This window comes from Petromyzon marinus, chromosome 8 (genome assembly GCF_048934315.1).
Source record: "Petromyzon marinus isolate PM22_M1 ecotype Great Lakes invasive population chromosome 8, UKy_Petmar_22M1.pri1.0, whole genome shotgun sequence".
Classification (NCBI taxonomy): domain Eukaryota; kingdom Metazoa; phylum Chordata; class Hyperoartia; order Petromyzontiformes; family Petromyzontidae; genus Petromyzon; species Petromyzon marinus.
Window position 1 is genome coordinate 11445792 of NC_133674.1, and position 144179 is coordinate 11589970.

The window sequence follows — 144179 nt, forward strand, 5'->3', positions numbered from 1 at the left end:
AAGTACAGTAGAACCTCAGAGATCGAACGCACCAGCACTGGAACAAATCGGTGTTCGAACCATATTTCCGAACATTTTTTGCCCCGGAAACCGAACGAAATTCGGAGGTCGAACGGCAATCGCGACTTGAAAGAACCTGTACACGGCTGAGACGCGTATGGCCAGCAGCGTGCATGACGCTTGCCCAGGCAAAGGGGACTCCCCTTCCAAACAATGACACCACCACCTCCTTCTCACCACCTTCCACTCAAGCCATCAACTCTCCTTACTACAGGCAAAGTGAAGTTCAATGTTCATTTATTTCATTTATTCCATATATTTATTCATTTATTCCATTTATTTATTGTGTTTCTTGTGTTTTTTTGTATTATTTTATGCATGTAATTACTGTAAACTTCGTGTAAAAATGCTTTATAATGAGAGATTTCTTGTGTCTGGAACCAATTAATGTCATTTACATGAATTCTTATGGGGGAAATTAATTCGGTGTTCGAACAAATCGGTGTTCGAATGGCCTTCTGGAACCAATTAAGTTCGATCTCCGGGGTGCCACTGTATGTATGTTTCTTAATAATCAGAATACAGGTTTAAACATTAATAGATAACTCATCTGATTTCTAGTGACCCTCAAATTTTATTCTCAACAGGTGACTGAATAACGTCAAAGTGATGGGTCCATATCTTACAGAGTAGAGGGTCAAGAGTTTTAATAAGTAAATGGAGATTGGGTAGGAGACATGTCGAGGCATTGAAATAAAATGTCCATTTCCCTGTAATTATTATGCATTATATCACCTCTACAATTGCCCTGTTATTTCAGTGGAATATCTATAAATTATCACCCTTTATTATAAAATATATGCAAAGATATTGTCTTGTATGAACATAGTAATAGCTTTTACCCTTTTATCTGGCACCAAATAAAAGGGTAAAAGCTATTACTATATCTTGCTACTGGCAAAGGAGCTCTCATATTGTATGAACATGTTTTACTTTTGAAAGTATGCTCTGCTCAATCAGGGAGTAAACAGTTATGGCAATTAGGGCTTAACGTGCAGCAGTGCTTTACACACAGCAAAATTAATGGCAAATGGTGGTATATTCATCCAATTATAGGAGTTATCTAAAACAGCTCTTTGCTAAAATAGATGATTGGCTGCAGTTGAAATAGTGTGCACACCAGGGACGTGCACTGTTATGAAAAGTTAAAAAAGAACAATCAAATAAAATAAATATTAAGATTTTTCCACTGATCTACGTTATACATGTAATTTCTATACGATTCCAATCATTTTTAGAGTCAAAATCGCCAAATTTAGGGAGCTCCGCTGCAATTACAGGAAGAGACGGGAGGTGAGGCAGCGATGCGCTCAGCCTCCCCTCTGATTGCGCAACCCCTCAGCAACTGGATGGAGTGCGGGCAATAAACGCGTGCCTGTTACTATCTGAGTATGTCACCAATGTAATGTTTGTAGACCCCTTCATTCATGTCCTTGCCTTCCATACTCCAGGTAACTTATTTCACTTATGTGTATAAAGATATTTAGGCTCAATGGTCTCGTAATGAAACTGCAATGAAAAAGCACCAGGGGAGGCAGCTATCACATCTACCTCACTGAGGGGTGTTGCACACTTGAAATGAAGGATGTGGGCAGGTGCTCCAAATCAAGGGCAAACACATGTATTGTGGTTAATCTGTGAGATGCAACAGCACGTGTGTCACACACAACAATTCTTGAACCGAGTCGCCATTAACTATGTGACTGGTGTACAAGTGCGCTTCTTCAATAACCCTGCCGGCCCCCTACAGGCCCAACTCAGTCATCACATGCTGCTGTACACATGCATTGATGCACTGCACAGCACATCAGGACTTTCACAGAACCACACGTTACTCCCTTGCTGCACAAGGAAATAATTAAAAGAGTGGTCCATTCCTAATGTGCCACAGGGGGACGTGCCTAACACGCCCCCCTCAGTGAGGACACACCCCCCTCAGTAAGGCCACGCCCCCCTCTGTGTGTGAATCTGGCTCTGACACGAGCCAATGCCTCCCCAGCCATTGACCTCACCGCACGTCACTGGTGCACACACCTTTGTACACATTTTTCCATAATAACCACCTTGTTAATTATTTATTTCATGTAGATTATATCGCCTCTACTAAGGTGCTGAAATTCTAGGGCGCCACAGTGGCGAGATGTTAACTACCTTGGCAGGTATACAGGAGTGCATAGGTTCGATCCCGACTCTTCCTGTATATTTGAAGTTTGCATGTTCTCCCCGTGGTCGTGCGGATTTTTGTCTGGGTCCTGAGGTTTCCTATTCTTGACATGACGATTGCTTGTGTTTCGATCGAAACGTGATATTTTAATTATTTTTCATTCACTTTTTTTATTTATATTATTTTATTGTTATTATTTTTTCTATATACGTTACTTTACCAAAAGACCCAAAGAATAATTAGGGTGGGCAGAAGTATTGTGTCTGCGTGCACCCGCTACTCACAGCTCTTCCCTCATGAAGGTGAGTGCAGTGACAACCGAGACAAGGACCACAGGCTTAATCAGGTGGGCAAAGCAAGGGAACCACCCACTCATTTGATACCATGGAGAAGTAGAATTCCCCCTGAACGCATTCTAACAGTGGAATGCAGCCTCTGCCCTTTTGCCACCAGCCATGAGAGTCCAGACTGAAGCAATGACTAGTGTAGTGACATCGTGGGATGTCATTGAGCAGTTCCAGCCCTAGAGAGGCACGGTGTGCGGTGTAACGACATCGCAGACACCACAGTGGTGTGGGTGTAGTACCGGCCCTAGAGGGGCTCGGTGAGCGCTGGTTGATAGCGCTGGATGGCATCACGCTCGGCGTGCAGTGCCAGCCCTACAGGATAGGGTGTGGGGGTGCCGGCTATAGGAAAGGGGTTACTAAAGGCTATGGCACTCTGGTTGACCCGTGAGGACATGTGACCGGTTAAGTCTACAGAGGGGCCCCAAGTGGGGGCTAGGGGTGGTCACATGGTCGGGGTCCAGACCCTGGTCAAGAATACTGGAAGGTGGTCGTGGCCAAGGGCGGAGCCAGCCACACCACAGAGGATATAAGCCGGGTCTCTCAGAGGGGCCGGCGTTGTTGTTCATCCTGAAGAAACCTTCGTCTACGTTCTACGTTCTCCGAAACTCCAACACGTGAACCTGGACCCGAGCTGTGGTCCTGGTCCGTAGTAGCTAGTCACGTTGTAATTAGTGTAGTTAGCCTGGTGGTCACCACCATATGTTGTTATTCTGTTAAGGGCCAGTTACCCTGTGTGTTGGTGTTAAATAAATGTGTTGCCTCCAAGAGTATGTCTGCGACTCAGTTGAACTCACTACACTAGTATTAATAATTAGGATTTTTTCGATTTAAAGCTTTCGTGACTGCAATGATTCATCTTCTTTGGTTCTTTCGGTAAAGTCACGTAGAATGATAATAAAATAATAAATTGATAAAATAAAATAACACAATAATATTTTCACGACGTTTCGGCCACAACACAAGCGGCCTTCATCAGGTGAAGGGGGGCGAGACTGTCTGGTAGGACAGCGCTGGAGTGAAAGAGCCACGTTCAGATACGGCCTTTAAGCTGTGTGAGAGGAACAAAGCGCCTTGACAAAGGAATTAGCATATAATTTAGCATTGAAATGGCTGAATGATTAGCTTGTGACTGGTCACAGAAATAGCTATGTTAAAAGTTAAAGCATACACACCCGCAGAGGCACCCATTGTTAAAGGAATTAGCATAGAATTTAGCATTGAAATAGCTAAGTTAAGGCATACACATCCGCAGAGGCACCCCTTGACAATGGAATTAGCATAGAATTTAGCATTGAGATAGCTGAGTGATTAGCTTGTACCTGCTGCAGAAATAGAGCTTGTACCTGCTGCAGAAATAGCTACGTTAAAGTCAGAGCATACACATTCACCGAGGCCCTTAGTACAAGTCAAACAGGAGAATTTAGCATTGAAATAACTAGGCGAATCCAGCATTGAAACAACTGAGTGATTAGCTAGTGACTGGTCACAGAAATGACTACACATCTGAGCTATTCACAGTACTATATAGTGAACCAATAAAACCTAAAATATAAATTACCTTCATGTTATCAATAAACTCTATATTCTCCAATCAGCTAAGCTACCAACAATAAGTCGTTATATATCACAATGCTATATGGCGACAAAATGGGTGGATTCTTACCCTCAAATTTCAGCACCACGGATAGCTACGGGCCCCGTTCAGACGGACGAGTTCGTCCATGGTCGGAACAGAGGAGGGGGAGAGAGACAGCTGCGAGGCCCTAGTATGCTCCATGTTGTAAAACTATACCATTAACCGTGGTGTGAGAGGTATTAAGAGGCAATGCTGGCGAAAGAGCTGCGGTCTGAAGGTCATCGTAAAAATACAATTAATTAAGAACAGAAATGATTTAAAACATCTTTCCAGTGGTTACTAAGCCTGAATCCATCTTCTCGGTTGAAATTGTCTCTGTGCTTGTATATGTGAATGGCCTCATGAACGAATCTCTCATGGTAGCCGGTTGGTTTGCAAAGAACCTCCGTCTTGGAGAAGTCAATGTCATGTGAGCCCACTGAATTATAACAGTGATCTGCCACGGCAGAGGTATAGAGTCTTGATGAGGGAGTTCTTCTGGGATGGATGGTGGTGGGAATCCGGTTTCAAGTAAGCATCTGTATGGGTAGCTTTCCTGTAGACAGAGTGGCTCATTGAACCATCATGTCTAATTTTAATTAAGACATCCAAAAAGGGTAGTTTGCCATCTTTTTCGACCTCCATGGTGAATCTGATGGCTGGGTGTATGGAATTGATGTGGTCGCGGAATTGGTCTAGAGCAGGCTGGCCATGTGGTCAGATGACAAAGGTGTCATCAACGTACCTCTTCCATAAGGTCGGGCGTAGAGTGTCAGTCTGGATGGCGTCAGTTTCAAACTCTATACCATAGAGCCCAATGCATTTCCGACCAGGAACACATTACCAGTGAACTCAAGCACGTACACCAGGCTCTCAGGGCTAATGGCTACTCCGACTACACAATCCGCGAAGCCATCACTCCAGTCATGAAGAAGGATCCTCTTGTGGAGCCACTCAAAACCATCACCTTACCCTACATTGCAGGGGTCACTAAAAAGATCTCCAAAAACCTGAACAAACACAAGATCCAGGTCCGATTCAACACAGTACATAAAATCCGTGATTTAGTTCCATCTGTAAAAGATGCTGTTCCAGACATACAGTACCCGGGCGTTTACAAACTAAAGTGCCTCTGTGGTAGTAGCTACATTGGAGAAACCTAAAGACATATCTCGGACCGCATCCGCGAACACAAAGCAGACTTGAAACACGGTAGGACGAACTCCTCTGCCGTGGCAGATCACTGTTATAATTCAGTGGGCTCACATGACATTGACTTCTCCAAGACGGAGGTTCTTTGCAAACCAACCGGCTACCATGAGAGATTCGTTCATGAGGCCATTCACATATACAAGCACAGAGACAATTTCAACCGAGAAGATGGATTCAGGCTTAGTAACCACTGGAAAGATGTTTTAAATCATTTCTGTTCTTAATTAATTGTATGTTTACGATGACCTTCAGACCGCAGCTCTTTCGCCAGCATTGCCTCTTAATACCTCTCACACCACGGTTAATGGTATAGTTTTACAACATGGAGCATACTAGGGCCTCGCAGCTGTCTCTCTCCCCCTCATCTGTTCCGACCATGGACGAACTCGTCCGTCTGAACGGGGCCCGTAGCTATCCGTGGTGCTGAAATTTGAGGGTAAGAATCCACCCATTTTGTCGCCATATAGCATTGTGATATATAACGACTTATTGTTGGTAGCTTAGCTGATTGGAGAATATAGAGTTTATTGATAACATGAAGGTAATTTATATTTTAGGTTTTATTGGTTCACTATATAGTACTGTGAATAGCTCAGATGTGTAGTCATTTCTGTGACCAGTCACTAGCTAATCACTCAGTTGTTTCAATGCTGGATTCGCCTAGTTATTTCAATGCTAAATTCTCCTGTTTGACTTGTACTAAGGGCCTCGGTGAATGTGTATGCTCTGACTTTAACGTAGCTATTTCTGCAGCAGGTACAAGCTCTATTTCTGCAGCAGGTACAAGCTAATCACTCAGCTATCTCAATGCTAAATTCTATGCTAATTCCATTGTCAAGGGGTGCCTCTGCGGATGTGTATGCCTTAACTTAGCTATTTCAATGCTAAATTCTATGCTAATTCCTTTAACAATGGGTGCCTCTGCGGGTGTGTATGCTTTAACTTTTAACATAGCTATTTCTGTGACCAGTCACAAGCTAATCATTCAGCCATTTCAATGCTAAATTATATGCTAATTCCTTTGTCAAGGCGCTTTGTTCCTCTCACACAGCTTAAAGGCCGTATCTGAACGTGGCTCTTTCACTCCAGCGCTGTCCTACCAGACAGTCTCGCCCCCCTTCACCTGATGAAGGCCGCTTGTGTTGTGGCCGAACGTCGTGAAAATATTATTGTGTTATTTTATTTTATCAATTTATTATGTTATTATCATTCTACGTGACTTTACCGAAAGAACCAAAGAAGAAGAATTTGGATTGTTTTGGCTCCAAAGGCTCAATGCATTGCTTAGACTGGGGACTCTTTCTAGGCAAGGGTGATGCACTGATATTGCTTTCTGCTGTATGTTGAGCTTATTTAACACCGTACGTAGCCAGTGCTAAACAGAGGTGTGAGTGAAGGGCCACCACTAGAGGGAGCCTTAGAGAGCCCCTCTAGAAGGTCTACTCTTCCATGCCGGCCAGATGTTTTGGAAGTGGTGGTAGTGCCATCCCGGAAGATTGGACTGGCAATCTATGGGTCACAATGCAAGTGTGCTAACAGCAGGGGGAATACCTACTAAAGTCACCCAGGAATGTCCTAAATGCTCGTGACGCCACTCCACGTCGACCAGCCCCCCTCATTAATATTAATTAGCAGGTGCCGTCCTGAAAATGGACACGCCCCCACCCCTTCTCATTAATAATCATGAACGTCTGACGTCACTTCATATTTGGTACCCCCCTCATTAATAATCGTTAACAGATGACGTCACTCCACAAGCAGAAATGTGGAGCGGAAACTTACATTTGTTTAGGCACCCATCTTTATAGAGAGTTAACCATAATATTAATGCAACGTCACATCGCACTGCATTTCCTGGCTTCATTTCCTTCTTCGCCACGTCTAACAAAAGGTAGGTCAACTTTATGTTTCCAAATTATGCTGAAATGAAAATGTATACTAAAATCAACATGTTTCAGTTGCTTTGCGGCCATTGACTCCAATTACAATTGTTTGAAACTCCAGCGAGCTAAAGCGGAACATAACTACGTCTCAGAGCACTGCACCTAAAGTCTTTGAGTGTCCGTTGAATACAGTGGCACAGCGGCATTGCGCGAGCTGTTTTATCACATTCTTGCATGTGTAGTGTTCGATTTCACTCGGACAACTTCAGTCTTTCTTCGAACGCCGCTTTATTTACAACTCTCAGCATGTCCTCCACATTCCACAGTATCCTGGTCGCCACGGCTCGCTCGCCGTGCTTCACTCAACTCGCTCGCCACCCTTGTCTCTCCACTCCCCACGATCACTTCGCTTGCTTCACACTCAGCGACTCTGCACTCAGCGACTCTGCACTCAGCGACTCCGCACTCAGTAACTCCGCACTCAGCAACTCCGCACTCAGCAACTCCGCACACAGCATCTTCGCACGCAGCGACTTCAGCTCTGCTATCACTACGCTCACTCCACTGCTAACTACTTCGTCTTTGTTCAGCTTCGCTATCGCTACGCTCTCTCCTTCCAACTCTGTCTCTCCAACTCTATCTCTCAACTCTGTCTTACAAACTCTGTCTCTCAACTCTGTCTCTCAAATCTGTCTTCCAAACTCTGTCTCTCAACTCTCCACACTTCAATTCCCCCTGTTGACTCCAAGCTCTCCCAACTCCACGTCTTGCCTCGTCCAGCTCCCAACTCCAACTCCCCGCTCTCTGTGTGTCTGCCCAATTTATCTCCATTCTCATTACACCTAATTAATTGGCCCGCGTGCCTCCCCACGCTTCGCGTCCTCAAACACCTGTCTTTCTCCAGACATCTCGACGCCTCCTCGCCCTTGACAACAGCCCCAGACAATCACAGGCTGACCCAAGATAACCCGTACTGTGTGATCATGCAATCACGCCGCCTCCACCACGCACCTTCGTACTCCACTACACATGCAACAATCACTGCCATCACGGCAGTGCTGCAGTCTAATATTGTGAGGTGTTTTATGGCTTCCTTTTGTGCGACATTAACTCACATTAATACAGCGCTACAGTTACATGCAGTACGGTGTTATAGGACTTTTTTTGCCAATATTTCCCGCCATTACATTCAGCTAATTTATATCGTTAACGACTGACATTACTCCGCAAGGAGAAACGTGGAGTGGAAATGAACATTTGCTTAGGCACAAATGTCATTTTTTGACGTCTATTGTCCCCTCTTTATCTAGAGCTAACCAGACAATTAATTCCACGCCACATCCCACTGCATTTTCCGCCTTTATTTCTTCGCCACGTCAAACTAAAGCAAGGTCAACTTTATGGTTGCAAATTATGCTAAAATAAAAATTTATCTGCTGCTTTGCCACCATTCTTTCCTATTCAAATTGTTTGCTACTCCGGCGAGCTACAGCACACCATAAGTAAGTCTCAGAGCACAGCACCGAAAGTAATTGAATTTGTCTAGGTGAAAATTGCCCCTTCTTTATGGAGACATTTCTCAGTGATTTTGCAGATATTGTCTCGACTTCCAATTTATTTCAAACACAGCGACTGAAAGCAGAAGAGAATAAAGTATCAGAGCAGCCAATTTTATCAAATTGAAGGTCAGTTATATACAGTGCTACAGTGACATGAAGTGAGGTGTTTGATGACATAGTTTCGTGCAATAATCACTGCCATCAATACAGTGCTACAGTGAAATCTAGTTAAGTGTTTGATGACATACTTTTGTGCAAGATTCACTGCCATTAAATTTACACAAGATGCAATTATACTCTGCTCAATTTACTCGTAAATATGACAGCTTCTGCCCTAGGACGGGCAAAGATGCTAGTATAAAAGATAATCCATGTGTAAAGACGACTTCGACGCACTTGTCTTGAGATGGTTTCTTTATTTAAGGAGCCACCTGCTCACACTCGAACAGGCGGAGATCCGACTGCAACAGCCCCGAGTCTCCTGCGTATCGCCCTTATATACGGTCCGAGGCCATGCCCCCATTCCCGTTCTCGCTGGTTCTAGACCGCTCGCTCTACCAGCAGACTCTACTGTCCTCTTTCGTCACCTGGCCACGCTCTTATTCTTGACCATTCCCGTAGCCACCAGTCCATTCGTACTGCAGGCTGACGCCCCTGTCATTACCTCCCGTGGCCACTAGTCCATTCATACTGCAGGCTGCCTATATCAACGATTAAAACACTTTTTTTTTCACCAGGTAAAGCCCACTGAGCAATAGAACTCATTTTCAGAAGTGACCTGGCCACAAATATGATAGTTCAACGAAATGGCTTATCATCTGGAAATGTATAGCAGCCAAATACTCTGAACACATTTTTCTGAATGTGGAGGGAAAAACTGGAGGACCCGGAGAAAAATCCACAACACCACGGGGAGAAAATGCAAACTCCAAATATACAGGAATCAGGGTCGGGATTCAAACCCACGACCTTCTGCATACCAGGCGAGGTAGTTCACATCTAGCCACTGTGGCACGCGATAGTTAAATCAACATGGTTTTTATTGTACCACCCTACGTCTGGTCAAATCAGCTTAACTATATGACATAAACACGAACTAGTCATGAACTAGATGAGGCTACTGATTACAGTAACAATTACATTGTGCAGTTACACTTAAACACTGCATAGGTATATGTATGGTGGTTGCAATTAAAACGCACTGACTCCAGCAGATTAGCATTTCATGTGCAATTTTCATGCATCACCTATTGTTACAAGCAACATTCCAACATTAGCTGCTGTCGCTTGATTACGCGAGAGTTTGCATGTACAGTATTGCATGAGTTTAAATGCATGGCACTGGAAGACAAAAGCCACTGATTTGATTAAAGTGATCATGATTAAAAGTAATTTCAAGCACTGTAATGTGGGCAGCCCATTTGCAAATCATGGTGGTGTCAAAACAGGAATGTGCAAACGTGAAGCTTGCATATATAGTGGATAACATAATTAAATGTAGCCAACGGTAAATATAAAAGTGAAATGCAATTACTGGTACAGTTCAACGAAAGTAATTGATATTTTTAATTTTCATTTTTTATTATTATTATTCACAATTACATTGTGCTAAAACAGAGCTATTTTTTTCATGTTAATATACAATTTTTTTCGTATCATACCCAAGTGTAATATTTGCCAAGTAGCATCTTTGCCCTTTCCTAGGACATAAGCTATAATACTGGTAGGAACCTCTAGTTACACCAGCCCACAGGGTGTTATTGTGTCCGTCCGTCATGCATCCAAAAATGGGAGGGGTGGGGCTGGGTGGAGAAGGGAGGGTGGGGAGGGGTTGGGTGGGGAGGGGGGGCTGGGTGGGGAGGGTGAGGAGGGGAGGGTGGGGAGGGGCTGGGTGGCGAGGGTGGGGAGGGGCTGGGTGGGGGGTGGGAGGGGTGTGGCTGGGTGGGGAGGGGCTGGTCACCCCGTGGTGCCCTTATAAAACTCAACGTTTAACCTACTCACGCCGGCTTGTGCCCGCCCTCACAGTCGGGCATATTGTGCTGAATACTCCACGTGGTGGTGCCGCCTGAGGTGCGCGTGCGCTCCCGGGGCACTCCCGGGGTGCGCTCACAGCAGCGGCTGGGGGGGGGCGTTTGTGAGGGGGCCGAGGGAGCCGACGAAGGGAGCCGACGGAGCCGGGGGGAGGGGCGACGGAGCTGGGGGGGGGGGGCGACGGAGCTGGGGGGGGGGGCGACGGAGCTGGGGGAGGGGCGACAGAGCTGGGGGGGGGGGCGACGGAGCCGGGGGGGGCGACGGCGTGAGCAGAGGGAGACGACACTGACTTTCTCACACATCATACACTGACTCACTCGTTCATCATGCGCTTACTCACTTACACATCATACACTGACTCGCTCACACCATGCACTGACTCACTCACACATCATACACTGACTCACTCACACCATACACTGACTCACTCACACCATGCACTGACTCACTCACACATCATGCACTAACTCGCTCATCATGCGCTTACTGACTCACACATCATGCACTCGCATAACCACTGACCCATTCACTCATCATACACAGGTTCACTCATCGTGTGCTGGCTCACTAGCACATACACTCACTCACACTGCCGCTGACTCGCTCACGCATCATACACTAACTCACTTATCATGCGCTGACTAACACATCGTGCGCTGACTCACACATCATACACTCACTCACACTGCCGCTGACTCGCTCACACATCATACACTGACTCATCATGCGCTAACACATCGAGCGCTGACTCACACATCATACACTCACTCACGCTGCTGCTGACTCACTCACATATAATGCGCTAACACATGGTGCGCTGACTCACACATCATACAATCACTCACGCTGCTGTTGACTCACTCACACATCATACACTGGGAGTGTCGTGCTGCCAGCTATGGCTGCAGTGTTTTTGTTGTACATGTTATGTATATCGTTTATTGTTAAATTTAAAATCACAGTTCCTATGATTACTGTTACATTGTTTTTATAGCTTTATTTTGGTGATTCGAAAACATATGGTTAATCTAAATTGTCTTATGGTTGTTGTTGTTGGCTTGCACCACATTGATTTTTGCACACAGCGTTTTAATAAAAACATTTGTGTGGAATATTTGCTGTTTTTTTTTTTCCAGGATGTTTCTGTTACACGTTGTCGCTTTAAGATGTTTCTGTGTTCAAATTTTCTTTGTTGCGGTTGCACCCGACTTAAGAGCCGCATGGCTTACAGGGCTATACCTAATAAATGAAACTTGAAACTTGAAAACTTGACCCTGGCCATTGACCGAGCAACCCAACGTTCCTACCAGCTCCCTCCGCAGGAATGTGTTATTTACGCAAAAATTGAGTTGAGTATGTGTAAATTTAACGGCAGTGAATCTTGCACGAAAGTCATCAAACACTTAACTTAAAGCATTCGTGACTGCAGGAATTCATATTCTTGGGTATTTCGGTAAAGTCACGTAGATAGGTTAAAATAAAATATTTTTTATTTTTTTGTTATTTTCTTTGAACCTATCTATGTGACTTAACCGAAAGACCTAATAATACTCATATGTGACTTGAAATACAAATCTGTGCTGCTGAAAGTGCACTATTGTCACAATTTGAGCTATTAATTCACGTCAGAAATTTTGCTTCAAATGATACAAATCTTGACTCAATAAAATGCAACGTATGGGTAAGTCAATGGGTTTCAAACTATTGAACTTTTGATTTTAACAGGTGAGGCCCACTGAGCTATATAGTTCTTTTCAGAAGCAACCACAAATGATAGCTCAATTAAGTGTGTTATCATGTGGAAATGTATAGCAACCAATACTCCAGATGCTTGTTTCTAAATGTGGAGTTGAAAACCAGAAGACCCAGAGAATAATCCATGCGACAACAGCGAGAACATGCAAACTCCAAATATACAGCAGCAGGCGTCAGGGTCAGGATCGAGCCCACAACCTCCTGTGTACCAGACGAAGCAGTTAACGTCTCGCCAGCGTGGTGCCCACGAAGTTTAAACTTTGCTCCAAAGAAGTGCACTGAAATGATTGGGGAGAAAAAACTCAAGCTTTACATGACAAAAACAACTAATTAAAATGCACAAAGGTATTCAATAATGCAGCAGGCATTCTTCAATTACCTGTCATGCCAACACCTGATGTGTTCAGTTTGCATTCCTAGACTAGATTAACTTGAGTATCCCAGCCCACAGCAACACTAGCGCATATAAGCATGTTAAGAATGAGGTCACAGCATTGAATGTAGGAGATAATCTGGAACTTAGCCATTGTTTGGTATGTAGATAATGATTAGAATATGCTTAAGTTTGGTTAAAATTCGAATCCATCTATAAATACACCTCCCAGATTACATTTAAATCGGTAACGATATCAATTATTAAATTGGGATGTTAACATGTTACTATAATATAATCGTGGGAATTCAGTATAATGACCCTTATATGTTACGTACATATTCTAGAAATGTTCAATGTTAAAAGCGCTATGTTTTATTTTTTTATATAATTTGAGAAATTTGCTTTATTTCATTCAGCAGTTGTAGCCATACACGTTCATTGAATGATCGGACGTGGCGACTTGCAACATATATGTGGGGCTTAGCCCCTCAAGGTTGTTCAATCAGAACAGGGTTTCTATCATGTTTCAATTATTACAAAATATTATTTGTGGCCCTCGTGCAAGGAAAGGGTCAATAAAACATGTTCTTCAGAAACAAACAAGTTTAGCAGTGAAGTTAATAAATGGTCTGTGATCTTTCTTTAGAACAGGAAGAAAAAGTAGATTGTTTTATCACAATATAACATACTGGAATTTATATTAAATTAATTCGCGTCTTTGTAACAAAACATTTCTGATGAAAACATGATTCCTGGATGGTGGCTATTGTAGATCAATTTCTGATGCTGTCTTAGCATGACAGCAATAACTTTGAGATGAATGAACTCACATTGTTTGAGCAATGGAGTGGCTTTTTGTGGTTTAACCAAATTATATTCTGTGCTGTACCTCACCGCTCCGTCCACCTCCGTCCACATGCTGGTGCCTCTAAACGGTGAATGCTGTTATGTAAAATAGTTGTTTGCACCATCACAGCCATAGTTCTTGTAGCACATTGGGCGCGAGATGGACACGGGTTCCAATATTCAGCATTGAATTCATAAAGGCGGGGTATTACTTTCATGAATGGTAAAATTTTGATTGTGTCAACACAGATGTCAACATAAAAACTGCCCATGTGAAAAGTGCATTCCATAAGTCACTGTTGATGTGGGTTGTGGATTTTACTTCCAGAGGTGTACTTCACGTTGAATTATACTTTTGTGAATTAAAGTTATACTATTTGTGAATTCATATAGCAAAACACCCTTTCATGCATTTTTATATTCAGCATCGATGATAATAATTTTGTCAAACATGAAAGTAGCACACAGTATATATGTTATCAGCAACAGTGATTTTTTTAATCTTCTCCTGAATTAAGGCTTCCTCCTCATTGCCACTATCCCTCATGGTCATGTGATATCCACAATCCATTTCACACTTACACAGGAACTCATTATACATTTATGAAACTTCAGTTTATTGGATAGAGCATAATCCTGTATTCCTATTTATTGGTGTGGCCCTCACCCAGGTTTTATTGCCGTAAAAAAAGCTTCCAGGGCATGACCGCACAAGCAGGGTTTTTGCTGCCTACAGCAATCATTGCAACGCCCAGGAGACTAAAGCACTTACATTGAGATCACAACTGTTACAAAGAACAAAACGTTCCTTAGAGATCCGTATGAGGGGGATCCCTTCACCTTTCCCCAAATTGTTCAAACAAACCTGGGCATGAGAGCACTCGTTCTTTCTCAAGCGTGGAGGAAAGTTAGCACAGTCCGTCTGTAAACTTGACTTAATGAAAAACAAGGGTAACTGGCACAATCTAAACACATAATGAACTAATGTGTGTGTGTGTGTCCTCAATGGAACAAGGGTCTTGGTGTCTATGGGGAATCATAGGGGTCAAGGCGGTGATTGTGGCTGCAGAAATGATTGAACTTGAGCATGATGGATCACGGCTGCCCTCTTTAGCGGTGTGTGTGTGTGTGGGTTGTCTTTGCCTCGCTATTCTACTTGTAAATGGACTGCAGTGTGAATTTACGTGGGTTTTCTGTCTGACAAGCTCAGGGAATAAGACTATTTGTTAGAAATTATGGTAGTATGTAACGTGTGTGTATTCATATTTATTTTATCACAATGTCAGATATGTGGATATGACTGTTTTATTTTACATGCCTGTCTGTATATCAATCACACCATTTTGTGCCTATGATAACTTTAGAATAAAACAATTTCAGTTAATCAATTAAAATATCATAACCATAATGAGTAATGGATACAATTCCCATTTGAACTTCATTCAAAGACGTCAATGGTGATAAGCAATTCAGTGTGATAAATTCATACTGTCCGTATTTAAATGCTATCCATGCATGCGGCTGTGAGTGAAGTACATGATGTCACTCATTTCATGTAGAAGACGGGAGACTATTAAGGGCACACACAAACTCTCGAGGTGACATACAGTGAGGGAAAAAAGTATTTGATCCCCTGCTGATTTTGTACGTTTGCCCACTGACAAAGAAATAATCAGTGTATAATTTTAATGGTAGGTTTATTTGAACAGTGAGAGACAGAATAACAACAACAAAATCCAGAAAAACGCATGTCAAAAATGTTATAAATTGATTTGCATTTTAATGAGGGAAATAAGTATATGACCCCCTCTCAATCAGAAAGATTTCTGGCACCCAGGTTTCTTTTATACAGGTAACGAGCTGAGATTACGAGCACACTCTTAAAGGGAGTGCTTCAAATGTCAGCTTGTTACCTGTATAAAAGACACCTGTCCGCAGAAGCAATCAATCAATCAGATTCCAAACGCCCCACCATGGCCAAGACCAAAGAGCTCTCCGAGGATGTCAGGGACAAGACTGTAGACCTACACAAGGCTGGAATGGGCTACAAGACCATTGCCAAGCAGCTTGGTGAGGTCACAACAGTTGGTGCGATTATTCGCAAATGTAAGAAAAACAAAAGAACTGTCAATCTCCCTTGGCCTGGGGCTCCATGCAAGATTCCACCTCGTGGAGTTGCAATGATCATGAGAACGGTGAGGTATCAGCCCAGAACTACACGGGAGGATCTTGTCAATGATCTCAAGGCAGTTGGGACCATAGTCACCAAGAAAACAATTGGTAACACACTACGCCGTGAAGGACAGAAATCCTGCAGCGCCCTCAAGGTCCCCCTGCTCAAGAAAGCACATGTACATTCCCATCTGAAGTTTGCCAATGAACATCTGAATGTTTCAGAAAACCACTGGGTGAAAGTGTTGTGGTCAGATGAGACCATAATGAAGCTCTTTGGCATCAACTCAACTCGCCGTGTTTGGAGGAGGAATGCTGCCAATGACCCCAAGAACACCATCCCCACCGTCAAACATGGAGGTATAAACATTATGCTTTGGGGGTGTTTTTCTGCTAAGGGGACAGGACAACTTCACCGCATCAAAGGGACGATGGACGGGGCCATGTACCGTCAAATCTTGCGTGAGAACCTCCTTCCCTCAGCCAGGGCATTGAAAATGGGTCGTGGATGGGTATTCCAGCATGACAATGACCCAAAACACACGGCCAAGGCAACAAAGGAGTGGCTCAAGAAGAAGCACATTAATGTCCTGGAGTTGCCTAGCCAGACTCCAGACCTTAATTCCATAGAAAATCTGTGGAGGGAGCTGAAGGTTCGAGTTGCCAAACGTCAGCCTCGAAACCTTAATGACTTGGAGAAGATCTACGAAGAGGAGTGGGAAAAAATCCCTCCTGAGATGTGTGCAAACCTGGTGGCCAACTCCAAGAAACGTCTGACCTCTGTGATTGCCAACAAGGGTTTTGCGACCAAGTACTAAGTCATGTTTTGCAGAGGGGTCAAATACTTATTTCCCTCATTAAAATGCAAATCAATTTATAACATTTTTTACATGTGTTTTTCTGGATTTTTGTGTTGTTAGTCTGTCTCTCACTGTTCAAATAAACCTACCATTAAAATTATAGACTATAATTTCTTTGTCAGTGGACAAACGTACAAAATCATCAGGGGATCAAATACTTTTTTCCCTCACTGTATGACATTTTGGATGATGATTTGAAATGTAACTTTTTTTGGAAGTATCCAAAACTAAGACGTCACAGAAGTTACTTCACTTGTATAATTATGCTAAATGACTCTTGCATCGCGTGGTATCCGTTGACGTCACTTTTGTTCACACAAAGACATGTAAAGTCGTTACATTTTGTATATGATGCGAAAATAAAAAGACCCGAAAATATCCTTAAAATCCAAATATTTAAGTTCGAAACTCGTCTTAACTGGATTGTTTGGGATGGAAAGTTTGTGGCAGAGCTCACTGTGGATATGACCTGGAGTCATGTCCGTGTGAGGCACATTAGGAATGGACCACTATTTTATTGTCTCTCACTGTTCAAATAAACCTACCATTAAAATTATAGACTGATCATTTCTTTGTTAGTGGGCAAACGTACAAAATCAGCAGGGGATCAAATACTTTTTTCCCTCACTGTAACTGCCAGCAACATTTTATCCGTGAATAAATATCACTTTTGAGGTGTGGGTCAAATGTCACATAGGTGTATGTAACAGCAATCTACTGAATTATATTTATAATTTCCATCCATTTGTCAATACTCTATGAAATGTCTGCATCGTTCACTTTGTAGTGCAACAATACTTTTAGATTTTCACGAGCAATGATTATAATCATTGCTAAACTACCACACATTTTTAACTTGCAGTACAACTTTGTATCTGCACTGGTCAGCATGTATTTTATCTTCAGTGGCTTTATGACCTACTAAAGTAACAGTTAGCCATTAAAGATACTTACTTTTTGCAATAGGCTCAGTCAGCAGACTTAATGGGGGTTTTACAAGAAGATAAAAACCCCATTTTCTGGCTCACTCCAAAAGCTCTTAGCATTGATCAATGTCTTAATCCAGCAGTGTAAAGTTCGTATGATAACATTACTTATGACCGTCATAAACACATTTACCAGCTGGCCAATTAGAATATTGTCTGGAATATATCTACTTATTTGAAAATCTAAATCTCTGTACGTTAAAATGTACAGCACTTACATGTTTTCATTGCAGTGTTTTCACACTGTCGTGGCACCAATCGCTTCCAGTGCTTTTCTGTTCCTTTGAAGCATGGGAATACATACATTGTCTCAATATTCATATGGCACCTCTTCCACTATAAACATTACATCCCACGTAAAAACTTAAAACATTTGTCAATAATACTTCCTTAAAAGGAAACATAGGGCAGTGTTGATTGATGAATGTCAGTTTTGTTGTCGTTGTGTTAATTGTGCCCGTGGACCATTACTAACACAGCAGTATGACCAGGTGATATGTGTTACATACTCCATAGCGTTTTTTATGCTAATAAAAAAACATTTTATACACTGTGTGTGCTTACTCCCACGGTTTGTGACCATATTCCTCATATATCAGGAATTACAACTTGTTTAAGTCTGTAAAAATGTATTGTCACGACTTTTCAAGGACTGTTGGCAGTGTCATAGCCACAGCTGAACCTCCTTTAGCAATGTCGTTAGTGCCAGATATTGTCTTGTGACATAAATACACGACAAAGGTTTTTTTTTTCCAGAATAACCCTTTTTTAAAGAACAGAAAGAAACAGAAGGCAGATGAATACATGACTTGCAGCGAGACACTGTATAATCCAACGTGGTATGTTTAGAGAGTGAACTGCAATTTTTTTTACCATTGATATAACATGTTATATAACATTTCCCATGCACACATTGTAGGACGTACAATAAACTATTGTTGGATATTAGCAACTTCAGTTAGTATAAAGTGTTTTTACTCTTTGGTTCTTTCGGTAAAGTCACGTAGAAAGATAAAATAATGAATTAAATGTTATAAATTTTTCGTTATAAAATCATAAATAAAATATTATTTTCTCTTTCTACGTGACTTTACCGAAAGAACCAGTCACGAAAGCGTCAAATCAAGTTATAAAGTGTTTTTGTTTGTTACTTAAAATAATATTCATAAAGAGTTTGCATTGTTTAATGTATTTTGAATTTCAAAGGCTTTCATGAGGCGAAAATACTGTGACTTTTTTTCCTTATTTCCCAAGATCAGCATCATTGTCTGAAATGTTAGCTATTTATATGTTTTGATATAAAGCTTTCGTGACTGCAGTGATTCATATTCTTGGTTCTTTCGGTAAAGTCACATTGAAGGGAAACAAAAAAATAATAAAATATATAAAACAATAAAATTCTCACGACGTTTCGACTGCAACACAAGCAATCATTATCAGGTGTGAAAACCAACGGCAAGGACATTTGAAAGAAATGGCGGTTTGTATTGATTTGTTTATATGCGTGATTATTTATTTATTTTAATACGCTAGCACCACGGATAGCGATTTGACAGTTTGTTTAGATGGACGAGTCCATCTATGTTCGGAAAAGAGAGGTGAGACGAAAAATTAATGTATGCTGTCTGAAAGCCACCATAACGTGAACAATCAATTAAGACCCGAAATGGTTTTTCAAATCCTTCCAATGATCGCTAAGCCAGAATCCATCTTCTCAGTTGAAATTGTCTCTGTGTTTGTATATGTGGATAGCCTCATGAACGAATCTCTCATGGTAGCCAGATGGCTTGCAAAGAACCTCTGTCTTGGAGAAGTCAATGTCATGTGAGCCTACTGAATTATAACAGTGATCTGCCACGGCCGAGGTGTTGGTCCTACCGTGTTTAAGGTCTGCTTTGTGTTCACGAATGCGGTCCGAGACATGTCGTTTGGTTTCTCCAATGTAACTACTACCACAGAGGCATCTTAGTTTGTAGACACCAGGGTACTGTATGTCTGGAATCACATCTTTTACAGACGGAACCAAATAACGGATTTTATGTAATGTGTTGAAACGAACCTGGCTCTTGTGTTTATTCAAGATTTTGGAGATCTTTTTTGTGATCCCCGCAATGTAGGGTAAAGTTATGGTTTTGAAAGGCTCCGCAAGAGGGTCCTTCTTCATGGTTTGAGTGATAGCTTTGCGGATTGTATTGTCGGAGTAACCATTAGCCTTAAGAGCTTGGTGTACGTGCTTGAGTTCATTGCCTATGTGTTCCTGGTCGGATATGCATTGGGCTCTATGGTGCACAGTCTTGATGAGAGAATTCTTCTGTGACGGATGGTGGTGGGAATCCGGTTTCAGATAAGCATCCGTATGGGTAGCTTTCCTGTAGACAGAGTGGCTCATTGAACCATCAGGTCTCTTTTTTATTAGGACATCCAAAAAAGGTAGCTTGCCATCTTTTTCGACTTCCATGGTAAATCTGATGGCTGGGTGTATGGAATTGATGTGGTCGAAGAATTGGTCTAGAGCAGGCCAGCCATGTGGCCAGATGACAAAAGTGTCATCCACGTACCTCTTCCATAAGGTTGGGCGCATAGTGGTAGTCTGGATGGCATCAGTCTCAAATTTCTCCATGAAAATGTTGACTATAACCAGAGATAGGGGGGAGCCCATTGGGGTGCCCTCAGTTTGTTTGTAGAAAGTTCCATTCCAAGTGAAGTATGTATTGGTTAAGCAGTGTCTCATCAGGGGGGGTACCTCAGTGTTTAGTCCTTGATGAACCAAGTCTTCAATGATTGCGATGGTGTCAGGTACAGGAACTTTGGTGAATAAGGAAACTTTTTCATCTTATTTATGCTATAGAGATTACGTAAAATCCCTCCACTAATTTCAAGATTCTATCTCTGTCATGCACTATGGCTCCATCTTTCTCCCTTTGTCCTCCTGAACCGGATAGTGTAAAAGTGGACGTCATCAGGCAAGCGAGATCAGTTGTTGGAACAAATTTAGCAGACCTATTTACTTAATGCTTACTGACAAAGGAAATATATCCACCACGAAAACGAACTTGAAGAATTACAGACCCATTCGCTTCTTATTAGACCTATATAATTATTTTTACAAGATCATTGGGGACAGGAAATGAAATACTTGGAGCCAACCAACCAAATAAGCCTTCATTTCTATTCGGTAAAGTCACGTAGGTAAAAAATAAAACAACAAAAAATCACGTTTCGGCCACAACACAAGCGGCCTTCATCAGGTGAAGGGATCAGGCTGTCTCGAGGACAGCGCTGGAGTGGAACACAGCCAAGCTCAGACTGCGACCTTTAAGCTGTGTTCGAGGAAACACAGCCACGTGGTCTGAGCTTGGCCGTGTTCCACTCCAGCGCTGTCCTCGAGACAGCCTGATCCCTTCACCTGATGAAGGCTGCTTGTGTTGTGGCCGAAACGTCGTGATTTTTTGTTTTATTTTTTACCTACGTGATTTTACCGAATAGAACCAAAGAGTATGGATCCTTGCAGTCACGAAAGCTTTAAATCTAGAATTGAAGCCTTCATTTATTGGTTTGGTCTAATTCTACTCTGTTGTCTAACATTTCCAAGCATGCACATCCTTTTGGAATTTGTATATGCTTCCCCTGTTCTGCATGGATTTTCTTCAGGCTCTCCGGTTTCCTCCCATAGCAAACTAAAAATTCCAATGCTGTAAATATACCTCCAAATCACTCAATCGGGGTTACACATAGCAACGTTGCGCCATACTTCAAAAACCTCGCAGTACCCTTGTGAAAATATTATTGAGACTCATTGAGGCATTCTTGAGAAAATAAGTGTGATATTTTCACTTAAAACTTATGCAAAACTTCAGTGTTATCTCAGGAGGGATTTTGTCCCACACTTCTTTGCAGATCTTCTCCAAGTCATTAAAGTTTCGAGGCAGACGTTTGGAAACTCGAACCTTCAGCTCCCTCCACAGATTTTCTATGGGATTAAGGTCTAGAGACTGGCTAGGCCACTCCAGGACCTTAACGTGCTTCTTCTTGAGCCACTGCTTTGTTACCTTGGCCGTGTGTTTTGGGTCATTGTCATGCTGGAATACCCATTCACAACCCATTTTCTATGCCCTGGCTGAGGGAAGAACGTTCTCACCCAATATTTGACGGTACATGGCCCCGTCCATCGTCCCTTTGATGCGGTGAAGTTGTACTGTCTCCTTAGCAGAAAAACACCCCCAAGCGTCATGTTTCCACCTCCATGTTTGACGGTGGGGATGGTGTTCTTGGGGTCATAGGCAGTATTCCTCCTCCTCCAAACACGGCGAGTTGAATTGATGCCAAAGAGCTCCATTTTGGTCTCATCTGACCACAACACTTTCACCCAGTTATCCTCTGAATCATTCAGATGTTCATTTGCAAACGTCAGATGGGCATGTATATGTGCTTTCTTGAGCAGGGGGACCTTGCGGGTGCTGCAGGATTTAAGTCCTTCACGGGGTAGTGTGTTACCAATTGTTTTCTTGGTGACTATGGTCCCAGCTGCCTTGAGATCATTGACAAGTTCTGGGCTGATTCCTCACCGTTCTCATGATCATTGCAACTCCACGAGGTGAGATCTTGCATGGAGCCCCAGGCCGAGGGAGATTGACAGTTCTTTAGTGGTTCTTCAATTTGAGAATAATCGCACCAACTGTTGTCACCTTCTCACCAAGCTGCTTGGCAATGGTCTTGTAGCCCATTCCAGCCTTGTGTAGGTCTACAATCTTGTCCCTGACATCTTTGGAGAGCTCTTTGGTCTTGGCCATGGTGGAGAGTTTGGAATCTGATTGATTGATTGCTTCTATGTTTTTTATATAGGTAACAAGCTGAGATTAGATGCACTCCCTTTAAGAGTGTGCTCCTAATCTCAGCTTGTTACCTGTATAAAAGACACCTGGGAGCCAGAAATCTGATTGAGAGGGGGTCAAATACTTATTTTCCTCATTAAAATGCAAATCAATTTATAACATTTTTGACATACATTTCTGAATTATTGTTGTTTTCTGTCTCTCACTGTTCAAATAAACCTACCATTTCAATTATAGACTGATAATTTCTTTGTCAGTGGGCAAACGTACAAAATCAGAAGGGGATCAAATACTTTTTTCCCTCACTGTAACCCCGAACACATTTGAACAGTCACTCTGGTTTCTGATGTGACTTGGCATGGAGCCTTTATTATCCTCAAGTGTTTTTTTGTGGATGTTTACCTACTAAACTCTGCTAAATATGGCTGATAAAAGGAAAAAAACACACCGGCAAGTGATATTTCTGCTGTTTCTAATGTATTTGGGAAAATAGGGTCTGATTCACGATGGGTTTTCAAGGCTCACGTTGTGTCGTAAAAGCGGGGAACGCCTGTATTTTGGTCTTACATTGACTTTCGATGTCCTTGTTATGAAATCAAAATTAGGAGAGATGGGTAAGTTAGCAAAAAATTCATTTTGTTAAACACTTTCGTTCATTGGTATATGTTCGTATTTCACATAAGAAAAAATGCATATTCGAGCACTTATACAACTTTTAGTTCAGTTTTTGCCTACAAGTACAAGGGCGAAAGCATATTCAAAAAAGACAAGCCTATGAATCCAATACAGGTTTGACAAATTGCTCATCGCAGATTTTAGCCAAAAGAGCTATTTCAAACCTTGGCTTTGTACCAATGTCTCGGCCCCACTGTGCGCTGCATTGCACCACTATCCGAGTAGTTAACCTCGCATTCAATAAACCTTCAGAGCCAGGGTGAACATCCGACTCCAATGCATTTAATGAATAGAACGAGGTAAAACTGATGGAAATACACAGCACAAAATACAGCGTCTGTTAATACTTGCAATATCAATACAATTAATGAACACTGCAGCATAACATTGTCTTAGATAACATGAATCTCAATAATAGGTCCTGGATGGACCAAGCAACTACCTACATTAACACTGTAATCACCATACGCAGCCCAAATGTACAGCGCTGCACGTAATACAAGTGTTGATGAGATACTTCTTCATCCTTGCTCTCAAGAATGCATTAAAGTTACATGAGCACAAGTCTGGCTTGACATCCAACTACAAATAACATTCACAAGAATGCAAGTGGCAGGCTTCATTGTTAACTAGGCCTCATATTTATCATATCAATTTCACAGCATTATAAAGGCATTTACAGTATTATAACGGAAATCCTTCCATTATAACAGCATTCCCAGTATTATAAGAACATAAACGAACTTACAGACAATGCTTCTTAAAGTCCCACAATTAACAGATGCACCCGTCTTCAGTGAGACGCTAATTGTGCCTCCATTTTGTACTCTTTGTAATGGCTGACACCCCTGCCTTGCCTCGTGGCATCAAGATCCTTAACTCGTAACTTCCTGGTCACGTCACCAAACTCAACACCATCATATCCATGTAAACACAGCCCCATATCTGCCATGGGGCAGAACAACCAAAGCATTTGCATTAATTGGACTACTATTAGCTCCACCTATCATGGGGACCTTTGGGGAAGCTAACTCAGACTACTACGGGTGGGATTTCACAGTCCAGATGTGCCCCGGCAATGATTTTAAACATAGGTGAACCATTTGCTTCAATGCACATACATTGCATTTGCCACCTAACTACTCATCAGTGTGCAAATGCCATCCATGTACTTGCATTTACAAGTACATTCTCTTTAATACAGCGGTCTGTGTTGTAAAGTTTTTAATTGCTGAGGAATGCATTAACAAGCATTGCAGCTTTTTTTATGCACTGCCTATAAGTCAAGGTTTATTGTATAATGAAAAGCTGAGATTTGTTTTACTGATGCCTTGGATACATGGTTTGTATGTATGTGGCGAGACAGTGCGTGAGTGTGGAGGCAGTGCGGGTGCAGGAAGAGTACGTGGCCTAGTGGTCAGGAGGGGGTAATTACAGGGGTGGACATCAACAGAGAGCGAGTTGTGGGAAGGGGGGACCAGCTGGGAAGTTCGGGATCGGGCTAGAGAGTTCGAGAAAGGGCGCATGGCCGGGGGCGGAGCGAGGGCCACGCTGGGAATAAAAGGAGGCGAGAGGCAAGGTTCGGGTCTGCTGTGGGATTGGGGTCGACTGTCTTCGCGCAGTCGCTGTATTCACGTCGTCGCTGTCTTCACATCGTCGCCACTTGAGTGCCATTTCTGGCCAAAGTTATCTGTGCGTCATCCCTGGCCCCAGTTATCTGCGCGTCATCCCTGGCCCAAGTTACAGTATCTGTGAAGCGCCCTAAATAAGCAATAAATAAACCTCTACAGTTCGTGTTGTCCGAGAGTCATTACATATGTATGTTGAACTTCTTTCACACCGTACGTCGCCAACCGTATTAATCGGAGGTGCAAGGGAAGGACAGCAAACTAAACACAAAAAGCAGTATGGGAAAGGTTGTATACTACCTGAACCGTGTGGATTAAACATCTGGACACGATTAGGAGAGTGTCTTATTTCCTAATTCTTCATGATAATCTGGTCAGGTGGTTCAGTGGTATAGAGAGCTGTTGGGGGTTGACTAAGCCAATAAACCCTTCGGGGTTGACAACATTAGTACTACATTTTTGTAAAGTCAAGAGTAGTTGTCCTGTAGATAGACCTGCCTTAGAATGTCAAATTTCCTCCGCTGGCTCAGGGCTGTAAACAGGAGTTGGGCACTGCCTCCATGCTCATTTAAGCCGCAAGAGATCATATTATTTGGGTCTTATGGTAAAGTCACGTAGATAGGTTCAAAGAAAAGAACAAAAATAATAAAAAACTGCGACGTTTCGATCACAACACAAACGTTCTTCATCAGGATGCTTGTGTTGCGATCGAAACGTCATAGTTTTTATTTTATTTTATTTTCTTTGAACCTATCTACGTGATTTTACCCAAAGACCCAAAGAATATGAATTCCTGCTGTCACGAATGCTTTAAGTCAAGCAAGAGATCACTTTGGCTTTTGTTATTTCCCATGTTAGTAACTTAAGCTCCATCGGTGAATTCGATATTCAAGTGGATCATATTCCATACACGTTAATCATATTCCATGCTGAACAGCACAGGTCAATAACTTCTGGTTTGTGCATGAATTCAACAATCTTTATGTGATTCACGTATGCCTCACATGGCAAGGTAAAAAGGTTACCTGAAAGACTTGATTGATGAACAAAGTGTGCCCACATGCCATGCGGTAACTTAATAATTTGCGTGGATGTTTAATTACAGAAATAAACAGCTCAATAGGAGTTTGCTTTGCACTGCGGTGACTTATGCAGCATTTGAAACTACTGTAAATGTTTAGTTTGGTATGCAGGAAAATAAGACGAGTACATTTTAACATGACAAATCATTACAACAATGTCACCTGCTACGCAATTGAAAGCGCATTTGTTTTTACCACGACGATAATTCATGAAAATATAATTGGCAATCACACATTTACAATTAGATTGCATTGGGAAGCTCTCATACTGTGTATGTGTCATGAAACGTTTATTATACAGGGTGGTCCAGATGTTGCGTGACCGCGTGACCCCCCAATTAATTGACCCATAACTTTTTTCCTTTGCATATTCGTAAATTTTTTTAAATTAACCCCACTTAAAAAATACGTTTTAAAGAGTTAAATGGGGAGGGGGGGGGTCACAAGACATGTGGACCGCCCTGTACAAAGTTTAAACGCAGTGGTGCGGCGCTGCATGCACTTCCTGGTGCTCTCCGAGTTCGATTTACTGGCCATGACGAACATCAGTCGTGATTTAATTTGTGCTGCCGCCCCCTACACAACACATGACACGTACATAGCATAATGTTTGAGAACAAAATACTAGCGGGAAGTACCCGGCGTTGCCCGGGGGAAAAATATATTTTAAAAATTGTCTTTAAAACATAACATATACATACACAAGTACGGAGCTATTGTGAAAGCCCGGCGTTCCGTTTGTCCATTTGTCCATCAACAAAATAATAAGAGGCTTGAAGAAGTCCTGAATCAAAAAGTAATAGAAGGTGGCGGGTAAATAGTTTATCAAAAAGGTTTCCGAAAATTGTTGATCCCCCCCCCCTCAAAAAATATTTGTACCCCCCCTTAGGCATATTTGCCTACACACCCTACATACAATAGAATGAGTAGTGTCTAGTGACTCTATAGTAGTGTCTGGCTCTACAGTAGTATCTGCCTCCTCAGTAGTATCTACTGACTCTATAGCAGTGTCTGCTGACTCTATAGCAGTATCTCCTGACTACAATCATTACTACTGACTCTGCAGCAGCATACACTGACTGTAGTGGAATCAACTGACTGTATATTTATCTACTGACTATAGTAGTATCTACCGACTCTACGGTTGTATCGACTGATGATATAGTAGTAACGACCGACACTATAGCAGTAACTACTGACTCTGCAGTAGGATCTAATGACTATAGTAGTACCTACTGACTGTAGAGTAGTATCTATTGACTCAATAGTAGTATCTACTGACTTTAGCAGTAACTACTAACTCCATAGTAGTATCTGCTGACTTTATAGTAGTATCTGCAGACTATCTAGCAGTATCTGCTGATTATACCAGTATCTACTGACTCATAGTCGTATCTACCGACTCTGCAGCAGTATATACTGACTATAGTGATATCTACTGACTGTAGCATTATCTACTGACTATATTATTATCGACCGACCCTACGGTAGTATGTATAGTAGTAACTACTGCCTCTATAGTAGTATCTACTGACTGTATAAGCATTTACTGACTGTAGTAGTATCTAATAACTCTACAGTGGTATCTACTGACTCTATAGTAGCATCTACTGATCGTAGTATAATCTACTGACTGTATGGTAGTATCTAATGACTGTAGCAGTATTTACTGACCATAGAGGTATCTACTGACTGCAGTAGTAGCTACTGACTCAATAGTAGTATCTACCGAATCTATAGTAATAACTACTGACTCTATAGTAGTATCCGCCGACTATAGTAGTAACTACTAACGCTACAGTAGTATCCACTGACTATAGTAGTAACTACTAAGGCTACAGTAGTATCTGCTTACTCTTTCGTAGTATCTACTGACTGTAGAAGTATTTACTGACCGTAGTAGTATCTACTAAATCTACGGTAGTATCTACTGGCTCTATAGTAGTATATACTGACTGTATAGTAGTATCTATTGGCTGTAGCAGTATTACTGACCATAGTGGTATCAACTGACTGCAGTAGTATCTACCAATTCTGTAGTAGCATCTACTGACTCTATAGTAGTAACTACTGACAATAGTAGTATCCACTGACTATAGTAGTAACTATTAGAGTCAAAACAGACAAAACGCACAATGACAGAGACCACCACAACTACCACCACCACTACGTGGTGATAGTGATGGTGTCATAGACTCTTGTTAGTCCATAGCAAGCAGCAGCTCCTATGAAGTATGGACATACACAGACACAACACACCGACAGACACCACACACACACACACAGATACCACACACACACAGACACCACACACAGACAGACACCACACACACAGACAGACACCACAGCAGTACCTACAAAGGCTGGAACTCGACACAAACAGAAACCAGACACACACAGACACACACACAGACACCACACACGCACACAGACACACACAGACACACACAACAAAAACAACCGCCATTTGCCACTAAGTGGCGGTGATGTCACCACGACGCTTGTTCCAGGCTATGTGCACCTTGAGGCCATGTGAAGTGTCGAATGCCCGCTGGCAAGAGGCCACGGGGTAGACCCAGATGCCACGGGTCAACTGACTGAGATGACTGGCTGATGCACCACCTGTGCCCCCTACTGTGCCAACTTGCTGTGCTTTAGCCACCCGGTGCTCCGCTCATTGTTGTGAGCGTCACTCATCCGCCCTCCGTTGTTGTTGGAGGGCGACTGCCTCACCCGATTGGCGAGACGTGGCCGAGGAGAAGGGGGGAGTGGAGTTGGTGGACGTCTCGCCCCGCTCACGGGGGGCGGGGAAGGGGGCGTCAGCCCCCACACATGCGCAGATGCGTGCTTTGGCGCGCGCTCAGCAGAGGAATATATTATTAAAAGAGAATAAATTGTTAAAATAACTACTTTAAAGTTGACGGATGCGAAATTTGAATAGCGCTAGCTCACCACGGGGCTTATCGCATGGTACCTGGGTACTTTTTTTAAACATAAACCCCACGGTGCACGAGTCAAATGCTTTGCAAGTTTCGTCCAAAGATACAAAGACCCCCCATTTAGCCTTAACAGACTGTAGGGGCAAGTGCTGTTAGCAAGCACCTATGAAGGCCGGCACGGCACACGAGGGGGAGGGTGGCCAACACCATGCCCGGCCGCCTTTGTCTCCCTAGTGACGATGTTTACACATCGCACCAGGTACTAATTTGAGGCTGAGTCGACCTAGGGGAGGCCCGGGACCGGTTCAGATAATCGTCACCGGAGTTGGCCGTGAGCGGGAATCGAACCCGGGTCGCCAGGTTAATCGCGCAGTGCGCTAACCGCTACACTACCGCTACACTACCGCTCCCCCCACAAGTTTTGTCCACAGACAGACAGACAGACACACAGACAGACAAACGGACAAACAAAAAAATACTTTTATAGGTAAGATAATGTTCTCTTAAAATGGATGTGTAGAATGGTATATGATTAATAAATAAAAACAGACTTGCATTATATTCGTGTTGAAGGATTTTTCTCTGAAAAGATGCCTTGTTTGTGTTCTCAATACAAACCAAATGGCTTATGGAATTGTCTTCATTTGTGACTTACATGTTAATCAATTCTATGTCATGCATCACTAAAGGGGTTATAATTAATATCGCGTCAATTTCATTGTATACGGAAACGTGATTTCCAATGATAAATATTTAAAGGCTGAGAAGCAATAGATTAGTGTGTATAAGGTCATCAATCATATCTTGTAACATAATGCACATACCATACTGTGCTTCTGAAGTGAACTTTTCAAGTAACGGTGTATTATGACATTTACATTCCACCTAGAATTGCACTGTAGTGTGTGAAAGATAAGTTTTTGTTCCTTTTTCAACTGAGAAACAATTAAAACGGACAATGCCTATCGACATATTGGCTTCACTCTAAGCTAAAAAAATCCAATGTTACCAGTGATGGAACCAAATGTAAGCAGACAGAGATTTCACAGTAAACCCCCTCTACAAGCCATGGTTCCCTCCAAAGCTAATTATAGCACGTGCCTGGCTTACTAAGGATATTTGTGGCACGTACAGGTGAAAGCATTGATTAGTGAGTGATGGACCTGTAACTCTATTGATGGCATTTGATCTCTCATTCTCATTTGGGTCATCTGTCTGCATGGTAGCCAAGTCTTTGGTTTCTGTGCACACACACATGCAAAGCGAGGCCAATAGTCGTGATTGAGTAATTAAGCTGATGCAAATGAGGGATGAAGGATCAGGTGCATGACAGTGCCGTTATGTAATCACCAGTCACTCTACATTATTGCCAATGGCTCCTCAGCTTGACAGTGCAATAATGTATAGCCATTGGCGGCTTGTGGCTTCAGTATGAGAAAACAACAACGTTAATCTCAGATGTTATAGTCTCAGGTAACACATGCAAGTGGTTTAATAAATAAATATAATGCACGGGCAACATAGTTTACTAGAAAATATTTCTTATGGAGATCTTAAAGGACTGAGTCTGCCCACCTAGTGAGAAAAGGTGCTCATAAATACACTGCCCTTTCACATCCAGTTATTAAATGCATCCACTTGTAAATATGGGATATTGCTGTAAATAATAGCTTGCACACTGGTCTTGCAATCCAGGGATCGCTGGTTTGAATCTGTCTCCGGGCGTGGCAGCTGAAACAATCAACAAGTCTCTTGAATTATTTTATCTTTGCCCACCCAGCAGTTTAAATAAGTACACCGTGGTTGAATTATAATCAGACATTTTCATTCGGTGCATTATTTCAGTATAATTGTCTCGTAACACTGCTCATATAGAACCGAGACAGAACTCCTGCGTTCTGCATTGAAGTCAACGTCACACTATTGTTTTGTCTTTATCTAAAATTCCAGATACAGTACACATATATATAAAATACACATGCCTCTAGCATGGCAAAAAGGACATTCTAAGATTAGAAAAGTCTACATTGCACCTTTTTTCTGATTACTATTATCAGAATCATGTCATGGGAGAACATAATTCACCATGTTCCCACTTGTCTTGGCTCAACCGCAGTAATGGACATTGCCCTTGTATTCGATGCACTGGGTGCATTAGCTGCATGCTTGAGACAACATGAGCATGTGGGATAGAGCAAAGGTTACACAACTTCAGTCCCTATTGCAACTTACAATCACTTTTTATTTTTTTACAACACAAATAAAACACACACTAAATTACATCTGAACATATGAGACTCTTATTCACAATAATTAGCGGGGTTGTTCATGATTTTTCTCCATTTATCTACAGGATAATATAATAATGTTTCATTCAATTCTTCTTATATATAAAAATATGACTAAATAGACGCATTTCTGCAATGAACTATGGAAAAAAGTCGCATAAAATCGAAGATAATTGGAATAGGGTTTGTGTAATAGAAGCAGTGTAAAATAGTGTATCAGTCGATTTCAGTCGATTATGCAAGCTTGGAAAGCATAGCAATGGGAAATATACAAATTGTGGTGATGTTATGGCCAATACAACTATAAGTTCTGATCATGGTTCTGAGCGAACTGCGTCACGAACCCACCACCCAATTTTATTCCCTCACAGTCAGCAATTGTGGTCGAGTGACTGAGTGGGTGTTTTAGTCGCTGGTCAACAAGAGTACTTTATATACATAAGGCAAATAAAATATTGCATCAAGTGTACTGCTTCATCATGTAGACGAAAACAAGATCAGCTTTACTTTGAGAAAAATCATGCTGGGTTATGGGATGAACTTATTTCATCTGAGCATTGCAGACTCACAAACTTTCAAAAAGAATGTGATTGAAGGTTAAATGGGATCTGGTGTGTTCTTGCATAAAGCAGCATTCACTACAAGCGATAAGGAAAATGTGCAGACTGGATGACCTCAGCTCTCTCTGACCCAGAGCACTGCTCCTATGTTTTCAGTAATACATTTTGGACTAAACATTGGATTGAAATGTCAGTAAGATGGAAACTTGAGGACTTTTCTCTACCTTTCCCAAATAGAACATCGATATAACATGTTATTTTAGCTGTGAGATCTTCACTCAAAACTGCTCTAGAGGAGTTGTACACCCCTAGCTGCCACTGCTATTCAGAATGGCCTGAAATCAAATGTATCGTTCCGGATGACCACTGCAAAGTATGATTTTGAGTTTTTATTATAGTGTGCTGATCTTTAATGGTGAATTGAAAATGTTTGATACTGCTACTGATACTCCTGCTGTTATGGAGTGACTCATGCAGCCAGCTATGGCTGCAAAGTTTGGTCGTACATGTAATGTATATCGTTTATTGTTAAATTTGAATCACAGTTCCTATGATCACTGTTACATTGTTTTTATAGATTTATTTTGGTGACTTTGAGAACGTTTTGGTTTAGCCATGTTTGTTTGTTGTAGTACAGAGTTAGCCTGATAACTTTAATCTAAATTGTCTTATGGTTGTTATTGTTTGACTTGCATCCCACTGGGATTTTTACACACAGCGTTGAAATACGGTGTTTTTTCTGGAAGACTTTTGCTGTTTTTTTCTTGGATTTTTCTGTTGCGCAGTCACTTTTAGATGTTTCTTGTTCATGTTTTTGTTTGTTGCGGTTGCACCCGAGTCAAGAGCCGCATGGCTCACAGGGCTATCTCCATATATATAAAAGGCAAGTTGTGATTATGTGTCTGTTCAAAATGTTTAGCGTACTTCCCGACATGCAACAAACTTGAAATTTGCCATGTGGGTACTTTCCAGACTGTACACCATGCAAAAAATATAAAAATACACTTTTTTGGGGGGGGAGCTCAATAATGCATTTATTTTTGCACGGCAAGTGAGCTGTGACGTCAAATCTGTCACGTGACCCGCGCATGTGGAAGCATAGCGCATTGTAGTGTAGTGGTTAGCGCGCCGCGCTACGAACCCCGGCGACCCGAGTTTGATTCCCGCTCACGGCCACCACCGGAGACGATTATTTTAACCGGTCCTGGGCCTCCCCTAGGTCGACTCAGCCTCAAACGAGTAACTGGTGTGGTGTGTCAACATCGCCACTGGGGAGACAAAGTCGGCAGGCCGTGGTGAATCCAAGTCCCAGGCGAAGCCGGATAGTCAAGCTAGTACCTAATAATATGAAACAAAAATATGACTGCATTGAAACTGATTACCTTTTCATCCAAATTTGAATAGGTTTCCCAAATGCGGTGTTTTTATAAAAAAAAATATTTACAGTAATCACAGTAATTAAATAGTTTTACACTTACGTGTCATGCTCTTCATCATATGATATGGTTCATTAGATAATTTTTACATTTATGCGTAGTATATCCCTTTAAAAGATACTTTTGTCTGATTTAAACCATTTCATTATTTTTACCAATTATCAAAATTTATCGAATATTTTTAAGAAATCTAAAATATGCGGCTCAAGAAATGTCTTGAATTGATCAAATCCGAAAATATGCAACGCAGAAAAGCTGCATATTGTACTCATAATATCTTGATGACTCTTGATGAGCACACACATTCCTCAGCTGATATTGATAAATCATCATATGTACAAAGGTGTATGCTCATGGCATGAGCACGTTCTACCAACATTCTATTGGGGTGCAGTGCTTGGGTTGGTATTCCCTGATTGCAATAGTTATGGGACAAGGTATTATATGCCTCATTCAATGTATTGTTCTATCTTGCCCTACATTGCTGCTCTTGGCTGTTCTACACAATCGCCATTGTTCATTTTAAAAAAAAAACCCATTAATGTAAATCTTGACTTAAAGCTTTCGTGACTGCGGGAATTCGTATTCTTCGGTCTTTCGGTAAAGTCACGTTGATAGGTTAAAAGAAAATAACAAAAAAATAACAAAAAAACTACGACGTTTCGATCGCAACGCAAGCAATCGTCATTGACGTGTCGATACATGTTGGCTTGCTTTCCCTCGTTATCTAACGTTTTAAGTTAAAAGTTAGAACACTTGAAAACATTATGATAAATTTCGATTGTATAATGTTACAATGAAATCAACAGCAATTTGAAAACCAAACTGTGACCGCTGAAATTAATTGCAGTGGAACTGAATACCGGTACAGAGTGGGATGTGATTAAATCTCCACAAACAACAGAGCAGCTACAGCAGCCACGTGTTTCCAAAGATATGTACATGACAAGCAATCATGGTCTACCGAAATACAGAATATTTAAAGAGAATACAATTACACGATAGTCACCCCTTCATGCGCATGACATGGGTGATTTCACAATACAAGGACATTGAAAGGTCATCTGACTATTCGTCATGTAGCCTTTATTGATACGTATCGTCAAGCTGAAAACATGCATTAGGTGCACAGCAAGCAATCTGTGTATATTTAATTTATCTATCTCAATAATGGGAAGTGTATTCACAGCATTCATTGATTTATTTTAATGAAAATAACATTTTCATTCATTAAGAACAAGGAGACTAGCATGTATTGTCAATGTTGAATATGTTTACGTGATATCTGTTGTAGAGATGGTATGCAATCGTTTCACTCACATCACATTAATTTAACAACATGTATTTGCATATGTAGGATACACTTTAATGCAGCGAGAACTAAAATATTGTCACGACCCATTCTCTTCCAGCAGCAGTGCTAAAGCTGTGTGGTTCCAGACCGGGTTTCATCTACTAGTTGTGGACGGTCGTTATTATTAGAGTGTCTGTCCTTCTGGTTTGCGTTTCATTCGAGGACTATTTAGTCTCTGCCTTGCATTGGTAGAGGCTGTTCTCAATTAAGCCTGTGAAAGATATGCAATGCAATTCATGCAACATGTTCATAATCTCTGAGTAAAAATATCCTGACAAGAAGAGCATGTAGCTACCCTTAGAGAGATAGTCATTTCACCCTCACTGATTCAATACGTAGTGGTTCACACGAGGGAGGCAGAGACTTCTTGGAGGCAACACGTTTATTACTTTAAGCCCTAAAACACGAAGGGGCATAACTGCCCCTTCACCAGCTTCCCTCGGGAGGTATCTCCTCCGGGATAGCTAACCCTAGCTCACACGGGGTGGCTATCTCGGACCGGACCCTGGCTCGGGTCATGGTCTTGTAGTCGGGCAGGTCTTCTCCGGGTGACGGCTTCTGTCTTCAGTCTTGCAACAGTTGCCGGACCCATTCAGGGGTCCGGCTCATATTCCCAGTCCCGGGGCTTCCTCCGCCCCTGGCCACGCCTCCCTTCTCGAGCCTTCGAGAGGGACCTGGTCCCGTGGTCCCCCTAGTCCCCTCCTTGGGGCCCTTTGGCCGGTACCTCTGGTCACCAGGCCTCCGGGTTCACCTGGGGTGCCATGACCCCCGGTGAACCCCTGAGCCGTCCCTGGCGCTCTCGCCCCCTAACCGCCAGAGGCTGGCACCGCATGAGGCTGGTGTTAGCGGCACGCAACGGGCCTCACACAGGCCGGCTTATGCCTCGTGCAGTGGCCTCCACCGGTGCCACTACATCGACAAGCTTACTCTGGACCGGTTCTGATATACAGTGTCTCATCTGACCTTGCCTTTAACAATTCTTATAGACCTTGCCTATAACATCTGGCAATTTTTGAGCATGAATTGAAACAAGCCTGACTCTTGAAGAGACACATTGTGTCGAAGCAGGTGCAGAGTTTGCTTCTATTGAATTAACGCTGGTGAAATTATGCACTCCAGCATGGTCGTGGGACTGATGGTTGTTTTCTTTTTATGTGAAGTGGCATATGTGAAGAAGATGCCATTGTCTGCTCAACTATTTTCTAACATACTTAGTACTCTGTATATGTCACCTTCAATCAGGCGGTGCTGCTACGGTTAGCACACTGGACTTGCAGTTCAGTGAGCATTGGTTTGATCTCTCAGTGCAAGAGTTGAAACAATCGGCAGGTTTATTAAATCCCCCCCACACCTGTCCACCCACGAGTATAAAGTGGGTTCACTACAGTTAGCCAATTGACGGGTTGTGTGTGATGAGGTAAAGTGGGGGATACTCCCACTTCTTCCAAGACATCCGGCCAGTATGGAAGCGTAGGCCAACATACCCTCGAAGGGCTGCTTCGAGCTCTGCCTAGTGGATGCCCTTCCTCCAGAAGTGACGTGAGCAAACAATTGCAGAGCTCAGTTTAACGCTTAGGCTTTCGCAACCAACTGTAAATGTTGTGGATTCACTCTTCAACACACCGGTGGGCTAAAGTAGTGAACTATTTGTCTTTTGTCAACGTGACACTTTTTTGCTGATTGGCCGTGTCGGGTGGTGGAGGGTTGCGACACATTTATAAATAACGCGATCTAACCCAAAAACCTTTATTATGAATTGCAGAGCTGCACCTTTACTGTCGCTACCTCAATAAGCTAGTGGCGTAGCATGGTCTTCTCCAAGAGCCACATTTTTCAAATCAGTCCATATGGATTCCATCCAAGACGGTGATCAAATCCAGACGTTGTTGTTCGCCATTACTAATGCAAGCAGCTATGCGCAGGTGCATTTTTAATCGTTCACATATCACACGGGTAAACAACGCACACTAATTGAATGCACTTGAAAATGAATACTGTATAATTAATAATACATGAACGGACGTCAATATGTGCTGACTGTGCAAAACCTAAGCTACGTAAAGAATGAAATGGAGCCTTATTGGCAGATATACTTTACCAATCAGGCTATCACTGCTGTAGTAGTATAAGATGCTTTGCCTGTCCTCCAAAATACTTCACACATGCAGTTATGTATTTCCATGCTTACCACTTAAGAGATTTGAGGAAATGTAAATTTGAATTGAGATGTAGACTACAAAAGGTGAACTGTATAAGAACGTGATGATTCGTCCTTACGAACGTTTTGTTTACACACATGTTTTTTAAGTTGTCCACTTTTAAATGCAGTGGCTATATTTTTACAACAACTGCTCTCCTGTATAATGTGCACCTATGAGTGCTGTAAATTACCATAATATAACACTGCAACATGGAAACACGGTGATATGAATACACGATTCACATACCCATAATAATAAATGACAAACATCTTCAAGTTTTTTCATTGGGCACGAAAGTGATGTACTATATATTTTAATGAAAGTAAATTGGAAATGTGACGTCTCATGTCAAGTATAATATGTAAAACTGAGATTGTTTTACAATCCTGAGTAAAATGAATCGTTGCTCATAATCAATGTCACATGTGTGGCCATAAGGTTACATGGTTTGCATGTAATGTTTTCCAACTTGTAAGGGTGGGTCACACGTGAGCTACATGTGGTATACGCCAGTGTAAAACATATCGCAAGTGACATGCATACAGCTTTGTTTTTTTATAGTATAATATATATAGACTGGGCAACCATCCCAAATGTCCATGAACAGCCATTTTTGTCACTCCACTGCTGGATGAGGGCAATCCCTCAGTTATTAGACCATAGTGCAGATTGATGAAGGCAGGGGGCAAAAATATGGAAAAATAGCACAACAATGTATTTTTATTATAGCGATATGGAATCTACACCACGAGCTGGATGGCATCACTTTACTGCGAAAATTATGTAGGACAAGATTAATTATATTACAGTTGTGATATAATCACAGTTGTGATATCATGAGTAGTGTAGAGTAATTCGATTGATGAACTTTTTTATGTGAGTTACGATCTGATTTAGAGCTGATACCGTATTTAGTGCACTCATTTATTTCATGAATTCAGGCCCGAATGATCCATTTGGGGCCCTAAGCATTTTATCCTTATCGCGGTACTCCGGGACACCAAATAATACAAAATGGCCGAGGTAATTAAATATTTTATTTCTGGGACACTATTTTTTACAAGGGTGTACTTAACTGCACGACTGAGGTACCAATCAATCTGAAATCAGTGCTACTCCGTGATGCCGAAACGCAGCGAGGACGATTTCGCTGAAACCCTGAACGCTCGTATGCACCATAGTGGTGCATCGTGTGCAGCTCGTCGAGATGAGTCGATTGCCGCATCGCCGACCATCAACAGACTAAAAATGACTGGATCACGGACATTATGCGAGAGCCAGGTACTATGGTACCCCAGGGTACCGCTATAAGGTTAATTTGCTTATGCCTAGTGCCACTGTTGGGAAGAGCACCATCCCATACTCCTTTCCGTGAAGAAACACGTAGATGTGATTCACATTTTGGTGGAAGACATCCGTCCATAAGCGGTCGATATTAGGCCAGGTAGAATTGACATCCACCTGGCTTTTCACTTATAATCAGCAGGCAAATCTAGAGGCCATTCACATTTTGGACATATCTATCAGTGGATTCTGATAAAGCATTGTTTTTGATCCACTATCCATGGTAGGCATGGCAATGGGCATGCATTTGTTATGCTCAAATCATATTTCCCATGTTGGAGCTGGCTGATATGTTCTCTTATTCAAAGCATCCTCATTCCAAAAGGAGTGTTCCTTGTTTGGAGAGGAGCAACTTCAATTTAGGCACAATTCACATCTGGGGAATCCACCAGCCAGGCATGTAGACATAAATTCGGGCTAAAATGGCAAGAGCTAACTTACACTCCGATGTGTTTTCAGGTTGTACCATGTGTTGTTTGGCATGATATCCAACTGTTCGTTCCACATGCTTGCAGGTTCTTCGGAAACTGAAGGAATGATATGGCCTTCCCTGAAAGAAATCAGTTCCTGCAGAAGCTCCCAGCACTTAAGACTGAATCGGCAGACGTAATGTTAAATAACACACGGTACAACCCGAAAACACATCTGAGAGTTAAATAGCACCACTGCATGAACATATGTCGTGGTAACTGGCTATTTACTAGGTGAGGGGCAGAATTTGACACTGAATTTTGATAAAAATATAACATAGGAGAGGGATTACACAAACACACAACAGCAGACAGGGTTCGTGGCAGAAACAATAGGCAGAGACTTTGACAGACACAAATATATAAAGCGGAGGAGAGACAGACGTGCATAGAGTGAGTCATTTTGGTGGATTTCTGGCAGATCTGCTCGGTCAGCTTGAAGATTCCAGATGTCAATAGGATGGAGCAGCCTCAGCATGGAATGAGCTGATTGATTGGATTTTCTGTTTGAGATATTCTAGAAATCCCCAAAATATGTGAACTGTGCTCTTAGTCTTTAAATAATTGTTACATTTGTGCAGGAAAACACTTTGATTTGACTTTCTATGAATATAAAATAACTGTACATTATTTGCTAACTTATTATAAATATTTATGGTATTTTTAAAATGGTATTTGACATGCCTGTTTAATATATATTTGGAGTAATTGTCATAAACGGTTGATATATATAATAGTATCAATGTTTTTTTCACATTTGCATTAACTTGCTCTTAAGGTCATTACTAGCCTTTTTTACGTAAACCCAAAGTGAAGCCAATGGCAAAGCTCCATCTTGATTTAATAGTCAAACAACATAACAGATGCATTGATATTTATGGCTACAAAATGCCAAATTAAAAAGTGTATTCGTTATTTATTTTAATATGTAGGTTTAAAGTATGTTGACGACAATGTTATTGATAGTGCACAGTATCATGGTGTCCCATATTTCAGTTGCTTTTTCCTCCCGAAAAAATAATACAGGGATTTTGACCTCCCTCCAGGTCACAGTTAAAATGTTATACGATTACAATTAACGTTCATGTAATGAATGTTCATAATATAAATACTGGGGAATTTTCAACTGACGTAACGATTTTTCAGTAAACACATAGGTAGTGCTATGTGCTTGCCGAGTCAGGAATTTCCAATAGTCTTCAAAATCTGCAGTTTTTGTGGGGCCAATGTAAACATTGTTTGCTGATCATTCTTCAGGGAGCTAAGGTTAAACCAGCAGCTGGTACAAAAAGGTGCACAAACATTACTCGGTGTCAATATACAATGGTAAACAGCCAAAATAAATTCCCCACTCTGACATGGCCAGAGGAGCACCCACAGGTTAAATTCCCCTGGATGAATGCTGTATTTATATCATGACCTGGAAATGCTCGGAAATAAGACTTGGTGTGTTTTTTTACTGTGGTGATCCAGCCATATCACCTGCTGGTCAATTCACAAAACAGCCAGGGACAATGATTTGCATTCACCTATGCTCTTGGTGACAAGTATAAAGCTACAATGAAGAGACATGGCAGGAACACAGACCCTGGATACAAGAGTCTCGGAACACCGAACAAGTAAAGGACAAATGGGAACCCTTTACTCTATTTAATTAATGATGTGGACATAAATGCCCACGAGGGGAATGTTGTCGCTGGCTTTATCAAGTGTGATGCTGTCATTCATGAGTTCAAAGTGGTTCATCATCTATAGTCCCATGTTAAATAATGACGTTTTCTGCATTGCATTGTTGAAAGTACACCTCAAGGACTCACATCTGCACTCTTTGCTGACAGCAGTAAAAATTCATTTCATGTATTCTAGTCTTGGGAGACCAACATACAGCATAGCGATGTGTCAAGCTACCAGATTTGTACAAATGTTTTGTGCTCTAATAGTTTGTCTTTAAGCTCCAGTACTATTTGCATGAATCTGTACGTGCAGTGACGTGTTTGTACTTGCAAGTTGGGTTTTCTTCACAAGGCTTGTTCATATTGGAGGCCAGTAATTATAAATGAATCATTGGTTGAAACCTGCAATTATATTTTTCCAGATGCTGTCTGCTTTATTAGCGTGCTTTCAAAATGAATTCATCATACTTTTTTGTCACTAATGATACTTAAAAAGTAAGATAATTGAAGATCATCTTTTTTACAAATGTATTTTTGAACATTAAAAAATATGCTATATAAAACGATGAGTGTGTATCTGCCTTTAGAACAACAGCAACACGGTCCTTGAGTTAGTATGCAATGTCCAAATTGAGCACGCCAAGATATCCGTGTGTGTGTGTAATTCACGACAGTATTTTAGGTGCACAGTTTCGTGGATCATGCAGATTGTGTGAAATTAAAGCAAGTGGGCTTATTAATCCACCTGTCTGAACCTTGGAGTGTTACTGTATCTTCTAATTTGTGTGGATTGCCTCTGGGCATTTTTATTTCCTCACATGTGTAATTGGCCAAATATTCCTATTGAATTTACATTATGAGACCTCCTTTGCCAGTAACAAGATATAGTAATAGGTTTTACCCTTTTAACTGGCACGAAAAACTGACACCTTTATTCAAGGCATCATGTCTGCAATAACCGCAACACAAGCAGTCAAAATGCAAACAAAAAGACAACTATATTCTTAGCTCTTTCGGTAAAGTCACATTGAAGGGAAACAATAAAATAATAAAATATATATAAAACAATAAAAAATTCTCACGACGTTTCGACCATAACACAAACGGTCGTCATCAGGTGTGTCGGTTTGCATAAATTTCTTTATTTTTAAACGGTGTATTTATTTATAAAAACCATCAGCGCCACGTGCAGCGATTTGGCAGTTTATTTAGAAGGACTAGTCCATCTATGTTCAGAAAAGAGGAGGGGGGAGACGAAAAATTAATGTATGCTGTCTGAAAGCCACTGTAAGCGTGAACAATCAATTAAGACCTGAAATGGTTTATCAAATCTTTCCAATGATTGCTAAGCCAGAATCCATCTTCTCGGTTGAAATTGTCTCTGTGCTTGTATATGTGGATAGCCTCATGAACGATTCTCTCATGGTAGCCAGATGGCTTACAAAGAACCTCTGTCTTGGAAAAGTCAATGGCATGTGAGCCTACTGAATTAGAACAATGATCTGCTACGGCCGAGGTGTTGGTCCTACCGTGTCTAAGGTCTGCTTTGTGTTCACGAATGCGGTCCGAGACATGGCGTTTGGTTTCTCCAATGTAACTACTACCGTATATAAATGAACACCAAGAATGTGGGATGAAATATTGTTTTATATATTTTATTATTTTATTGTTTCCCTTCAACGTGACTTTACCGAAAGAGCTAAGAATATGAATTACTGCAGTCACGAAAGCTTTAAATAAAAAAAGACAACCCTGATAATAATATGCACTGTCCTTGAATTTGATTGGTCCACACCCGAGACAGCTTTCTTTAGAGCCTAGTCTCCATTGGTGTTGGACCAGAAGACGCCAAAAGGCGTACAACTCAAAAACAGCACACTATCAGAGTATTGAGGTCTCGGGGTGAACATGATGCCTTGAATAAAGGTGTCAGTTTTTTGTGCCAGTTAAAAGGGTAAAACCTATTACTCTATCTTGTTACTGGCAAAGGAGGTATCATAATGTAAATGCTCACCCCGAGCCCTCAATACTCTGATAGTGTGCTGTTTTTGAGTTGTACGCCTTTTGGCGTCTTCTGGTCCAACACCAGTGGAGACTAGGCTCTAAAGAAAGCTGTCTCGGGTGTGGACCAATCAAATTCAAGAACAGTGCATATTATTATAAGAGTTGTCTTTTTGTTTGCATTTTGACTGCTTGTGTTGCAGTTATTGCAGACATGATGCCTTGAATAAAGGTGTCAGTTTTTTGTGCCAGTTAAAAGGGTAAAACCTATTACTATTCCTATTGAAATTAAGGTGCAGCCCTGCAATTGATTGCTCACACCACTGCTGACAGAAAGGTCTCCATAACTGGGAGCTCGAGATCACCGCTCGATAGGGAATTTGGCCTACTCTTCCACCCTGGCCAAAATATGGGAGTATCCACACTCTACTCGACCTGCCGATTTAACTAACTGGGGTGAACCGTACTGCTGGGTGGACAGGGGTGAGGGGATTTAAGAACTTTTCCCCTTTGTTTAAACTGTTGCACCGGGAGAACAAACCAAAATGGAGACCTCTGGATTACAAGTTGAGTGTGATAACCATTACATTACAGTAGCCTCTCCTCAGTAGAGACAGTCAAACTTAATTTATCCGTGACCAGATTTTGCATGAATTCATTTATCTGGGGTTGGCAAAAAGTTTTTTTCCTTCTTAATATCCGGGGAGCGTGGCCATCCACATATGTGGGCTAAATGGAGTTATTCGGCAAACAATTTAAATTATGCAGGACCGGGACCACAGATATCCAGGGTTATCCAGGGTAAAAGTGGGTGAACAGACCCTAGGACCGCTTCCTGCCGCCAAATCAAGTACGGGTGCAAATGCCAATGCAGCGCTTTTGGCCACTGCATTGTTGAGGTGCTCGCCCTTCAGGGTCTCTCCTAATGTGGTTGCAGGCCAGCTCCATTCCCACATCCATCTCACGTGAAGAGAGACTCTGTGGGATTTGTGCCTGATGGTTGGTGCCTCGTTCTTCTTCACATGACGCTCGAGAGGTGTCCCCACGATTTTTTTGACCACTGGCCACGCCCCCATTCGGTGACGTTTTCGCCACATCCCGTGGGCGGGCGGGGCTCTTCCAAATGTGAGTTTTATTCCGAAAATTTTTTCCAATTGTTCGGAGTTAGCCGTGATCACCTCCACCGCATAAACGAGTGACTCCCCAGTTGGAATCGAGGAACCCGCCTGTCCCCCCCCCGCCCCCCCATTTACCCTGTATAAACGGAATTTTGACTGTAAATGCTACTTATGCATTTATTTGTAATACTATTTAATTCACAATCTGGTGATGTGTACCTTCATGATGGGGTGTGCGGTTCAAGAGAGGGTTTCTAAAGAGAAAATGTTTCAGGCTCGTTTCATTTATTTTTAACTCAGCACATCAAACGCAGGTTGCAGAAAATTGTATGCCACAAGGTTTGCATGGAAACATTGTTTTGTTTGCACAGTCTTGAGGCTAGTTTGTAACATTTCCCATCATGAAGTGTTCTAGATGTACAGTTTGTACATATGCGCCAGTTTCTAGGAGACACGGTTGCCTGGAAAAAAGATCCAATTCATTGTTTTTATTTACTGCTCATGAGGGGTTAGAGTAATATGGTAACATTTTGTAGGCAATTTACTTCCTGCCACCGTGTTACAGTCTTTAAAAAGTTCAAAGTAACAGACAACTGGGAGTTGCAATAAATTGGCTGCTGTGATTGGGAAGGCTGGCATGCCAGAGTAGGTAGAAGCTTCTCGGCTATTTATCGACTGTTCCACAAAAAGGCATTTGATCAATAGGAAGTGGGGTAGCAGAAGTTTTGATGGTGAACCTGTTTCCAAGATTGAGCTCCAATGAGTCAAACTTGATTAGACATCAGTCGAAGCCGGATTACAACAACTTGAATCTTGTTTTAATATAAGTATTTGGGTAAAAAAAAATAGCTGACAGCTACCAGAGGACATATTTAATCAGTGTTTTCAGCTCAGCACTGGGACATTTATACAGGAGGGTGTTTCCCCATTACTGAAATATCACGAGCAAGTGATTACGTGTAAAGTCTCAAGACAAACATGAGCAATATTTTCTGGAACCATGATAGGTTCCACTTAGTACAGATGTTGAGAAATGTAATAGTCATATATCAACACGTGTCACCGCAACAAAGGTATTTTGGCTGGATACCTTGGTGCTTATCTTGGTTGCCGAATTTCCAGTTTGTGTGGATTTGACAGTTGGGCAACCCATAACCAACCAATGTTATATAATACAAGCAGTGTGCATCTTTCATGATATTTATTTGTTGTATGAGTATGCTTTCGCACCAAGGAAAGTACTACAGGTGTGCTGTATGTATGCTTCTGGCATGCAATGCAAATATTGAACGTTATTAAATCAATATAAGTGTTAATAAAAAAATGTTGGCACCCAATGGGGACCACTGTTGGGGTTTCCACTTGCTGCCAATACTGTATGTTGTTGCTTCTGCAACTTAAACATCGGTTAAAGAACTGTGTATGAACATAAACCAGTGTTGATGTTTGCTCCCCACATTTGCTTTGCCCCATTCCTTCTCCATGGCTACTGTTGACAGCCGCTGGCAATTGCCTACTTCCAGTTATATTCATGACACTTTTCCTTGACTCAAATGCTGCACAAAGAACATCATGCAGTTACTGACAAAATATAAACGTAAAAATTATAGGAGACAATTGCAAAACAGTGTCTGTCCTTCGACAGCACACACAATTTGTAAATCCTCAAATATGACCTTCAAGTTAAGATATTGTTCAGCACAATAGGCAAACCTGTTTCAAACCACACATTGAGCGACTGGCCACGAGAGGATGTTTCATTTTGAAATAATTTGGTGAAAACCCTGATGTCTTCATAATTTTATTTTTGTAAGAATGCTTTCACTGGTCCACACAAACCATAAATACCAATATTCAGGAAATCAATTTCACATTCATGAACTGATATTTTAAACTAACGCTTTTAATAAAAGTTACGACATTTCAATCTTCAAAAATCACAACAGGAGTAATACCTAAGGTTATTTATGCAAAAATGACTTGGTATGTTTCACACTATTAAATGATAGTGGCATTTATATCTGTAATAATACAGACCTATGTGTTTTTTTTCTTTGCATAATGCAATATGCAAACTTTTTTGTGTTTTAGAAGCCATAGACGTCAATATCCTAACTGTATAGTATTCCAAACCCCAGTTCGTTCACATAAAAGATAACCTGTATGTGTTTTTTTTAAGACTTTCCTCCTGAACATATTAACAGCCGTGATAATAGAAAGCATCCCTGTATTGTACTGCAAATTCATTGTCATTTCCGTATATAAATGAACACCAAGAATGTGGGATGAAATATTGTATTGTTCCACTTGGCCTGCATGTGTCTATACTGACAAGTTTCAACACACATTAGCAGTTAACATGATCATGAGAGGCCAGTTATTAAGTTATTGTAATATAGCTAGGCACTCAATAATATAATCAGTGTTTGAACTGTAGATGTGACTTTTACATATTAAAAAAAAAACTACACCACGTGAAATTATAAAACTGGTGTCAAATAACGTGGTTTTATATTTTACAGTTTTTCATATTGTAAGTGACAGAGTAACAATCTCTGTAATTTTCACACTTGATTTTAATACACCTTTCATCGTTTTCCATTGCATAAAAAATACAGTGAAGAGGAACCCCGCTTCATGTATGTTTACGTAGACCGCACAATTAGTTTTACTGCAGGCAATAAAACGATTGAATACTAACGATTATTGTTTTGGGTTAATAAGACAATTCGTTTCTTCGAACACAGAAAACGAATGGGAAAAAAACTGTAAACAAAATTAAACAAAGTGACCGAAAGGTGGCGGTAGCAGATTGAGAATGGATGTTTGGTCACCAACACAACATTCAATTTGATCTCAATGCAAAACGCTGACGCCACACTCTCACGCGTTAATGTCGAGGTAGCAAAGCGTTCCCCTTCGCACATTATGGTTCTCGGGAGCTGCTATAAAGACTCGCAATCCAATTTATAACGCAGGACATTAAACGTGAATTAAAAAAACCCTCAACAAACCCCAAACACTGCGGGCAGCAGAGCCACGCTATAGCCGGAGCCACGTGGGGGGGTGGGCGCGGCCCCGCCGATTAGAGGCGTGGTCATGTCCGCGCGATACCTTCCCTTGATTGGTCAAAGTCGTACAAGAGCCCCCCGCCCACGGGAACGAACCGAACTCGCTGTGAATTCTGATTGGTTCGAGTGTCAGCGGGGGGGGGGGGCACGCCGCCCACGTGCGGCGGGGTAACACGCGGAGAGCTCCTTGGCAGCGAGTCGTAGAATCTGTGCTGCTGCACCAGGGTCTTGTGTGTGCTCAGTGCAGTGAGTCGTAGAATCTGTGCTGCTGCACCAGGGTCTTGTGTGTGCTCAGTGCAGTCAGTCGTAGTATCTGTGCTGCTGCACCAGGGTCTTGTGTGTGCTCTGTGCAGTGAGTCGTAGAATCTGTGCTGCTGCACAAGGGTCTTGTGTGTGCTCTGTGCAGTGAGTCGTAGAATCTGTGCTGCTGCACACGGGTCTTGTGTGTGCTCTGTGCAGTGAGTCGTAGAATCTGTGCTGCTGCACCAGGGTCTTGTGTGTGCTCAGTGCAGTCAGTCGTAGTATCTGTGCTGCTGCACCAGGGTCTTGTGTGTGCTCTGTGCAGTGAGTCGTAGAATCTGTGCTGCTGCACAAGGGTCTTGTGTGTGCTCTGTGCAGTGAGTCGTAGAATCTGTGCTGCTGCACACGGGTCTTGTGTGTGCTCAGTGCAGTGAGTCGTAGAATCTGTGCTGCTGCACAAGGGTCTTGTGTGTGCTCTGTGCAGCGAGTCGTAGTATCTGTGCTGCTGCACCAGGGTCTTGTGTGTGCTCTGTGCAGTGAGTCGTAGAATCTGTGCTGCTGCACACGGGTCTTGTGTGTGCTCAGTGCAGTGAGTCGTAGAATCTGTGCTGCTGCACCAGGGTCTTGTGTGTGCTCTGTGCAGTGAGTCGTAGAATCTGTGCTGCTGCACACGGGTCTTGTGTGTGCTCTGTGCAGTGAGTCGTAGAATCTGTGCTGCTGCACCAGGGTCTTGTGTGTGCTCTGTGCAGTGAGTCGTAGAATCTGTGCTGCTGCACCAGGGTCTTGTGTGTGCTCTGTGCAGTGAGTCGTAGAATCTGTGCTGCTGCACACGGGTCTTGTGTGTGCTCTGTGCAGTGAGTCGTAGAATCTGTGCTGCTGCACCAGGGTCTTGTGTGTGCTCTGTGCAGTGAGTCGTAGAATCTGTGCGTGCTGCACCAGGGTCTTGTGTGTGCTCTGTGCAGTGAGTCGTAGAATCTGTGCTGCTGCACACGGGTCTTGTGTGTGCTCTGTGCAGTGAGTCGTAGAATCTGTGCGTGCTGTGTGCAAGCGAGTCGTAGAAGCTGTGCTGCTGCACTTTTGTGCTGTGTGTGCTGTGCAGTGAGTCGTAGCAGCTGCTCTTTGGTGCTGTGCGTGCAGTGAGTAGGAGCTGTGCTGTTGAACTTTTTTGTGCTGTGTGGGTGCAGTGAGTCGTAGAAGCCGTGCTGCTGCACTGGGTGTGCAGTGAATAGGAGCTGTGCTGCTACACATGTGTACAGTGTGTGCAGTGAGTTGTAGAAGCTATGCTGCTGCAATAGGATGCTCTGTAATGTCCGTGAGTAGTCGCTGTACTGCTGCACGTGTGTACTGTTTGTGGCGCAGCTTGTAGACGCTGTGCTGTTGCTGCACTTGAGTCCCGCGTTTGAGTGCTGTCAGCAGAATTTGTGCTGCTGCTGCTGCACGTGTGTGCCGCGCCGGGTGTGGTGCACAGATCAGTTGCCAGGAGCAGTGGTGCCGTACGCGTCCTGCAGATGTCTTAAGGCCTCACTCATCGCTCATGCATTGCACACACGCGTGAGCGACACGGGTTCAACGCTAGCTTGATTTGGCCCTTGGCACCACCCACTCATCACTTGAGCACAGCATTGGAACACACACAGGGAACGCACGGGTGGATTTTCTTCGGTTATTAACACCGCCCACTCATCGCCGTGCACCATTACGAATACGAGAAGCCGTATAAAGCACATTCGGAGTTTGGCTCTAAACGCCACCCACTCATCACTTGTACACAAACACACACACACATACGTCACCGCATGAGATTATCTTGGCACATTCAACGATTCACTCGTTCGCACGCCTACCAACGGCCTCTTTACAGCCCTCGTCGCTCACGTAACAAGAGCCCGATACCGTTCACAGGTAGTGTATGTAACCAGCTCGGTGCACTTTTGATACCTCCCCGGTTTTAACATTAACCTTAAAACAACACAGACACACACACAGTGCAGTTACACACACAGATATCGCTAGTGGCCGTCCGAAAGACTCTCCACCGCAACAACACTCGTCGTGGTTTTTTTCCCCCTATTGCACTACACGCGCAAAATATTTTATTCTCACAATCTGCCCAGCAGCAAGTTCCCCTTTGGGCGGATTCTCCCCTGCCAACCCCCCCACCCCGGCGAAATCCACCCACCCACACATCCACCCACCCACACATCCACCCACCCACACATCCACCCACCCACACATCCACCCACCCACACATCCACCCACCCACACATCCATCCACCCACCCACACATCCACCCACCCACACCCGGCATCACCCACCCACCCATCATCATCCCACTACAACCCACCCACCCACCCCCCTGTAAACCCCACGCCGCCGCTTCCACACATTGTCTGTCGCGCCCCACGCACGGCGCTTTGATGAATGAGCCCGCGGGAGCGACGTGAACCCAACCCCGGCGCTCACTGCTGCTGACTCTTTGAGTCTCGCAGCAGCAGCAGCGGCGGCGGCGGCGAGGGCAGCGGCAGCAGCCAGAGAAGGCGCACTGAACTGAAGAGCCTCGTGTTGTTTCACCATTATTAACTGGCGGGTGACTTTTGGTAAGCGAAGAGGACTTTTTTTTTTTTTACGGGTGGGCGAACAGGCGATTTGTGGTCGCCCACAAAGGTGTAAACATCCACCTTGTCTTCGCCGGCCGGCAGTCGGCACACCTGCATTGTCACAACATCATCTTCACCACCATCAGCCCAAACCGCGAAGCCATCTAAGCCGGAGCAAGTGATGATGAGCAGGGTTGGTGGGGACGGCATGGGTCCTCGCCGGCAGCAGAGCTCCAAGCTGCTGGCTCTGCTCGTATTCCTGCTCGCAAGTGGCTGCGCCGCTGCTCAAGGTAATAACAACAGCACTCGCGGTGGTGGCAGTGCGGGAGTAATTAGGTGATGATGATGATGATGGTTAGTTGTTGTTGGTGCTGGTGGTGCTGATGGTGGTGGTATTGCCGCTGCTGTACGAGTTTCTGATAACTGTATATATTTTTTTTGGCGCTGCAGATATAGCTGGCGGTATGTGCTAACTACCGATGGGGTTGCCACCTGTCCTGCTTTTCCCAGGATCGTTCTGTGCCCTGGGAAATATTGGTCCTCGTTAAAAGTCCCGTTTCTTGGCTACACGCTATTTAATAACCCTTTCAGCGTTTGTTTTTTTCCTGTGTCCCTCAGCTATGAAGGAACCCTGTCTGGTCATGGTACTCGATACATATTATTGTGCTCCCTAAATATTCTGACGCTGAAAGTTCTTCTGCACGTGCTTTTGACATGGGAACTTTTTTTTTCTGGTGGTTCTGCGGTTGGAATCTCAGATCAAGTGCTGCTGCTGTATGTGATGATGGTGGGGATGCTGGGTGCGTCTCGATGTGGTTGAGGTACTGTCGGTGGCATTCGTTGAGGCGTTGCTCGGGGTTGGTTTAAGGTCCCCGGGAATCGAGTTGCTGTAAATTGTTGAAGCGGGCGGTGCTGGAGGTTCGAATGGTGCCAACTTAAGGTTGGAATTGCTGATGCTTGTGCTGCTGGCGTCAAGAGTTAGTTTAAAATACTCGTAAGCAAGACCTGCCGCGATATATATTTAGTAGACGCTCACCTATAGATATAAGTTAAGGGTCCGTGCTTTTGAACATGTACATTATTTTGTTGGTACATGAACTGCAAAGTCGCCCACTGTGTCTTATTGTAGTTCATGAAGAATATCGTGTGTGCCTGTATACTCCACGTAGATGTCAGTGTGTGAACCACACGTAAATATGACTTCTTTCCCAACAGCATTTTGTAATCATATTTGTCATTGTTTGCATCTGTCCTATGGGGGGTGGGCAACGTGTGTTTATGTCTTACTGAGAATGTATGCATCTCCTATGGGGAGTTTGTGTGTGTGTGTACACTGCCTTGGGTATTTATTGTGTGCCTGTTTCCTACAGGAAAGGAAGCCTGCGTGTGTTTATTCTGCAGGGAAATCAGCCCCGGGAAACTGATAGAGTGAATTAACGTGGAGGCAAGCCCTTTAGGCGTCCTAAATAAACTAAGTGACAGCGTTGTGTATTCTCACTATATGTATGCGTAAAAGTGGCAGCGTGTAGCTGTAGTACAGCGTGATACTATATATAATTTGATCGGGAGTTCTTTATCCAACAGTGAAAAATGATAATGGCTGATGGTGATGAATATAGAAACTTAAACGTGCCAGGATGTATTACAGTTTTGCCACGGCACATTAATACTCTGTCTGCTTGTTAAGTTGTCTCTTAAATTATATAACGAATAATGCAATTACGCATGCATTTGCATAAACTGTGTATTGTAGATGTTCATTACAATCAAATTAGTGACAGCAAATTTTAATTCACACACGTGACATTGCTTTCAACTCTATATGCAGGCAGTATGCTTAATTTATAAATTCATTCACACTCGTTAAACTTGCATTATTATTACTTCTGTTGAGGATTGACTCAACATAGCCTTGGGTGGTCCAGATGTCCTGTGACCCTCAATTCATTCAGATGTACCAATTTTTTCCTTCGCATATTCATTTCTGATTTAAATAAATCTTACTTTAAAAGCATGTGAAGTTTTGGATAATTAAATTGGGACCACAAGAAGTCTGGACCACCCTGCACAGTATTATTATTCACACACCATATGTGCATGCCTATGCTGGATGCGATACACCTTATTCCGTACTTGAAATTATACATAAAATGCTAAGATTTCTGCAATCCTTATTTGGTATTATTTTCCATAAATGTCGCAAGTGCAGGCTATAAGTCGAAATCAGCATATGTCGCAGCATTATTTGTGTCAAGAAACTTTTACATACGGGCCTGGTACAGATAGGTGCTTAGAAGTTCATTGCAAAACGGTAACATTTCCCCAGTATATAGTTATTATTAAGTGAAAATGTCACTTGTACATATTCTATTAACATTTCTTTAAAATGTAGCCACGTGAATGCATTTTTACCTAAGTCGCAGCGACATAATTGAGTCTTTAGTGTTATCATGAAAACGTTACACGAAAGTAAAAAAGTGGAATATTCTATCCAAAGGATGACTGCTTATGAAAAATGTATTTGGTGATGCTGCATTGGCAATTATACCCTTCTCCACAGCACCTGATGGGCTATAAAGAAGGGCAATTGCCCAACATCGCCGATTAAAAATATTTTTTTCAGGCAGTGTTGTTGACGAGTGTGAGGTTTTCGGTTTTTCACGTTTGTTTATGTATGCCAAGAGCATAACACCGGCGTATGTCTTATGCTGCAAGGCACTGGTGACAATGTTTACTACTTTGATGTTTCACCCAAATGGTTAGATGTTTTTATTCAGGGAAAAGAATGTGCCTCTCTTTTTTTGAACGGAAACGTAGCATTAGAATATAGCACTTAAACATGACCGATGCACACAGCACATTTGTTATTTTTTTAATAACAAATGTGCTGTTAAAGATTGCAAGAAGTGGCTATCCCGCTGTCTCCAGCATTTCCCGGAATGCGCTTATATGGGCGCCCCAGGCCGTAATTACCCTGTCCGGAATAAGCCCTCTTTTCTTCCTCCTCTGCAGTGCCTCGCCCTCATCCTGGCTGTTTACAAAAATTACAGCGCGGCAGCTTGAGAGATGGGGCTCGTTTGACTTTCAGTACAAAGGTGCTTCACTGCCGCCTTACATTTACACAAGGAACAGCAACAACAAAAAATCCCAGTTTTTTTTTAAGGACGTAAAAAAGTGCGTTGCAAACATAGTGGCTTTACTTTGTTGCGTTTATTTGTGTTGATATAAAATGTCAACGTTTGATCTATAGCTCTACGTATATAACGCTGTGAGTCATAGCTAACCGTTTTCATATGGTTGCAACTATGGTATACAGTTTGCATGAAAGGTTCTGCGCTGCCAGGTGTTATACCTATAGTGAAGTCATTAGTTGTTTGGTGATTACCCATTGCACGGCGTGGTCACAATACTTCTAGAACTTAAGAAGTGTGTGGCAAAACGGTATACAATATTATGGATATGGCACAAGCCTTTATTGTGATGTAGCCTTATGCACTAATGTATTGCCCTTAGCCCAAATGGCCTCTTGTTTGTTTTATGGAGCAAGGCTTAGGTGGAACCCAGCAACATAAATGACAGCTTCCAGAACCACAATAGAGCATATTGTAAATTGAAGCCTCTTATGATTGTGCAGATGAGTGGAAGTATTTTTTTTAAGCTAAATGGCATCTGTTTAATGATATAGAACGCCAATTTAGAGTCTGTCTGTTTAGCCTGCAGGTTAATGCTGAGGAAGTTGGGGGTCTGAAGTAAAGAGAGTGGAGGTGGGGTGACCTGGAAAACGGCACTAATGTGCGGCTATGTGGCACATGCAGCTGTTTCTCATAAGTTAAATGAGGTTGTGGCTTTTCAGTTGCACGCTCATTCGAAGCTGTGTAATGAAAGTCTTGTGTGTGGAACGCTGTTTGACTTTATCAGCTTTCCGGAGTCGTGGGGGCGCTTTCCCTTGTCTCCCCTGTCGAGGTGAACATTTTTGAGTTTGGTTAATTGATCGGGGGGGGGCTTTTTTAAACAACAGTATAAACATTTGCTTGATAAGCCCATTTTAAATATCAACGGTTTTAAGAAGGATACGTGGAGAGTCATGTCACAGTGGTTTGCTTACTGCACTATGATCCTGCCCAGCTTGTTCGTGTCCCAGCCACGGCTAACATCAGTGGTGAGCGATATCCGAAAAAAGGTCCTGGGCCTCCCCTTCACAAACCTGCACTGGCCAGCGTGATGAAATATGATCAAACAGCCCACGTGACTGAACTTCGCATTCAGAGGCTTCATCAAGCAGTGGCTTGACATAGGGCTGTAAAATAAAAGTTTTATTAAATGGGAAATAGTAAATATTCTACACAGGAGACTGTAAAATCCTCAAGTTCGAAAAACAGGTTGTGTACTTTATACACACAGCCTTAAACTAAAGTGTGTTCTGACTCCATGTGCATTGAACAGCAAATTTTCATTACACTAATTGAATGTTTACAGGCTTCATTGTATGTTGATACAACAAATCCAATTACACTGTAGAGAGGTGAGTCTCAGGAAGTTTTATGAGATGTTAAGGCCCTGTCTGGTATGTGTTGGGCTTGTCATGCTAGTCCCTGAATTTGTATTTTGATACGTGAGGCTGTTTGCATTGGCTTTATGCCATTTATCTTTTTTAACATTGGCTTTTGAGTGGGAGGGAATCATTAAATCCATGAAGTGGCTAGAAAAGCTTTCAGCAAAACTCATTTATCAGTGGCTCTGTGTTAAAAGTGAATAAAATATAGGTATTAATTTCTAACATGTTATTTAAAACGAGAAGCATATGCCAACGGGCAACAATACTGTATCTTAATTATAAAATAATAAAAGAAAAATGCATATTTGGTATATTAGATTGTGGGAGACTTAGTGTTAATAAAAAGCAACTTTTTTGGCATGTGATGGATATGAGCCCATTGTTGACCGCTGCCAAAGTACACCAGGTTTTATGTGGACTAGAGGCACGCCTGTGACCACAAGTCCATTGCTGTGGTATCTTAAATCAATGCAAGCTATTTACACATTCACATTAAATTAACTGTCTACATTAGTGGAGTCACTATTAGTGTTTTGAAGGTCATTTTTTTCCCCAAGTAGTGTACAGTAATAGCATTGGGAATATAAAATGTGTTTGCAAGTTTAATGTTTTAATGTTAAATGTAGCCTACAAGATATCTAATCTATCCCATTGGGATATGATAAATAATTCCAGTTTAAAAAATCAATGTACCAGTTATTTTCAATGGTCTTGAGCCATTAGGCTCCTGAAATTTCCACTTCCTATGGTGATGCAATGTAAGTCAGGACACGGTAACAGAAATAAAATAAGAAATAGTCCTACTCTATCAGCCACTGACACCATAACCATCACTACTATCCATCAACAGGGTGTGTTTGAACGTTCACATTAAAGATTGAGTTACATGAAATCCAACCCTATATCATGTCCGTGTAAAATGTTTTTTTTCAAAATATCACATTTGAACTTAAAATTGTGGCAACGGACTTTACTTGTTTTTAAATCTGAAATTCTTTGTTATCAAGCATAATGGATAATATGAATTTATAAGCTTCACTATTTAATTATGATTGTAAAATAATGTGCTCGAGATTGCTGCTTTTAAAAAGTTTTAACCGTTTTTATACTAATATTCTTGGTTCTTTCGGTAAAGTCACGTAGAAGGGGAACAATAAAATAATACAAACATAAAACAATAAAATTCTCACGACGTTTCGACTGCAACACAAGCAATCATCATCAGGTGTGAAAACCACAACTCTTAACGTATGCTATGTGTTACACGATATATGCAATGACTCTGCAATGTATTCAAGTACAGTTACAATTTCAAGCCATGAATTTTCCATACGAAAGTTTGTTAAATTCAATGGAATGAACAGCTTGTCACATGTCAACAATTGCGAAATTCAGACAGAAATAAAGCAGTTAATGTAATTACTGCAATAAAGCCGCCTGTGTTTGCTGTCCTTAAATACGCGAATATATGCATGGCGCTCGGTAACATGAGTGTGACTTGAGACCGGCCATGCAGCGAGGATCTTTGTGTGCTGCTAAATGTGAAGGCTGTAAGGTGTTGTAATGGACTGTAACTGAATCCTGGCTGAGAACTGGCATGGGCTCGAGTGAAAAAGCCATGCTTCTCAGTAAAGGCAAACATGTCTGTGTAATATTCTAAATACCAGTTCTTACCACACAGTGAGACCTGTGTGCAAACAGCCCCCCCCCCCCCCCTTCAAATGGGTGATTCATCTTTTGCAGTTGTACATTTGTGCCAAATTCGAATTTTCTCAGTGCTAGTTTTCTTATAGAGGGATTTTTCACAATGCTTTCCTTGTGACATTCATGTAAAGAGAACTGCAGTAACAAGCCTCCCCTGGCTAAAAATCATGCCTAACGTGTACTCAATTCTGTTTTAACGATATTCCAACATAAAATGTTATGCTTTCCAACAAAGGTTGAACGTGTTAAAGCATTTGTTGTGGCCATCTCTATTTCTGGAATGTGGGGACACAATAACTCTCGTAAAGATGATCGAACACGAAAGAAACGTCAGCAGAGAGTTGTGGTAATAACCCTGTAGAAGAAGCCCGAATTATCAAACGGGTTACCTACAACTTCCGAGACAAAAAAAAAACTAGTAACTAAAAGGATTCTCCTCGGGAGTTGGTGGACGACCGTGTCGTGTGCGCCTCACCTCCCGATGATGTAATAATGTGTGATGACATTTCACGACATCATACGCCTTTGCGATGTCATCTCGTTTGTATTACCATTTCCTGCTGGGTTGAAGGCCTCGAGATGTCTTCGCCATCCCACAGTCATGCTCTGCCACGAATTACTCTACTTCCTGTGTATGAACTAAATACTACCTTGCAACGAGGTAAATTATGAGTGGCTACCGCACTCAATGCCACCTCCGGCCAGCTGAGGCGAGCCCTGCCCGATCGAGCCCCATAGTGGCACCATGGCCTACGGACGTACTGCTTCTTGCGCGCCTGGCGTTAGTGCTACCAGTATTATTGCTCATTAAATATTTCTGAGGACAAACGCATGTTGGAATCCACGCACACATCTCTTTTTTTATTCCTTGTTTAATATGCATAATATGCATTCACTTAGTGACAGGTTTAAATAGGATTGCAGATGTTTAACTGTCAACTTTTCATTAAGAATGATAATTTAATGTATTATGACGGTGCAAATTGACATCTATTTTTTATGGTATTTTAGAATAGATGTACAAATGAACATAATTAACTTAGATGATATGCAGTACACTTAAAGTTGTATCGGAAGGACTGATATGCTTGTGATTCTGTTAGGCCACAGCAGTAAAGGTGTGTGTAGATTGCAATTTCACGGTTAAAGAAAATGTAACGAAGATGCTGCATTTAACGCTTTAGAACGCATTACAAACTTTGCATTTCGGACCAGAATGTAATTTCACTACCGCACAGTATGAAGTGATTTTGTAAAGATAATTTTGAAGTTACATGTCGGGGTGACCCTGTTTGTTACTGCAAACTGCACACACATAATTTAACCACGTTTTTACCATTATTAATAATAATATGCAGCTTACTACTGCTGGATGAAGGCCTCCCTCCCATGCTGTTGGTCATGGTGGGTTTTATTTTTACAACACTTCGCCATACTGGCCAGTGCGGTTTGGTGAAGGGTGCTGCCCAGGACCGGTTCAAGTATCACGTGCCAATGATTTCCAACTTCGGTCGTCTGGGTCATTAGAGCAGTGTATCAACCACTGTTCCACCACTTTTGATAACCACATCTTAGGCCCTGATCGTTACAATAGTCATGAACATCAAGGCCATGTGCTGACTTGGTTTGATTCTAATTGTATACATGTGTTACGTACAACCCCTATTTTGCTCATTTCCCTAATACATATCTCTATTATTGTTCAGCTCCCACAACTACTCAAATCTAAGCCTATTTTCTGTTTGTTTGCACAATTGTATTTACCAGAAGACCTGTAACTGCTTTGTTTTCTGGATTATGGTGACCTGGGCAATGCCGTTGACATATGTCTGCATTTTTTTTACGTCTATATTTAACTTATTTCGCATGACTGCTTCCTGTACACATCGTTTGTGTAAATACCCAACATTTTCTTGCAAAAAAATTGGTGGAATCTCATCCACTAAAATGAGCTCTCGTGAGTTCCTCCCGAGGGCAATTGGCCAGACATTTTGGAACTCCCCCACACGACTAATGGTGGTCTACCTATTCATACTGCTGGGTGGCCAGAGGCAGTCGGGGGATATAAAAAAAAACTTGTTTTAACTGCCACGCTGGGCGTTGCAACTGGTGACCTCTGGAATGCAATTGGCAACCATTACGTCATGGTTATTTACTCTGGTTAATCCTATGTATTTTTCAGCAAAAAAACACTTAACCATGAGATCTAAAAGACTACGACTAAGCATGACCCGACACAAGGAAACCACTTTCCACGGTGTGAAAAAAAATAGTTTTCCTTTGTGTACAATCAAAGGATTAGGCAGATCCTTGCATAATAGTGTAAGTCTATCAACGATAGTTAGAGCTGACTTGCAAGGGGAAAGAATGACACATTTAAACATTCAATACTGTAGTGCCATAGCATTACACTATCAGGCTTAGGGCACCCGTACTTTTGTAACATATTTCCCTTTTTAAATTATATTTGAAGTCATGGAAAATTGGCCTCTACACTTGCCTAAAGCAATGCAGTTTCATTGCCTAGTACATTTATAGGAGCCAGGAAAAGCATTTTTTTCTTTAATTGATCCAGGCTATGGTGGGATGTAAATGTTTTTTTGTTGCTTTTAGACATTATACCCTAGATATTACCGTATTTGACAAATTATCATGGTGTGAGTGTAATGTGCAAACATTTTAGTATAAATGGGCAATTTGTTGCAAAATAGAATTCCTTGAGCTGAATAGACACTTGTAAAGCTGATATATAATTGCACTATATAAATTAATTTACTATGCTAAGTGACCATTAACTGATGGACTAATGAAAATTATTTTAACCACTGTCCCGTATGTCCATTAAATGGAGCATGCACGTTGTATAGAGGGAAGGTGAATTGTGATAGCTATGTATGCTGTACAATGAGCAATTAATAACATCAATAATCAAGCTACTTAACTTAGCAACGAATTAACGCATTACACATTACCAATAGACATAATTTCGCAATGGTCCAAATAAATACCCACCAAAAAGGGTGAAGTATCTGACTGACTCATATGACCTTGCATGTGAAACATCACGTGGCTGAGCATGTTGACCTTCGGTAAAATGTAGTAATCACTTGTAATTGTTATATATGTGCGTGTTTGAAATACATATGTAAGAAATGCTGTTCATGGAAACATACGTGTTAAAAAAATGTAAAGTGATAAGTATAAAAAAATGTGAGGGGAATTGTGCAGTTTATGCCAAAAGCTGACCAGAAAAGACAACTGCCAACTCTATCAAGTCAAGTAAATAGCAAAGTGGCAAAAGTCTGGAGCGTCTACAACCATTGCTGTGTTGTAAATGCAATTACCGCCGTTACTGTAGACTAAAACAACAGCTGACAATTCTCACTGCTGTGGTATGATTTCTCGTGTCATAGCCTAGAGACAATGAAAACATCCAAGAAGTGTTTTTAATGAAAAAGTTGCGGGGTTTTTTTTTACACGTTAAGGAAAAGCTTTTAAAATGTGCACAATAATTGATGTGTGCAATGTGCGATTTATCAAACCAAAGGTAACTAAATGTTTGCCTCAAGCTACGCATTAAAATTACATTAATGGTGCAGTACTTACGTATTAAAACCAGAACTTAGTTTATTATTTCTATTTGTTTATTAAAATTAATTACCTCTTTTTCAGGTGTTCTGGGGAATTGAATGTGTTTTTTTTTTGCGCTTCAAATAGTACAGAAAGTACTGTATATGGAATCATAATATTACATGAATTTGCAATATGTATGTTAATTTAGATAGCCCTTTTTTTTTACAAAAAAAGATAGAAACCACGTAGACATTGCATTCTTCCTGTGTTTATTGAAAGTGTATGGGCCCCATTCAGATGCTGTAGTTTGCTTTCACACTTTTGCAGAATTATGGTACGAGTTGGGAAATTCTGCGAAACGTATCGCTAAGCCTGGAGTCGGCAACATGCGGCCCCGGAGCTGCATGCGGCCCTTGGAGGACTGTTTCGTGATGTTATTTATTAAGGACCGTATCTTTAAAAAAGGATTATTTTTTTACCTAACCGCGGGAAAAAAAATGCCTCTTCCTGTTATTTTGGTTGCAGACCCCTGCGCGTAAGCCAATGAAAGCGTTGCGATGCTTAAAACAATGATGATGAAGACTATATTGAGGAACGCTGCGTCTTCATCATCATCATCATCACCAACACGAGCAAAATTAACATCAAAAGTAGAAACAATGGTATCATCAGCATCCGTTTAGTATCATGAGAGCTCTCATAGTTCATAATTCATTTATTTGGTATAGCCCTGTGAGCCATTCGGCTCTTGAATCGGGTGCAACCGCAACAAACAAAAAACATGAACAAGAAAACATCTTAAAGTGATTAAGTTTCATCATTCATAAACTTGTTCTCTTTGTGCGCATGTATGTGTGCACCGCTTTCAAAAACGTTTAGAGCACACACGCACAAAAAAAAACCCCTCTTCTAAAGCTGTCATGAGAACACGCCAACATTTTATTTTGCACAATTGAGGTGACCAAACATGCACACGGACTTGTGTCCAATGGTCAATGGGCACCCCCACACGAGCCACGCCCCGCCAGCTTGATTGACGTGATGGGCTCCACCTCCCCCCTACCCCCTGTGGACAATGGGGCAAGGGCAGTAGCGGAATGGCAGCGGCGGAAGGAGCCGCCGCTCATGAATTTCCCTGCGGAATTTTCAGATTTTGTCCGAAAAAGTGTGGATGCCGTTACCAAAAAATAAAATAACATACCGTCTTATTATATTGGACAGTGTCCTCGGTGCAGGCACTGCAATATTAGTTGCATTCATAACATGATCTCGGTAAGGAGCGTAAACCATCACGCAAATTCCGGTCATCCTCGCAGCGGCTTTTGGCGAGCCATCGAACAAAGGCGCCCACTGCATCTTGCGCTTTCAGATGCGCTTCTGTGGCCGTTTGTAATGCACTACCGATATTACGAAGCCACTGGAGATATGCACTTTTAAATCCGGATTGAAAACTCATTTCTTTAGAAGTGCTTTTTTGTGTTCAGTTTGTTGTCCTTCCCCCAGCACCTCCGATTAGCACAGTTGGCTACGTACGGTGCGAAAGAAGTTGTACATGTATAAGCCGGCCGTCACATGTGCTGCCCTACCAAGTTCCTACACTCTGTGAAGGATTGATGCTCTGTTTACCTGGCATCTTCTGTAGATGTTCACATATCCCACGTTGTTACATCCACTTGTACCTCCGTCTCCATCGAGTTTGTTATGCGAAATACTGCATGTGAAAGGATTTTAGGCTATTACAACTATATACTGTACTGTATTATGGTGGCTTAACTTTTCAAAATACAGTATTGTATTATACTCACCCCTACCATCACTGAAAGATGACTACACCACAGCACCTGTCAAGTGAAACATCGATTGACCTTGGTATTTATGCTTTGACACTTGCACACAAAAGGCCTACTTTTGTGAATAATGTGGGAGAATTTCGATTTAAAGCTTTCGTGACTGCAAGGATTCATCTTCTTGGTTCTTTCGGTAAAGTCACGTAGAATGAGAATAAAACAATAAGTAGCCTTCACCTGAAGAAGGCTACTTGTGTTTAATCCCCAGCTGACTAGTAATTTATGTGGAGCGGACCAAAGTGTGTCATCTTCCACATTTTCTTGGTTCTTTCGGTAAAGTCACGTAGAATGAGAATAAAACAATAAAAAATAAGACAGTAAAATTCTCATCGACGTTTCGGCCACAACACAAGTAGCCTTCAGGTGAAGAAACAGTTCTGTTATCTTCTTCAGGTGAAGGAACAGTTCTGTTCCTTCACCTGAAGGCTACTTGTGTTGTGGCCGAAACGTCGTGAGAATTTTATTGTCTTATTTTGTTTTATTGTTTTATTCTCATTCTACGTGACTTTACCGAAAGAACCAAAAAAATGTGGGAGAAGATGACACACTTTGGTCTGCTCCACATAAATTACTAGTCAGCTGGGGATTAAAAACTCTTGACTGCAAGCTGGCCAGTAGCAAGCACAGTAAATAATATACTGCCACCCCACTTAATCTTCAACCTGCTCGAATCTATTCTTGGGCTTTTCCTTGCCAGATGAGGTTTGTGATCGTGGCATCTTGCTTTAATTTGTGTAATGCCTCTACATAGTTAATATAGCTCACCTTGGAGGTTCAGTATTTCTCTTACTGGTAGGAACCTCCTGGTTATACCAGCCCACAGGGGATTATTGTATCAGTCCGTCGTGCATCCGAAAATGGGAGGGGTGGGGCTGGGTGGAGAGGGGAGGGTGGGGAGGGGCTGGGTGGGGAGGGGCTGGGTGGGGAGGGGCTGGTCACCCCGTGGTGCCCTTATAAAACTCAACGTTTAACCTACTCACGTCGGCTTATGCCCGCCCTCACAGTCGGGCATATTTGCGGAATACATCACGCCGCCGTTGACCCTGGCCATTGACCGAGCAACCCAACGTTCCTACCAGCTCCCTCCGCAGGAATGTGTATATATTGCTCCTTCCTCCCACACTCACCTGTAACCATACTGTGTAATATACTGCACTGTATTACAGTGTAAAAACATGGGTGTATGAACATTGTGGTGATATACAATATATCGGCGGCAGGGTGGCATGTGGTAACACTTGTGCCTCACAGCAGGAAGGTCTTGGTTTTGATCAGGTGCCGTTCAAGATCCTGCCTTGGTGCGCCAATATCTTGGATTGGTCTTAACTTGCTCCAGGCACATTGTGCTAACACTGAGATGCTCCTCATTGGCAAAAAGGCCACTCTCAGTAAAGACTCCAGTTTAATCGTACACCTAATCTCTGATGTCACACTGGCAACGAGTGTGTGGAATCTTAAAGTTGTTGATTTCAAGCTCTTATTATTTTGCAGCATATCTCAATTATACAGGACCTTATACCTCGAAATGTGCAACAACTCCCACATCCACATACCCAGCTGCTGCTGATATCCTTATCCACACCATTATCCTATCCCAACTTGACTACTGCATCTCCTTATGGTCTTTGAAAATACCTCATCTCCAAACTCCAGATGTGTCAAAATGCTGCTGGCAGCCTCCTCATCCACACCAGTGAATTAAACTTTATAACCCTCATACTCCAATCCATCAACTGGCTCCCAATAATCCCAGATGAATTTCAAGATTGCACTCGCCATCTTCAAGATCCTTCATGGACTCGCCCCTTACTACCTATTTTCATCTCACTCCACTGCCTTCTAATGCGCTTTCCATTTACCCAACCAAGGATTCTGTCACTAAAACGGTCAAGTCATTCAGTGGGAGGTTGCTCTGCTGCCCTCACGGTCTGGAACTCCTTTCCTTTCCATCCGTCTGTGCTGTTGACTCCCTGCTCCTGTTCAAGCCGAGATCCTGCCTATGACTATATCTCTCTATATAACGTAAATATGCCCGTTGTATCTGCACAGCGTCTTGGATAATTATTACAGTACCGTAAATCCAAATAGATTATTTAATTGAATTATATCAGCAGTCTCGCTTTACAGGTCCAGGGTTGTCTTGGTTAACAAATCTAGAAGGCCAATAGGTTGATGGATACAATAAAAACGGACTTAAGTGGAAATTCAGGACAGAGGTTGATGTACTATAATTTTGTTTAGTTCCCAAAATTTTGCTCAACAGTAGTTAATGTGATTTGTCCAGATCATTTTATTTGACATCTTTGTGCTGTCGTGAATGGATGGGAATAGTGGATGGAGAGGCAAGCAAGGTGGGTGATAAGCTATGGGGAATTGGGGTAGGTGGTGTGAAGGTGACGGGGGGGGTATACACTGCGTTGTGAAGTTAGGAAAGTGAAGCAGATGTTCACATTTTTCACGGGTTTCTTTAAATAGCATGCGCTTGCATGCACATTTAGCTGGATATGTACCATAAAGTATACGGCTCATACATTACTCATGTATTATAATTATTTGATTCTCTTGTGGTGTAAGGCAGAAAATGGTCCCCTGCTGGAAAGGTGAAGATGGCAATGAGCACTAATTTATGCATACGTACCCCATTACTCTCTGCGCAGGCCGAGTTTGAAATGTTGCATGCACCGGTATAGCCAAAATGTCTGAGTAATTATCACATCACTCAATAAAGGGCAAGAGTTTGGACACTTTCATGGTTGAGTATGACTTGTTCTGATTAAGTATATGTTGGTAAAAAAAGTGCTCATCCCTGTACAGTAATGCCAATTAATCTGGCAACTGTTGACCTCCGTTGGCTACGTACGGTGCACAAGAAGTTTAACATACATACATACATTCACACATACATGCTGCACTGGTGCATTGATTTGACATCTAAGTGTAGACGTCCACATGTCTCCATTTAATACAGTTATCATTCTGCTCTTTAGGTGTGACTGCATGGAATCGTGAGTTCATAATGCAAGGAGCAATTCTATGTAACATTCATGCTTTATATTGTTCAAGTTTATTGAACAATAATAAAGAGGCCAGGATCGTTTCATTTGCAAAAAAATACCCGGGGAATTAGTCTGCCAGTAGGGGGTGATGATTACTATGTATAATTCCAACTGAGTAATTTGCGTTAAATTTTCAAATCTGAAAAATGTGTCTGTTTCTTCCAGTATAGAATGACCTGCACTGGCGATTTTTTTAAATTAAAATAATTGCGGTTAACTCTCGCAAAATAAGATGTACAGTATTTGCCGTGTGACTCCTCTTAACCAGAAAAATCACAGATAGGATGTAATTTCACAAAGACTTGTGCATAATTGCAGAAGAATAGCTTTCGTGAGCCCTACTGCTGCCACAAATAATAGGCGTTGTCGATAATATGGCTGCGCATATATAGAGTTCTCTCATAAAGTGTGACATGATTCTGTAAAAAAATGTGATGACCGTATTAGCGTTACAGCTTCACAAGTCGGTCAGGTTTTTTATGCTGAACAGACATTACCAAGTTAATGGATGTATTTAATTGCTTATGTGACCAGCTACACAATGGCCTACTGTTACAAAGTGTGGGTTGTTTAACGAATCCTGAATCCTAGCGAGCAGATGGCGAGCGGTGTGATAATTATCACACCGTTCGCCATGTGACCACAACATTTAATTGGCAGGAGCCGGGGAACGGTGCCTTATTCAGGAAAGACACCTTGTACTTGCCTCAGCAAGACTTTGGCAAATTACATGGCATTACTTAAACAGAGTATGTTAGGGTTGATTACTTGATTAAACAAAAATAATGCTAATTACAAATTTCTCATGTATAGTGACCAACTTCTGTTTCGTTTTCAAAGCTATGCAACGGCATACAATCTAAGCCATTGGCACCTTTTAACAACCTTTGCTCAACAAACATTGCGTATTGGGCCTATCTAATCTGTAGAAATGCAGCAACCATCTTTTATAATAGTGTTTCTAGGTAATATGACTTTTATTGGTGATTACAGTGTTTACTTTGCCAAATTGCCTTTTTTGTTATAGGTACTATTTTACTAAACACACAGTTTTATATATGAACTGTTTCACTGTGCTATATATTATGTGTGGCGTATCCCATACATACTGTATTATGTACTTGTACATATATACACGTACTGCTAGACTACAACTACTGTGGATATACGAATGAGTACATGGTATATATCTTGTATAGACAGGACTTTTCTTACAGTCATTTTATATTTCTATCTGCAATCTAACAGAGGGATACGCAATCTAACAAACGTGTTATCTGTAATTAAACATACAGCACTGGGTATGCGAGCATGTCCTGGGGAATATAACATTCTTCGCCAAGTTCTCTACCTTTGAGCTAAGAAACACCATGCTTGAAGGGAGTGCTATGTTTGATTGTCGGTAACACCTTCAAAATATGTAGGTTACATCTCAGTTTAGTGCATTCGGAGTAAGTTTATCAAAAACTTAAATTCTTAAATAGATATTTTGCTTGACATTTGTAGCAATGCTATATCATATTGTATTTGGCTGGTAATATATTTGATTACCACAACTAGTACTGTAAACACCTTTCACTAATTGCAATCTAATGGCTGTTAAGAAAAATACAATGATAATGAAAAATCAATGTGCTGTGGTCAACATGAACAACATGAAATTATAATCTGAGGCTTGAGGCTTTTGAGTATACATGTACCGGAGTGTTTTTTTTATGTTTACTTCTGTTGGTCGAGTTTTTTGGGAAAGTGGTGGCTGGGCTTGAAGGATTATGTTGCTGTGTGATAAAATCACGTTAGATGACCTTTTCATGGTCCATGAGTGAGCTGCATGTGCAGAGACATAATAGCACAGCACGGTGGTGTTGATTAAGCAAGGCGAGGTTGGGAGGGTATTGTTGAGTTCCAACCACTTCTGTTGTAACTTTAATGCTGTATCCATCACTCCGCACTTTAAGCGGCCGCCTGCTCTTCATGTCTGTCGGAATTCCATTTATTTTTCCGGCCACCGCTGCGTTAGGTATTAAAGTCATTACTTACATCCTTACCTCCCACATTAGTCCTGACAGTGCTGAAATGGATCTTGACCCATGTGTCAAGTGCATCCTTCTAAATTTGCACATTACGTTTTTATTTAGAGAGTACTGAAAAGCACACTTTTTCCCTTTACTGGCTAATAGATATTTGTTTGACAAGCTTAATAGATTAAATATACTCATGGAAAATATGTATATTTCCTAGCAGTAAAACTATGGAATGATCTGGAAAGTGAACCTTAAATTACAGGATTGTGGAACTTACATGAGCCACTGATTGTAATTGAAAAACAGCTGTCTGGCAGATGTTAGGACATCAATCTCCGTTTTGTGGATTAAAGTTGGTGTGTAATTGGTATTTTAGCACTACACATCAAATCAGGCCTGATTTTGTGATGTTTAGAGTGTCGTGAAATGCTTTTGTCTTTCTGCAACTTGTAACAATTTAGATATCACAGTTAAAGTATTGTGGGTTTCTATCATGTTTTTCATGAAAAATTATGACAATGGAATACCCAAATTTCATTGTGTATATACAGGATGTTATCAGTGGTCATATTCGAAATAGGCTGGCTCCGACCATTGTAATGTTGAATTTACACTGATGCCATAGCTCCACCAGATGTGTCCTGCGATATTTGTCTGAATATGGACACAAACGTCTTTGCTATCATGTCCAGACCTCTTTAGTGTCTGACATGTTTTGACGTCGTGAAAAGCAAGTCATAGCTTGACAGAAGCAATTGTAAAGTGTGGGACACCACCTGCGGTTAAGCTCGTGTTGTTTGTGGTTTTGTATGTTGACCATTTAAAAGGTCCACCCAGAACCATCATAAGCAAATGTGGAATTAATGACTATCACTGTCATGATTGTGTGTAAAACCTCAAAGATACATCACATGGTTGGTGATGGTTTTCTTGCGACTGAAGCTGCATATGATGCCATGTTATATTCATCGGTGGGCATCTTTGCCTTGGAGATGAAGGCGATATTTTTGTTGCCCGTGCCTTGATGCTGTGCTCGTGGCATTTTATAGCAGGAAGACGCGAGGGATGTTTAAGTCTGGTGTCCACTGATTGCAAATTCTCAACAAGAGTAGAGTGTGATGTGGTGAAATAATGCACAATTCTCCCACACGGAACTATGTAATTTTTATGTTGTTTTCAACTTCCATCAAATATTTTAGTGGTTATAAATGAATAGCATTTGAATTTGATTGACTCATCACATTATATACAGTAACTAAAGTTTGTATATGTTTTATTTGTTATCCTCTTTCTGGTACACTGTCCCCTCTCCTTATGCATGATTTGACATATCCTTACCCAGGTTATGTATGCCCAAATTTCAATGTGCATGTCATAATACCTCAATCTCAACCATATGTGTGAGGATATTTCCCTGTTGGCCACTAAGTACATATCCATCATGTGCCAGCACACTTGCATTATTAATGTAAAGGGTAAAGGTGCAGCCCTGCAATTACTTGCTCGCAACACTTACAATGGAAGGACCTCCACCAAAGGGAGCGCTCGAGAGCCGTTCTTAGAGGGTATTTGGCCTATCCTTCCATGCTAGCTGGACATCTTGGATGAGGCGCGAGTTACAGAACTTTATTCCACCACACGGCAGCTGCTGATCGACTAACTGTGGCAGAATTTATTTATGCTGCTGGGTGGACAGAGGCGAGCAGATTTATGACACTCCCATTGTTTCAACTGCCACATTGAGAGTTGAAACGATGGACAGAATTCTGCTGCTTTCATTGCATCCACTAAAGAGTATATCGTGCATGGCACACAGAGCCACATTTTTGTCAGGAAACCTTGTCTACAAGAGGTATGTGTTTTTTTTATTCGTATGAAATTGCAAATATTTGAGAATTGCAAATACAACATTTAGCCAATTTTGTCACATTTTTTTTGGACATTTTAGATATGACTTGGAATAATTTGATTGTTGGTAAAGTGCAGTTAGAATAATACCACTTTCTCCAGTGGAGGTAATGGGAATGGGATATTTTTAAGAGATTGGGGATTGGAAAGTTACAGTATCTCTATTATTTGGAGTGAGTTTCTTCTTTAAAAGCAGGGCAAACAATGTTTGGGACTACACTGCTCACGCGCATATGGAAACCATTTTTTTAAAACCAATTTCCAGAGCTGATCGGGGTCATGTCAATTATCACCTTTGTTGGTTGTAACACATTTTTTTAATAACTGTTTTCATACCCATTCCTTTGAAAATAAACAGGTGTGTATGCAACAAGTAACCCGAGTTCAAGAAGTCAATTGATGATTGCTTGTAAGTATGTTGTGTACTTCTTGCCATGCTGAATACTACAACGACTGCTGTCGTGTTTTTAAGAGCTAGAATTTCACAAACCTCTGCAACTGCTTAAAGCAGTGTCGTGGCACAAAAGCCTACGCTGCAAATCCTGCTTCCCTTTCACGCCTTACCGCACAGCATCAATTCTTGTCAGTGTCAGCTTGAATAATCGAGACAACAATCATTTGTTGAACGCTTGACAATGTTGTCATCAGGATTGTGCAGTAGTATCTGTGCATCTTTAAACCCCATACTTCAGCACCACACCCCATCTGTATTGTTTCCAATGGTTAGTCTTTAAGTATATGTACTAGATGTACCAAATGCTTAACGGGCAACAATGCTGTCACACCATGCTTTTAATAGATAATGCATTTGTCACTTTATCATCTCCATCACCTGCCTCTTCCATCACTCAGCTCGATGAGGCTGAGCAGGGGCTGAGGAAATTTCCTGCCATGGTTGTCTTTCTAAGGCGGTATTACGGCTTCGTTCGCTGTCAACGCTCTCGAGATTTCGTACCCACCCCCCCGCCACATGGTTTTCTGTCATCCCCTACGCCCGTTTCCTTCCAAGTTGTGTGTGCAGTGTCGAAAAGCACAGGGTCCTGGGTCCCTGGGTCAGTCTCGTTATGGGTCCGCCGACCAGTTTGTGTGCTCCTGTCTTTGTCCAACCAGTTTGCATTTAACTTTTTTTTTTCAGTCGCTGCACCGTTGATGCTCACATGCCATTTTTATAGTGCACATTGAAATGAATGTCAGGAAAATATATTTAAAGTGTATATGTGAAAGGTCAACAAATTAAAAATAATGTGCAGTATAGTACAAGGTCTGTTGAAATACAGTGATATTTTGCTTGTATAACATTTAAAACATTATTGTTAATTAAACAAGTTATTATAATTATTGAAAAAAGTTATACTTGCATATGTGTGTACCTACTCCACTTGTAATGTCTTGTGTTTTTTGCAGAACTGTTTATCTATGCTAAATATACTTGGAACAGATGGTTGTCACTATTTCACTGTAAATGCATAATAAAATGTAAAAAAAAAGGAATTGGCCAACATGCAAGGGAAGGTCCTACAAAAGTAGTCTTGTAGATTCATTAAGGCCTTTTTAGTTACACGTTTAAAAATGATTTGGCCACAAGGAAAGGAAGCATTGAACGGCTCCAGTTTCTTAAAGATCCCCCCCCCCCCATGCTATGGTATTTGTCAATACTAAAGTGGTGTTGGATGCTTAGTAGATGGGCATCTTCCCTTGAGGGCCACATCCAAACCAGTGTCCTGCTATTGTAGGAGGAGATAATGTGCTGTAGGGGAGGTGCTTTCTTCCAGATGAGACATAAAATACAGATCCTGGCCACCTTACCTCCCCTCGGGACTGTAAAGATCTTGTGACTGTTCAATAACCGTATGGGGGGGGGGGGTCAGCACTAATGCCCTGGACTCAAATCCCCCTGCAAGCTCAAAATGACGATTGGCTACATCATATTCAAGTCTCAATCCTCTTAATAACTGGATGTGCATATAATTTACACGTGCCTTGTGGGTTGGAGATTCCGTCATCCTGCACCGGATTGATTTTGGCTGATGATGATTACGATGACACCTTGTGGTGGGATGGTACCGCAAATGTGCCTTATTGTTGCTTTGCATTGGAGCCATAATTAGCTGTGTGTGCCATCGCGTAAAGTACTTAAGAAGCACATGTACATCTGCAAATAAATTGGACTGCTTACATCACACAGGTGTTAGTGAATAATTGTATATTATTCTGGGATACATTTTTGCTTCGAACAACAGTGTTAAAGTATGCACTTAACGCCAGAGGATAAATATATAATCAGTCGGGGAGGAGGGCTTTTATGGTAATAATTTATTTACAAGAAATAAATGCAAAAGTTGCCTGGAAATAATTGTGATTTATAGTGTTCCTGGATGTAGTGTACATTTATAGACGTTCTGAGGCCGCTTACGCTGCCTCTACAGCATGCATTACTGTACAGCTAATGCACTCACAATAACATTGATCTTTTGTTGTTTGTTCAGTGTAATGCTTCCATCATCGTTTTATTTGTGGGAGGGAGGCATCGTGGCAATACATTGGACACATTTATCTGTGGGCGTACAAACTCGACAGAGTAAAGATGTAAGCAGTACAGTATTTCTCAATGTGACGCTTCAAATGAAAATTAAATTGAAACTTTAAAGAAGAGTTTTTTTACTACAATGTACAGCACGTCTTATTACCACCTCCCCTTATCCCATAATCATCCAGACAAACTGTATGCTGTACTATATATAAAAAAAACTCCGTAAAATTAAACCCCACACATTTTCAACTGCCTCACCAGGAGATTGAGCCAACAAAACTCTGGATTGTCAGTGTTACGGCAGTCTTCAAGTTACTAACCTAATTCCGCTGTTGAGACCCGTTCGAAAGTCTAAATGGTTCGTAAGTAGAACGGTTCTTAAGTTGGAACACAACAATGCACTACATTTAAATGCCCATAGAACAGTGGAACAAAATGTGTTACGGTTCAGCAAAAATGGAAGCATTGTTACACTCATAATTAAGGGTAAATGGTCTACATTTGCACGTAACACTGTAAAAAAAATACTGGAAAGTAAATAAAACAAAATAAAGTAACGTGAATAGGAAAAAAAAACCCTTAAATTTTCACTTGCTTTGAGTCCTGATTGCTAGCTTGTAGCCGGAGGGGGGTGGGGGCAATGAGTCTCCACAATAGAGCAGACAGACACAAAGATCACCCGCATAGCCTTATCATAGTGTTGGGGCAAGTGCTGTTAGCGAGCGCCTATGAAGGCCGGCACAGCACACGAGGGGGTGGGTGGCCAACACCACGCCCGGCCGCCTTTGTCTCCCTAGTGGCGATGTTTACACATCGCACCAGGTACTCATTTGAGACCGAGTCGACCTAGGGGAGGTCCGGTACCGGTTCAGATAATCGTCACTGGTGTTGGCACACACACACACACAGACACACTCACTTTCACACACACACACAGACACACTTTCACACATACAGACAGACACGCACACACAATCACTCCCAGCACGTGGAGGATCACACCTCTGAACAAAATAGTTCCACGTTTCAGTTTGCAATTGCGAGTTCTCGTTTTCAGGTGTTTTTTTTGGTTTTACTTGGAAGCTGGCTTGTAAGTATGGTTCGTAAGTCGGAAATTCGTAAACCGAGGACTGCCTGCACTTACATTCTACCACGGCAGCATCCACTGTAAATGAAACCCAACGAGTCATTGAAATTCTCCAGCAGTGTTTGAGAGAAATTAATTAATTTTGAGAAATTTTAGGTCACTAAACATGTTTAAATTAAAACGGGTCAATTTCGATTCGAGCATACATTTAGTTGCTGCACTTATTCGTGGAAAAGCGTGGTTATAACCCCATTGATGAGCCAGGCGGCCACCTCCAAAGTTACGGATCTTGTTGCCAACTTGATGCACATGTGCAGTGTGGATTGTTAATTGAGTTTGTGTGAAATGTTTGGCTATGGGGTTCAGCGCTCGGATGAGTATATTATCAACCAGTGTCAAAACGATGGGGGGGGGGAGAGAATATGGAGCCAATACGAGAACAGTCAAAGCAAGCCATGGGTCTCTCATTAACTTGCGAGATTCAGACATACAACACTGTACAGGGTGGTCCAGATGTCTTGTGACCCCCATTTAAATCTCGTAACCGTTATATTTTTAAAGTAAGGGTTCTTTAAAACAGACATGAACATGCGAAGGAGAAAAAAATATAGGGGTCAATTGTGGGCCCCAAGACATCTGGACCACCCTCTACGGTGCATTACTTACTGCACCTAAAGCTTTATACTTTTGCAAACCTGCAATATTTGCAACAAGGAAAAAAACATACCTTTGACAAGGTGTTTTTGTTTAAAAGTAGACGGAGGTCAAAAATACAGGGGTGTTTAATATGTTTACGTTACTAGCATTACCTCTGGGTACAAAACTAGCAATTGTGCGAATATGACCGCATTTGGCCAAACTTCTGATTTACTTCCACAAAGGTGGCGCCACTGCTTCTCAGCAACGTCACGGGTTTGGCTAAGTGCTTCACCTCAAATAATCTTCTGGCCGAACCAGTTTTACACGCCACCAGCATCAGGTCACGGCGGCAAATATTACATTAAATAATATTAACTTCATAGACGGCTGCTGTCGATGGTAAAATAATTAATTTGCCCTTTGCAGGAAAACAAGTTAGTTTATATCCTAGCATTGTATGAATTAATTCGGAGTCCGGATGAAAATATGAAATACGTTTTTACGACTGACCTGTAATGGTGGTGGAACCTGAGGTAGTTCTTATATTTTTTCTCATACTCAGTTTTATGCCTTGTGTTTATGGACAAGTCACGCTATTGATCATGTTCCAGGAAATGCTGATGCAGCAGTGCTGGCCTGGTATTTTCAGGGAACCCAAAAAATGCAATGCTAAAGTATCAAATCAATATTACTTTCAATTAATATTGTTTTAAAGGTTTGCTTGCTAGTTATTGTTGTGCCTCTGCCATTGTTCGTTGACATCAATTACCATGCGGCGAAGGGCCAGACTAAGATAATCTGTGCTTGTGGACCCATGTTTACACGCTCAGACAAGGACTAAAAGTGCTCTGCCGGGCATCAACCACGACACCGAGACCTGCGACAATTGTGCTTGCCTTGGCCTATAAAAACGTGATGCGAGACCCACAGCACAAATGCCAACGCAGACATGTCTTTAGCTCTGCCAACTACAGCAGCTCTAGGAGACAATTTTGACGGTTTTCTGCCACTTGAAGGAACCTCTGTGTTGGTCCAGAGTCACAGACTCTCCGGCCATATCTCCTAATCCGAGAGAGTCACTGGTAGAGTGGCGGCAGCAGCTGCAGGCTTTAGATATGGCAAGGACCATTCTGTTCTGCATGTAGTAGATGACCCCTGGGAGGTGTTAGGAGCTGAATAATTTGAGCCAGTTCAGGGTCGCTTGGGCTAGAATACATAAATAGCCATCCAGCTCAAGCACTTTGTCATTGTTAATCTATGGTTGTGAGGCTGCCTCCCTAAATCATTAAGGCCCACCCGGCAAGAGTGATGGACACATTTTGGGCTAGTGTATGCCACATTCCTGTGGTGAACATTTGCAAGGTGACAATGGATGTCGGAAATGATCAACTGGACACCTTGGCCTCCGCAAATACATCCTTAGGCAGGCGGGTCTTATCCATCTGCACCCTATGAGCCATTCTCACCTCCGACAGTCCAGTTTTGGTGTAGAGATTCTCACTTATGCACTTGTGGGTGCCAAGTAATGGCGGGATCGAATTGGAACTGGTACTTTCCTCCCTGTCACGGCCTTACCAGGTTGTCACATTTACCATCATCCTCAAAACACGGAGAATGTTGGTTATGTAACTTAATCAGGTGTTACTGCTACTTTCCTTCCACAGGGCACCCAGATGTTGCGTTAAAGTTTTCTAAAGAAGACTCCCTTGCATTTCTCTTTCAGAGAAATTTTACTGCTACATCGTTATCCTGACATGATATCCTGACTTATCATATGTGGGTGTCAACATTAATTAGGAGCACCTCTTTTGGGAAACTGAAGATGTTTAATTTTGCTGCTGTGATCTGATGTAAGCAGGCGTGAGCAGCTGTCACTTTTGGCCACACTAGTTATGGTCTGTTTACAAATTCTGAACAAATAAATTATGCTGTCAATGACAGTGATTTTCATACGAATTTTTTCAATAAATAAATGTTATTTTCATAACTACAAGCAAGTTCATATTTCTGCCTATTTTAAATTGAGTTGAGTATTGGCATTTGTGTCTTATCAGCAATATGGACATCTGTGAAAAAGAGCAACACAGCTCATTGGATTTCTCCAGGAGAAATTAATATTCAGATTCTGAAATCTAATTCCCAAAAATATGTCAAGGTAAATAACTATTAATCTTCCACTTGTGTATTATCTTAGTCATGCATAGATGAATGGCTTAAATCAACTTTAAACATAATTCCATATTGTACAAGCCTTATAGAAAATATTTTATTAAACAGGCTAATACACAATTTTAACTAAATGTATGTAAATATATTTTTGTTTAATTTAAACCAGCTACACTTTATTGATCTAATTTGTCAAAAACGTGTTGGAAATTGGTTCTTCTTATTTGTGTGGGTTCTGTGGACAGAAGTTACCAAGTTATATGTTACCGTATTACAGTTATACAAGTCAGTGCTTCATGTGCAGTGTTATTTTTGACGTTATTTTTTTACGTACAAGCACAAGCTGCTGAATATAAAAAGTGTGTTGTCTTCAATTCGCACTGATGGTAGATATTCTGCGTTATTTATTTACTGTCCTATTTTTCCAGGTATATTTGCATACAGCGCAAGTAGAAACTTGGTTAGCCGTCATTGCTTGACATAACTTGAAGCACAAATTCGGAAGCACAAATCTAAAATGTGTTTTTGTGCATGTAAATGTGCGTTTGCGTTGTGTAATCCTTACAAATGTTAAAAACACATTTATCCATGCAACCTCAATGTGTGGTGTTAAACTAACTAGAGTTGATAAACTATCATATATAATATCAGTATATATTAACATTAATTATAATTTATCAGCCAATATCAATACAGATTTCTTATGCATTCACCCGATTACCCTCAACTCATCCACTCATCCACTGGAGCTTTGGGGTCCGTGAAAACTCCTCATTACCCGTGGCCCAATTCGAATTATCCACCGTTATCTGCGACTCTTCCTATGCGTCGTTAACGAACGGTGTCCAGATTTCCCACAATTCATAGTACGGTTAAGAGGAGTCGTGACATTCCTCCCAACTATCCGCAGCTGTCCCCTCATTTTTCCCTCTGATAAGTGGAGCAATTTTTGCGAATAATAGGATGCACTAAATTGGGCTCCTAAATTGCCGCAGTTAAGAGTTATCTTGTACAATGACGTGTCTTTAATAAAGCACATTGGGAAACACATGCAGGCTGTACATTTTTGTTCGTAAAAACAAAAGTGGCTGTGGTACTGCACTGTATAAAACATTCTACAAAGAGGACCAAAGGCCTTCAGCATATGGGCAAAACCCCCGCAGTTTAGACGGCTACAGATAACGATCCATTGGCATGTTTTAAAAGTGTGCCAGTGACATTGGGCTGTGGTGTCATGGTCAAATGAACAGCCCTTATAAGTCATATGTCACCCGCTACTTAAAGAGGTGCTTCTTAAACTGGTGCAGCAGCGCACCGTGGAGTATTTATTTACCAGAGGATACACGGCAATAAAACAAAGTGCTGGCAGACGTCAGGGGTGCTTCGCTTGGCTGGATTTTACATCCATCCATGCCTTGCCTGACTCAGGCGTGAGAAACCTTTTGAACACGTACCGGATTAGTGATATCACGCAATGGCAGTGCTCGTCACACAAATCAATGCCTTTGGGCAGGCAGTATGTCTTAATTGACTAACTTGCTATTAGCACGTGCTTTGTAATGGTTTATTTGTTCACCTTTAGAGGCAGCAATGTGACTTGTGGCCTGGGTGTATTCACAGGCCATGAGTCACTTGTATGTGCGTGTAAAATGATCTGGAGTTTTCACTAAATATTATGTTTAACACGATTTGATTTATAAAGCTGCAATATGCTGCACAGCAGCCAGATTGAATCTGTAGCTGGAGGTTTGGAACAAAGAGTTTAGGATGCTGCTGCTGGTGGTGGATAGACTTTTTCTAAAGTCTATGCCTTTTTTTGTTTAATTTGCAAGTCAAAATTTGAGAGTGGAAAAAATAACTTTGTTTTTAAAAGTTATATTATGGTTATTTGAAAATGTAATAGTTGTTTTTATATGCCAACAATACAAATTTAGAAGTTACACCCTAGAGTACAGTAACACATGTTTCAGGTCATGATAAAATGTTCCCAAGTTTGGAAACACTTGTGTAGAATCCAGTTGAACATTATAAATGAAATATACCTTTTAAAATGTTGACGTGATTTATTTGAAAGATAAAAAGAAAATATTGGATGGACATGAAAACGAATTTCATGTTTGTGTTTTGGAATTAAGCCACAGTTTAATGCTGTAATGGTGATGGTTTCCGGTCATGTGCAATACATGTACGCACACGTGCAGTGCACGCTGGAACCCTCCAACAGTGATTTACAAGGACTCGTAAGAACAATTGAAATGGCTAATTCTGAAGTCATCTAATATTATATTGCCAAAATAAAAACATAGAAGTTCATTGTTTTATAATAAATTTCCTGTTTTATGGATGTCTTGATGGTAAAACGTAAATGCACTTTGAAAGGTTAAGACTTTGACCGTGGCCATGTGAGTTTGGCGAGCACTTGTGCTCCACTGCAGGTTTAATGGATAAGTCCTGAAGGTCAATGGGGAAAAAGAGCTTGACTCTTAAGTGTTTTGGGACAGCCTTGCACCAACAAAAAAAAACACTCATGAACTTTATTTTGTGCACTCTATTTTATAGTGCCAGGCAGCAAATTAAAGTGCATCAACTTATTGTATCGCTTGCAGTGGCAATAAACTCTTGCCGTAAAGCATGCCGCTTTGGTAATGAAGAAATACTTGTGGTGGTGGTCAGGGTCAAGCCTTGCCGTATCATAAAATATATAAAAGAGAAGTTGGGTTCCATATGGACGTAAATTAGGTCCCATGCGAAATGATGCTGTTCGTGTGCGTAAGCGCCGCAGTGTCGGTCGCCTTGTTTTTTTTGTTGTCCAAGTCTTCCAGGGGGAGGGCAATTGAGCCCCGCTGAATGGTAACGAAGCGCCGTCGAAAACAAGCCTCTCTGCATTGGTCGCTGCGTAGATGAGATTATAAATACGAGTTGGGTTTCGAAAAGAATGAAAGCCATTTTAGCCGTTCGTTCAAGAGTAATGGTACAGACTCTGCACACAGGAAGTGTACTACTGAATAATGGTGTAGAAGTAAATAGCATGACAGCTCTGGCAGTTCATGTGTGATTTATTGTTCTTGGCTTATTTGTGCGGGCCGATTGAGAGTGGGACGTGGGTTTAATTAAACAATGATATCCTTTTAATTCCCATTTAGGGCATTTTGCATATGCATTCAGCTCATAATATAAAATATCAGCACATTACCTTTTTACAAAAGTACAATATGCTTTGCAATGTAGTTTTTGTTGTATCCCTTTGAATTAAACTTTTCATCACAATTATACCACATACAATATATTGAATCTATTGTTGTTGTTTTGTAAGACATAAACATTTTATATTAACTTTATAGATATATTCTGCAGTATGTTGAAACGATTGCACGTATATATGCATAAAATAACCGGGCAACACAGTGTAGTGTTGTCATGGAAGAACACAAAAAAAACGCTTTTTGGATAAAGACAATAAGAGCTTTGTGCTCTCATGTTTTTTTATGGACGTGTGTAGGAGGGCATGGTAACAAATACCCTGAGTGTTAAATTCTCTGGCCTGGTGACCCTCTCCAGCACTTCTGTTCTACAAACGCCCATATTGATTGAGAAGGCAAGGCAGTGCTGGCCAAATGCGGCACCCAGCCGCCCACCCACCTAATTACCAGTGCCCAGTGCACGGCTGTCTGTGGCCTTTGTCAGATCTTATCTCGCCAGGAATCTGGTTCTGCTCCCAGTCAATTACAAGCCGTTTTATTATTTTTTTCGTCTACTTCTTTTGCTTTAAATGTCCCATTGTCTGACTCAAAGTGATTTTGATTTACGATGCACACTTTACAATGCTTGTTTAAGAAATAGCTGCTCTGCTGAGTAGAATTGACCTAAGTAAACGTTATGCCCTCTCTTTTTGTGTTTATTTTTTCAGGGACCATGTTTACAATGTGGCATAAAATGAACTTTGCAATGTGGAGTAAAATGTGTCTGAGTGCATATGGATTGAGGACAAAACTGACATTTGCTTGCTTGCGACAGTTTAAAGACAGTCTGTTGACAAATGTTAACTTTGCAATGCTACTTTTTAACATATTTCTTTATACCCCGGAGTATATATTTCATTATATTGCTTCACATACTTCCATTGAGGCCTGTTCATTTTCACACTATCTGTCTCGTTTGGTAAATGGAGAGTTCACTCACCCTTTGACATGGGAAGGATAGCTGTTGGACCAGTGTGTACAGAAGTTGTTATGATTCCGCATACTGGCACTGACCCCTGCTAAGTGACACATTGCAGTGGCTAAATGTTGCCTCACCCCCTAACCCTTCCCCACCCCACTCATTTTCCCAAACCTAAAACCCAGGGCTCAAAGGTCAGACCTCTGCAATCTATTTTCGCTGGAGTGAAATTGTCTGTGCTTTGTGCTGGGTTTTGTTAGCGGTGGCACGGTAATAGGCATGAGATTTGCTCATTTATGGCAAGGGTATTTTATTTATATTTCCGGCAAATGTAACTCTTGTTAAAAAAAAAGTGTCTCTTTGTGCTAGTATAGTTGCCTCTCTGCTAGCTGTTGATTGTGTAGCATTGCGTACATGAAATATAAGTTTAACTAGCCAGCATCAAGTGCAGATATTTTTTCATCACTTTAGATTTAGCTTTTTAAACTCTGTTCCACATATAACTATAATGGTCTTACTTTGTGCACGTATTTCACTTATTTATTTTTACATACACGGCAGTATATAACAAGTAGAGACAATGTAATTTATTTATTTGCAAACTTTCAAAAGAGAAAAAAATACAGAAATCTAAGATTCATTAATGTCCCATTACGAGTCAGCTTCAGATATGTTTCCTAAAATTGAAAGACATTTATTAATGATGCATATTGGACTTGGATGGAAAAAGTACCATTTCTGTACACACAATTTCCACCATTAAATTTTTATTGTGGCTTGGTGAACTATGGCAATGTGAAAAAAATATAAAAGCACGAGCTTTCTGTCTAGCTCTTTAATATGTGCTCCCACACAAAGACAAAGATTACCCAAATAGCCGTAAGGGCTGTTGGGGTAAAGTGTTATAGCGAGAGCCAAGATGGCACCGTACATGAGGGGTGATGCGGCAAACAGCATGCCCGTTCACTTTTGCCTCCAAGGTGCCAATGTTTACACACCGCACCAAGTACTAATTTAAGGGCTGAGTCAACCCAGAGGAATCCCAGGACCGGTTAATATAGTCACCACTGATGTTGGCAGTGAGTGTGGAATCAAGACTCAGGTCGCCGGGTTTGTCACAAAGTTTGCTAACCGCTCCGATACCATTCCTCTCTCCCTCACATACACACACGTATACGCATGCACACATGAACGTGCACACATATAAACACACACACTCCCGCGCATGCACACACCCCACTGGTCCCCAGAGAGTGCAGGCAGCGGTGCGGCAGCTGCTTTCTCTCGGCCCTCGGCTCTCGCGGAGCCCCTGCCCCACTTCCTCCAGGAGCCGGAGGACGCCTACATCGTGCGCAACAAGCCGGTCACCATGAGCTGCGCCGCCTCGCCCGCCACCCAGATCTACTTCAAGTGCAACGGGGAGTGGCTCCACCAGAAGGCCCATCACATTGAGGAGAGGGTGGATGAGACAACAGGTATATACTCTGATTCATAATAGATTTTTGGGTTGGGCCACCTCATGATTTGGCCATAGTTCAGTCGTAAGATCCCCCACCTTACAAAATAATGAAACGCAATTATCGTCACTTGTACAAGCATTTGATGCACCATTTGTTAATGTTTGAGAGCACTGGTTAGTTGGATAATTAACATCAAGGATATTCAGGATCATCCAGTCAGAATGCATATGTAACCTCAGCCAGCTTGTTCAGTAGGTGTCATGAATTATCAGGAACAACCAATCAGATTTAAATTATATATTAACCATTTGAAATGGATTTGTTCAAATTTCATTCTAATTGAAACATACAATATAACTTTACATGTGATCTCTAGATCTCCCTCTAGTTTAAATCCTTCTGCCCGCAATGTGAGCAAAAAGTTGTAGAGCTACGCCTTTACCTTTATACCATTGCAAATTTATTTAAAGATGTAGAGGTGGCTGAGTGGCTGAAATGTTGCTTGTGTCAGAACACCGAACGAGAATTACTGAGAGGCAGGGTTTTTAAATCCTGAGATTCAGTCAGGTTCTAAAATCTATCGAGCCTACAATACCAGCCTAGTCACTAATTACTGCATGAAACTGACATGAAATAATACAGTATTGGCTTTTCACTTCCGATAATATTGCCTAGGGCAGCTACGAGACATTAAATTTATAATTTATGGGATGATTGACCTGCAGATAGCACCCTTGATGGAGCTTGAAGGAGCACTGTCGAGTGCTTGGTAAGAGAGGGCTCTCGAAGTGACTCGAGAAGCAGTTCTGCAGTATCATCTTCCAGGGCCATCTTCTCGCTGTAATATGACGACACACCGCTGACTGAGAGAGTTTTGGAAGGGTATGCATGTTTATTCTTGACGTAGCTACAATTGCAAAATTAACAGAGAAACTTCTTGGTAATAATGTGAAATAATAGGGGAAAGCAAAATATCATGTTTCCCATTTTAAGCTTCTGTTTAAATGTATTACGTTTCAGGGATATGTATTATTTAAGAGCTGTTAGTTTTTCTAACCGTCAATATGTAATATATAACAGGCTGTGCAATTTCAATCGCAATGCCATCTGCTTACGTTGTTTGGCATTTATTTGTGCCTCACCTGTTGTAGAGTTAATCTTGAACGCATTGCGATATACATCAAAGGGATGTGTGTGTGCAGACAAAAGCTATAATTCAAATGTAAAATAAATGGCTTAAACTAAATTATGAATACTCATGATAACATTTCCTTCAGTGAAATGAGTCTCACATATAAATGAAAGTATCGTAAATGACACTGAATATCCAATTAATGAAATTGGTTTGAATTATATTTGTAAAATGTATCAAAATGCAGTACAGTATCTTTAAACATATTAATCGGACCTCTGGCATAGTGATGTGTTTAATTGTAAAAACTATTGTCACAAATAAACACCAGAATTAAGAATGTGGCATTTACTGACCTGCTTTATTTGAACTCTGTGTTTGCATATGCCAAGCGCTTTAGCAGCATTGGTTCATGGCCATAATATAAGTTTAAGCATTAAGAGACTAAATGGAATGGCTTGTCCTGGCTTTGTTACGTTATTATATGAACAGTGGCACCTTTGTCATTTTCATGAGTCTAATTAATTCACATGTGCTAGGCTGTTGCAGGGATGTGCTTCAATGCTGTAAAGAACTAATTAGAAAAGAATATCTTTATCAGGGGACGATAAGTTGCCTATTGAGAGTGGATAATTTGCCTGGAGACCAGGCACAATGGAATAAGCATTTGGAAAATCACTGCGAGGTATTTGACATCCCAAACCAGATGAAGATGGTGGGATTATTATCCTCACCAAAGGCTCTGTTTTCTGGGTAATGCTGACAGGTTGTTTTTATGTTCTCAGTTTTTGAGCTTAAGCTGCTATGCCAGTCGCAAATAGTAAAGACATGTAGGTGGACATGCCCATAATCTAGAAACGTGAAGGCTGGGTTGGTGGATCATACAGAGATATAACCATTGCGTGTGAGATAACTATCTGAAGGACAATGTGGTGCCTTTAGGCAGCAGAGCAACACGGGGTTTTGTGATCTGTCTAAGTTTGATTGCTATCCTCTCACTTGTACAGAGTTTCTCTTTGCACTCACTTCTCACATTTAACATTGCTCAAACATAAAAAAAGAAAGAATTAGGCAAAAATCTGAATGAGAGCTCTCTTGAACAAAAATAACCTGTCTTGAAACTCAGTGACAATTTACTTAAATACGTGACCTGGATAAATCAAACTATCTTTGTGTGTGTACAGTCTAAACTAAAACTATACTAAACTATAAAAAATATAGTTTAATCAAAATAGTTTAGTTTAAACATCTCTTTGTATGCTTACAGTCTGAACACATAAGTGTGTATCTTCAGGATTAGTCTAACTGTTGTGTGTCTGGAGTGGGGGAATATGCAAACACCCTCAAGTCTGCCTCTAGATCGCTTTGGTGCCAGATAACAGACTGGCCTGGGCTGGTACAGCAGCTGATTGCGATGTTGTTCATTTTGTTCTCGCAGGGCGGTCAGTACGGGAGGTTCAGACAGACGTGTCCCGGCAGCAGGTGGAGGAGCTGTTTGGGCTGGAGGACTACTGGTGTCAATGCGTCGCCTGGAGTGCAGCCGGCACCAGCAAGAGCCGCAAGGCTTACGTCCGCATAGCATGTTCGTATCCACTGTGGGGGCGGAGGGCTGAACGTGTGTTTTTGGTAGTGGAAGTCACACACACACACGCTTTTTTGGTGGATGTGTAAAGCACTTCAATTCATAAATGCAGCACAGTTATGGCTGGTGAATGCTACTCTTTAAATAACCCGAGTCATATCCATAGCCATACCAGTACTGTGACCTTAACTCTTACCCTAATTTGTCAGTTTCGTTATCGTGCATTACTCTTAGTTGGAAGGTTATGAGTTCAACCTAGTTGGGTATTAGAGCAGCTTGCCGTCGCTCAGGAGTTGAGACACTCGAGTACTATTTTGCATGAAGGAAGCAGGTGTTTATCCTTTGGGGACATTTCATTCTTCCATGGGAATGAGGAATTTCAACCGCTGACAACGTGGATACCAATTATGATTGACATTCTCGTTTGAGCTAGGAGACGCCGGCTTTGAAACCTAGCCTTAAAAATAACCATGCCACTTTCATAATAACATGTGCCTCAACTTTAATATTAAAATAGTAACTTTATACGTAGCCTTAACAATACTGACCCAAAAACCTACCTACACTCGACAGATACCGTAGATGGGTATTATGAGAAATATATCTATGGTTGCAGTTTCATTCACTCAATTAAGCCTCCTGCCTCAGCATACATTGGAAAACGCTAAATAGTTGGCTTTCGGTTTTACATACACAACTGGGATTCTTTTTGTGCAAACTCATCATTCATCAAAGACTTTACTATACGTGATAATACTTGATTTTTTTTTAATGTGCATGCTGCTTTCAACATCGTGGCAGCAGTTGCATTTGAGAAATTTAAATTGGAATGTAGCAATGAAATGTTTTTGCGATATATAAAATATGTAAAAGCATTCCATTAGGCTTTCAAAAATGGAAAATTTTAAATGACCAGTTTTGATGGTGGATTGCTTTGTGTTAGATTTGCGGAAGAATTTTGAGCAAGAGCCACTGGGCAAAGATGTTCTTCTTGACCATGAAGTTCTGCTGCATTGTCGCCCTCCTGATGCCATTCCCCAAGCCGAGGTGAATACAGTGTCCCTTTTCAGTTTCACCATCTTTAGTTTCACCCACGATTAAAAAAAACGTGTGTTTCCTTGCACATCGTACATAGTTTTACATTGAACCTTTTCGTGCCTTTTCATCATTGTCCCATGCACCTTTAATGTAATATATACTTGCATTGATGTGTATATGGATAACAAGGTTTAGGAGCATGATTGATAAACAAATAAGCTCAAAAGCTGGGAATGTATCGTCATGAGTAACTTTCATAATACGAGCGGAGAGAAAAGAGACCAGATACGAGTGCACAACGGAAGTACGTGATGGCGCAGCTGAGTTATAATCTGGCCATGAGGTGTAATCACCCAAGTATGTCAAAGCCTGCATTAAACATGTTTCGAAAGCATTTAGTTGATTGCTTTTTTGACATTTTTGGATGAACTGCAAATTACACAACTATATATTGTCCATAAAAATATAATGAAGAGCGCTGTATTGTTTATGTTAATGCCTTATTGGGTTCACCGCTTGTGTAATGTTAATACAACAGGAATGTTCACCCATTCTGGTCGGCTACTGTACAGATGAGTGGAATGAGAGGCAGTTGAAATTTGTATTGGTTTATGAATTGAATATGGGAATGTAGTTTCTGAGGCATTTTCTTTTATTTTTGTGTGAATGTTTTCATTGGGCTATGATACTGGCACCCAGTAATAGATTCGGTGTTCTTATACGTTCCTTTAATAACTGAAAATGTGATTATACTTTGGTAATTTTACACGTGAATACAGGTCTGTGATGGGACTCAAACCCAGGTGTAAACTGGCTCCATACCAAACACACTCCCTAACCAGGCACTGCATCTGCCCTAAAGAGAAATCAGCATCATTAGCTTAAATAACCTTGGGTGAGCAGAATGACTGCAATTAGCAGGAATTGCAGCATCTGTCTGCAAGAAAATGGATTTGCTAATTGGAATCATAGGTCTCGTATAGATGCCACAGGCTTGGTGTTTGAAAAAAATATAACTGTCTGAAAGGTTTCAGGAACGTCATAGACCAAGATAAGATCAAGTCTGGCAGGCTGGCTGGAGGCAGGTTGGAGATCCCACATTGCAAGATAAACTCTATCTTCTTGATAAGCCTTAGCCAAACAGTGCATACTATGTTGTGAAAGACCAAGCCAGCACTGCATCACAAACCAAAATAAACATGTGCTTTGCTCAGGAGGTTATTATAATGGAAAATGAGTGACGCTAAATAATTAATGGATAAACGTGTGTTACTTGAATGATGAAAATAAGTCATTTGTCCCTAATGTGTTACAATATTGTTGATGGTTGTTTTGTACGTCATCTAAATATGCACTGTGTATGCTATCTTCAATTTCACATGACTGCATACCACCATGAGCGATTTTTGAAGATAACCAACCCTCATAATGATAATCCTGAAGTTCCATAAGGGCTTGGGCTGCTAGAACGCAGTGATTTATTTGGCTCCTGTACAGTGGAAACTCCATTCCAGTTGCAGAAGATAAACTAAACACAGGAATTGTATAAATGGGCATTCAAAATTAATGTTCAAATCTGCTGCTGAAATTGGTTTTACCTACCATTCTAATTCATTGTGGTCCACATTTGAGATTCCTTCCAGAAGTATGTTCAGGGCTGTGCCATTTTTTTAATCATTGTTTATCTTTCGCGAGGAAAAGTTAGGAAACTACACTCATGCTTGACCCAGATAAGTTCACAATTGATCACAACCATTGTTTTTAGAGAGTGGCAATGTATCGCAATTAAACTATTTGACGCAGATGTTAAATATTTAACGGCGTCCCCTTTATATGCCACTTACACCACTGCAAATACATGGTCTACCTCTATCGATAGACATTTATTTTCCATGCTTACCAATAGGATTGGAAGGTATACATTGATAAATGTAGTTTTAGTTTTATCCAGTGCAGTACTTTAAATGTTGTTTGAAATGTGGTACCAATGCTTTGATTTGGTCGGTAAATTCCAGCTACTTGCAACTGCATGATTTTTACCCAAATAGTACACAATGTAACATAACATGAATAGCAACATATAAAATACATGCTAGAAAGTTCATGCAGAAGATCCAATCACAACAGTTTTGGATATACAGAGCATCTATTTATGAACGAATCTCAAGTTGTACGAAATATTTGGACGTTCATCACGGGGGAAAGATGCATGTTTACTAAATATTATTTTAAGAGAAGGAATAATCAGAAGAGGAAGGTTTGATTTTAATTGCATAATTTTAGACGTGGTTTCTTCCTTGAAACTTTAAATTTTGCCTATTCTATGTTCATCAACTGACAATGCATTTCCCATTTTAGGTGGAGTGGCTGAAAAATGAAGAAATTATTGACCCAGTCATAGATCAAAACTTCTACATCACGGTAGATCACAACCTGATAATTAAGCAGACTCGGCTGGCAGACAGTGCTAACTACACGTGCGTTGCCAAGAATCTGGTGGCCAAGCGGCGGAGCTCTACTGCCACGATCACCGTGTATGGTACGTGCTGCTTATGCCTGCAACACAAGCTGATTCCATTCCATCACAACCACAGCCCTAACTCACAGCCTCAACGCAAACCCACAACCTCAATGCTAACCCAAGCCTCGGCACTAACTCAGCCTGCAACACAAGCTGATTCCATCACAGCCACAGCCCTATTCGACAGCCTCAACGCTAACCCACAGCCTCAACACAAATCCACAACCTCAACGCTAACCCAAGCCTCGACACTAACTCATAGTCTCAACGCTTACCCACAGCCTCAAGGCTTCTCCACAGCCTCAACACAAACCGACAACCTCAACGCTAACCCAAGCCTCGATACTAACTCATAGCCTCAACGCTTACCCATAGCCTCAGCACTAATACACAGCCTCAACCCTAACCCACACCCTCAAGACTAATGCGCAGCCTCGACATGAACCCAACTCTTAATGCTAACCCATGGCCTCCAAGCTACCCAACAGCCTCGACACTAACGCACAGCCTCAATGCGAACCCACAGCCTCAATGTTAACCTACAGCCTCAATGCTAACACACAGCTTTAAGATGACCCAGGGCTCAACACTATCACACAGCTTCTCACACACATGCACACAGAGACTCGTGCAAACAGATTGAAACTCGCAAAAGCTCTTCCCCGAAATAAACACGCATACTAACATAGCCAACGCATACACATACAAATGCAAATAAATATACTCAAGTTGACATGTACATGCATGAACTAATGATTCACACGCACACAGATTCTCTTTAATAGTATAAACTTGGATGAACTGTTCTCAGGACTGCTATGAACTTTGCAACCTGGTCTTTATTCCTGGCCATGGCGAATATAAATGGTGGAGAATACCTTAACCAGTCCTTTACTAACCTGCACTGACCAGTGTGGTGGTGAAGTACGGTCAAATGACTCCCATGACTGAGATAGTGTGGCAGCCTTAATTCGTCCAGCAGTGGTTTCACAAAAGGGCTATGAATGATAATGAATTATTAAGTAAATCCTGAGCCTATTTTTCGACTGGTCTGTGCTGCTATAGATGTCGGCCTCTGATGGACCATTTGACATTGCAATCTGATTGCAGGCTTCACTCCTGCCTCAAACCTCCCCAGGGGAGCAGACACTCCCAAGTTGTAAAACATCTGCTTTAAGCCGTCTCATGAAGAATAAACAGCATACACCACCACTCTGTGCTGTAAACAACCACATACGTCCCTTACAAGTATCTAAATTTTGTAATAAATGCATGGACTGCATGTAATTACTGTTGATTGTTGGTTCACAAAATGACATGAGATGTGTATTAAAACGCACACATGAAGCAAGGAACGCTATAAAATATTCAGTTATCACAGTATGTGTCCTTTGTTTCAATTTGATCCAAAGTATGTTGTATCAAATCTCATCAGAATCTATAGACAGCACAGATTAACAGATCAAATGTAACTACAGCATTTTGTTATATATGTTATACACACGTAGCATCTGGTTAGCAACTGTGATAGTAAGGTAGCAAATGCATTCTCTGAATAGAACCGATTGCTGAGTGTATTTACTGACTGGAACTGGTGTTGGTGACTTGAAAAGGGTCATAGTCCCTGCTTTGTTGTCCATAAACTTACAGCACCATCAGTGTCACTTTCAATGTTACGTCACTTGTTTTGGTTTACATCAGTGAATTAATTTATATACAAACCGTTGAAATGTATATGGGACAGTGTAAACATTCCACTGTCAGATTTTTATGAATAATTTACTTTAGGAAAAGCTGAAATATAATTCAAAGTAAATTGTTTTATAATGAATACTTGACTTCTAAAATCGTTCAACAATCTCCTGATACAATGATCTGTTCCTCTGTTAGATATGGAGCCATTGCTTTTGCAATATTCAATCAAAAGTGGTTAATAAGAAATTAATGGGGTCGCTATAAATGGATCCCTCTATACAACAAATAAGACAACATTTGGAGCATTGCATCCGATACATCTACTGCAGTGAGAGATGCAACACATTTTGATTTAATGATTATCAGAAAAAGGCAATATTGAACTGAGCAGTAGTTATTCCCATACCACTTTTATTTCTGAAGCCTATAACACTATGAGTTAACGTATTTCAAGAGTTGTAGTCCTATTAGATTTGCAGCCATTCAATGGGCCCCTTGGGGTCTGCAATCAGAGTAAGATCTGCTGAAATACCAATTAATAACAATATTTACAGTCCTTTGTCAATTTACTGCTGGACAGGGCTGGAAATAGAAATACATTACTGGGGGAACTCAATAATTGCACCCCCACCCCCTCCAGATCTGGACTGTGCCAACTGAGCCTGAGTGCAAAGGGGGGAGGGGTGGGCGGCGCACGCGAACACTAACGAATGCATTCACATTGTTTGCCCGTTTCAGCAGCACGTTCATTTAAAATAACAAATCCATCTTATATACATGTGTCATGTATATTGGCAGACCTTTTACGCAATTTTATGCACGTGTTTCTCCAAACGTACCATTTGGGAGATCCAGAGCGTGATCGATGGACACTTGCGGATTACATATTTAGATACATTGTGACCCCCCCCCCCCCCCCCGCTGCTACTACACTTATCCCTGCTGATTTCGACCAGTTCGACGCACGTAGTCCGGTTAACATTTTCACTCCCACCTCGGCGTTCTGGGTCGTTGCGGCCCATTTCCACCCCTGCCACTCGATGAAGGCCTCCCCATGCCATTCACGTCATTGAGTAGATTGACGATACCTGTACTTTAACACGATGGTCAGTGTGGGCTGGTGAAGGGGTGGACAGGGCAACATCAGCTTTCACTTGCTAGGTTCATAGTGCAGTGTCCTAGCCACTGCACCATTGCTGCCCGTAAATGCCACTTACGTTTTGTAATTTCTCTTTTATATTTTCAGTTGATGTTTTATGATGCTCAAAACCACTCTTACCAGGCGATTAAAACCCATCAGCATAAAAACTTTCAATAGCCGATCATAAGGTCTCTTTCTGTCTCTGGTAACTGGTAATTTAATGGCTGATGTGGGTTGGCTTTTTTGAGGCAAATTGTGGTAATTGATCCTATTTGGTGCATTGCTTTATATTGCCTTTTAATGTTCCCGTGAATTTCAGAGACTGGTGTCAGATGCCCCCGTGTTGTGTCAGTGGTGTGTTTTGATTGCACTAATTTATGTTAATATTAAGGAATTACATTTTGCCCAATAATGGAGTCATTTGTTTTTTGTTGAATGGGACCAAGAGAATCTCTGCTGTCCTCTGAAGATTGGAGAGATAATCTTTGCACTTGCTATGACTTAATAATGCATGCAATTAGCTTTTTAATGAGCTTAATCATTGCTTAAAGTAATTTTTTAAAAATAAAAACATTGGAATTTTACAGTAATGATCACTGCAGATTCCCATCTGGGAATCTATCCGATTGCTTTTATTATCTTCACAAAACTGCAAATGACGACCCGAGAGAACAATTAATGAACTGTGCTTTAGCATATTATAAACACTTAAGTTGGTCTGACCTACACAAACTGATTAACATTCATTTATTATAATTGTTTATGCATGCATCAGTAAACATCCGCTTACAGATTAAAATGTGTGTGGTGTCCGAGCCACCTGCGCTCGGCTGATTGGCTAGGTATGCATCTGGCATGTGTGGTACTGGTCATATCAACCTCTTTGTTTCTCCCGCTAGCTTAAATAGATTTCATTATATCGGTTCGTTAAAATAGTTTTCATAACAGTGGTCGTTACGTGTGTGATTGTATTTCTGTGGCTGAAATGCCCTCCTGGCAGTGAATGGGGGGTGGTCTCAGTGGACAGAGTGGTCGCCCTGTAACAGCAAGTGTGGCCGTGGCACCCAGAAGAGAACCAGGAGCTGCAGTAACCCGACGCCTCTCAACGGAGGGGCTGTGTGCGATGGTCAGGGTGTGGAGAAGATGCCATGCAGCTCCCTGTGCCCAGGTGCAATGCCTCTTCTCATGTCTTTGGTCAGATAACAGTGGTGTGGTAGTAATTTCACATATTGAAATAAAATGGGTGTAAAGTTGCTTGAGCACATGTACATGCGAGTGTGAATGCGACAGCACTAATTTATAAGTGAACTTTAAATTATCTTTGTACCATCGTTCATTGAGTTTGCTTGAACTGCTTAGTTTTACATTCTTGATTGTGACATTGTTGGTTCGTTTCCCAGGACAGAAAATGCAAACAGGATGTTAATTTGTGTAACCTGATGCATTACTGGAAAAGTGATCCTGAGCTATGGCACTGCTATTTGTGCACAAATCCCGAGTTATGCCTATGGTGGGCTTTTCCCTATTCAATCTACTTTGTGCCGTTCAGTACAATGATGACCAGCCATGCGCTGGATTACCCTCTGCTGGATTTGTAGTAAAGGAATATGGAATTGATTCTGTGCTGTAAATAGAGATGTGCACTGCCCCACACTCGCTTGAGCATGGTGGCATTTTGACTCTCCTGCCTGCCTATTCATGTGCAGCAGCTGCATTTTTCCGCATGCCGTGTCGTCGTCCGATATGCCGTGCTGCGTGCCGTGGCAGTGGATGGCGGCTGGGTGGAGTGGAGCAAGTGGTCGACCTGTGGTCCCGACTGCACCCACTGGAGGAGCCGGGAGTGCTCCAACCCGGCCCCCGTCAACGGAGGCAAGGATTGCCACGGCTCTCCACTGCAGTCCCAGAACTGCTCCGACGCTCTCTGCCTACAGAGTGAGTACAGCTTTGCCACTCGCGATTCTGTGCAAACCCAGTAATAGAGCATCCTTCGACTCGAGCGCTTGTCCGTTTGGTACTGTCGCCGGTGTTTTACAGCCACACGGTTGTGTGAACGTGCAGTCCACTGTACATGCGATTTATTTTATATTCTTTTGGTACATTTGATTCGCTTTCGAGTCAAGTCCCACTATGACATTAATTAACACTGCCTTGCACAGTGCATGAAGCAAGCCTAGTCCCCGTAGACATAATTATTCAGATTTTTGCATGGTGTGCATGTTGCCCGCTAAAGGCTGCGTTGTTAAGATTAATGAGCTGCTGCACGCTAATGCAGCTATGCCACTTTATTGCGGAGTGGTCCATGGCAGTTGGCAACTGGTCCCAATTTATTGCCATAGATAGATCAGTGTTGTGGAATGAGGCTGAACTTCATTCATAGGCTAATGTGTGTTTGCCGAACGTTTTGGATCTGTCAGGGATGAGTGCTGCATTTGATTGCAATCCAATTTTTACAGCGAAGATCGTGTTAAAAGGAGTATTTCACTCGTAAATGCCATTTCTGTTTACATTACATGTTTTAAATAATATAGTTGATTTCTAACATTATTATTCTAATGAGCAGTAATTTGAATCAGGATGCATTGTAAATGCATGTGTGTGTGTATATCTCGAATTGTAAAAAAGTATATGCATTGAATGATTGTGATTTGTGTGCAAAATGAGTTCACTTTTTTTGTTTATTTTGTTTGAAACGTTTGATTGTCTGTCTCCTGCAGATGCAAAATACCGTGATGAGTTGTATTGTAAGTTTTCTTTCATTTTGTTACATTTTGCTTTATTTTATTGTGATTTTTATTTTTTTAAACCTTGTTTCCCAGGTCGTGATCACAAAAAATGTAAATTACAAACATAAATAATACGTATAAATTAAGCATAATGAGATGCATATAACATAATGTCTCTACGAAACGGTGTGTGAACACATAATTAATTATATAAATGCTTATTTTACATTTTATTTTACCTACGTGACTTTACCGAAAAAACCAAAGAGTATATAAATGCTGTTTATGGTGTGTTACCAATTGTAGTAATGTAATATTCATCTATTTTGTGAAGGGTCCCACCGTTATAAATCATATTACATGTGAAGGAAGAATGGACATTGAAATGCTATGCTGTGCAATCAGATCCCACTTATACCATTTGTCACAAAATGTGCATGCAATGTGATATATAGTGTGGGGTTTGATCAGACCCTCTTAGTTCATGCTATAAAGCAGTGCAAATAAACATTAATTATAATTTAACCTTGCATAAATAATTGAGGTTAATGAATGCTGAATGTAAAATTCCACTTTTTACCTACATTAAATTACACGTACCTGGCAAAGCCAATAATTTTAATACATGAAAAGGAAGACATTTTTTACAAACCTTGTGAAGTAATAATATAGCTGTTTACCTTGATTAATTGACATCCATTTTTGAAGGTCTGACTTCTTAAAACAGAATCACATTATATTTGTAATCAGTTCCCTTTCTTGATTACATTTTAATTTGGTAATGCCATGGGCCTGTTATTATACGCCCTATAGTAAAATTTTACTGTGCCAGTTTAGTAAATAGCCAACTCGGTGGCACTGTGGCAGAAAACCTAACTGACAGTTTGAAAGGCGCAATCTCAAATCATTCTCAGGGTTTGACTCGGCTCTTTACCCAAATAGGGGTCAATAAAATGAGTACCACCGTGACAATTCAACAGCAGTTGCCCTCTGGGGAGACCATGCCCCATCACAGGATGTGTAATTCCCAAGAACGGATCCAGGCTGCCTTGGCAGATTAGCAACAGCCAAGGCTTGTTTGAGCAGTGAAGAGACACTTTTGTAAATGTAACAAATGCAATTGTCGCCTTTAATGGAAGTTTGTGAGATGTCGCAGCCCAGAGCAATGGTGTTCCTCTCCCTTCCGCCACAGCGTCGGAGGCTAGAGGGGATGAGGTGGCACTGTACGCCGGCGTGGCAGCTGTGGTCGTTATCACAGTCGGCATCGTCTTGGCTGCGGCCATTCTCTTGTACAAACGACGCCAGCAAGAGTACGGCTCTGACATCATTGAATCAGCCTCAGCCCTGACTGGTGGCTTTCGTCCTGTCAACCAGAAGGCTGGCAGGCACGGTTAGTGTCCATTTCCCCCTTCTGTGCATTATGCTTACACTTTTTATTGCGAGGTGGTTATTCAAAATAAATAGCCTGCAATAAATTCCCAAAAACCACAGTGATCAGAACAGTGCAAATTTATATATGTATGTTGAACTTCTTTTGCACCGTACCAACCATGCTAATCGGAGGTGTGGGGGAAGGATAACAAACTAAACACAAAAAGCAGTTCTAAAGAAATGCGTTTTCCATCTATATAAAAGAGTGCAAAGCTTCAGTGGCTTCCTAATATCGGAAGGAAGAGCATTCCAGACGGCAGCAGAAGCGCATCTAAAAGCGCCGCGATGTAGTGACCATCTTTTTTCAATGGCTAGCCAAAAACCGCTGCGAGGATGACTGGACTTTGCATGATAGTTTATGCTCCTTGATGGGATCAGCAAATGACAGGAAGAAATGTGCACGGTTACCACATAAACATTCTACATTTTTTAGAGAGTCACCCCCCACGATCACTGGCGGAGCCAGTGGGGGGGAGTGGGGTGGCACGTGTCCCCCCAATGATCTGAACGAAATCCCTAATTTCGATCGGATCATTGGGGTTTATTAGTAATAAATCGGCATTTTGCGACTCCCACTGCCACTGTGTTACACATTATTATGTGCCAGGGACTCTATGAGATGATAGGACAATTGTCTGTATCCATATTTGGCAATAAGTAACGGCAAAGCAGTTATAAGTGACTCACAGAATTGTGCGCAGTTGGGTATACTGTACACGACTTCCCTGAAGGCATACCTTCAACGAGCGCGATGCAGATCACACACGGTTCGAATTTGACCCTCGATCGATGGCTGCGCCATCGAAGCAACATGCGTCGAATAAAAAGCAAGGGACAGGTCCTTACTTACTAACAACTCCTATCATTTTTCATTGCTGGAGGGGTTGCCCCCTCTACCTGAAAATCCTGGCTCCGCCAATAGCCATTGCCCACGATCAATTTAAATTCGCTACCCGAGAACGGGGAGAGCAGAGAAATCCCTCGCGCAATCCCTTGTTATAAACCAGTTTTGTCCACCCATCCATAATCGCTAGTCTGGTTCATTACATGTGGAAATTGGAAAATCTGTTTAGCCATAAATTAAATGATTAGCATCTCTTTTTTTTAAGCTCGACAATGCTTGCTGATTACCCACAGTCAACAATTCCAATTATGCCCCTACCTTGTAATATTGTGAGACATCACTGAAGCATGCCATCAGTAGTGCAGGGGACTTTAGTTTCATTGAAATTGAGAAATTGATGGGTGCAGTTGAGGTTATTTTTGTGGCTGAACCGTTAGAACATCATAGTTTGTGTGATTTTCATACAAACGGAGTGAATGGTTTACTATTATAGCTTTTAATATTTTCCAGGACTAGCTTCCAACTCGGCCAGTGATGGCATATATACATACATACAAGCAATAACTGTCCAAGATACAGAAATTATTCATTTAGAACACAGAACACGCTGTGGTATTATTCCATTGGACTACATTTTGTGCTTGGGAAACCTCATGGCTGAGTGCATGTGTGGTGCACTGACCCTAAAACCACACATATGCCTCACCTGCATTATAACTGTCACTCTCCGCGCTTCCTAATCCTGACCCTGTAAGCCTCAAATACCAGATTCCTCAATCCGCAGAGGATCAATTCCCACAAAGGGAATTCAAAGGTGGTGGCGGTGGTGGAGAAATCATAAATGCTGTAAAGTTCACATGTATGTGTGTATGTACCATGCAGCCACCAGTTAAAATTGATGAAGCCACCGACTCTAGCGACCGTTTGAGTGAATAATTGATATTGAAATGTTACTACATACAAATACTGCATATGGCCTTTGTGATTCATATTACACTGTTTGACAATTATGTTTACATGCACCCTCACATTGTATGAATGCAAGTAAGACATGCGTATCCAAAGTGGGTAGGCCATTAACACATCACGTATAAATATTTTCCATTCTGTTAAATTTGTGAGATCTATATCAGGTTTTCTACGTAAAAAAAAAAATCTAATTTGTATGCACTTTTGTTTAAAAGCTGTCATCAGGTGAGAGTGGTATCTGAACCGGTATTGGCTCACCACTTCACAACCTCCACTGACCAGTGTTGTAAAGTATGATCAACAACCCCCCAAGACCAACACATCATGGGGAATCTTTCATTCAGCAGTGGACTGACATAGGGTTTTAAATAATGATTTCATTTAAAATGAAATGTTAAATGTTGAGAATGGATAGTTTGAATATTTCTGACTACAGCCCATGTGTATATATATATACAGGTTAACAGTCAAATGTGACATTGAAAAGATCATATGAAAGCACGAGCAAAGCAAATAACCACTGCCCTGACACAGCAGCATACCCGCATAAATATGGTCTGCATACCAGCATAACAAGCTAGATGCAGAATGTTTAGTTGCACAACGTTAAAGCAATGAGGCACCAGTAAAAACAACATGGCACATATTGCTTTACAATTCTGTTAGGTTTGAAAACAAGTAAGGCTCGTTCCTCTGCTCCAACCTAAACAAATTCGACAACGCGACGTGCGTGAATTAACGTCGCCACCGCCACCTTCTGCGCTGTGCTCACTCACGCGCTCCTCTTTTACGCTTCTCCCGGCAGCCGACAACTCGTACCTTCTGCGCACGGCCATCCAGCCCGACCTCACGGTCACCGCCGGCTCGTACCAGCAGCCCGCCTTCCCCGCGCACGACACGGCACAGAAGATCCCCATGACCCAGTCGCCGCTGCTTGATGCGCTGCCGAGCTTGAAGATCAACGTGTGTGGCTCCTCCGGCCTACCGCCTGCCGACGCGCAGGGGGGCGGCGGCTGCTCTGTCGCCGCGTCGCCCAGGCGCCCCGCCCCGGACGGCAACGTCGGCTACGGAGCGCCGGGGCCCTCTCCGAGACGTGGCCCGCAGAGGCCCCGGCTGGATGCGGACCAGGCCAGCCTGAGGAGCGAGCAGGGCGTGGGGACGCTGCAGCACGGTGGCGGCGGCGCAGCATCTGGGGATGCTGGTGGTGCCAGTGTCTATGGGACGTTTGGCTGCATGGGGGGCCGTCTGGTGATACCAAACTCCGGTAATTGAGATATTTTACCATGCGAGGTTTTCGCGGTTGTGCTGTGGAGACCCTCTAATGTGTTGCGGGGTCCTACCCCATGTTGTCCGACACACTCGCCTATTTTCCGCTCCACGTGCTGGGAGCGTCTTCACGAACTGAATTCAGTTGTTTCACAATACATGCATCTGTGATGGAGAGTGGTTTTATGGAATATAGAAATACAGCATATGTCCTCTTAATGTTTTCACCTCTACGAAGATAGGTTTTCTTTGGTGGGACTAGCCCACACCTCAAGGCTAACAGTGGAACATTACATTTGATGCTTATTTCAGCATGATGTCGATCAAGATTTTTATTACTTATCAGCATCTACTTTTTAACCCATCACGAGTGATAAGCCAATCACCAGTGATAAGCCAATCACCTAACCGTCGTATTTCTACTAGCAAGAGAGAGACTATGTGGAGAAATCTTGAATGAACATTAAAACTGACTCTACATTACGATTACTCCATGTGTGCAAAAATAACCTGCAGTTAATTAACTTAGTAATGTAGGGATACATGAACATCATATAGTAATTAAATGTACTGTCCAGTTGCATAATGTGGGCTTGTTTTTGTATGCGATGATAAGAATAGGGTCACACATAGTTGAACAAACCTACAAATCACGAGCATATTCTCCATGGGGTGGGGTGATGGGTGCTTTATGGGTCGACATCATAGCACTTGGCTTGACAAATCTGGTACTGGATTATGACGAGTTTGGAGAAGCCACACTGTCCACTGAAGATTGCATTTAGCCAATCGTGCCCTCACCCTACTAAAACGTTGATCAGGACCCCCCCCAAAAGAAATTGCTGTAAAATGCTTGTGTTTAATTTCAAGCTTTATTTAAAATGTAATAAGATGTGAATAAGCCATTTCTGGTTCTCTAAATACATTCGTAAGCTCACATCATCCGGTAATTTAATTATTCAGTGCTTGCACAAGGCTCTTCCCCAAGCTATTGACCGATATTTTAATCCAGAACAATAACTTGTTTCAAGCTCTCAAGGCAAATGGATATTCTGACTACACAATCCGCAAAGCCATGACCCCAACCATGAAGAAGGATCCTCTTGAGGATCCAATCAAAACCATCACCTTGCCATACATAGCAGGGGTAACCAAAAATATTTCTAAAATCAAGAACAAACAAGATCCAGGTCCGATTTAACACAGTACATAAATTTTGTGATCTGATCCCATCTGTAAAGGACAAGATTCCTGACATGCAATATCCTGGTGTCTACAAACTAAGCTGTATCTGCAGCAGCAGTTACATTGGGGAAACTTAGCGACAAGACTCGGACCGTGTTCGTGAGCATAAGGCAGATTTGAAACACGGTTTTCTCTAAGACGATGGTACTTTGCAAGCCTACTGGCTATCAACAAAGATTCGTTCATGAAGCCATCCATATATACAGACACAGACACAATTTCAACCGAAAGGATGGTTATAAACTCACCAATCATTGGAAAGATGTCATCAACCACTTTGGGTCATGACGTGATTTGTGTTTCTTGTCAACCTCCACCGTCAGCAGTGTGGGTGTGTGGAGCAAGGCACAATGATTGCCTGGCGGCCCTTTGACTGGTGAAGACCCGCCGCAGGAGCCGTTGCTTCCTCCTACATTAACATTAGCTGCCCCGCCCATGCTGCTGACACACTTGGGCTACGCCCATCTCAAAACCTTTATAAACAGTTTTCCTTTAGAGGCTAACCCCCATTTTCCTGATGACGAGCGCTTGTGTTGCGATTGAAACGTCATGGTTTTTTTTAAATTAACCATTGCTACAGTCTACATTATGCACTGCCAGTACACTCACCATACTTAATAACCAGACTACAGTCTACATTATAGACTGCCAGTACACTCACTCCGATTAGAACCAAGCTACAGTCTACATTAGTGTTTTTTTTCATTAAATTTGTATTATTTGTATTAACTTTATTTTTATTATTCTTTTTCTATCTACATGACTTTACCGAAAGAACCAAGAATATGAATTCCTGCAGTCACGAAAGTTTCAAGCCAAAATTTAATAACTTGTTTGTTTCATTGTTGAGCTGCAAAATAACGTGACCCATGAAAAATTTATCGTGTTAAAATATTAAGTACGCGTTCAGGAGACGCAAGAATGGATCGCAGTGTGTAGGTTGGAGCCGTGAGTCTTCACGTGCGCGCCTTTGCCTGCAAACATCTGCTGTTTCTAAAATATCTTGCTTTAATCTCCTCTGTCTCATCTCTTTTAAAAGGGCTGAGCTTGCTTGTGCCGCCTGGTGCAATCCCTTCTGGCCAGTTCTACCAGATGTATCTCACTGTTCACAGGGACGAAGATAAAAGGTACGAAGCAAACAGTAGATAATGTTGGTGCTTATCTTATGTCACGTTTTATTATACCCAGTTGTACTGATGAACCTTATCCGAAATCTAGCAAGCACTGCGTGTTTGTGCTCATTGTTTTAAACTGTAAAATCTTTAAATGTGACAGTTCAGCAATTGGTGTTACAGAATGTTCTGTTTCGGAAGTTGAACTTATCCTTGTTCACCAAGTGTCACTCATATATGAATGAACATTATAGTTACATATTGTATGGATTAACAAGGCACATATATTGCTTTATTATTGCTGCATTTTAAGGCCATGTATGTATTCCATAACCATTTTACATTGCAGTTTAAAGGGTCATCCCTGAAATTGCTTGCTCACGCCACTGCTTGGCAGAAGGCCCTCCACTAGAGGGCGCATTAAAGAATAGGCTGAAGTGGGAAGACTTTACCCAACCACAACGTGATATGCCAGACACCTAACTAGTGTACCAATTTATACTCCTGGGTTGACATAAATGTAGGGATTTAACAAACTTGCATCATTAAAATTAATACCTGCTGTGGTGTGTAAACATCAGCATTGGGAAGACAAAGGAGACCATGTGTGGTGCTGGCCACACTCACCCCTACGTGTGTCGTGTCACTCTTCATAGGTGCTCGCGAACAGCACTTGCATCAACAGACTGTGTAGGTTGTATGATTTGTCTTTGTGTTTTTGTGTTCACAGGCCAGTGCTGGAGGGCAGCCAGACCCTGCTGAGCCCCGTGGTGTCATGCGGGCCCCCCAGCGTCCCGCTCCTCTCCCCCGTCATCCTCTCCCTCCGCCACTGCGCCGAACTAAACTCTGAAGACTGGGCCCTCGGCCTCAAACGGCAGCTCGACTCCGGGCACTGGGAGGTGAGCCTTTTGAGTATTTTAGCATTAAGTCAAAGTGTATCCAGCCTGCTTGATTGAGTGTTGAGTAATTCTCATCTGAATTAGCTGTCCTGAGCTAGTGGTGGAAGTTCCAAATGTCTCTGATATGTGTGAATTTACCCATACAACACTCAGAATGGTACTTACTTTACTGACACCAGATGTTAAGCTGATTGACATTCCGTCATTCCAAATGTAAGTGGGGTTCTGTATCAAAGCCTGATATGTATCATTATAAAGTCCTTAATAGTGGATCAGATTGTGGCTTCATCCACATGGCAGTGTATTGTATCTTAAACTATATCGCCAGTTATAATGATAAAGCCCTTCAAACAAGGGCACTTAATGGCACTTTAGAGAGAGAGTGCAGATAAAACAAAAGCCAAGTGAGTGCAGATAAAGGAAGAGCTGATAAAGAGCATGCACACACAGACAGCGGATAACATGAGAGCAACTATGGGGAATAGGATAGAGAACAGATGGTTGAGAGTGTGCTGCTGCTGTGGTGTACTGTACATTGCTTCCAAACTCCGCTCACAAAATAAGAGACATCACGGAGAGATAGCGGAAGAAAAGAAAATGACGGTAGTACAGTGAGGACTTGTACTGCTGCCGAATAATCAAAGTGAACCATGTTGGAGTCATCGTTAGTGCCTTTGACAGTATTAGGCAGCGGCAGAAATGACTGTTCAAAAAGTGCACTGTTAACCTGTTCACACCTTACAACCTGTCATTGTCTGGCCTCACTATAATGAGGCTCTCCTGCAGAGGGGAAATGTTCAAATGTGTGCCTTGCCACTGGCGTGCCATAGCCGCCTACCTTTGCAAATTATTGCACAAGACCTTTGGCATCATTTGTATAGCAGATGGTGTGCTCTAAAAATTCCCTGCACGATTACCAGTTCAAGGTGGGTTTCAATCCACCAAACCTTTGCAATCTGCTTCTTGGAAACAAATGCTCCATGTGCTTTACAGCCCAACAGCGTCAAACCTGTATATACATTGGGCAGCAGGGTAGCACAGTGGTAGCACTCGCACCTCACAGCAAGAAGGCCTGGGTTTCATTCCCGACTTGGGTGCAATTCTGCGTTGAGTTTGTACTTTCTTCCCCCATTTACCACGTGGATTTCCTCCAAATACTCCTCCCATAGCTCAAAACACCCATAAAAGGGAGCTGTGTCGGCCATACATCCCAATGCTGACATTCTACCTGCAAATTGCTCATTTGGGATTACACACAGCAACAGCAACATCCCCCCGACTGAAAAAAAGCTCGCTTTAAGGCTCAGTGAGGCTTACCTGGATAAACAAGTGTAATAATATATTTTTAAAAATCATAATCACTGTCATTGTAAAAATTTAATTGCAGTGAACTGAGAAAACATTATTTATTACGTATTATTTGCTAGTTTTGCCGAAAGGCATTTTTATATATATTATTATTTGGTTTTGTGCTAGATTTTTTTTCTTCTGAGCATTGCCCAGGTATGTTTTTAGACTATAGACAGTTTTACTGAGAAAACAAAATCTATGTTCTCGTAACTCAGATTCACTGCACAATAGATTTTGTATTTCAGGGTACTGTCACTTAGCTAAAGAAGGTCAATTAATTGTTTAATTAACACAGTGTTATTGAGCCTCAATGTTTAACAGCCTTGTAGTGCACTGGAGTTCGACTGCCTACATGCTCACTCCACTGGCTCTTTCACTGACTCGCTCATTTACTCTTCTGACTAACCTCTTCCCTCCCTTCCTGCATTGCAGGAGGTGCTGAGGCTGGGCGAGGAGCCTGCACGGCCGCCGAGCTGCCACTGGCAGCTGGAGGAGCGGGCGTGCCACGTGCTCACCGAGACGCCGGGCACGTACGCCGTGCTGGGGGAGGCGCTCGGCCCGGCGGCCGTCAAGCGGCTGAGGCTGGCGGCGTTCGCGCCCAGCGTGTGCCCCTCCCTGGAGTACAGCCTGCGCCTCTACTGCCTCAACGACGACACCGAGTCCCTCGCGGTGAGAGCCGCTCCCCTCCCGGGGATTACGTCAACCACCACCAGCGGCAGCACCACTGCTCATCATTGTCTGTCTGTGTTTATGTGTTCTATAGGGATGTAACTATTGACCCTCCACAGTGATTTGATGATTTGCCATTTCGAACAATTGTGGTTCTCTTCAATAATAATTTATTTCTTTCACTCATGCTTACCATCCTGTTTGTATTATTTATTTAGTCTCATTTACACAATTTTATTTGCTGCATTAACGAAACAAATACCCTCCAGAGGGGCTATATAATTTTCATGATTTGTAAATAATACATTTTATGTGTACGTAATGAACTGAGCAGAATAGTACTTGTCCATTGAACAGAGGTTGAGAGGTTTAGACGAGTGGAAGTTGTTTTTTCTAGAGCATAGAGCAGTGGGTTGATAGTTAAGTGAGACGTGCTCATAATGTAGGCACAGGAAAGCCCTTGAATGTATTGAGGGCATTTGTGTAGTTGTTGGAAGATTTCCATGTATTTGAAAGTGCAAAGCTGCTTTAAAATTCTGTTTGTGTAAAATCTGAATAATTTCGTATAAATTGATTATTTTTTATTTACTCATAAAAATATACAAAATAATTGACAGTCATTGTAATGTTAATTGAAGTTATAAATCATGGATTAGCTCACGTCTGAACATTTTTAACACCTCAATTTGTCTTCGCAGTGTTAACTGCAAAGTTTGTGTCTTGTCAATGTATGTCGCTCAGCCACCCACGTTTAACTGTTTTTGCGATAGTCACAGTTTATCGGAAAATCAAAATGTAATTCTGCCCAGCTGGTCATTAGCAAAGCATCATTATTTTCCATCATGGTACTTACACACTGAGATGCTTTGACATGGCTGATTCATTTCACTTTATGCATAGTGATATCTCTACTGAGTGACTTAATTCATACATGCATTAGTAGATTATTCCGTTTGGCTTTATGGTACAATTACAGCTCAACTATGGTTGAGAAAGCCGAGTATTTATATGTGGGAACATAGCAGTCTTTCGAAGCGTGCATTTCTTTATAATTTAATTTTCTTATTTCTGTTCAGATTATATTTCATACCACTCCAAATTGGTCCTTTAATGCATTTTTAATGATGTTAAAGCCCAGTTGTTTCAGTCACATCATTTCTCGTTGGCCACAAATATAAATGTGCATAATAAATGTCAAAGTTCTGCACGCATTGTAACGGATATCTTTTATTACAATGTCCTGATATCTAGTTTTGTGTAAAAGCTTTGACTTGGATTGCAAATCCTGCACATTAAATTTGCCGACAAGCCTACTAGTTACTTGAGATTCAGTGTTTAATTTGCTTCCCAGGCTCAGCACAGCTTGTCCTGCTTTTATGTGAATCAAAAGCTATTCCCTGGGGCTGAGATAATATTATGAATAGGGAGGCAATAGTTATCAGTGCCAAGCTTGGCAATGTTATGTATGTGAGTGGGTGAATGTGTATGTTTACGTGTGCCCTTGTGCTTACATGCATGCGGATGTGTGCACACATTTGTGCTGGCTCCGAACAGTTATGCAAGCATTACTAAATTCGAAAGGGAATAAAAAGCCACAGTGTGTATGGGATATGTATGGTGACGAGATAGTATCTACCTCGCCTGGTATACAGGAGGTTGTGGATTAAATCCCAACCCTGACGCCTGTATATTATGAGTTTGCATTTCTCTCTCCCCGTGGTCGCGTGGATTTTTCTCCGGGTCCTCCGTTTTTTTGCTCAACCTTTCGAATCAACGTGTGTTAAGAGTATTTGGCTGCTATCAATTACCACACGATAAGCCACTTTGTTCAACTATCATTTGTGTCCAGATCACTTTTGAAAAAGAGCTATATAGCTCAGTAAGCCTTACCTGGTAAAATGAACATAAATATGTGTACATGTTTTCAGAAGAGATGGCATGGCAATAAACCTGCTATTGTGTAATCCCACTGACCCGACTTGAATTAGCCATGCAAATAACAAATGACAATGGTTATCTCAATGTGTGCTCGTTTGCACTTGGGTAGACTTGGCGTAAAATTTGGCATATCTTGCAGTTGTGCTTCGTCAGCACTCCAGACACAAAGGAGACTGGGTGTGGTGCTAACCCCATCACCCCCTCCATATGTCACGTTGCCCTTAGTGTGCTCTTACTAGAAGAGCCTGTCCCAATAGTATAGCCTATCCAGGCTGAAAATAATCTTTTATCTTTGTCCTTTTTGCTGTGTGTGGTGGGGGACATGCAGGAGGTCGTTGAGCTGGAGAAGCAGCTGGGGGGCCGTCTGCTGGAGGAACCCACGACCCTGAGCTTCAAAGCCAACTCAGGCAACCTGAGGCTCTCGATCCACGCCATCCCAGACGTCCTCTGGACTAACAAGTTGCTCAACACGTTCCAGGTTCAATGAGTAGCTCACATTGTTCTTTTGAATATGGCTTTGAAGGCCATCTATGTGATTTTACCGAAATAACCAAAGAATATGAATTCCTGCAGTCACGAAAGTTAAGTCAAAATCCGAAGGGGTATTCAATGATGCACAACATTCTGTACCTGCATGAGTACATTTCCAACTTATTATTTAATATTTATCATACTAAGCCTGAACACATTGGAGGAATGCACTTTTTATTTAAAGACATCTCATGAAAATGTGGCCAATGTTAACTAACTCATCATCTTCTTAGTTTTTTCGGTAAAGTCACGTTGAAGAGAAACAACAGAATAACTAAATATATATAAAACAACGTGACTTTACCGAAAAAACTAAGAATATGAATTACTGCAGTCACGAAAGCTTTAAATCAAAATTTAACTCATCATCGTTTTTGTCCAAAAACGACGTGGATTAGTATATCGATTTTTTTGTGAAAAAAATGTGAAATTTCCCACTTTATGTAACATTTAGCATACTCAGCCTAAATACATGAGCAAGGAATTGCAGGGCTGCACTTTTACATTTTGCTTCTTGAGAGAAGTCGAGAATGTCCCATCTAGACGAGACTGGGCCACGGTCATGAGACAGGGGAATTTTGAACGCTGGCTCACGGCCCTTTGACCCTTTGTTTGTTGCACCGCCAACCGTGCAGGAGATCCCCTTCTGGCACGTGTGGCCGGGCTGCCAGCGGCTGCTGCACTGCACCTTCGCCCTGGAGAGGGCCGGCCTGAGCAGCACCGAGTTCTCCTGCAAGCTCTGTGTGCAACAGCTGGAGGGCGAGGGCCAGGTGCTGCAGCTGCGCACAACCCTGCTCAACGTGAGTGCCTCGCGGCATGCCTCTTGTGCAACCCTTTTCTCCAACTTAAAAAAAGCTGTGTCAGTTTGTCATGATGTTTTACTTCCACGGATAACTTGAGTCATTTCGAGTAAATACATAAGTAAAAAAAAAACATACACATGTACATCTATACAGCCCTTTTGTTAACCCACTGCAGGCTGAAGACCTCTAAACACCATGCATGTCATGGGGATTACTTGTGGCTCACAGAGTCTACGATATATGTGCTTCCAGGTAATGCAGCTGATCTTGTAAAAAAACAAATGGATTGGCTCAACCTAATTCCAAATAGTTGTGGAAGCATAGCAACATTCTCTAATCTGCTTTATCGTGGTCAGAATTCTTTGGTAAATGCAGGCAATTGGAGGATTTAAATCAATGTTAATGTGCAATTTCTTTGAGGGACTATTATCTTGGTGTAGTCTGGGACTGTGTTGTTGTTTTTGCTGCCTTGCCCAATCTTGATAAATCGGACTTATATAATTAATAACTTTTTTATTTCGTGATTTGATTACCATTTTCAATTTTTTTGACTCCTATAGCTTTTTGTATTGGTTGCTGTTGTAACTTGCGGACCTGCCCGTACTGGACATATGTAAAAAATAGCTTCATAGATTATCGGATTCCTCCAGTCTAAATACATATTCTCATTCTGATAAACCAAATTGTTTTGGATGAGTGTACGTACTACCAGGCTACCCAGTCTAACCTTATCCAGAACCCGTACATTTCTCAGGATTGTATTCTCCACTTCTCTTGTGTCTCATGTCTTGGAAGCCTTCCACCTAGAAACACAACATTTGATATGAGGGGTTTAATATTAGACACAGTGGGTTATAACCCCATCAACCTCTAGCAGCCAAAACCATGTTGTTATAATAACTTGTTGCTGTTGAAGGGAGGCGAGAGTATTTACCTTAGATAAGCTCTATTTTGGCAAAAGGTTAGTATGTCTGTGTTAAAAGCTGGTCTTTGCCAGTGATGAAACAAGATCTTGAATGCCTGTGGTGGGAAAACGCACACTAATGGTGTTTTTTTTCTCCAGGATTTGGAATCTGCTCTGTCTAGTAAACTGTGACAACGCATGTCTGTGCAATAAATCCAAATGATACAAGTTACTGCTGGCAGCTATTATCAGAAAGCCATTGAGGATTTAGGCAAAAACTGTGCCATCATGATAATTTCATGTTAATTAAAAATAATCTCCATATTTTCAGGAAAGTCACACCGTAGTGGCAAAATTGTATTAAAAAAAATGGTTATGCTCGGGATGTTTGGTCATTTTATTTGTGAGTATTTTTACAAGCGTGAGGAAAACAGAGTCTATAAAAACACCCATGCATGCGACAGGGTAACGCGTACAATTTTCACAGACCAGTTGGAAACCTGTACTCTGTACTGTCTTTTACACACCACCTCATTTCCCTCTGAATTAGTTGGGGTTGTGGAGTCATTTGGAGAAACTCTGTTGGATGGAAAGGAAGAATGCGGAAGTTCTAGAGCAAGTTCAGGAGAGAGAGGAGTCTCGGAAGAATCCAGGGAAAACAACACATATATAGAAGGGCACATTCTTAGAGGTGAATGTCTGATGGATGAAGTTGTGCAGAGATGTTGGGAAAGAAACCAAGAGGCAGAAAATGTTAAACGTGATTTAATGACTCGAAGGACTGGATCCATACGGTGAAATTAAAGAGGTCAAGATCTTACAGAATGCAGGCAGTTTGAGTCGCATGCCTGCTGCCTGGCAGAGGACTAAAGAGAATATTGTTAGGATTAGGCACATTGACTTCAGCAAAATCCATCAACCAGGTCTGCTGAGAGCTGGATTGTTGGCAAGTGCCACCACACACAGCGCATTTAGTCAGTGGTTGCTGATTTTGTCTTGCAGGCTCCGAGTGCCACTGATGATTCCCCCACGGAGGCTGCCTCTGCTGGCTCGGCCCTCGTGGGTCCCCAGGCTTTCAAGCTGCCCTACTCCATCCGCCAGAAGCTGTGCAGCAGCCTGGACTCCCCCAACCCCCGCGGCAACGACTGGAGGCTCCTGGCGCACAGGCTGGGCATCAACAGGTACGGGTGGACTGACAGGGAATCCTATATGAGGTTATTAAGAATAGACTGGGCATCAACAGGTAGGGGTGAAGAGAGACTTCCCTGTGGAGTTAATAATAATAATAATAGACTAGGCATACACTCCTATGAGTGGACATTGAGAGCTATATAGCATGGTTGGCTACGTTTGTGCGCAAAAAAGTTCAACATACATAATGTTGGTTTAGCAGGACATTATTGTTACCCTTTACCAACCATGGCCCACTGTTTGTGTAAAGAACATATCATCCTATCAAAAGATTTTCTCAGGTGTCTGGAAGGCCTCTAAATGGTCCATTCTTCTGTTCCCTTTGCTATTTTAGAACAATTTACATACCTGTGATATAATTCTTCAGGTCTCAATGTTTTAATATGACTGTGCCATTCCACAATGAAGGTGATTTATTCCTTTATCTGTTTCGTAATTAGGTTTACTAAATTTGATCCAATGCTGTCTCCCATCGTGGGGACATTCGTTTTCGATTAAATATGTAAGTAAATTACCTATTAGGCATTTTTTTTAGTTTACAAAATCACTCTTTTCTTTATCCGGATAAATGTTTGGTTAAACACCTGCAGTGGAAACGGCCACTGTCAAACCAGTGAATACTCATTTTGGCTTAGTCGTCAGCCTCGACGGGTTTGCTAAAATGCAAATACCCGAATGAATTTCCTGGGTAAACATACTTATCTGGTGAGGCACTTAGCCTTAATATGACATACAGCATTAGCATGAAACACAATTATTTAGAAAGCTTTCTGGGAAACAAAATGCTGATAATGACTAATGCTTAATAATGAGTATGAAAGCATAGCATATATGCACAGCTTGTATGTCCGTGTGGTGGTGGTGTTAGCACAGTGCACTATGATCCTAGTAACCCAGGTTCAATTCCTGGCCAAGCGTAAGTACCAATTAGCATTTGAACTCTGGCCTGAGCCTCCTACAGGTTCACTCAGCATGAAATCAGCCTTGCTAAAGTGTGGCAATGCCAGCACTAGGGAGACTGGATACTGGGCACAGTGTTGGCACCACCACCACCACCACCTCCACATGGTGGAGGTGGTTCTTGCTAACACTTTCAGTGGGGTAAATTGTGGGTGACCCACTAATGACCAAATTGGCTCGTAGCCCTCGCTTAAACAGACAGACCATTTACCTACATTAATACAGTGATATGTTCCTGTTTATTTTGCATTCCTTGACAAAAAATATTGTTAGGATATCCATAATCCAACCAACTGGCTGGCTTCGGCTGTTTAACTTATGTCAATTAATGTAATTTGAATAGAATATTTGTTCAAACATTGAGAACAATCCAAGAATGTATATAATACAATGTTATATGTACAACCCTTCATCATAAAACATGTGCTTTTTGTTTCATTTCATCCAACCCCAATATTTCTTGCATTTAGATAAATAAACATCAGGCCATGACTGCAACCTAATAGCGTGAGCCGCTGATTGTTGACATGCTATTAATTTTACTGAACCAATGGTAAAGCACATGGCGTCTTTTAACTCGTATCCAACTGGCAGTAATGCATGAACCGTGTTTGTCACTGTTCTTGTAGCATATCTGGGGTTTTCTGGGCTTAGGTTTAATGGGTAACATTTTATAGAGCTTTGAGTAATCATTACAATACATAATGTTAATGACCCCATGTCGATGTTTAAATGTTTCTGGGCCATCAGCACTTCAATTCAATTAGGCTCTGCGGTCCATTGATGAAGAAACGCACAAACTCACATGATTGTATCTGTCTGGTGATTGTAGAGGTCCTTTAATTATTACAATCGGCCATATGGACTGTGAAATCAGAGCTCACTCTGTGTGGTGCCTAATGGTGTTTGTTTAAGGTCCAGCAATATGTGCTGCTAATGGCATATGTCTGACGCGTTTTTAAATCGGAGCTTTTAAAAAGACATTTGTAAAGGAGTAAGTGGACCGCAGTCTGTTAACTCCCCTATGTGCGTAGAAAAACGCATTTTAATTTTACTTTATGGATGTATCCACACACGTTATCAATACGACGGCTTAACAGGAACACACTGACTAATTATATTTGGTATATATTGAAGTCAATACTGTAATTAAAACTCAGTACTGCATGCATACATTGTTAGAAAATCATATCAAATGTAAGTTTCAAACTAAATCCTGCATGATTTGTCACTAAAATACTGTGAATACGAAATGTGAACACAAACTATGATCGGTTGTACAGTTTATTTTTTTCCTTAATGCCATGTTCTTTTCTTGACGTAAAAAATATATTTGCAACATAGTATGTTGTGAAATTCAAGTTGGCATACTGATTTATTTATTGTTTTTGTTAAAGAGTTAATTTCTGAAAAATGTAGGTGATGTGCATCGTACACCTGAAGTGAAAACAAGACTCAGAAAATCCATGTCCCTTTAATTTATGTTTAAGGCCCCAAACACATTTAACATAATTCAGCAACATATTTTAATGGAGCCATGGAATGAATCTTCAAACATTTAATGTTGAATTAAACTAATTCACATTGTGTAAAAAAACAGGATAAATTTCTACCACCAAGGTAAAAAAAATTGTATTATACTTTGTTGCTTTTACTATATTGAACAAGATATGTATGATACTGCATTGCCTGGTGTATAAGGACCAATAACACAAACCCAATACTTGTGTCAATAGCACTGCTCTAAAGAGGAAATAAATTACAGGATACATTTTGGGCAATGGCCATTTTGCTGTGAGAGCCATTGCCGGAAACATTGCCTGTTGTATAATTTTATTGTATATTGGATCTAACTAATTGGCTGTCGGGTGGTGTCAGGTTTAACGACACCTTTATATTTACGTGATCTAACCCAAAAAAACTCTTATGGATGTTGGTCGTGAAAGCCTACATATTAAACTATATTCACATTCCATATTTTTATGATAATTACGATGGATGTAACTGAATCTTATCAGGTGACATATTGTTTCTTTTTTTTATGTGTCACTCCAAACGGTGGGTGGGATGTTGAGATGCCCTCATATCTGACCTGTGCCCCTTGCAGTGCTAGCATGGAGTATTTTGAGACGAGAGGGAGCCCCACGGGGGTGGTGTTGGACCTGTGGGAGGCCCAGCACGAGGAAGATGGGGATCTGGACTCACTGGCCAGTGTGCTGGAGGAGATGGGCCGCAAGGAGGCCCCACACCCTGCCCTGGCCCATGCCTGAGCTCAACAATGGGCGTGACAGCATCCATAAGGACACTAACGGACAGACCAACAATCGGGGCCACCCAATCCCAGTGGGGATGGCTCTTTAGGTCCGTGCCGCTATGCAGTGCAGCCGAGAGAAAGAAGTTGCCAAGAAATTCAAGATGACTGTGAGCAGTGCAAGATGACAGTGTCTCCAATTGTACTATATTAAAAACAAATGTCGGGTTAAAGCCCAAGTGTAACAAAGAAAATCCAACGGACCGAAAGTGAACATCGCCATTGCTACATTGTCCATTTTATAACACACAAAAAATTCCAACATATGTATTGTTACTGCTTTTTAGCCTTTTCCGTTAGTACACGAGTACATGTTTACATATGTTGGCAAGAGACACGAACTCACACCTGTCATAACACTCACTCTATTTAATTTAAGTAGGTACACTTTGAATAAAATGTACAAAGCAAGACTTTAATAAATTACGCATTCTCTATATTTGGTTAGGGGTTACTTATTGGTATTTGTATTTACTGTTATTTAGTTGATGTACAATTGTTACATGTATGTGTTGCTCATTCCTTGGATTTTTTTTATATTTAGAAATTGTATTGGATATTTATTTCTATAGTATACTGTATCTTTACCAAAAAACAATTTGTATTTCATATTTTATAAGGTCTTTGCTCTGCTTGGAAAGCAAGTGTGCATCTTTTGAGTGTGTGTCCACTGTAAAGCCTTAATTTTCTTAGCTGATGTGAGATCAAATGCGTAATCTAGTAAACTATGCAACCGCTGTCAATACTGCATTAATTGGTTCCAATTAAATGTACTCTTGCCTATTATATGTTTGAGTAGGTGTAATTTTACTGTATAATCTGGCACTCTCATTGTAATATGAAAGCGTTTTTACGGAATAAATTATATTTCCATTAAACACCTGTTGCGTTGATGTACTTAAATTATGTTTTTTAAAGATTTTACAGCATTCTGTTTCTTGAATGTGGAATTTGAGTACGTATATTAAAGCTTACGTCTTAAAAATGACTACTCCTTGTACCAAAGAGTAATCTTTGAAAAAAAAATAATGTCGGGAAAGAGCCTATAGATAAAAAAAACCTCATACATTATATTGTAATGTAAGTTCCTTATTTGACAACCACGTACGTAGGTGTAGTTTATACGTAAGGAGTCCGATTTTTCCCGATCCACCTGAAAGTCTGCTCTTCTGGTCAGAAGGACCTCCGAGGCCCTCACCCCTGACGACCTTTCTGTCCACCCAAATTGGCACGACCTGGCACCTACACACCCTCCCCTTTTGGTCATGTTTTTTTTAATAACCACTCCCTCTCTCTTGTCCATGTCATCCTTAATGAAAGAGATTTTATTTGAATCCGTTTTTTTTTCTTCACGAGCTTATGCACTGCTAATATATCCCTCTTTTACAGCATACCCAAGACAATTGGTTACGTTCAATGCTTGAACCCATACTCCGACAACAAAGCCATGCAAAGACAAAGATTATCCGTATAGCCTTCAGAGACTGTTGGGGCAAGGGCTGTTAGCGAGGACCTACGAAGGCCGGCACGGCACACAAGGGGGTGGGTGGCCAGCAGCACGCCTGACCGCCTTTGTGCCCCCAGTGGCGATACACACCGCTCTGGGTACTCATTTGAGGCCGAGTCGACCTAGGGGAGGCCCAGGACAGGTTCAGGTAATCCACTGGTGTTGGCTGTCAGCGGGAATTTAACTCGGGGCGCCGGGTTCGTAATACAGCACGCTAACCACTACCCCCCCCCCCATTACCCATGCTTTTGTGGGTTAATACTCAAGGCAAAAAAGACAAAAAAATACTAACATCCCCACCCCCCTCCCCCCATTAGCCTTCAACAGGCTGTTGGGGCAAGTCCTGTTCGCCAGCAACCCATGAAGACCAACAGCATACGAGGGGGTGCGTGGCCAACCTCATACCCGGTCGCCTTTGTATCTCCATTACAAAAAAAACATCGCTAAACAAGGGGGGTGGGGGTTACATTCCTGGAAAATGCCGTGCTCGACAAACAATAGACCCCCGTGGGAAAAATAGGGGTTGGGGTTCTGGGTCCGAAATGATCAACCCCTCGTTATTGTAATAAGGGAAGCCGAGTCGCTTACGTGTCAACCCATACGCTTTACTCCGTATTCGCGTACAGGGAAATTGAGTTTTCAGGTACATTCGGCGTACAGACGTTTCAATAGGGCCACAACAAACGATGTTGTCTATTTGTTTGTGTTTCTCCCTTGTGATGGGACTTGGTCGGATGAACGGTGAGATTTATTCGGGCACGGGGTGACCAATAAGGTCTGAATTGGTCTGTAATAAGATAGGGCACTGATACGGGGTTGACAGGAATGAGTGTGTGTTACATTATCACGTGTAAAAAAAAAAATGCGCCCTTGATAAATTGTTCACACAGTCGATACTTTCCGACTGATCCGGAATTTTCAGCTCAACAGCTATCTTCGTAACATCCTTAGCAGCGTCTAAGCGCGTATGCCTCGTTCGTTAAACCGCCTCCAGTATAGGCAGAACATGCGTTGGGCAAGGTTTGCGCGTAATTATGCTGTGTATACACACCACGGGATCCTCTGCTTTACATTTAGTCAATTTAGGACGGCCCAGGATCGTTTGAGATACAATTTGTCACCAATATACACAAAGGCACCTCGTATAGCATTTAACAGACTGTTGGGCAAAGTGCCGTTGTTAGCGAGCAGCGCCTATGAAGGTCCAGCACGGCACACGAGGAGGGTGGGTGGCCAACACCACGCCTGGCCACCTTTGTCTCCCCCGTGGCGATGTTTACTACGCAATCGCACCAGGTACTCATTTGAGGCTCGAGTCCACAAAGGGCACGCACACACAGATACAGACATGCAAAATGCCCACTTATACATGTACACACACACACATCCACCAAACGTACAAACACGACGAAAAGGTGCACGCAGCAAAGATACGACCCCAAACGCACGACAGCCACCATTCGCCATTAAGTGGCAGTGACATCGACACGGCGCTTGTGCCAGGCTAGGTGCACTTTGAGGCCGCGTGAAGTGTCGAAGGCTCTCTGCTTGGCAGAAGGTCATGGGTGGACGACTGACTGAGATGACTGGCTGGTGCACCACCACCTGTGCTCCCCACTGTTGCCAATTCGCAGCATTTTAGGCCCCCCTCCGACGCTGCACTCGTGGATGTGATCGTTGCTCTTCTGCCCTCCGCTGTTGTTGGGAGGGCGACTGTCTCCAACTGCCCAGCAGCATCCTTCTCGAGCCCCGTTCATCGAGGCCGATCTCGACGACAAGTCTTCGGCAAGTCCACTCACAGCTCCATGTCCACCTCTTCTCGAGCCCGTGCCGCGCCTGTTTAGCCCCATATATCCCATTCAAACAGAAGCTGCATGGGCATGCGGTAGCTGGGCAATGCCCCAGCCAACGCATCCCTGCCTGCCGGAGGAGCTCCTCAAACAATCCATCCTGGTTAAATCCAGGATGGATGGATAATAGGCAGGCCAGCCTGAATGTTTCTAACTGACGAAGATGAGCCATTCGAGGAGTGCACGTTTCACAAGCGTAATTGTGGCCAGGAAGTGACCCCCTTTTCACTCCAACACACCCGCATCACCACCCGTGATTCTCGATATAACACTGCCTCAGGCAGAATGAAACCAAGTTTTAAGCACAGCATGATAGGGGTAGAGTCCAACTGTTCAAATTCCCATAAGACGAATGATAACATCCAGTTAGAAATAATGTGCGCTTAAAGCTGCACATTAAACGTAATTGAAAGATTGTGATATTATCCTGGACTCAATAATTCACTTATGGCTAAAAGTAAACTTTAATTATTTTCTGCTCTTAATGATACGGACTTTATTTTCGTCGTTAACTTTTATACAGCTGGCACTTCGTAAATATCCTTCGAAGGTTGATTTGATTAAACTATATTTACTTGTAACGTAATATATACATTAGCCTGATGGTGCGCTATACCAGGATATAATTAATCCACGACAAAATTAATGATAAATTATGTCAGTGCTCAGGGGAGCCAATCGTCATCAATGGGTGGGCTAACAGACAAAAAATTCCACCGATGGGCTTTTTACATCCACAAATCGTGTAACTGGCATCACTATACCCACAAACAAAAATCGCCTCTATTTGATCATTGCTTGATGTCATTGCTCAATCATTGCTCAATCACTGCTCAATCACATAGACACTTTTTTAACAATGTCATATCTCCATCATTGCTCAATCACAAAATGTCATAACTCAATCACTGCTCTGTCACATAAACACACGTATTCAAAACGTCATAGCTCGATCAATGTTCGATCACATAGATATAGAAAGCCTCAGTAAACTCGAAGATTGCATGTGAGCGATGCACGTGTGGTTTGCACATAATGAAATTCTGTTAAATCCAGAAAAAAACCGAAGGTGCTGCTGGTTGGCACTCAGGCGGAAAAAAATGTGGGAGTATCAGGTGTGGCGGTTGCGGACTCCAGGATTCAGTTTTCTACTCATCTAAAGAGCCTCAGCACCATACTCGACGGGAATGTCGTTTGATCACCACATGGAAAATATAATCAGGTCCTGTAATTTTCATATGAGGGCTCCACAACACATTCGACCACTAGTGAGCAGTGACATAGCCAATATGGGTGGCATGCAGCATAGTATGGGAAATGCTAGATTATTGAAACTCACTACTGTAAGGAATGTCTGCCAAAATCATTACCAATCTGCAGCGCGTAGAAAATTATCTGGCACGTGTCGTGACAGGTACTGCAAGATCCGACCGTATCTGTTCAGTGCTCACCGAGCTGCATTGGCTTCCGGTTGCCGAATGGATGCATTATAAGGTCGGACTCATTACACACAAAGTGCTTGCCACAAATGAACCACAATACCTTGCTGATCTTGTCAAGGAGCATAAACCATCACGGAAACTCTAGTCATCCTCGCAGCAGCGGCTTTTGGCTGGCCATTGAACAAAGACGGTCACTGCATCACGCGCTTTCAGATGCACTTCTCTGGCCGTTTCGAACACTCTTCCTTCCGATATTAGAAAGCCATTGTAGCTGTGCGCTTTTAAATCTAGATTGAAAACTAATTTCTTTAGAACTACTTTTTTGTGTTTAGTTTGTTTTCCTTCCCCCCACACCTCTGAGTAGCACGTTTTGGCTACGTACGGTGCAAAAAATATGTTCAACATACATCTTGAAAATGTCTTCGCGCGATCACTACTCGAACACTTCGACACAAGTATTCAAAATGTCATAGACCGTGAATACTAATTGTTGTGATTGGTGAGAGTTGGGTTGAGTCGTTTAGTTCGTGAATGGCATGGTTGATAAATTGGTTATCGATTGGTTTTATTCTTACGTTATTTTCTTGTTGCTACTCCAAACCGGAGGTTGTCTCAGGGATGAAATTGTGGTTTTCCTTGAAACAGGATGGATAGTAAGCATTCACTGGTTTCCTTCTACATGCAAAAAAATCACGAAAGAATGAATACAATATCCCGACGGCTTTTCTTGACAAACCACTATATTATCACATACACATGCATCACATCAAGTGCAGTCCCTTGCTTGTTTGCCCTACGTGAAATTGATAGTAATGTTTTCATGCAGCATGAGTCCAAATGAGTGAAACTTGATTTTTCTTAACCTTCTAAATAAAATGCACACAGCTACTCTAAGAAATACGTCACAGAATCAAGGACACTTATCACCAGTTTTCACCCTGCTTAATGTGTGGCGATGTAAATAACAACTGGGATGGAATAATGGGGTCTGCAGTGCAATTCGAGGTAATTTCGGTCCCCACTCGATCCCCCGTGGATATTTTACTAGAATGTGTTGCGAATGCAGCCTGCTCACATCCACCATTTGCCGGCGCACATAACACTTACAGAGTACTGATGGCATCGTTATTCAGACTATTTCACACCCACTGTGCTGGGATCATTAAGAATAACAGCAGCACAGGTAATGCGCTGGTGTGTTTTTGTTATTTGTACATACAAAGAGGCACTTTCTGAACACAGCGGTTGTAAATATACCACATTTGTTTAATTCCAGTGGTATGCTATTATTGTATGATGTTAATGTGATAAGTGCAAGAGATATGTAAATTATTGAGAAATGCATGAGACACTTGAATATTCTTTAATTATACCAAATATACAAATGCACAAAAGGAAATATATTTTGGGAGAAAACATTTTTAAAACAGACACATATAAATGTTTCACATCTTATTACTTATTTTCAGTTTGCATAAAACAGTAGTACTTTAATTTATTAGACACCTAAAAATATAACATTCCAGGTCATTAACTTTATTGTCCAAACACGATCCACATTTGTGTATTTTTTTCAACAAATAAACTTTGTATATATAAAAGGAAGGATGTAAACATTAACAATTTTTATCATGCATGCATTCTTTTAACGTCGTGTTTGAAGGATTTTTTTTGTATTTTAATATTTTAACCCTAACACGCAGAGTGTCAGGAAAATGGCATAAACATGAAAATAGCCAATTATACAAGATACATCTCTTTGAAGAGGATGATGAAATAATGAACCTTTTAAATAACTGTGTATGGTTAGTATACATCTTTGTACAACAAATGTAAAATACGGGTTATTATACCATACTGGTGCATTGTTCCAAATCAACAATTGAGGAATACTGAAGCTTTAATAATTGAAGACAAAAATATTGATGCGACATTCATATCACGTGAATACAAAGACTGGAAGTGTTGGTCAGCATGATGTGCAACGTCTCTCTCCAAGTTGTGGGAGCTTCTTTGGAAATTGTACGAGGTCCCTAACTTAATCGAGGGTTTGAGGAAGATGACAATTTTAACTCAACGGAGTAATGGGGCACCTGAGAACACTGGATGGAAGTCTTTCAATTTTCCTTTGAGAGGCCTTCAAGTGATTATATTATTGGTCGTCGGGTGAATGGACAGTTCGACAAACAAACGAATGGAGACGATTTTTTTCCTGAGCCTAGCACAATGAGTAGCCTTTCAATTACCTTAAAAAGTAAGCCTCAAAACATTCCACGCTGTTTTGCAGATATAACAAAACGATGCTCTCGTCTGCACTGCAATAACAACGCTACTGATAATTTCTTTAGTCGATAGTTTAGAGTTATAATGTACAATAATTAGTATCTAAACAAAATCATTTTATAGATGTTGTTTTTCGATTGTGCACAGACTCGGTTATGTGATAAGAACTATTGTCTCAGTGGTATTTGTGTGCCAGTAAGACAACATATATAAACGGAACGTATGCAGGAAATAGCTCATTGCTTATAATACGGCGGTTTATTAACATGCGCATCCAATGATTGATGGAGTAAAGTGTGACATTCTGATGAACACAAAAACAGTCAATGAATACATATACTAGGCTTGAATTCAATTCCAGATTACAAGAGGGCTTTTAGCTAGAAAATTATGAAATGATTACTTTTTTTTAAATCACTGCTTAAACCGACCAACTTATGTTCCACATATTCTTGGTTCTTTCAGTAAAGTCACGTAGAATGGAAACAATAAAATAATAAAAATATAAAACAATAAAATTATCACGACGTTTCGACTGCAACACAAGCAATCATCATCAGGTGTGAAAACCACAACAAGAAGATTTGAAAAAAGTGGCGGTTTTTTAACGTTAGCACCACGGATAGCGATTTGACATTTTGTTCAGATGGACCAGTCCATCTACAGTGAGGGAAAAAAAGTATTTGATCCCCTGCTGATTTTGAACGGTTGCCCACTGACAAATAAATGATCAGTGTATAATTTTAATGGTAGGTTTATTTGAACAGTGAGTGACAGAATAACAACAACAAAAATCCAGAAAAACGCAAGTCAAAATGTTATATATTGACTTGCATTTTAATGATGGAAATAAGTATTTGACCCCTCTGCAAAACATGACTTAGTACTTGGTGGCAAAACCCTTGTTGGCAATCACAGAGGTCAGACGTTTCTTGTAGTTGGCCACCAGGTTTGCACACATCTCAGGAGGGATTTTGTCCCACTCCTCTTGGCAGATCTTCTCCAAGTCATTAGGCTGACGTTTGGCAACTCGAACCTTCAGCTCCCTCCACAGATTTTCTATGGGATTAAGGTCTGGAGACTGGCTAGGCCACTCCAGGACCTTAATGTGCTTCTTCTTGAGCTACTCCTTTGTTGCCTTGGCCGTGTGTTTTGGGTCATTGTCATGCTGTAATACCCATCCACGACCCATTTTCAATGCCCTGGCTGAGGGAAGGAGGTTCTCACCCAAATTTGACGGTACATGGCCCCGTCCATCGTCCCTTTGATGCGGTGAAGTTGTCGTGTCCCCTTAGCAGAAAAACACCTCCAAAGCATAATATTTCCACCTCCATGTTTGACGGTGGGGATGGTGTTCTTGGGGTCATAGGCAGCATTCCTCCTCCAAACACGGCGAGTTGAGTTGATGCCAAAGAGCTCCATTTTGGTCTCATCTGACCACAATACTTTCACCCAGTTGTCCTCTGAATCATTCAGATGTTCATTGGCTAACTTCAGACGGGCATGTATATGTGCTTTCTTGAGCAGGGGGACCTTGCGGACGCTGCAGGAGTTCAGTCCTTCACGGCTTAGTGTGTTACCAATTGTTTTCTTGGTCACTATGGTCCCAGCTGCCTTGAGATCATTGAAAAGATCCTCCCGTGTAGTTCTGGGCTGATTCCTCATCGTTCTCATGATCATTGCAACTCCACGAGGTGAGATCTTGCATGGAGCCCCAGGCCCAGGGAGATTGACAGTTCTTTTGTGTTTCTTCCATTTGCGAATAATCGCATCAACTGTTGTCACCTTCTCACCAAGCTGCTTGGCAATGGTCTTGTAGCCCATTCCAGCCTTGTGTAGGTCTACAATCTTGTCCCTGACATCCTTGGAGAGCTCTTTGGTCTTGGCCATGGTGGAGAGTTTGGAATCTGATTGGTTGATTGCTTCTGTGGACAGGTGTATTTTATACAGGTAACAAGCTTAGATTAGGAGCACTCCCTTTAAGAGTGTGCTCCTAATCTCAGCCCATTACCTGTATAAAAGACACCTGGGAGCCAGAAATCTTTCTGATTGAGAGGGGGTCAAATACTTATTTCCCTCATTAAAATGCAAATCAATTTATAACATTTTGACTTGCGTTTTTCTGGATTTTTTTGTTGTTGTTCTGTCTCTCACTGTTCAAATAAACCTACCATTAAAATTATACACCGATAATTTCTTTGTCAGTGGGCAAACGTACAAAATCAGCAGGGGATCAAATACTTGTTTCCCTCACTGTATGTTCGGAAAAAGGAGGGGTGAGACGAAAAATAATGGATGCGGTCTGAAAGCCACCTTAAGCATGATCAATCAATTAAGACCCGAAATGGTTTATCAACTCCTTCCAATGATTGCTAAGCCACATGGCCGGCCTGCTCTAGACAAATTCCTCGACCACATCAATTCCATGCACCCAGCCATCAGATTTACCATGGAAGTCGAAAAAGATGGCAACCTACCTTTTTTGGATGTCCTAATAAAAAAGAGACCTGATGGTTCAATGAGCCACTCTGTCTACAGAAAAGCTACCCATGCGGATGCTTACCTGAAACCGGATTCCCACCACCATCCATCCCAGAAGAATTCCCTCATCAAGACTCTGCACCATAGAGCCCAATGCATATTCGACCAGGAACACATAGCCAGTGAACTCAAGCACGTACACCAAGCTCTTAAGGCTAATGGTTACTCTGACTACACAATCCGCAAAGCTATTACTCCAACCATGAAGACGGACCCTCTTGAGGAGCCTTTCAAAACCATCACTTTACCCTACATTGCGGGGATCACAAAAAAAGATCTCCAAAATCTTGAATAAACACAAGATCCAGGTCTGATTCAACACATTACATAAAATCCGTGATCTGGTTCCGTCTGTAAAAGATGTGATTCCGGACATGCAGTACCCTGGCATCTACAAACTAAGTTGCCTCTGTGGTAGTAGTTACATTGGAGAAACCAAACGACGTCTCGGACCGCATTCGTGAACACAAAGCAGACCTGAAACATGGTAGGACCAACACCTCGGCCGTGGCAGATCACTGTTATAATTCAGTAGGTTCACATGACATTGACTTCTCCAAGACAGAGGTTCTTTGCAAGCCATCTGGCTACCATGAGAGATTCGTTCATGAGGCTATCCACATATACAAACACAGAGACAATTTCAACCGAGAAGATGGATTCTGGCTTAGCAATCATTGGAAGGATTTGATAAACCATTTCGGGTCTTAATTGATTGATCACGCTTAAGGTGGCTTTCAGACCACATCCATTATTTTTCGTCTCCCCCCTTCTCTTTTCCGAACATAGATGGACTCGTCCATCTGAACAAACTGTGAAATCGCTATCCGTGGTGCTAACGTTAAAAAAACGCCACTTTTTTCACATCTTCTTGTTGTGGTTTTCACACCTGATGATGATTGCTTGTGTTGCAGTCGAAACGTCGTCAGCATTTTATTGTTTTATATTTTTATTATTTTATTGTTTCCCTTCTACGTGACTTTACCGAAAGAACCAAGAATATGAATCCCTGCAGTCACGAAAGCTTTAAATCAAAATTTATGTTCCACAATTAACCTCAAATACCTTATCGTAAGAATAACAACCACCACATCTCTCACCTTCATCCACCTTGAACTCACTGCTACTGTCTTCAGTCTAACTCCAACCTTTGTTTTTGTCGATCCATTATTGCCCCTACAATGTATTTCTTACTTTGTATGCTACATCTGCGAACATTTACAAAATGCAAGGCTGTAATCTGTGCATTCAGAGCCCGTGTGATTCTGACGTGCATCTGTTGAATGAATGTTTGACCACACGTTTGACTTGATTGCTTATCTTGCTGCCTACTTGTGTTGCTCACTGGAAAAGAAGATTTTTAAAAACCATAATGTAAATAAAATTCCTGCAACCAATGTCGAGTGCTTGCATCGTTTCACAATCCTGCTGCAGCAAAGCGTTGAGTCCTTATACTCATTTCTACTGACGTTATACTCAAATCCCAGCAGGTGGAAAATTTAACTGCCAAAATGCGGCAGCATTTATAAATGTATGTATATGAAAACAAATGCTTATTCTTTGGGGATCGTAATCAGAGGAACTGTGGCTGTGCCCTTGCAGGTATTTTAAATACAAATAAATCTGCTGGCAAAACACATACTATATAGCATGAAAGTCAAAGGTTAAGCAGCAATTACATCGTAGACATTTCGCACATGTATATTTACTGAGCAAAAGAAAAATATACATTGAATACAGAAAGTGTAGAGCATATGCTATTTATGTGAAAAATGTTCACTGTGATAAATGTTAACACAATGGATAAATTCATTTCGCTTTACGTCCACATTTTTTTCTATGTTGACTTTTACAACATAGTTGCTGAGCATGAGGAGTAACATACACACCAACATACATATGCACATTGACGAGACGCCGTCATCAGCGATATCCACCGCTAAATAGCGGTGACTTCGCCACAGCACTGGAGTTAGGCTTGACATCCTTTGAAATACTATAACTTGGCATAGTCACCCACTAACACAAATACAAACATCTCCCATATAGCTTTAAATCAAAATTTAGCCTTATAGACTGTTGGGTAAAGTGCTGTTAGTGAATACCGAAGGACGGCACATCGCATGAGGGTAAGGGGATGAGGGAGCAGACTCCTTTGCCTTCCCAGTGCCATATTTATTCATTGCACCAGGTACTCATTTAAGCCTGAGTTGAACCCTTAGAGACCCAAAACCGGGTCAGATATGACTGACCACTGGTGCCAGTATTGAACTTAGGTTCCGAGGTTTGTAGCTTCGTGTACTGCTTCCCCCTATAACAACCGACGTTCGTCACTTAGTAACGGTGATGTCACCACGGTGCTTGTGCCAGGTTAGGTGCACCTTGAGGTCACGTGAAGTATTGAAGGATTGTTGGCAGGTGAAAGGACAGACCCAAGTTCCATGGGTTGCTGACTGGGACAGCTGACTAGTGCACCACCTGTACTCCACACTGTGCCAACTTGCTGCATTTTAGCTCGGTGCTCCACTCATAGTCGCAAGTGTCACTCGTCCACCCTTGCTGGTCAACGGCTGCCTATTGTCTATGTATGCTTCCCCATACGTAGACACACACACACAACTTGCTACCCACAGCTTGACTTACCTATCTTAAAAATGTTACATTTATATCAACAACTACTCTTTGTTACCATTTCCCTTTCATAAGCAAAGTGCAATTGCTGCACTCTGGCATATATGCACATAAACATACGCAGTTGGGATATACGAGTGATGGCAAGCATTTGCAATGCTTAGCTAGTTAGTGCAGGATTGGTATGATAACTGAACAAAAACGATCCATTATTACCAGACAATTGATGGCATAGGTTCAATTTATATAGAGGACTCAGAGCAGCACAGTTACATGCCCTCGTGAGCACAAGCCCAGACGTAGATCAGATGGGTTTATAATCCGTTAGCCAAGTGCCCAGGGAGTTTAAAAGTGGATGTGTAATAGCAGAGCTCGCGGCTTGGGAAGAGACCCTAATATGGTACTGGTTTAGGGTCCAGGATAACGTGCATGTTGCACTAAACACAGAGGACTGAACGACCCATTCACACAGATTGTTATGTAAATATTTAAAGGTAAATTTAAAAAGTTAAAATATTTACAATTGCACGTGTCAGCATTTCACATCTTCATCATCCATATGCACAGTAAATGCATACATAGACAAACGTCAGATACAGTATAGCACGTTTAAAATTCCAAAAACAGAGTTCACTGATGAGACTGCGATACTAATTGTTCCGTGAACAGGTATTGTACGTATGTATTGACTTCAATAAAAAGTTGCCATTCATCAATCACTATTGTTCATAAGCCTTTGCTTTTATAAACTTAAAGTCTGCACTCGAACAAAAATATATTTCATTCAACACACGATGTAACATTGTGTTTCTGTTCACATTTGAACATCAGGTGCCCAGCAAAACAGCAAATCAATTTCGGGTGACGTCGATGCATTTATAACTTTAGAATTTCAAATAAATATTTTATAGTTGTTTTTATGAGCTCGTGAGTCACTCTTAGTGGCAATACCAGCCGAGTGTGTGGCCTGCAGGCTCAGCCATACAACCGATAGTTGATGGCCCACGCTGTTTTAGCTGAATTGGGTAAAACCTGCCTCGGAGATAATTAAAGGCGGCCAACAAAAACGATTGCAATTGGTTTGCATGTCATATAACTTGGCAAAAATGTAAGAAAAGTAAAGTGAAATAATTTATTAATAATATATTTATATCTTACTAACCAGGCACATTTTCTACATTTAATGCATGTACTCCTGTAAAACAGCTTTCAAGAAATTTGTCTTAAAAAAATAAGTAGTGTAAGAGAGAATTCATCCCCAAAGGTCAATCCAAGCCATTCTTTTCAATGTATTTTTCCAATGTTTATGAACAAATAGGCAGATTACTACAATTCACTAATCTAATGACTGGCATGCACACGTATATGTGTATGTATGTTAAACTTCTTTCACACCATACGTAGTAATTTAAACAGAACTTTCCCACAAAACAGTGCCGGCTAGGCAGCATAGTTTATTTTCCTTATCACTGTAGAAAGACACTGCTATTGCAGTTTTTTTTGTAAATAAAGGCCTAGTTTCTGGAACAAATCAAGCTAGACTTGTTATACAAATAAAAAGCTATTCCACCACCACCAGACCTTAGGTGAAAAAAGTATGGCCATTTTCTATTTTTTTTGTAAAAGGTATCTGTCACGAAAATAAGACATGCATTGGAAAAATATGTGAGCATCCAGACTTTCTTTTATTAAGTATTTAATGCTTTTTAAAGTATCACTAAAGATATATAATTCCCAATTAATCATATGGATTATTCGAGCTTTTCAAAGGATCTCAGAAAATGCATATGCTATATTTTGCTAATGTGGCTTTTCCTAGTGACAAACATCACAAAAACACAGAATTGATCATTATATCCTTAGCGTCTGGAGAAAAAACACATCATGCAAAAAAATGCTGCAATCACACAAAAGCTGTGTTTTATATTGCAATAACTCACGTTGGCTTAAAATAATGTTTGTATTGATTTATTTTCAGCAGTTGAAGTCCACATCAATCTGGTAATACCACCCTTTTGCAATCTGGACAGCTTTAAACATGAAATGTTTGGCATGTGCAACCCCCAGCTAAAGTGCACTGCAAATATGCCATTGCATATCTTAATTGAATGTTTTAGCCTAAAATAACATACCAATGATGGTTACAGATATTTAGCTGAAACAGTTGCATTGCCTGCCTGTGAACGCAATATTTTTTTAAAATCTATATTTGAAAACCAACATTATTTTAGCTCTAACTGTGCATGTAGGCAGCAAATATGTTCTCGGTACAATTGTGTACTCGAAAAATGTTGTAATGACATAACCAGTGGTGAACACAGTTTTTCCGGCAGTAATGGGGTAATGAAAGCACTCCTTTAAACCTATTATGTACATTTTCTCATTACTTTGGGCATGGAATTTGTATAACATTTGTTTTTTTCAAAAGAATAAAAGGCTTTGACAATTCTCCATTGTTTATATTTTTACACTTTTCAGCTTCGTGCTGAGCTTAATATTTTGATTTAAAGCTTTCGTGACTGCAGGGATTCATATTCTTGGTTCTTTCGGTAAAGTCACGTAGAAGGGAAACAATAAATAATAAAAATATAAAACAAGAAAATTCTTACGACGTTTCGACTGCAACATAAGAAATCATCATCAGGTGTGAAAACCACAACAAGAAAATTTGAAAAAGTGGTGTTTTTTTTAATGTTAGCACCACGGAGAGCGATTTGGCAGCTATTCAGATGGACGAGTCCATCTATGTTCGGAAAAGAGGAGGGGGGAGACGAAAATAATGGATGCGGTCTGAAAGCCACCGTAAGCGTGAACAATCAATTAAGACCCGAAATGGTTTAGCAAATCCTTCTAATGATTGCTCAGCCAGAATCCATCTTCTTGGTTGAAATTGTCTCTGTATTTGTATATGTGGATAGCCTCATGAACGAATCTTTCATGGTAGCCAGATGGCTTGCAAAGAACCCTTCTACATGACTTTAACGAAAGAACCAAGAATATGTAAAACATATTGTGTATGTAAATTATGTTGCATAAGTTCACATTGGTGAGCATATGAAATAGAGTTTTAGATGGGAAATAAATATTATTTATTTGGGAATCACAATCTCACAATTTCACCACTGCGTATGATATATAAAAACCCTGTTGTCATTAAGCACAACATCATTATAACCGGCAGTAGGGAATTTAGTGGGCAATTAATAATAAAATTATGGCACAACGTTTTCATGATACAATGTTGCTTCATGATTCACTGGACGAAGAGCAGGACCATTATTGCATTAATGGAGTCACTTATTTATTTAATCGACATGAAAAAAACTCAACTGAACTTGGTGCTACCTTTTATGTTCAGAAGCTCTTAGACCAAATATGCTACTTCAGGGCAATTCATTTTAAGGTATAGTCTTCACTGTGGAATGTTAAACTCGGCGTTCTGTTTGTCCACGTGTGAAAGTGGAACATTCCAACACAAAAACCTTACAGAAAATGGTCACCATGTGCTTGTGCCATGACGAATTCAACTAAGCAACATTTGAGACAAAACAGTGGTCTTCTCATGCTCATATAGCAGTATGAATATATCCTGTTTAAAAACATTCAAACATATGGGAGTAATGTTCCCAAAATGGGAAGGCTCTGTGCAGCTTGAATTATCTTTTGACTAGTCCAGGCAGCCACACTTTGGACGTGATAGATACAGAGCCAGCTGTACTTCGGTAATGAAGTGATCCAACTCTGAGACCACAAACACACACATGGGGCTTGGAGTGTCTTTGCAGTACTGGCTTGTAAGCATTTACCAGTTCCTTTCATATTTTATTGCATATGGATAATATATTAATCCCTTATTTGTCTATTCCGTGAATGCCTGACTGTATTGAGTGACTTTTTCAAGAGTCATTCTTGAGCTATGTTGACGTTCCTTATTCTAGTGTATTTTGCGTTGTGGGAGAAAACAGAAGCTATTGGAGAAAAGCTACACGTATGAAAGGATCAAACAAAAAAAAGCTACCACATTGACTCGCAACCTCCTTTCCGTGCTTCCTCATTTAAAGATCTCGCTACGCCTGCAAGTGGATGCCTTACACATGCGTGAGACATTGACAGACCCTCATCTCCATTGGTTCAATGTCATTCTAACATTAAGCAATAAATAAACAATCCAACTGATTTTTGATTTAAAGCTTTCGTGACTGCAGTAATTAATATTCTTAGCTCTTTCGGTAAAGTCACGTTGAAGGGAAACAATAAAATAATAAAATATATATAAAAACGTCGTGAGATTTTTTATTGTTTTATATATATATTTTATTATTTTATTGTTTCCCTTCAACGTGACTTTACCGAAAGAGCTAAGAATATGAATCCAACTGATGTAAAACCAGAATGAGTAATATCCACATTATATTCTCAATAAGTGGACAAACTGATCAATCATTGGAAGGACGTTATTAACCAGTTTATGTCATAACTGGCTGGGTTGTTTCCATCCTACCTGCCGATGTTAGCAGTTATTTATGACTCTCTGAGTTACATACACGCTAAATGTCTCACTAACACAGCAACCGTTGCTCCTTGTCCTCGTTTTTTTAACGAGCTGGATGTCTCACTTGCACAGCCACCGTTGTGGTGGTTCGCTTACATTGACATGCTAATCTCTCACAATACAATGGCCACCTCCACAGTTGCATCGTCGTGGAGGTAGCTCAGCTCTCCGATCTTACATTTACATGCAAATTCCATATCTAGCCACGGCCACTTACCCTTGGGCTAAACTTATCTCAAACCTATATATCATCCTGCTTCAGCAGCTCTCCCGCTATGATTTGTTCGCCTGATGACGATTGCTTGTGTTGCGAACGAAACATCTTGATATATATTTTGTTTTTTATCTGCGTGGCTTTACCAAAAGACCCAAAGGACATCGACAATGATACTTATTGCTGGCAAATATTTTCTGTTGATGCAATTCGTGCGATTTTATTTTTAAGTTTCTTCATTCTGGCATACAGTATGAAACAAGTTATGCTTGTTAAATGTTTTGTTTAGCTTCTAGATATATGAAAAAAAAGAATACCAACCATCTTCACTTCCAGTTTAAGTGCATTATAGTATGTGCTTTAACACAAATAATGCTATCTCTACAGTATTAACATAACATGTGGATACATTTTTGTTAACAAATTTCTACCACCTCCGATATGCTTCGGGCGTGAATGTGAAAATTGTTTGTAAAAAGTATTTGACGCAGAATTTGTTTACTTCATACCTTACTTACAAAAGATGTTCGTGACATATAATATGGAGATAACTTTGTTAATGTTTTTTCTCACATATTATTTTATTATTCTTACAGATTTGGGATCCGGAGACAAATCACAATGAGGTTTTGAAGTTCTGCCAGTAATTCGTGTAGGGCAAAGAAAAGATAAGAGTTCTGAATTGAACTAAAACTGGCCACATTCTGACTTTGTTGCCATCTTATCACGGGCTGATAATGCAGATGTTGGAGATATAAAACGCCCAATGCAATAGAAAAACTAAATATGCTATATTAAAGATGTCGTGTGCCTTATGCCTCCTATAATATGCAACAAAGAGTAGGTTATATTATTGGTTCTTTCGGTAAAGTCACGTAGAAGGGAAACAATAAAATAATAAAAATATAAAACAATATTATTTTATTGTTTCCCTTCTTTACCGAAAGAACCAAGAATATGAATCCCTGCAGTCACGAAAGCTTTAAATAAAAAAAGAGTAGGTTATTTTTTTCAAAGGCTGGAAATGTTGATTCAATTACATTCACAAAACATTGATCAAGCTGTGATATTTGCTTATATTCATTTTTGAAAAAAAATCCTGTATTTAACATGTTAGGGTAAATCCGGTTAGGCCAGCAAGGTATAGAAGTTGACAGTACATTTGCCCAGAGTGTTAATGTTGATACACCACGATAAATAATTTTAGATTGAGTCAATCCTAACAAATTAGGCCAGATTTCTGGGTGTATAATGTGGTGCTCTAATCACTACTTTAGCCCTCTATATATTCAGCACTCTGTATGCAGTATATATAAATACAAAGAAAAACCTGTGTTTGCATACTTGTTATCCATGACAATAGGGTATCATGTAGATATTCTATTGTGCAATTGGACCACTATCTATTTAATGTAGTTGTATTTTTTAAGAACTCATATTGGCTAAGCCTTGAAGTATTCCCCAATTAATCGTTATTGCGAACCATGATGAGATATTTTTTTAAAAAATCCACAAATACCTATCTGCTTGAGGTAACTTTAAATATGTTAATTAATTAATTGATTAATTGTGCTAATTTAATTGTATCTGATGTTCTGATGCATGCGCAGAGGTTGGATAGTACTGTCTCGTTATGGAGGGAAGCCTTATCTACTGAAATGTATTTCTATTGACACCATGACAATCTTTCTCTCGCGAACTATGACAAGGTCTTGTGTTCCACCGAGTGCACACAATGCGGTCTGTTTCATTGATATGTCACTTAACAATAATGATCAATTTACCCATCGCGTTAACGGAGTGGCCCATTGTTGTGAACAGTGTCATGTGCGGCATCGCTCACATTCACAGGGCATACAGTAGCTGGTTTTAATCCCCTGCCAAAATACGTCATACCCATTGATGTTGTGCCCACCATGCACAGCTAAGATAAAGGGCAGCTTACGGAGTTGTATAAAAAGGCAACGAGTACAGAAGTTCATCATGAGTGATCGGATAAAGAAGCTGATAATCGCTGCCAAAAAACAGAGGGCTAACGACAAGCAAGGCAGTGGAGAACACAGGAGTTTAGTACAGGAAATCCATTTGAATATTGCTCAAAAGTTAATCTGACAACAATCAAGGGTTTGCTTGGCCAATAAAAAAAAACACAGCCTAGCTTTGTCTGATCTAACGAGGCACCGTGAGAATGTTTTAACACATATTTTTTTTATCAAATGGAAAGGACGTTTTCAATGCCTTCAGAGCAGGTATAATTTTTTGAATAGAAAAGTTTATACGACTTTTATAAAGTAAGTACATGTGTGAATAAGCAGAATAAAATTAAACTTACTTTAATTAAAAAAAAACTTTTACGAACATATTTAATTTCTTCTGATATGGAGGCAACGTGTATGCTTATTGGCAAAAATGTTGGAAACCGATTTAGCATTTAAATTACTATGCAAGTAAAGCCGCACCATCTATGATATATAGTTATTGAAACCACAGTCTGTGATAGCATTTTAACAACTTTTTTTTTATTTTCAGAGCTGATCCATTGCTTCCTAATGCATTCATGGATATGTACCAAATGCATTAGAGAACGAAAGAGCTGAAATTGTATTATTGTTTGGGAAATAAGTTCAAGAGACTCGCCATTATTTACTTGAGCAACATTATTCAATAATGGATTACAGCTATACATTTGTATCGATAATATTACACACTGTCCTCGACTTACGACAAGGGTTTCAGGACCGGTGCCCGTTCGTAAGTCGAGGACTGCATGTATATTGTTGAAGAATCGCTGTATAGAATAGCATAGAACCACATTGAGTACTTTAGCTATTAAAATGTTTATTGTAATGTCTGTTTCATTATACTTGGCGCATATACTCTCATTATTGGTTCATATCTAAAAGTTAAATTAAGAACGAATAGTTCACATGACTGTAAAATCGGTTATATGCGCGGCATGCCTTGCTTGTAATGATGCATTGCAAAGATGGTTGCGATCAAACAAAAACTTTTTTTCTTACTTTTATCATGACCGTCTTCCACCTATCTGCGATGGAATGCAGGCTATGGAATTACAGAGTGAATTCAGGATTAATTCTCACTATTATACGTGGACATATACTCTAACTTGGCAGTGGTAAAATAATTGTAAACTTAGATAACAAAAAGATGCATCAACCTAATGCAACTAAGGTACAGCGGAAACAAGTTATGGCAAGTATATAAAGGCAGTATGAAGCTAGACGTGCAGTCCTAGCAATTTCTTGCTCACACCACTGCTTTCAGAAGAGCCTCCTCTAGAACGAGCTCTAAAGAGCACCTCTAGAGGGTATGTGGCTTACTTTGCCACTTTGGCAGATGTTGTGGCAGAAGTTTGAGCACAAATCGAGACCTGTCGAGCAACATTTTTTGTGCAGATTGAGCCCAGCATGAATTGAAACATGGAGAGGAGTAGTTCCCATTATCTCTGAAAATTGCCTTAATTCTTCCTAACAGCGGTGGAATGATGGATAAGTTAGGTATGTAAATCAATCACACGGTTTCCACTCTGAGAGGATACTGCATACGCATGAGTCATTCAAACCGGCTTATTAATATTTGTGCAGTGATCAATATAATCAAAGGCTTTTGAAAAATCTATAGTTGTGATGATTGCATAGTGGCCATGTTCGTCTAATCTAAGGATCATGTCTAGTGGGCTGAAGAGATAATTAACTGTCGATGAGACTTTCATAAAACTACATTGATGGGGATCAACTTTGGCCTCTACATCCTCTATGATCCTGTGGGTCACAAAGTCTTCAAGCAGTTTTCTATTTAGGGGTGCATGAGAGTCTGCTTCCAAATATTATATTGTCTAGGATGCCAGTATTTTTTTTCTTTTGCCAGAATGCATGAAAAAATATAAGCTCCAGGCTCGGCCATCTTCTCTGTAAATCCCTTGATCAAATGAATGGGCAACTCACTCAGCCCAGTACTAATAGAGGCATGCAGTTGGCAAGTATTACGCATTACCTCATGCCTGGTAGGATTTGATGGAGAATAACAAGCTGGGAAGTCGGTCGGTAGAATAGCGGTATCTAAAGGGGGCAGGGATTTGCAAACCAAGTACGACGAATATGCGACTTCCTGGGGTTTGAGGTATGTATGAAATGTCATATTGTGAACATCTATGGACGATTGTTATAACATGCACAGATTTTGATCAGGGTCTGGGGCAGTTAATTGGTCGGGCAGATATCTGATGATGTACTGTGTTTGAAAAGTGCTGAAATATTGCAAGCTGCAAACTGAGTTTGATTTGTAGGTGTGTGTCTATGTGTCAAACAGCGGCCTTCCAGCTAAACCACGAAGAATGCCTCTCCTTTGAGGCCAATCATGGGAGATGTCCGAGAGCGGTGCATTTACCTTATTTTTTTGCAATTATTGTAGGACCAATTTTATTTCCATTTCCACCTGGCTTATAAGATTAATCATCTCTTGAATGCTAAGATTTCAATTTGCATGATACCTGCCATTCATGGATATGGCTTGTTGTTTTGGTAATCCAAGGTCAGTCTGTATCTTTGGCTTTTTGTAACTTTCTGTGGGTGGAAAATATTTCCGCTTTGCATTTAACAAGGATACTTGTAAAAACGTAACTTTCTCATTCAACAAAAATAGGTTGCGTAGAATTGCTTTCTACTGGTGGTGAATGACTGTCTCCAAAAAGCACCCCAGAATCTGTGCAGGGCCGAATATGAGGTTCTTACCAGTAACATAGCATATTGTGGGTAACTCTTCCAATGGTACTCATCATACCATCAGGTATCTACACTTATCCATGGGATGCAACGATGTTAGATCCTCGTGAAATGTATTCACGTCCATAGCGTTTACATTGAATGAGCTATTGGCATGAGTGGCAAACTGAACAATTAGGCTCAAATGTAACTTGTTGCATACTATTGTGTGTTTTAAATCGTTGAAGTTGTCTGGGATGATGACTCAAATTTTCATATATTTCTGATATTTTGCGGATAATCTAGACGATATAAGCGTTTACACAGAGAGGTGGAGTATTTGATGTGGTTTATGATGCTTTGCTACTTGCCTAGATGTCTCTGTGAATGCCATCTGTATTTTGACTTTAAAACCTGCTCCCCCCCCCCACAAGCTTATGATTATGTTGCCTGCGAATTGTCTCCCTGATATGCAGAAGATCGTCCAACAAAGCGCAATCTTGAGCTTCCAACTCTATTAGAGTGTCATCAGTTTAAGTTTTTGGCCAGAGCAAAACAAGAGCTGTCAGAAATACCCAGGACAAGTATATTGGCAATTCCAACTATACCCCAGAGAATGACAGCACAAGAGATCTGGTTTGCCAGAACTGGGAGGAGGTGTAGAGGTCATCCCAAGTAAGGAGTCAAAGGCAGATGTGGTTCATAGTCAGTTCTGATTGCAGGTAGTGCGGCTTCAATTGCATGCACATCCAGTCAGGGGGTTGTAGAGCATTCCGGTGGGTTGTTGACAAGACTTAGCTCCTGAAAAAAATGAATGTACCTTGCAAAGACGTTTTTTTGAGGATCGCAATGTATAAGCAAAACTGGTTATGCAACAGAACCCAGGAATGTAAAGGAAAAAGGTTAAGTTCAGTACTGCAATTGCTTGCTCATGCCACTGCAGACCGAGCTCTTTCAGTGAAATATTATGGTTAATTTCCATTACTTTATTTCCATATAACAGGCAAGGAGGCTGGTTTTGCTGAAGTATTTTAGCAAGCTTCATATTTCAGTCACATTTGCATTGATTCACTGTTAATTTAATATTTTTCACCATTATGTGATTTCAGCCTGTCACTCTCCTTCCTCGTTTCCTCATTTTCTTCTTTTATTTTCTCATATTTTTGTCCTTATGTATGTTGAACATCTTTTGTACAAAATGCAGTTCTAAAAAAATTAGTTTTCAATATGGATGTAAAAATGCATCACGTTCTATCATACATTTCTTTGCTTTGCTCTCGGCCTCCTGCATCAGGGGAATGTGTGTGTCGATCACCCATCGATTGTGCACTCTACTCCTCTGCTGTTGTTGAAAAGCATACATGAAATATTAAAAAGATGACTTCATTAGGAAATGAATAAATTTATTTACAATTCCATCACCAGATCAAGGGCGAGATGCATGTGTTGGTGAATGAATCTTTTCATCTTGCATTAGGCAAAATTTAGAAAATGTCCCAATCACCATAAGGTAAATTGCCAAGGCAAATAATTTTGGGTGTATTGCCAAGATGTGAATCTGGTTACGTATATTTTTGAATTGTAATGTTGAGGAGGTAATAGTAAAATAAAATTCCATGCTACTTTTCTGAATATTAAACTCACAGAAATTCAAATGTGTTAAACTTTAATTGCCTACTGCGACTGACAAATAAATTATGTGGGAGGTTAGAGAATACATCTTGTTGGCCCACTTTAAACTTAGTTATTTATTTACTTCTATAAACAAAATATTCCCTTGAGTATGAAATATAATAGAATGTCAAACAAGACGTATTGTTTTAGAAATATGGCTAGGTTGACCAGTTTTTAGTTCACAAATATATTAAGGGTTAGCGGAGAGTTCTTGCCAAGGGAATGTAGTAGGGTATAGAACCGTGCCCTTATCAAAGTAGCGTGCCTGTTTATTAACATCCTTCAAATTTTAACAATACCCTTTCTGCCCTACATTTGTTTTGAATCATGTTTGCCGAGTACAGGCCCAAAGATTCAAAATGCCAAGCAGCCAGCAATAAAACAGCACTAGTGAAGGTATCATGGATATGAGTTAATATTCTTTGGTTCTTTCGGTAAAGTCAAGTATTTAATTTATTTAATTTTTTCACCTACGTGACTTTACCGAAAGAACCAAAGAATATGGATCCTTGCAGTCACGAAAACTTCAAATCTAGATACGAGTTAATTTTTTTTTAAGTCTAGCAAGGTTTTAAGAACTTGGCAAAAGAGATGATGGGAGGGAATTCCAAAGTTAAGCAGTGTGAGGGAAAAAGCATAAATAGAAGTGTTTGACCTGCAGTCTTATTCTTTTGTATGACATGTAAGGGTCAGTTTGTATAGATGTCATAGTTGAATGTTAAGATATTTCAACCAATCCACAGTGGCAGTAGATGCTGTATGGATTGCAGCGATTCCCCCAGGGTGTGCATGGATGGCACACTCACCGGTTTTGTGTTTGACCTGCAGTGTGGCTGCTGAACACACTATGGATGAGATGAAACTGTCAGTCTGGTAGACTGAGACCTCAACACGGGTGGAGGAATCACTTGAGCAACATTTATTGGAACAAACAAGGTCCTTGTCCAGTGCCACTACGAAGCAGCAAAAATCCAATTCACGTGGAATTTCAGCAGGCAGGGTTGTTTTTAGTTCTAGTTTGTGCTTAGTGGTACCTGAAGTATCCTCATGCTGGTATATATAACTGTTGTACATGAAGAGCTGTGATAGAGTAAGAGATGCTGCATATACTGATGGGTAGCTTGACTATGTTTTAATGTCTGGCCATTACAAATCATAGCTACTTAGGCCAAGAGTGAAGTTGACATGGACTCTTCCAAGTACTGGGTATTTAATTCACCAAGAAAAGCCATTTTCCTTTAAAATGTGTCTCTTTCAGTAAAATGTTGTCACAATTATACGCACATGCTTTTATCAGTAATTGTCCAATATTTTAATTGAAATCAAGTAGCACATCACAGCCAACTTCTAAGCTACCAAGTTATGAAAGTAACTGAGGATTCCATTTTTCAGTTTGGTGGGGTGAACACAATCCAATCATAATAAATCCCAAGCAGTTCCAGTTTGGTGCAGCATATATTTACCATTGAAAACTGGTGCAACTTGGCTGTCCATGTGGCCTTCCTCAATAAAGGCCAATTCATCAAATGTCCTTTCATGATTAATAGTACTGACACCCGTGGCTCTTTAACATAGACTAAGTACTAAACAGGGCATCTAGCCTCTTCTGTTGTCAGGTCTACTGTGCTCATTTGAGCTCGCAGAGGCTTGTCCGAGAATTGGAGGACATATTGCCTGACACGGCTATCAAGCTCAACTGTTGAAGTTGCATGCAGAGACTCTCCAGCTGCAGGTGCGTCACAGAGGAAACATGTTGCAGTCACAAGGGGAGTCCGTACCGAGCTTGGACAGCTGTACTTTTTTTATGACACGAGTATTTATTTCTTGGGGCCTTTTCTTCTTCTCTGCCAACTGGAGTTGATTATGAACAAAGTATTTTTATTGGCATGTACACATGAAAAAAAGTTGATAGACAACCAATATTGGAAGTTTGCAACACAAACATCATATTTTGCCAACCGATAGCAGTTACTTTGTAAAATGGCCACCATGTCCATTATCGAACAAATCTGCAATGGCCCTTTACCCAAACATGTTTTCTTAGGAACTGCCCTGTGTGCCAAATTGCATGCTTTTATCATCAAAAGCATACATTTCATACATTTAACACATCTGCTGTATCGGCACTTGTAGCACAAGTACGTGTGATACACAAGAGAATAGAAATGTTTCATGGGAAAACGTATAGGAATGTTGTCACTTTCTGATCAAACATTTTGCACAATCAATGAGGCAGATCACATCTCTGAAGGCAGTTCTGACACAGTGGTAGAAATCACAGATTTCCATGATTGTGATACGTTTGTTCCATAGGACTACTTATTGATTGAATCCCCTTTATTGTATATTTTAAGCCATTTGGCAGGACTGGTTCAGAAATTAGATATCACTTAACACTGCTGATGATAGCCGTGGGCAAAAATCTAACTCCAGTTTAAATGTTCAGAGCATACTACACAAACCTTTGTGCCACTCCACAACCACTGCACTACCACTCCTCAACCCCCCACTTCTATATACCTTTTACTAAACCTGTAATGGAAAGACTTACCAAGTCCTCTCCAATGAACAGCTGTAGAAATTGCTTTAGAAGTCCTTGCTTCCTCTTCTTACCCCATGCCTCCCTCCATGCTACCACACATCTTTGGTGACAATGTGAATGTCGGTTTTCTGCAACCACGCGCCACTACACAGTTTGAGTTAAGATTCCTCTCCATTCCCGCTCCCCTGAACCCTAGAATATTGGATTTTAGATGTGCTGAAGGGGACTTACGTATTCCCATCACCCGAAGGACAATTACTGGAAGCTGGTTTGTGGCTTAAGATGCACTGGAGTAGCTGGGTGGTATAATTGCAGCAGCGTGTGGGAGAGGTCACATCTTAAGGCTCCACATGCCACAGCATTAGCAGGTGTGTGCAATTTAACATGCAGCACAGTGTGGTTTGTGGTAATCAACGGATCGTAATTTTGTTTGAGGTGTTTGCATAGCAAACCAATGCATATGTTCGACCTACAAGAATGAACGTTATTAAAATAGTTGTAAATGTTATCAAGCATTACACAGAATAGGTTTAAAATATATACACATATATACGGCAACAATCCACATTAAATTTCATTGTGATATTGTATTATTATTTTTTCTATCTACGTGGTTTTACCGAAAGACCCAAAGAATATTGTAAATACATGTGAATGGATTTATTTACGTGACATTTTAAAGGTAATAGGTTTCGTCGGTAGGCCTTAAATACATATATCAGAATAACAAAACATCTTTCCATTGCAATTAATTAAAAATAATGACTGGCAGAGGCAAGAATCTAGCAGCTCTGCCAAAGATACGAAAATCCAAATTACCACATTATATGTGAGGAAGGCAGAAACATAGTGGCCAGACAATGCACCTTGGCCTAGTTTTCAAAGCACACCTTCTGATGCATCGGGTACAAAAAGTAGAGCGGGATCTGATTATTTTGGCCATCTGTTGCTGAAGTTGGCCAAAATCATCAGATGCGGGTCCATTGTACACCTGATCGACACGATGCTCAGCAATTAGACATTCACAGGGTGTACCTGGCTGGTAAACACAGCTCACATGAGAATTCAGAACAATGGCCTTCCCTCAATGCTCGGTACTAGCACCGTCACGATTTAACATATATATTACAAGTGCCCTGACATGTACATCCTCGAGCAAGTTCATATATGCAGATGACATAGCCCTTGCTGCACAGGGTACACGCCTCAAGAATATTGGCAATACTTTAACTGCTGATCTAATTTTATTGCAGACACATTTCCGTTGCTAGAGACTCTGACCAAATCCCTCCAAAACTACCACAAGCACTTTCCACCTGAACAATCACACTAAGAGATATATGGGGTTTCGTGAATAGAAGCCTGACCTTCAAACCCCACATCTTAGCTGATGTGTTATGAACTGCTGCCCTATCTCTGATCTAGTCGGTGGCAGAGTATTGTCCTGCAGCCTGGTCCAGGAGCTCATACACAAAACTACTAGATGCACAATTAAATAATGCAATGCACATCAAAACCGGAGCACTGAAACCGACACCAACCCCCTGGCTCCCTATGCTGGTGAACATTCCGCCACCAAATATTTGCAGACATGGAAACTGCAAGGGAGTGTACATGTTTTCTTGCCAATGACAACCTATCCATCAACCAATACCTCAAAAATGTCCTGATCTCTCGTCTGGGATCATACTCTCACCACCCTAGACACTCACCCAGATCTGGAAAGAACGTTGGCAAACAGAGTGAAACAATGTGGACGTCCAGAATAAACACTTCATTCGAGACCGACACATTCGCACCTCCTGGCTTTGACATTCCCCAAAAACACTGGGGTAACCATCAACTGCATCAGAACATCAACAGGCTGAAGCCCACATCTTCTTCATGAATGCAAAATTAAAGACAATCCACAGTGTGATTGTTGACATGCAACCACAACTATGGACCATGTAGTAAACCACTGTTGTCTAATCTTCCTTCAATTGAGGAATAACCTGAAGCCCTCTCGTGGCTAGCAGACCTTGACATTGGAGTTCAGCTCCTGAATATATTGCCAAACACAAGAATGGAATGGCTACTGATGTCTACATCCTGCACTAATTCCCACCCCTCATCCCTTTTTTTCCCAGTGCCATGCTTCTTAAATCGTTTCGGGAGAAGGCTTAAGAATTATATATTTATACCATTATTGCAGGTTAGGTTTGTATTTGGGCAGCCAGCTCAACACTCTGCACAGGAGATCACATCGCTACCAGCATGGAATAGGTCTCACTTGTTTATTGCTTAGCTGTGCAAGGTCCAATGCACCATCCAGTTGCCAATTCAAGCATTAATTAATTAAATCAAACTCTGCGTGTAATCCTTTTACATCATAACCACGCTTCAGTAGGAAATGTACTGTAAATAAACAAGACGTCCACACGCATCGCGGGCTTTATTCTCGTGTTTGGCAAATGTTTCTTTTCACCTATATTTTTGGCAAAAACATGCTGATGTTCCCTTTAAGAACAAAGAGGGGCAAAACTGCCAAGGCAACGTGTTCTGGTCGTTAAATCAAGACGTGAATTGGGCCCTTGTGTTTGTGTCTGTGAAAAATGATTATCAATGACAGGCCAGTCCATCATAGACAAACGCTTCAACAAGCGGATATACATATACGGATGATATAAATTGGATTAAAATCATTGTATTCAAAATCGGTTAACAGGGAATATTCAGGGTAATCTATTTATAGACGCCCCACTAAAATATTAAGGTGGAATTGTGAAGACAACATTTCATTTACAAACCTCTATAAGCCTCATATTAATCTCAATTCACTTTTTTAATATTTTAAGATGCTCCTATGTAAGCATGGAGCTATCAATTTCGCATTATTCAATTAGCTGTTGAGAACAAAGTGGGTCATTAAAATTCACTAGCTTATCTGTAAATGGATCACCCCGTATAATATTTCGCAATGAGATCCACAAGCCTACCCAGATATGAGAACATCATATCAAGTTTTAATCATTACATCGTGGATGATATTCACATTTGGGACTTGACACCAGCAATCAATGGGCTGATCTTGTGAAGAATATGATGGAGTTTAATATCCACCGTATGGCTTTGGTGAGCCTTCTGCACAAGTGCTGGGCAACTGGTGAACTCTAAATATAAAACGCTGCACAATCTGGCTCAGCACGAGCATGATGATAAATAACCTTTCTACATTTATATAGCTGATGCGGTCGATGGTTATGCCAGTGTCTTCGAGGGATATAAAATGAAATGGGCATTCCAGGGGTGCACCTTTGGGTTGAGTCAGTTCGGAATCGAAGCAACCCGATTTTTACAGCTAACACTGGAATAGGTTTGGCAAATTAGACTGACCAATCTGGATCCGAATGTCACTCAGTCAACACCGGGTCGCATCTAAATGGGCCGATCAGATTATTTTGTTGGACTTCGATCACGAAGGATTAAAACGGACTGCAGGAGAATGATTCATCAATTGATTCTTGTCTTGAAAACCTGGATGGGGAGACCTTTAGATGAAATCGCCTCATATGCTTCGGTTTTCTCTGGGTAATCTGGTTTTCCCTCACAGAAAGCGTAACAATCATTATTAAAAATGAATTAAGCAAATCTTGACTTCAAGCTTTCGTGACTGCAGGAATTCATACTCTTTGGGTCTTTCAGTAAAGTCACGTAAATAGAAAAATAATACAAATTAAGCAAACATTCCAATGATACACCAGCCTGAAACATTCTTGAGACTCAGTGCAGCCTGGCTGCATACATAAATAACTTATTAGTATTTAACAAAACAATAGCTGTCAATGTGCATTTCTGATATTCGAGTATGTAGGTTTAAAAGTGTTGCATAATGCAGAATTACACAAAACATGACACTTAAGATGGACATTGATTAAGATCAGTTCAATGACCAATCGGGGTATGTGGACTGGGTTGACTGAGTTCATAATGGGACTTTGATCCCTTTCCAAATCACGAAATGGAGCTTGCATTAGGCTTATGTAAACGTCGCATGTTATAGTACATGCATAATTAACTTCACAACATTTTGATGTTTCTGTTGGTTGTTGCAGTCATATTTAGTAAGAAAATGAATAACACAGGTTGCACAGTCTAATTGGCCCAAAATAATCAATATATGCAGCATGTACAATCTACAGAAACCAAGTGAGGTGTAATACAGCACTGTATAAAAATGATTCCACACTGAATCAAAATCAAGATACAATTACCTTGATTTTGCCAGAGTGTAAAAAGGCACTTTTATCTAAACCTTCCAGTACTTCAGCGGTAAGACATAGCATCCAGTGGTGCCGTGCTAATGACCTAGGAGCAGTAATGCAGCCTGACAGGGAGTCTCAAGGCCTTCGCTGTCGGTAGGAGGGCTGTCCATCCCCTCATTATAATGGATGGCTTGGCAATGTTGAATCGATCTGTAAAATGTTCCCGGTCTAATTAAATTTGTTTGTTTTCACCAGCTACAGGCGTGGCTTAATTAAGTTACCGATTGCTTTGGGATGGAGGAAGGTTCGGTGGGCGAGCATCTCTTTTTTTACTTAAAGTCTAACCCTGCACGAGAGACGCCACATCTGGGGTGCACAATATAGGCAGTGGTGCTGGCTCAATTAACAACATTTGTCCTACTAAAGCAGATCACGCGCAAATGCGCCCGGTGTCTCAGACACTGTGTGGGTGCTGTTTGTCATTCAAATTACTTTCTAGATTGGCTTACTTTGTTTTAATTAAGACATACAAATGGAGTTGGATGGCGTGGTGAAATATCAGAGATTGCGCTATGCTGAAGATGCATTTTGTGTAAAATAGAATCCACAGAATTTGTGAATACATGTATAATCTAAATAATAAAACAAATTATATTAAGAGAATATTAACCTGTAACCGATGTGGCAGTGCCATTGTTTTATTTATCGTTTTTACTGTACATACATTTTGTAAACAAAGTAGGCACTAACACTTCTACGTATGTTTTCGCAGCAACAAAATAACCAATGTACAATATTAGACTATGCATATATTACGTTCTGAATATCAAAACAAGGTAAAATCCACAGAAATCAATACATTTTATGACATCTGTATCATACATTTGAAGTACTGTACACTGACATGTTTTATATTTTACAAAATCAAGAATAAAGTGCACAACAGTGTTGCCACGAGGGATAATGAGTTTTGCTGTCCCCAATGAAAGTGCTCCAGTTATATTAAAAATGAAATTATTGTTGCGACTGTCAGCTCTTACTCAGACCCATCTTCTTGGCATCCATTACCGCGCTTCCTCCCACGACTTAGTATTTCAATATTAAACGGGAAAGCCAGTGTGTGTCCGCCCCACGGTGACACAAGCACAACTTGCTGTGCAATGGGTGATTGACTCTTGCCGTGTCTCCACCCAAAAACAAATTGGTATCCCACCGTGTAATCTCAAAATGTAATATTACCACCATATACGATAATGCCTTCCAATGTGTGCTATTCTCTGCTGCCATTAAAACAAAGAGGTGATCTTGACGTGTATTTGCCCGTAAAGAAGGGCACGTTCGTGCAACAAAGGGAGAATGAGGGTTCTGACCATCTCTTTCATATATAAAGTTGAGGAATTAATAATGTACATGATGTATAATATACACAGCATATAATGCAATGAGGGCATGCATACGATGGCCAAATTATTTGAAGATTAAATTACCAAAAAATACAAATCGAAGAACAATTACAGCACTTATTTTTAAAATTATTATTATTTTGAGTGATATATGATTTTGGATCAAACCAGCACCCATATCGTAGAAACAGTTCTTGCATGTAATTTATGGTAGTTCACCAGCATTGATTCAAGTCTGTACTGCTGATGAGGCACTGTATGTCAAAACGGGTCCAGTTTTCAGGTATTGAATCATGCTACTGAAATAATGCACTTCCAGGTCATGCGGCCGATAGGTTGTGCAAGAAACACGTCCCGTTTATGTGGAGAGACGTTTTTGACCTGCCCCCACTAGAAACGTGCAAAAGAGCTTCATATCTCATCAGATTCCTGCAGTCTAAATAAAGATTCTGATATATGAACGAGATGTCTTACTATCCATTTTGATATTTAAAAAATGCATCACTTTGCAAGATTTCCTTGAAAAACCAATGTGTACTAATATAGTGCACACCATTATGGATTCTCTTTAAAAATATAACTCTAATGTCACTCTCATGATTATGCATTATATATGTTGTATATAAGCTGTGGCTGAAGTTTCTATCACCATAATTCCCTGAAATTTAGAAACCCTGAAATGAAGTACCATCTCCTCGCTCGTCTGCCTAAAAATTAAGTGGTATTCTCATAGCATATTTGCAAAATGAAGTAACATCGCCTTGTGTTATCACCTGCCTCACAGTAGCCAAATATCCGAAATAGAGATTATTTACTTTATACAGAGAACAAGCTCAAGAGTTTGACATGTGGAATTGAAAGTGTTCGACAAAAAAAGACTTAAATATTTATGAAATCGGAATATGTTGCTATGGCACAGTTCATCAGAACAAAGGCACAATTGTGAAGGTAACATGCTGCTTTTACAACGCAATGCTGCAATGTGGTGGTCAGTCTATGTGAGACAGAAGCGAGACGTCAGATTAGTTTGAAGACTGGGGAAAGTAATGAGACATAGGTGAAAAGGTTAAACACAAATATGGGATGGAATTTGCAAGTAGTACAGGATATAGGATATCTCACAGTATCATATTTAGGAATAGCGTGGAAGACGCGTGGAATAGGGGCCATGGGACAGCACCCAACATATAAGTGACGTCACTTACCTGAGAGGGTTAAGGAGGCTCTTGACCTATAGTCTTTTCCATTATTGCTGCATCTGAGCCTCTCTGCAGTCCAATGCAAAACTCCTGCCTCACTCATGCTTAGTCCAATGGCTGATGCACACTTGTGTTTTGACTGCATGTGACAAATAGTAAAATGTTATTTTAAAGGGTTATATCATATTGTAATATGAAAAATAAAAGCATAATACCAGACTATTGATTGCATACCTACGTGACATTAAGAGTTTTGTTGAAAAATGCGCTTTAGTTTGTTGGAAATAAATTTGAAATGTTGCACTATTAAACTCTTATAGAATCTGCAAATGTATTGCAGGCATGCCCTCCCAAATAATAAATGAGTTTCTCCAAATACACTTTTGTTTCGATGCTTGTATGGGTGGCTGCTAACTATGACTCAAAAAATACAATTTAAAAGGTGTGAAACTTATTAAAAATGCATCATCGAAATTTTGTAAAACATGGCCGATTAATTTTATTATCAATTTCAACTCTTACACAGAGAGCAATGAACTAAGGCAGTAATGACGCATCCATGCTGATTCATACTGATGGCAATTTTTTGAAAAGGGTTGGTGATTTCTTTTTCGCGTGGAAAATATGATTTAGCCTTGAGAATATTTGTCATTTTTGTTTGTTTTATGGCAGTATCATCCGTGAAGTTGACAGCACTTCCCAACGCAAAGGTATGCTGCAATATCAATCATGTTTGTCGTCATAAATAATACATGCACCATTTCCCTCCATTCCATCTACTGAATTTTTTTTAACAATCTCCTGTAAGCAAGTTTTCTGGATCACTTGGAGACAGGTTGATGCACACACACACACTGGCTTCGTTTAAATGTGCAAATATCGTTTAAAGTACTGTAAAAAAAAAACATTTAAATCATATATGATAAAGCACAATATATTTTTTTGTATTTCAACTGTATTCTAATAAACAGACTATTATTTGGAACGTCAGTCAAAATTAAGACAGGAATAGGCCAATGTAAAAATATCAGATAGTGAA

The 144179-nt window shown here is 41.1% G+C and overlaps 1 protein-coding gene across 2 annotated transcripts; it reads left to right on the top strand.

Moving 5' to 3' along the window:
* Nucleotides 1-49112: 49112 nt before the first annotated feature.
* On the top strand, nt 49113-111215 carry LOC103091803 (netrin receptor UNC5C). Of its 2 annotated transcripts, XM_032949715.2 has the most exons (17): nt 49113-49665; nt 79873-80097; nt 82653-82796; nt 83740-83843; nt 86193-86373; nt 90192-90359; nt 90959-91123; nt 91906-91932; nt 93107-93304; nt 95964-96422; nt 98709-98796; nt 99512-99680; nt 101463-101699; nt 103966-104115; nt 104804-104968; nt 106878-107056; nt 110134-111215. In XM_032949715.2, exons 1-17 carry the CDS (start codon nt 49557-49559, stop codon nt 110294-110296), a joined length of 2931 nt encoding a protein of 976 aa, XP_032805606.2. In that variant the 5' UTR covers nt 49113-49556; the 3' UTR covers nt 110297-111215. The 2 variants fall into 2 exon arrangements, with proteins under 2 accessions (XP_032805606.2, XP_032805607.2); XM_032949716.2 differs by lacking the exon at nt 91906-91932.
* Nucleotides 111216-144179: the final 32964 nt, after the last annotated feature.

Coding starts and splice junctions, on each gene's coding strand:
- LOC103091803 (XM_032949715.2), top strand. CDS start 49,557: ATGATGAGCAGGGTTGGTGGGGACGGCATGGGTCCTCGCCGGCAGCAG. Junction 99,681..101,462: donor TCGACTCCGGGCACTGGGAG/GTGAGCCTTTTG, acceptor CCTGCATTGCAG/GAGGTGCTGAGGCTGGGCGA. Junction 104,116..104,803: donor AGTTGCTCAACACGTTCCAG/GTTCAATGAGTA, acceptor CCAACCGTGCAG/GAGATCCCCTTCTGGCACGT.